This window comes from Pongo pygmaeus, chromosome 5 (genome assembly GCF_028885625.2).
Source record: "Pongo pygmaeus isolate AG05252 chromosome 5, NHGRI_mPonPyg2-v2.0_pri, whole genome shotgun sequence".
In the NCBI taxonomy this organism is placed as follows: Eukaryota; Metazoa; Chordata; class Mammalia; order Primates; family Hominidae; genus Pongo; species Pongo pygmaeus.
Genome location: NC_072378.2, coordinates 42,575,346 through 42,718,721, shown reverse-complemented (window position 1 = coordinate 42,718,721; position 143,376 = coordinate 42,575,346). Strand labels below are relative to the sequence as shown.

Genomic DNA, 143,376 nt, shown 5'->3' with positions numbered 1-143,376 from the left:
GAGTTTACAGGTGTGAGTCACTGCACCCTGCCTGGGAAAGCTAAGGCATTTTTTTCCTGTTGTCATGCCAAATTACTCATTGGAATTATGATACAATTTTAAACTCCTTTTTTCAGTGTATGTGATTACCCATTTCATGATAATCTTAGCAATGTTGGATCCTATATTCACAATATTTTAAATGTAAAAATCTGATAAAGAGATAAAGACTATCTCATTTTCATTTGCATGTATTTGATTATTAATGAGTTTGAAAATCTTTTTATATATCATTTACATTTCATATTTTATAACTAAGTGGTTATGTCTTTCCCCCCAGTTATTCTATTTATCTCTCACTTAATTGGCTCACAAGGGCTCTTTACATATTAAAGGATTCTAACCTTGGTTCATTTTTGGACAATCATTTGTCCAGAATTGTTTAAGTAGATCTTGCTAAAGGTTGTACGTCTGGATTTTTTTTCCTTTGAGCCCTTGTAATTTTCTACATTTTAATGTTTGTAACCATAGTCACTATTTTAAGATTTCACCATATAACACTGCTACCTAAAGTCTGCTTTTTTATTTCAGTAACTTTTTGGTTATCAAATAAAATATGTTTGTGGTCAAATCAAATACATTTTTAAAATATACCTATAATTTGACTAACATACAGTGCATCAGATAAAATTTGGTTGTTTTCCTTTCAGTAGTTTTTCTGTGTGTGCATATTAAGGTAACACTAGCTGAGGAAACCATTAAAGCACCAAATTATGAGGCTGGATGCAGTGGCTCACGCCTGTAATCCGAGCACATTGGGAGGTCGAAGCTAGAGGATGGCTTGAGCCCAAGAGTTCAAGACCAGCCTGGGCGACATGGCAAAACCCATCTCCATAAAAAATTAGCCAGGCGTGGGTGTGTGCCTGTGGTCCCAGCTACCCAGGAGGCTGAGGTGGGAGGATCACCTGAGCCTGGGAGGTTGAGGCTTCAGGGAGCCGTGATCATACCTCTGTACTCCAGCCTGTGTGACAGAGTTGGGACCCTGTCTCAAAAACAACAACAACAACACCCACACCAAATTATGGCTTAACACAATAGAGTTTATTTCTCACTCAGTCCAACATAGGTGTTTCAGATTGGTGGTCACTCCACCGGTGGAGCCCTCCCCTGAGTGATTCAGCGGCCCAGGCCCCTTCCATTGGTTGCTCTTCCATTCTCTAGGGTCTTGGAGTCCCCTGTGTCCGTTTGGCAGATAGAGGAAGAGAGCACAGAAAAGGCACATCACTTTCCACCACCCTCAGCCTAGAAGTGCTCAAATCACTTTCCATTCCATTGGTGGGAGTAGTTATATGGCACCACCTAGATACAAGGGATGCTGGGGCATGTAGCCCCTGGCTGAGCAGCTGCTTCTTGCCGAAAATCCCACACTCTGGAAAGAGAAGCATAAATATTTGTTGGACATTTAGCTGAATCTGCCACAAGATACTGTATTTATAATGCACATGATATATATAAATGCATATGCTATATATTTTTTCTTAACAAAATAGAACCATCCTATTAATAGCTTTGAGTTTTAGCATAATTTTGTGAACATTTCCCTGTGTCTTTAAATCTTTTTCAAAAACATGAGTTTTAAAGCCGACATATTATTCCTTGTATTGATGTATCATTTATTTAACTATTTTTCTATTACAGTACCATTGGATTTTTCTAGATTTTTATTAGTATGAATATTGCTGCTATAAATGTCTCTGCACATAAATCTTGGAGTATTCCTCTGATTATTTCATCAGGGAATATTCTTGGGAGTGAACTCAGTATTAAGGCTAGTGATCCATATCACCAGATGGCCCTTCAGAAATGTGGACTAATTTACAGTCATCAGTAGCATCTGAGGATTTCTATTTCAGGGCATCCTTGACTATCGTGAACATTATGGTTGTTTCAGTTTTTGCCAATTTGATCATTGAAAATAGTATCGTGTTGTTTCAGTTTGCAAGCTTTGCTTACTAATGCATTTGAACATTTTTCATGAGGCCATCAGTAATCTGTGTGTGTGTGTGTGTGTGTGTGTGAGAGAGAGAGAGAGAGAGAGAAAGAGAGAGAGAGAGAGACCCTCTTTGGGTCTTCTCATTTTTATTTTGCAGTGCTCCATCTTTTGAAAAATCATTTACAAGGGATTTTTATGCAGTGTGTGTATTCCCTTGTCATATGTTGCAAGTGTTCTTATCTAGCTTATTTTCATGTTTTTGCTTCATAACCTCATTTTCTTAGGTTAAACTCTGCAGTTGGAACCCCGATGTGTGGTATTATACCCATTGAGTCTGCCCAGTTAACAGTATTCCTGAGATTAAGAACATTTTAAAATGCAAACCAGACTCTTTTTCCTGACCTGTCATAGGGTTTGAATGTCCTTAATGTGAATTTTTGTTACCTGGGAGTGAAGGGGTTTAAACTCGTCATCAAGATGATGGACTTGATAGGAAGGATTTGGGGCACTGGTCTAAGTTATCCATGGAGATAGTGAGATCAGCTTCTCCATGCTCCTTTCCTTCCCTGGGAACTTCAGAGAGGCAGAGAGGCAGGCTGAGAGGTGGCATCTGATGACTCCATGCTTTAACCAAGTGAGTAATAGCGGGGCCTCAGGGGCCATCTGGCCATTTTTCATGTTAGAGCTTATAAAGAACACATGTATTGGAGCATCAGGGACACAGACTGTGGCACAGGGAAGTTAAATGTAGTTTTAGCTCTGTCACTAACTGACCATGTGACCCGAAGCAAGTCACTTGTTCACTCTGGGCCTCATTTACTCATCTGCAAAACGTGAGGGCTTGTTCTAGATGGATGTGTTGGATTAGTGAATTCCAGAGCTGTGCAGTGGGCTTCTCAGTGAGGCCTCTTTTGCATTCACTGGCTGCACTGACCTGTGTCGGGTGGGTGGTCAAGGAGCAGGGAGAAGTCTAGTCCCTTTGGTCTCCCAAATGATTTATGAAAGAAATCAATCTAGTATGTATCTGTTCCAGATAGAATGCAATCTAAATATGATAGTCCACTAATAAGATTAGGTGAATCTAATACGATTTCCCTCTAAAACACAAATACTGCACCACTTTTAATTGTAGTAGCCAAATTAAATTACTCATCCCAAATTAGATTTTCAGCAAACTTAATTTGAACATGAGCTCAGTACTGCAGGCCCTGAGTAATTTTTTAAGATATAAAATAAATCAGTGGGATACTGGTATTGTTCCTCTGGGCTCTTCGGCGGTTACCATGAAAGGGAATAGGTAAACATCTGGAGAAAACAGGCAGAAGTAGAGCTGAGATAGACACTAATTCTTTGGCTTACCATTGAAGGGTTTTACCCCCTCCATCACTGTGACCCTCCCTGGTCTTAGAAGATAGGAAGGAAATAAAGGCAGACCCAGTAATCACTTTGGTTTTATTGCTTATGATTGTCTTTCTTCTTTTTGTTCCTTGAGTGATCTTTTTAACATCTTCACCTCCTTCGGGACACCAGGTAGGAAATGGTTCACTGGGTAGCTTATGGAGCCACAGGTTTCGTGAGGAGTTAGAAAGGTTTATAGCATTACTTTAACCATATTTTCGTTCATTCCCTATCAGTTAGTTGATTACCTGTAAACCAACCCAGACTGGTTCAAGCAAAAGAAGAAAATATTGGCCTATGTGGTTGAACAATCTAGGGGTAGATTCTGGCATCAGGTGAGGCTTTACCCAGGGCTCAGCTGAGATGCCCCAAAACCAGTTTTTCCAGTGGAAAAAAAAACAAGACAGCTTCGTTGATGGGCCACCCAAAGGTCTGGAATTGAGTTTAGTTGCCCCCGACTGGGTTCCCTTGGCCCCTGTGCTCCCCTGAAACAGTTACTGTCTGAGAGGATTGGACAAATTGAGAGATTCAGAAGACTCTTGGGAAAGTAGACAGGGTAGTTAGTGAAGCTGGGGAAGTAGGTACCTCCAGATCCTCATGGTGCATTATACAGAGCCTTCTGCAGTTCCAAGCACTTAGGCTTACACTAGCTCATTTCAACTATAAATGACCCTAAGAGATAGATAGGACATGTTCATGGATGTGGAAGTAAAGGTGGGATCAACTTACTCAAGACTTTGCAGTGGTGGAGCTGGGACCAGACTCACTATCTTGTGAGTCTTCCACTTCTTTTCACTGTATCCTGCCTTCCTTCTAACTAATCTTTCCTACTGCCCCCTCCCTTCCATTCCTTTAGCACCATTGCAGTGTTCTTCATTAAATAGATAGTCAGTCAATGGTTGTTAACTTGTTATTGAGTGACCAGTGTACCATTAGACCAAAGGTGGCCTTTCTGCTCATACTTAGTGAATATCATTATAGCAAAAACCAATGTGGTCGATTCCCAGTTATTAATCTGTGGATTGTCCCCGGTAATTCAGTTTCTCTTTCTCTGAGTTATGGAGTGTTCTTCTAACAGAAGGATGAAATTTGTTTAGCTTGAGGGTAGACCTGTAAAGAGGAGCCGGGGAGGCCGGGCACGATGGCTCACACCTGTAATCCCAGCACTTTGGGAGGTCGAGGCAGGTGGATCACCTGAGGTCAGGAGTTCGGGACCAGACTGGCCAACATGGTGAAACTCCATCTCTACTAAAAATAAAAAATTAGCTGGGCATGGTGGTGCATGGCTGTAATCCCAGCTACTCGGGAGGCTGAGGCAGAAGAATCGCTTGAACCCAGGAGACGAAGGTTGCAGTGAGCTGAGATTGCGCCACTGCACTCCAGCCTGGGCGACAGAGTAAGACTCCATCTCAAAAAAGAAAAAAGAAAAAAAGCCAGGGAAGTATGGGTGTGTGTGTGTGTGTGTGTTTATACAGACGTGCACACTGACTTGCATTACAGGGTTGTGTTTCAATTCCCCACCTTCATAGTGTGGGCAGCTGAAGTTAGATTTGATGCCCATCTTTCTATTCCAGTGTAACTCACATTTGTGAAGGTCAGTATTGGCAAGGTTCCTATTTACTCAAGCCAAAGACGTGTGGATAGGTGTGCCATTTAGAAACACTTTCAGTAATAACTATACATTCACCTTTGATTTGTGAGAAAAATCACAGATACCTGTTATGTTCTTCCTGCCTGGAAAACGCTCCCCATTCGGTATTACTTCTCAGGTTTTACCTCCGCTCCCTCTGGGAAGCTCTGCAGACTTTGTCCAGCTCTGTTGCTCCTTGTGCTGAAGTTCTGTGTCCCATAGTTAGCTCTTCACCATACCTGGTGGCTCGCGAATTGGTTTATTTGTGGGGGTTTTATCTCCTTGATCATTTGGTTCACTCTTTGAGGTCAGGGCTTGGCCTTACCACTTTTCTTTTGTTTTTAGTCCTCCACAGCACATACTGCCATGCGAAGGAGAAGCGGTGATCAGTTGGTATTTGCCTTGGTGGCTGGGGCGGTTGCTGTCGTGAGGTCTCCCACATGACCAGCATTTATACGTGGTTTTGCAGTTGTTCCATTGTTTATCTACATTCTCTCAGTACAGTTCTTGGCACATATTAAGGGGAAGGTAAATATGTGTTGAATAACTCAATGATTCTCACCTCTACACCATCCTTGCCCGCACCTCCACTCCCTCTCCCCATCAACTGAACCATAAATTCTTGGAAGGCATAGATTGTGTCTTATTGTGCTTTGTGTTCTGAATCTTGCCTAACAAACTTTCTGCCACATAGTAAATGCTCAGTAAATCCTCGCTGAATGAACAGATTATGTGGGTGGAGTACTCTCTTAGAACCTGCCTTTGGGAGAGGTGGGTGGGAACTGAAGCTCTAAGAGGGAAGAGAGAGATGGAGAATGAATGGGGATGGCTTCAAGAGCTGAGTGTGCCAACCCCTCCAGCTTCTTCTGATTTCCAAGTTTCTTACAGATAAGGTGCTTATTTCTCCAAGAGGGATACATGGGGTCCTCTCCCAACTGGACGGCTGATAAGCTCATGTCTGTGAAACAGTGGAATAAAGGATAGTGGCTGTGATTCTAGGTTTTATTTTAAGAACAACAATAAAGAATTTTATTCTACTTGAGCCCCTTTGGAAACCTGCATGGTTGAGATGAGAAGACACAAGCCAGGAGGACAGCAGGAAGGACACCGTAGTCACCTCCCTGGGTTGACCATTTCTTCCTTTCCACTGGCCCCAGGGGTGCTAATGAGCAGTGACAGTTCCACAAAGGATGGGAGAAAGAGCACCCAGTTATCAGGCAACTTCTTACCATCCCTGAGGATGGTATGGCTGGGTTGACCAACTCGTCCTGGTTTGCTTGGGACTGTCCTGGTTTTAGAATGAAAGTCCTGAGTTCTAGGATGATTGGTCTCTTTAGATGCCACTTGCTCTCTTCCCTGCCCCCTGCAAAGCCATCTTTTGAAATTCCTTTTCCCTTTGCAATGTCCTTGACTTGGCCTCCTTCCTCCTCTTTCTGCCTTCTCCACTGCTTCTACCTGAGCCTTGCTTGCATTTCTAATAGAGGCCTTTCTAGAGCATTGCTCTGGATCGCTGTGGATTGACCAGAGTTCTTGGAGCTGGACATAGATGCACATGCTTCTCTTCCTCTCTGGCTCTGGTTGGCTCCTCAGATCAACTGAGATGTGAAAGCTTCTGTCACAGAGAGTTAGAATTCATCTGCCTTCAGGGGGAGTCGGCCCCCTGTGCAGGAGGCTGTTTGTGCACACGTGGTGCTCAGTAAGTGGGCAGCCGATTAACTGGTCAAAGCAGCACCCCCTGCCTGGAAGCCAGGGGCAAGGGAATGGGCAGTGGCTGGGGTAGCTCTGCCCACAGTCCTGAGGTGACAGGTGCTGAGGTCCACCTCCTGTCTCCAACCTCAACACCCTGGTCTGCTGCTGGCTCAGCCTGAGCATGAGCCCGCCCTCTTCCTCGCAGCCCTGTTGCCCACACTTACCTCATTTTTCTTAGAACTCTCATTACACATATAGTAAGCACTGTGCCGTTAAGGGAGTGCAATTGTTTTCTTTCTTGTTTCTTGTGTGTTAGTCCTTCTCTGAAGGCTGACTTTATCTTTTGTTTCCTTTTTTTCCACCTCATAGCACCTGCCCGTGCTGGGCCCAGAGTTGGCCCTCACTGGATGCATATTGTTGATGAATGGTACCTCGGTGATTTATGGGTGACAGGGGATATGTAAGTCACCGGGTTGGTTTCCTATGGGCACCTGTATACAGAATATGCTGTCAGAATGGAGAAGGAGGGCAGGAATCAAGACGGTGCCCCAAGCCAGGCCCAGGATCTTGGGTGGAATTCAGTTATCCTGACTTCCAGTTTAATACTGGCATGGGAGAATGAGGCTTTTTATGCAAAGTGGATTTTTAGTTGCAAAAGACTGCACTTTATGTATTAGTTTAGCTTTACATTTTCTGGAACATTCTAATATAATTTAAAAACAATCACAGAGGATTAAATAATTCCAAGACTGCTCTGGAGAGGCAGTGAAATAGCTTTTGGTTTTTAGAGTTTTCCTTTTTTGGAGGAGTTCTGAAGGAGGTGCTGCTGAGTCCTAGGCCTGTGTAAATCTCATTCTGTTATTTCTCTCAGCATTGCCGGTCTGTGAGTGAAGAAGCTGCACCAGCCTGCTGTCAGGAAGGTGGGTAAGCTGTCACTGGGCCTCACCTCTTGCTCGGGTCCTCTGTAGCCAATGTATGCTTCTCCCGTGTGTGTGTGTGTGTGTGTGTGTGTGTGTGCACATGCACAAATGTGTTTGCTTTCCAATGTAATTGCTTTACAAACTTATAGGAATAATACATGGTCTTTGTAAAACATTTAGAAAGAAGTTAAAATTGTCTTTGCTCCTGCCTTTTAGAAAGAACCACAATGAACGTTTTCATGTGTAGCTTTCTAGACTTTTTTTCTGTCCACTCACACATGCTCAGACACACAGTAATGCATTTACAGAGATGAGATCATTATATATAGAATTTAGAGGCAGGCCTGTCTTCTTTTGCCTAACAATATATTATGGACATTTTCTCCATGATAATATAGGTTCACTTGCTCACTCATTCAGCAAATACCACATGCTTACCTTGTGTCCAGCACTGTCCTGGGTGCTGAAGATATAGCAATGAACAAAACAGAGAAGATTCCCTGCCCTCATGGAACCTGTAATCTAGTTGGGCTAGACATGCAGTAACAAATAAGTACAATATGTAGAAGGTTAGAAGGTAATAAGTGCTGTGGGAAAAAAATGAGACAAAGAAGGTGGGTAGGGTGCACTTTGCAGTTTTCATCCAGGTGGTCAGGTGAAGTGGCAGCCTTTAAGCAAGCATCTGGTGGGGGGCTGTGACATTTAGCAAGCAGCATGTCCTGCCAAGGTGACTGCTTGGGTTGATCTGCAGTTGGGGCTGGAGGAGATATCCTAGCAGAGCTTTAGTAGCACTGGGCAGGAACCGCCCAGATGCCTTGTGGTAGAAAAGATGGCCCAGGCTTGAGCACTCAAGCATTTTCCTGTGTTAGTCATTAACAATAATGATCACCACCATTTATATACCATATTACAGTTTCCAAAGCAGCTTTTTACCTATCCTCCTGACCTCGTTGCTTACTAGCTACACGGTTTTGGGTAAATAACTCATCTTCTCTGGGCCTCAGTTTCCTCATTTACAAAATAATAGGATTTTTGTACAGCTGAAACGAGTTAATGGAAGTGCTATGCATAGAGCAGTGCTGGTCAGAGCTCAGAAAGTTCAGCTGTTATTATGACTGCCTTTCCGTTACTACTGGCACCTGACCTGTGAAGAGGACATTCTGCTCAGTTTAGAGATGAGGAAGCTGAGGCTTGGGGAGTTTAACAGCACTAGTTAACAAGTTTGGAACAATAGTGGGGTCATGGAGCAGGGTCTCCGGTCTGGCCTTGAGACTCCAAGCAGTTCGGTCCTTGGGAGCACCTGCCTTTCTCCAGGTGAACGCAGCTCCTTCTCCTTCAGGTGGGATGCCCAGGAAGAGTTGGCCTCCAATTCCATGCAGTGCCTTCCTGCCTGCTCTGTCGGCCTGGGGCCAAGGGACGGTTGGGGCAGGAATAACGAAGGATATGGCTGAAGCTTCCACAGGCAAGAACTGAGGCTCAGCAGCTCTGCTGGCATCCCCACGCGGTCAGTTATGCATCAGTCCGTCTTCCTCCCCCTACCCTCTTAGCACTGTAGATGCCAGCTTATAAAGATCCTGCTTACAGGCACAGAGAAGAACAAGACAATTCATGACTTTTCTAGTTTTACATTTCTGACTTTGAGAAATACCCCTGTCCTCATGTCTGTAGTAGATTGTTGAAAACCAGCACCACCACAAACACACAACCAAACCCCATACCCATTATCACTTGCCTCCTTCCAGAAGTTCTCTTGGCTGCAGCCTCACAGCTCACTCAGGCTCGTGCACGTAGGCTCTGTCCTTAGGATAACACACTTCAAAGGACCTGTGGCCTGAAGGAGGTTGGGAGGACCAGTGTATAGAGTCAGTTCTCCTCCGAGGTCAGCAGGCTCCCCCTACAACCTCATAGAGCAGCGCAACACCAGGTATACCTTTTGTGTAGTTCTCTGAAATGGATCTCAGAGTGCATGTCACCGTGGAAACCATCTTATAAATGGTGGCTACATAGAGTTAAAATAACACTGTTAGTTTTATGCGGCAGGTACATTATGAGTTCAGAAGGCTTTTGTGGGCTGACCTGGGAGTCTAACCCTCATTTTAAATATGGTTTCTTGTGGCTACATGCTGTCAGCATTTTAAAGAAATTACTTTTAAGCAAACCTTTAGAGCAAGTTGTTTGTAACTGGGAAATTGGCAGTCTGTAATTTATATTATGTTTTCTTACCATCTTGTGGGTTTCTCATATCCCAGGACTCTCCAGATGGAGTGTAAGCTCCTGGGAGGCCCAGTGACAGATGGATGGAGTTGTGGCTCAACAGTAACAGGCTCAGAAATGGCGTCAGGGTGTTGATATGAGTCAATGTGGGGTGGGGCAGCCAGATACTATAGCAGAGCAGAGAATCCACCAGGAACAAGGTGACTGGTGTGGGAGCCATGTGTGAGTACCTGGCCCCAGAGAGGCCTTGGATGAGTCATTAGATTAGGATGGCACGCCAACTTTAAACCAAATCATGTGAGCAACAGTTGGAGAAATTGGGCCTAGAAAAGAGAAGACTTGGGAGCAATTTAATAACTGTGCTTCGTCACTTGAGGGACCACCATGTGGTTTCCAAAAAAGAGACTGATGAGAGAGACATGTTAGTAACTTCAAGGAAAGGGTTTTACAGCCAAGACTGTTGAAGACAGGAAGAACTGCTTTATGAGACAGTGAGTCCCCCATCATTAGAGGTATACAAGGAGAGCTGGCTAGCCACTTGTGGAGAATACAGTAGAAGGGATTTAAGCACTGTATGGATGATTAAACTAGACTTTGACAGCATTTTCTTTTTTTTTTTTTTTTTTTTTTTTTGAGCCTGGAGCTTCTGTGATTCTCAGGCATAGATAGAAAATAGATTTAATTTCCCAGGCCTCCTGTTCAGGGTGATTAATAGTGGCTGCCTGGAACAGAGGTGAGAAGGATGCGGGACTCTTGGGTCTACTAGCAATGTCTGCCATGAGTAGGGGCTGGAGTTGCAGGATACCCACTATTTGCCATCTCCTTTACAGTGGAGATTGTCCAGTGGTGACCTTTGACCCCAGGTCAAGCCAAAGTATAGGGTGACCAACCACCCTAGTTTGCCTAGGGCTGAGGGAGTTCCTGGGACATGGTCTTTCAACTTTAAAACCAAGACAGTCCCAGGGAAGCTAGGATGAACTGAACGCCCTAAGCAGAAGGGACAGTCATCAGCAACTGTGTGTGTTGGGCTTTCATTTCTGCTCAGGACAGTGGGAATCTTTACCTCCTCAGAGCACTGGCATGGGCCTCTGCCCTCAGGGGGAGCCCAGTAGACACATGCAGAATAAATGAGTTGGATGCAGTTCTTGGAAAATGGTTGCAGTATCCTTGCAATTAATTAATTTGTTTAATTAATTAAAATGATTTCACTAATTATATGTACAGGAGATTGCACATTTCATTAAGCTGAGCAGATGGCTCTACTAATAATTACCAAAGCCTGGGATTGCGGGAGGGGAATGTCTATGTATGACTTGATATTGAACATTCATTATGCCATCCTCCTTCTTACAAAGAAAGTTGAGACTCCTACCCCATCACATCCAACATGAACTGATGAAGAAATGTTTAGTGTTCTTGTAGTAGTGCCAGTGGATTATGGTAACTTGCCCTTTGTGACTGCTGGTCATTTTTTTTCATGAAACAACTGGCAAGTAAAGTCTGTGGGCTTCATGGCTTTGGAAGAGGGAGTCATGCTAGGGGTAGACCTGGGGCCTTGGCATCATGCAGACCTTTGCTAACCCACTGAATTGTGATAGTAGGCCAAGTCTCCCAGAAAAAGAACAGGCACCCATCTCTAAGGGAAACGTACCTTCCTGGGTTGCATTGTCCAAAACCTTCCTTACGCCTACTCCCTCCTGTTCCCGGGGCCTTAGACTCTGAGGCAGACCCATGAACAGACCCTCGGCAGAATGAAAATCCTTAGCAGACATATACACAGACCACCCAGTGCCTGTACTTAGGTGTGATTCAGCTGTCACAGAGTTGAATGTGATTCTTGAGTGTTTTCACTATGGTGATAAGAATGATGCTTATTGATATTTGGGCAGTACGGAGGATCTTGTTTGGGCCAGAAACTTCCTACGGTTATTTGTAATCCTTGAAACACCCCTGCAGGGCAGGTATTAATCTACAGATGAGATGGCCGAGGCTTGGAAGAGTTAAGTAATATGCTTAACATCACACAGAGCGGGGTTCAAACCTAGAGCTTTCTGTCTGTCAGTCCTCTTGTTTCTTCCACTCCTTGCTCTGCTGGTAAATGATTTGAGGTCATGAAAACCCTGCACCCAAATCTGGAAGGATGTGGAGGGAATCCAGGCTGTGTTCTCCACTGTACACAGGGGACTATTTTGGAACCCAGGCAGAAATGATGGGCCCTTGGCCCCTTAGAACTGGCAGGGTCCTTGGAGTAACTAGTTTTAAACAATCTCCCAGCACCTATAGGTATGAAGATTACCCCTTAAAATCCAGTCAGCTAGGGGTGTTATGGAGGAAGGAGAAACTTCCTCCATCAGAGAAAGTTCTAGAGAGAAATTGATCATTTCAGGAGACTCCTCTGAGAATGTTAATTTACTGCGATCTGAGAAGAGTTTTCTTTTTTGCCGCTGGGTGCGGTGGCACACGTCTGTAGTCCCAGCTACTCAGGAGGCTGAGGTGGGAGGATCGCTTGAGCCTAGGAGTTCAAGGTTGCAGTGAGCTATGATTGCACCACTGCACTCCAGCCTGGGTGACAGAGCAAGACTCTGTCTCAAAATAAATAAATAAAATAAAATGAGGAGTTTTCTTTTTTGCCCATATTTATCACTCAGGAAAGGTGACCTTTCTGAAGCTTCTTATGTGGTGTGTGAAGAAGAAACAAAGCTAATACAGGAGGAAAATGCTACTTTTAAAAGAATAAATAGATTAATCTATGGGCTGATAAGTAGACGTTGAACATGGCAGCAATATTCATGTTTTGACAAATTGCACATTGCCACCAGAAAGAACCCTCAACCGTCTGTGGATGGGCCTGGTGAACCCTCATCCCTCTCTCTGCCTGCCCTCCCTCCAAGGTAGTCTTGGGGGTACTTAACGCATCCCTTAAAGCTGTCACTCCACACTCCTTATGAGCTAGAGCAGGAATGGGGTGGTGTGTCTGAGTCACAAAAAAAATGTGAATCATTCTTGAAATGAGGGAGCCCTGAAAATATGAGTAATTTCTGTAGCATGTACAGGTAAGAAATGGCTGTTTGGTTGTGACTGGCAACTGCTATGCAATTTCTGATTTTGACTTGATTGCTGTTGTTTTGAGGATAGGACAAGACTTGGCCCTGGGGTGGGTGCAGGGTGGAAGGACATGGTGCCATTTGGACACAGTTCTTGCCTTTGAGCACTTCACACCCTAAAAGAGGTCAAGACATGTTGATGGTTGCAGAAAACATGTTGGTTTGAATATATATTAAGTAGTAAACTGAAAGATAGAAATCTTAAACTTATTCAGCATTAAAATAGATTTTTCTTAATCACGTATCTGATTAAATTCTGGTGGCTCCGGGGCTCAGCCACAGGTAGTGTCCAGATTCTCTCAGTCTACCTGGGAAAGAGCACTGGGCTAATTCATACATTGTGTTTCTGTTTACACATCTATTCTCAGGAGGAGCTACTTGTTCAGGGCCTGTTGTCTTTGTTGATCTGTCAGTCTGCATGGGTTTGGCTGAGGCTTGATACCTAAACTATGAAATTCAAGGTTTGTTAAATAGAAACATAAACACACTTGTGAAATATCCTTATGTGCTTTTATTAGCTCGTAAAAGTAATCCAAGAAGTAAAGAAACAACATAATAGAATTTGCTTATTGTTTTTTGCAGCTTTGGGTACAATTCATAGCTATCGAGTTTCCTGGGCTCAGAAGAAGTTGCTGCCTGAGGACTGATTGGACATTAAGACTTGATGTTTCAAAAGTGGGTTGGTTTTCCAACCCTGCTATTATATTGTGAGTTGGGGATGGAGGAGATGAATAGGAAAAGATGAAGGAAAAAAGGAGCAGAGGGTGGTACAAAAACTGATGGAAACAGTAAATAGGCAAGGAGGTGAAGCAGATGGAAGGAGAGATGTGGAGGACAGGAAAGACCATAGGCATGCTTTTGGCTGTAAGTAGCAGAAAAACAAAGGAATGGTGATGGAGAAACACATTTTCTCATAAACCAGAAGTTCGGATAGAGGCAATGGTTATCTGGTATTGACCTGCAGTTCAGCAGTGACCTCAAGGATAGATAAGAGTTTTCAGTCTTTCCGCTTTGCCCTTCTTCGTGTTTTGGCTTTTCGGCCGAGTGCTGCTGCTTTCGTCAGTCCTGGCAGTACCATGTGTTCACCCCTAGTTGCAAGAAAGGCTGGGAAAAAGATGATTTAGCTTTTCCAGCCTCTGTAGCAGAGGTGGGCAGGAGAGGTTAGGGATTACTGGTGGGTTAGTCAGCCAACTGTCTGGCACAGACCAGTTGTGAAAAAAATATAAAGATAAACAAATATACATTGAGTCACCACCACAAAAAGCTCACGTTCCTAAGAAGTTCTTGAGTGTGGGCAGTGCAGAGTGTCCCATGTGGGAACCCTGGTATTATGGTGCAGAAGGACCTCTGGTAGGTCCCATTCTAGCCACATGGTTGATTACTACCAAGATCTGGATGCAGGATGGCAGGCTGGGTGCAGGGAGAGCCGTCATAAATCCTGAAGGACTCCTAGAAATGGTATGTGAGGAAAGGAGGTGGCAGAGGGAGCACCACGTGAGTCTACCTTTGATCTGGTTTCCAGCTCATAATTCTCAGAAGTAACACTGCTGCTTTCCAGAGGTGAACAGGAGAGTGCTTGTTAATTTCTTTAAAAATTCCATTCTAATGAGCATATGCATTTAATTTAGTACTCACTTTCTGGTAGTAGTTCTTAGAGCCTGACACTTCTTTAGCACCATTTTGAATTTCATACCTCTGTGCACATGCGTGTGTATGCGGGTGTGCATCCCCTACCCACGTCCCGTGACCCAGGTCTCCTTTTCTTCTCTCTGCCTCAGAATCCCAGTCTTGTTCAGAACACTGGTTGCCCGTTTCCCTATCCCCAAGTTTATTCCTTCCCTCTCTCCTGTGCCTGAGGCATATGGTGACCCTCCTTTCCCCACGGTACCCAGCAGAGGCCAGCTCTGACACGTGGCTAGTGCTGCTTTTGGTCGTTTGGTATTGTTTTGGGTCCTGCCACTTCCTCACAGCAGTGGGCCAGGTGCCTTTGATCAGAAAAATGTAAGCCAGCTGATTTCAATGTAACTCCTCTGGAACAGGACTTCCTAGACCTTCACGTGCCCACAATCACCTGGGGGCTCTTGTTAAAATCCAGACTCTGTTTCAGGAGGTCCAGGGTAGGGCCTGAGACTCTGCATCCCTAACATGCACCTAGGTGCTGCTGCTGCTGCTGCTGCTGCTGGTCCAGGTGGCAAGGGTTTCAACCCTCAACCCTGGGGAACTTTTAATAAATATCAATGTTTGGACCTTATCCTAGATCAGTTGCCTCAGAATCTCTGGTTGATAGGGCCTGGGCATCAGCCTGTGAAAGCTCCTCGGGAGGTTTTCATATGCCAAGGTTGAGAACCATTGATCTGCGGCTTTCCCACCTCCATGCCTTTGCTTATGCTATCCCTCCTGCTTAAGCTCCTCCCCTGCTTCCCCGTTAGAAGGCTGTGTGTCCTTCAAGGCTCTGCTCAGAGGCCATGTCTCCTTGAAGCCATCTTGATGCCCACTGTTGATATCACTCCCCCTCCACTGAGCTCTCACATTAGGCGTGCCTGTCTGTGGCTCATTTTGCCTCTGGATGGTGGTTTGAGCATGGCTGCCTTTCCCAGTAGACTTGGTGAGCCTTGAGGATGGGGATCACGCCTGCTCATCTGCAGGTGGGGACTCAATAAATAGGAGCAGAGCAGATTGTTCCTGAACCCAGAGAAAAACCACAGGGGCCTCAGACCTGCTCCAGCTAATCTCCTTGAGGATCAGGAGCGGTATTAGAACTTGAGCCCGGCTTTTCCAAGAGTAAAAGGCCAAGTGGAAAGAGATGCTTCAGCTGTTGGAGAAGATGGAGGGTGTTACAGTTCCTGCTCCCTGGCCCTCGGGCTGCACACAGCTGGTCCAGCCCCACTCTGAGAGGGGTCTTCTGGCCCCTACCCATTGCCCTTCCCTGACCAGCTGCCTCCCTGCTGGGTCTTGGGCAGCGTCCAGGGTGTGTCCAGCTCCTTCGTGCTCCCACTGCCACCAAGGAGCTCAGGGTGCCCACGGACATGCCTCAGTGACCAGAGTCTCTCTGCATCTTCCTGCCTCTTTTCTTCCCACCCCATTCCAAATGCCCACTCTTCTGCACGCATCCCCTGCCCCCCGCAGCTCCTATCATCAGCTGCTCTCTCTGGCGCTTGCTAGAGCCAAGGCTCCGTTGAGCCGGAGCCACGATCACGCCATCCTCTGCCGCAGCCCCAGTGCCCTCACACAGCCTACACATGGCAGGAGCTTAATAAATACGAGCTGAACAAACACTAAGCAGCAGCCATGAGACAGGCCTGTGAGGCTTCACCAAGCTCCCTGATGTGTTAGTGGCAGAACTAGAATTTGACCCAAGGCTGCTGACTCCCCAGTCCCGGGTGCTGTGAGTTTTCCTTGAGCCACCGTTTCCTTACGTAATTCATGCTCCTCCGCCAAGTTGGGAGGTGAGCGGTCTGATAGGACGAATCTACATTTGCTGGTTAAGTTCTGGGCAGAGCTTAGAGTGGGGAAAGAGGGATGATCCCTCTCTTGGGACAAATAATCTCTTAAGATTATTTAAGCAGGGGATGATAGCTTGTTTACTCCGGTGCATCTTCAATAGGTGAAATAAGGCAGTCTGCAGAAGACATACCTCCTGACCAAGGTGGGGAGGTAGAAATGGGCATTTATGGCTCCTGACTCTATGATGATCTCAGAGGCTGTAAAGGTGGAGCAGCGAGGAGCTCCTCCAGGGAACCTCTCAAGACCCAGGGGATGAGGCATGATGGTCGGGGATGGTGGTGCATGGCAGGTTAGTGGGGCAGTGCAGAAAGGACAGGAAAGAAGAATGGGTGCTTCTGGATCCTGCTTCTTTCTTCATCATCAACTTCTCTCTCATGTATTCTTCCATTCATTCATCCATTCATTCCGCATTCATTCATTTCATAAATGTTTATTGCATTCTGACCCTGCTAGTCCCTGGGGATACTGCAGCACAAAACAGGCCTTCGTGGGGATTAGGCCTGCACTGTCCCATGTGGTAGCCACATGTGGCTATTTAAATTTAAATTCACTACAATGAAATACAACTTGAAATTCAGTTTCTCAGTCACACCAGCCAGACTGCAAGTGCTCAACAGCGGCTAGTGGCTACCAAGTTGAACAGCACAAATGTAAAATATCCCCATTGTTGTGGAAAGTTCTGCTGGTCAGCACTGGCTTAGAGTCTTGCCAGGGAGAGAAGTGTTTATTACATAAACAGGCAAGTAAATAATGTCAAGCCATGGGAAGCAACAGGAAGATGGAGTAGAGGAAACCATGTCAGCACGTAATGGAAGCTAGATCTTGTTTTGGGGAGTCAGAGAATGTGCTCCTGAGGAAGGGATGATTGAGCTAGAGTTGGACCAGGTGCTGACCAGGTTGGCAGGACAGTTGAGGAGGAGGGTAGAAGAGAGAGAATCCCAAAGTTAATGCACGTGAATACGTGCCTAGACTTGGTGCATCAGTGGCATTCAATCAATGGTATACCCCATCCGCACTCAACGTTGACTAATCCAGAACCATGTGGAAGCACAGGCCCTGGCTAACCCTGCCAAGCACAGACGCTAGATCCAACTGGCCTGGGTTCAAAACCAGCTTCTTAAACCTTTAGTGCCTCAGTTTCCTCATCTGTAAAATGGGCATTGAAATATGTCCATGGCAGAATTGTCTTGTGGCTTTACTAAATGAGTTGATATATGTAAGGCACCTGGGAGTGCCTGGCGCACTGTGAGTACTAGTAAATGTGGTTGGCTGCTGCTGTTACTGTTGCTGTGCCCCTGCCTTGTCAGCAGAGGGGATGCCCTACCTCGAGCTATTGGTAAAATTAAGGAATACCTCATGCTAGCCCCCAGCATCTGGGAGCAAGGCTTTCAGGCTCTTGGCTTTCACTGCCAGGTGAGCCAAAAGTTCTGGCTTGCTGGTATCCCCTTCCCGCTCTGCCCAGTTCCTTTTTCTCTGCTTTACTCTCCATAGCTGATCTCATAAATACTTACTTTTGCTGTGTAGAAGGCACAGCACTTGAAGCCACTTCTGTGGCCTGTGTGCCACGTAGCCTGATAATGATCCAGCAAGGTCATTTCTAGGGCTAATATGCCGATTCATGTTGTTATGGATGTTAGGACTCTAGAGATGGAAGGGACCATCTGGGCTAACTCCCATCACCTCACCAAAGATGGAGCTGAGTGAGCCAGGAGGGACCATCAGGCTGGAACCCCAGTGCTGATTCCTGTCCCTGGTGCCTCACTCAAGCACACGTGGGGCTCCTTGGTGCTCTGCCGCTCACTCAGAGCTTTGAAACATCAGAGGGAGCATCTTCCCTTCCCTGTTTCACCTTTGTGGTTCCTGGGCCTGTGGCTGTGACCTCCCTTGCCTGGGTGGAGACTTGGAGTTTAATTCTCTTACCTGTGTGGGAGTTGGGGCCATAAGCAGAGCCATGCCATGTTCCACTCAGCCCCTCTCACAGGTCCACCCTGTTTCCTGCTCAGAACCAGCTATTTTCATCACAGAGTAACCAGTCTAAGGGACAGGCCTAGATAGAGGATTTGCTGTGTAGAATTAGTCCCAGAGACACTTTTTTTGCTAATCAGATCAAAATATCACCACGACTTGGCCCATAGAAGCAATTCTTTCTTGTAATGAGATTTGATCAATGACATTGGCCTGTGTAAAACTGTTAGGTAATACAATTGTTGAGACTATTAGAGTTGGGACTTCAGTTGCTTTACAACTTTGGAACAGGGTAGTAATGGTGGAAGTTGTTGCAGAGCCTGAGATGTCAGTTGTTCTGGAAGGAGGAGTCTCTCAGTGGCTGCTACAGGCAGATCTCCTGGGGTTCCTGTCTTAAGCTTTCCATAACCCTGACACAACTCAGCTACCTTCAGATCACTGGATGCCAGGTCCCGCTTGCCTTCCCAAAGTTTTCTTTGTTTTATTTTTAGATTTCTATATTTATCCCATGAGGGTGGCTTATGTATAAGATACACAAAAACACACACATATATATATATTCATGTGTATGTGCATGTGTATATGTACATATACATATATGTGTACATACGTGTGTGTATGTGTATGTGTGTGTGTGTATATATATGTAGTGTATGTGTGTGGTCTTTTTTTTCCTAGTGGCCTCAGCTGAAAGCTCACCTAGGACTACCAGTCTAAGAGAAAAAATATCTTTGCTGCATCCTTGAAATTTTCCATTTCTTGATGACCAGAAGGTGGTCGGATGTGGCCGTTGGGATTCGTCATTGCCCTGGGCCTCAGTGTCTTTGTATCCGTTGGTGGAGTCTGTGGGGCAATTTCCTCTTCAAGTTAAGTAAGCACTCAAGGGGCCCATGTGGCCCTCGGAGGCTCCTGTATTTTCCTCCCATGGAGGCTGAAGTTAGTCATGGGGCCCCTTTTGGATCTTACAGTTATTTTCCACCCCTGTGCCTGTTGGAATGAGGGGCAGTCCCTTTACCTACCAGTGGTGGGAACCTTGCATCCTTGTCCAGAGACCAGAGGTCAGTTCTCAGGCCAAGCCCAAGCCTTTCTCCAGCTGCGCAGGGTGCAGGGCAGCCTCTGACTGATGCGGCCACCGCAGGTTTGTGTCAGGTGCAGTAAGGAGCCACAGAGAAGAGGTCCAGTGAGTCAGGTGCCTGATAGGACAACGTTCCAGGTCCTTTGGATAACAAAGGACATCCCCTGGGATGTCTGACTCATGACTCACGAAGAGGCTTGTAACTTACTCTTTCAAGTAAGCTCTTAAGCATTGAGAACAGTTGTGAGCACCCTAAAACATCATTTGACCCAAGCTCTCCAATTTATTTGAAATCCCAGAAAAGCGAAAGTGATTCATATGAAATGAGCTTCTGAAAATTGAGGTACATTTTCATTTACTGATTATTTTCATCAGGAACCATCTCAGTTAACACCAACCAGCAAACGATTCATCTCTATTAAGGAACAAGACCTTAACCGATGAGTGTGTGCTTTTGCACTGAGCTATTGAATGCTGGCTCATTCTGCTGACTCACACACTCAACTTCCGTATTAACCTCCAACCCATCACTTAGTAGGCTCTTCTTGTGGGTAAAAATTGGTTCTTTTACCTTCCAACAGTCCCTGGAATAGTATGGGAGCTCCCTATATAATTTTTTGGGAAAATGACCCATAAAAGTAGACCAGTTTCCTCTCCTTCCCTCTCAGCTCAGAAGGGCATGGCATTTTTATTCTGTAGAAGACCCTCCTCTGCAGAAGACCCTCCTCATACCCAGCTGGAAACATTGGCCCTTAGTCACCTTGATCTTAATGGCCAGAATGCAGCCTGCTGGAATTCTTAGAAAAAGTAAGCACCATGACAGGAAAATACTGACTGTCCCAAAGAAACCAGTGGAAGAAGTCTTCTTTAAACAGGCCCTAAGTAACCGTGAGGGCCCTTTGAGCACATTTACAGAGGTGAAGGTTACAGTGGTGGGAAGAGAGGTCCTATTATAGAAAAGGAGCAAGGGCTATCTCCTTCCTTTAGAGGGAACCATCCCTTCCATCAAGTAATAGAGACTGCTGCCCAAGGAAGCTGCTCCCCAGCCCCAGCCATGGGAGGCTGCTTTCCCTTTCATTGTTGCTTGCACCCCAGGGAGGTGAGTTGGCATTGCCCCCAGCTTCATCTCTGAGAGAGCCTTGACTGTCCAAGGGACCCTTGTAATAGCTAGTCTGTTTTCTGAGTTGTTTTCTGTCTATAGGGATCTAAGGAAATGTTGGAGGGGGCACCACATCCTTGGGCTTGGCCCCGCCTGCTACACCTCACCTTGTCTCTCTCAGGGCCTCTTGTTTGCAAGTCTGTCATGGCTGGTTTAGAATGTTTCCCCGCTGGGCGCGGTGGCTCATGCCTGTAATACCAGCACTTTGGGAGGCCGAGGTGGGCGGATCACCTGAGGTCAGCAGTTCGAGACCAGCCTGGCCAACATGGCGAAACCCCGTCTCTACTAAAAATACAAAAAGTAGCCGAGTGTGGTGGCATATGCCTGTAATCTCAGCTACTCAGGAGGCTGAGGCAGGGGAATCGTTTGAACCCGGAAGGCAGAGGTTGCAGTGAGCCAAGATCACACCACCATACTCTAGCCTGGGCGACAGAGTAAGACTCCATCTCAAAAAGAAAAAAAGAATATTTCGTGATTTTTCAGGGCAAGAATGGCCAGTGACACATATTTTACAAATTCCTCATTCCTAACTCTTTGGGGCAGAGCTCAAGGGAAAGGGAGGCTGGAGGTGGAAGGGCCAGCCACATGGCCCGTGTGGGCCTAGAGTATGTGTACCCCTGGCAGCGCTGCTAGGCCAGCTTCACCTGGAACTCAGTGGTGCGGAATGTCAGAGCTAGAAGGAACAGCACCCGGCACCCAGCCCTGTGGCTCACAGGGTGCCCTCCCCTGGCTAATTAATGTCTGATTCTGCCCCAGCTGCTGAATCCCAGCCTCTTCCCTGCTTAGGGATCTGCAGCACCCAGTGGGCCTTCATTCTGCGGGATCTATACCTCCGACCCCTCTGACTTAGTGGTTATCCGGTGGGCGATCCCCAGGGAATAGGCTGATACTTGGGATGACCTAGTTGCCAGTCAGTTAATCCCGAGCAGGAACCTCCACTCGCACATCTGCAAAGTGCAGGCAGGTGGAGGGAGGCAGAGTCTCTGCAGGTCTTAGTCTCCTGCCTTCTGACTTTCAGTTAGTCCCATCTCTAGCCTCATCTCAGTCCCCACCCTGCACTCCCCTGTCTTCCTTGCTGCTTCTCTCACTCTCTGGACTTCACCAAGCAGATCACATTCTTCTTATGCACATCCTTCTCTGTGAGTGTTCTGTCCTGCTGCCTCAGTTACCACTCCCATCCATTTTTGGTCTCCCTATAATTTGTTGCTAATTGCCTCTTTCCTGTAAACCGTCATTTTAGTGGAATCTGAGAAGGGAAAGGAGATAAAGACATGCTTTCAATCTACCGTCTTTGAATCAGAAGTCCTACAGCATACTTTGGAGGAGCCTTGTCGTATTCCATTCTATGCCTGTGCCTTCTATTTACCCAGTCTCATATTTTGCACACTTAGATTGTTCCTCCCTACAGCTTCCCCGTTAAAAAAAACATTTGGTCGGGTGCAGTGGCTCACACCTGTAATCCCAGCACTTTGGGAGGCCGAGGCGGGTGGATCTCTTGAGCCCAGGAGTTAGAGACCAGCCTGGCCAACATGGTGAAACCCCATTTCTACTAAAAATACAAAAATAAATAAATAAATTAGCTGGGCACCATGGCATGCACCTGCAGTCCCAGCTACTCAAGAGGCTGAGGTGGGAGGATCACTTGAGCCCAGGATGTTGAGGCTGCAGTAAGCCAAGATTATGCCACTGCACTCCAGCCTAGGCAAAGAATGAGACTCTGTCTCAAAAAAATAAAAAATAAAACAATGTTTGCATGAGTATCCTTGCAGCTAAATCTTTAGGCATATTCCTACAGGTGAATTTCTGTAAGAATTTCTGGGTCAAAGGATATGCAAAACTTTAAGATGTTTCTGGTGCATATTGCTAAAATTCTCTTTATAAATATGATACTAATTTGCATTCCCATTAGCAATAAATGTGTCCACTTCTTTACACCTTTGTCAATACTGAATATATTTGAACCTGTGTTTTTGTGTATATAACATGAACATTCTGTAGACTTGACTCCGGGGTCAGAGGGCATGCATGTTGAAATTTTGATAGATACTGGTGAGTTTACTAGCTTTTTCCCCCTAGCCAGTGTATTGGCATACATGTTTCCTCCACACTCTTGCCAACACTGCAGTATGATTTTAAATTCTTTTCCAATTTGACAGGCTATTTTAATCTGCATTTTATTGATGTCTCCTGAGGTTGACTATTTCTTGTGTGTTCATGCCATTTGTGTTTCTTCTCTTGTGGGTTGCCTATAACCCATTTTTTTGCTCGTGTGGTTATTTTCTTATTGATTTTAATGCTGTCTTTATATATTAAGGATATTAATATGCAGAGGGAAATTTATTTTTTCGTTTTGTTGACATTTAATTTATTTACCTCTTTTTGTTTGTTCATACATAGAATCAATACTTTTTTTCCCCCGAGACAGAGTCTTGCTCTGTTGCCCAGGCTGGAGAGCAGTGGCGCAATCTCGGCTCACTGCAAGCTCTGCCTCCCGGGTTCATGCCATTCTCCTGCCTCAGCCTCCGGAGTAGCTGGGATTACAGGCGCCCCCACCACACCCGGCTAATTTTTTGCATTTTTAGTAGAGATGGGGTTTCACCATGTTGGCTAGGCTGGTCTCGAACTCCTGACCTCGTGATCCGCCCACCTCAGCCTCCCAAAATGCTGGGATTACAGCTGTGAGCCACCACCCCCAGCCAAATCAATACATTTTCAATGGTAAAATGTCTCGGTCTTTTTCCTGTGTAGTGTGCCTCCAGAATGACCTTTTCCTGAACTTCCTTTATATCTATATATTCGCTGGACCTGAGGGATGGGCTGGCTGCAAATGCATCTGTGACTGAGTTCCAGGTTGTGATCCTCAGTTCCTTCAGAAGACAGTAGACAATTCTTCTGGGGGTTGCTTAGGCATGGTGGCAGCTGGAGGGTGGGAGGTTGGTCCTGGGGAAGAGGCAGTCCCCACCTGAGCCTTCACATTATTGACCTGGGAGCTGCTGGCTGGAGCGTTCCAAGACCCACCTTGAACTGGAGCGATTCAGAGGCAGAGATTGAATGTCAGGAGGGGCATGATGGGGATGAGCATGGCTGTCATCTCAGCAAGCCCCCACCCCACCCTGGCCACTGACATCTGGCCTCAGGGAGCAGTGTTGGCCACCAGGGCCATGGGAACCAAGCTGGTGTCAAGAGGAGGGGCTATTCCTGTCCAAGTCCGTTCTGACCGATTGAGCCTAAGTGGGAGTGAGGACAAGATGAGTTGGACCACCTGACTTGATTCAATGCTTTATCCAAACCAGCATTGAGTCAAGTCAGGTAGTCCAACTCGTCTTGTCCTCACTGTGATAACAGCACAGAATAGCCTCAAATGACACAGGACAGTGTTGTTTCAAGGCAGGGCCTTACCTTCCAATGTGTGTTTCTCCCAGTGCTTGCTATATAGATTCGCCTCTTTCCTGCCCACTTATCATAGTGACTTCCCGGAGACCTGGTCAGGGAGGAGGCTGTCTGGGGTGGATGCTGGTAAATTTCTCTCAACTGAGCATGAGCTGGGGGCCTTCCAGGATCAGGGTGAATAGGAGCCTCATTTTCCCCAGCCGGTTGCCCATGGCCTAGAAAGTAAACTCAGTTTTAGAAATGTGTGAACAGTGCTGTAGGGAATTTTTTTAACTTTCAGCAGAGCAGATTCTTCAGCCTTATTTAAGATGCTCTGAACAAACCTTCAGAGTGGCCCTTAAGACTCTGCCTAGCACGGCATTGCTGTTCAGACAGACAACTCCACATTTCCTCCCAAAAATTAGGGCTAGGAACCAAATACCGCATGTTCTCACATGAAAGTGAGAGCTAAGTGATGAGAACTCATGGACACAAAGAGAGGAACAACAGACACTGGGGCCTGCTTGAGGGTGGAGACTGGGAGGAGGGAGAGGAGCAGAAAAAATAACTATTGCCTCCTAGGCTTAGTGCCTGGATGATGAAATAATCTGCACAACAAACCTCCGTGACACCAGTTTACCCACATAACAAACCTGCAGAGGTACCCCTGAGCCTAAAATAAAAGTTTTTTTGTTTGTTTGTTTGTTTGTTTTTAATTAGGGATAGTTGGCTGGGCACAGTGGCTCATACCTGTAATCTTAGCACTCTGTGAGGCGGAGGCGGGCAGATCACTTGAGGCCAGCAGTTCAAGACCAGCCTGGCCAACACAGTGAAACCCCATCTTTACCAAAAAATACAAAAATTAGCTGGGCATGGTAGCATGCACCTGTAGTCCCAGCTACTTGGGAGGCTGAGGCACATGAGAAATGAGAATTGCTTGAACCTGGGAGGCGGAGGTTGCAGCGAGCCAAGATTGTACCACTGCACTCCAGCCTGAATGACAAAGTGAGACCCTGTCTCCAAAAAAAAAAAAAAAAAAAAAAAGAAAAGAAAATTAGGGATAGTAATTGGGGCATGAAAACCAAAACCATAATAAGGTGGACTGTGATAATTACAAAACTACCACTTCCTCTGGCCCTCAAACACACCGAGTTCACACCTGTCCATCTCCAAGCCCTCACCCCCACTGTGCCTTCTGCCTGCCCTGCTGTTCCCCAGCTCCAGGAGGGCTGACTCCTTTTCTTCACTTAGATCTTGCTCCAATGGTGCATCCTCAGAAGAGTCTTCTAAAACAACCATTCTCTCTCCTCCTATCTTACTTTGTTTTCTTAGCAGTTAACAACCTCAGCAATAACAGTACCAACTATGTTCCAGACAGTGTTGTTAAAGCTTTTCGTGTGTGAATGCATTTGATCCTCACGTTAACCTTATAAAAGAAGACTGTTACTCCGCAGACAAAGAAACCAAGTCCTAAGGGAGGTTAATGGGATAGCTGGGCACTGGGAGTTATCTATTCAGTAAATGTTTATTGGGCTCTCATTATGGACTAGGCTCTGTGCTAGGATCTGGGGATACAGAAGTCATCATCTTTGCATTCCAGTCATCAGCAGACCAACGTTCCAAGACCAGATTGGGTCAATGACTCCTCTCGGAGACCCCGGACAAATTGCCTACACAGATACCTGTGCTTTGTGCTTTATTTTACCCATCTGTAAAAGGGAATTAAAGGGACGACCCCCAGCTCCTCCTCTGGGTTGGTTCTTGTGAGATATATGGGTGAAGCCACTTTGGGACATGCACAGAGGGGCACAGATGCAGGATGTCACTGGGTATACTTATTCTGGGACCAGGAAACAACAAGCACATCCCCTTCTCCTACCTGGATGAAGGAATGGTGGAGAATCAGCCACTATTGATCTCTATCCTGGTGGTACTAAGTTTATCAGATTCCCCCCACCTCCTGCCCTTACTCGTGGGCATTGTATAACATCAGAGGATTCTTAAATGTCTCAAGGATTCTGACTAGAATCTCAAAATCATTTTCTGGCCCGCTGCTAGAAAAGATACTGTGCTTCTATACCAGGCCAGTAGGATTATGGCATTTGAGGCAGCAGTCCCATATGATTGGAAGTGGTTGGTTATATTGTTTGGAAGAGGTGAACACCCAAAAGTCCCTTGTCTGTTGATGGCACCTTTTGAGGAAACTGTTCTGATTCATTATTAGGCTACCAGTCTGGCTGTTTAATTTTCAGCAGTTCCAACAGCTGTTGTTATTCTGGAACCTAATACAAGAGCACTGTTTTGCTTTCTATCATTTTTGCCAAGATCATTATTTAAAAACAAGCTTGTGGTAATAGATAATACATTGGTGCATGGTGGAGAAACAGCCCCATGGAAAGGGAGTCTTGCTCCTTGTCACCCTCCTGAGATGGGCTATAAAGAATGGAATGATCAAATCTTAGAGCAAAGCAAGCCAGGGTGTCTGGCCCCATCCTCCTGGATTGTATGTGAGGGGAGGCTTTGGTCTCCAGTTCTTGCCCTGGGCCCCACCCACCTTTCTGTCATTCATGTTTTGTTTCCTGTGTCTAATTTGTTGCACGATCTGTTAATAACCAAACATGCCCTCACAAGTTGGGAAATATTTGCAGAGTGATAAAGCAATTGTGTTATAATCTCCCACTCTCCAAGAGAGACAAGTGTCAGACCTGCGCACTCTGAGAAGCATCCAGGCTTTGGAACCTACTGATTCTGCGTTTCATTTGATTCATTTGCATTGCTACCACTCTCATACAGGCCCCTGTCACCTCTTCCATCCAGCCAGCCGACTGGCAAGCCAGTCGCCTGGCCAGTGTTGCACTGAATTTTTTTTTTTATTTCAATTTTTCCTCTAGATTTGAGAGTACATGTGCAGATTTGTTACAAGGGTATATTGTGTGATGCTGAGGTTTGGGTTTCAATTGAACTCATCACCCAGGTACTGAACATAGTACCCAATAGGAAGTTTTTCAACCCTTGCCACCCTCCCCCATTTTGGAGTCCCCTGTGTCTGTTCTCATCCATGTGTACCCCTGTGTTTAGCTCCCACTCATAAGTGAGAACATGTGGTATTTGGTTTTCTACTTCTGTGTTCATTCACTTAAGATAATGGACTCCAGCTGCATCCATGTTGCTGTGAAGGACGTGATTTCATTGCTCTGTGGCCCCAGGCTGGAGTGCAGTGGTGCTATCACAGCTCACAGCAGCTTTGAACTCCTGGATTCAATCCATCCTTCCACCTCAGCCTCCTGAGTAGCTGGGACTACAGGTGCACACCACCACACCCAGCTAATATTTGTATTTTTTTGTAGAGGCAGGGTTTCACCGTGTTCTCCAGCCTGGTCTTGAGCTCCTGGGTTCAAATGATCCTCCTGCCTCAGCCTCCCAAAGTGCTGGGATTACAGGTGTGAGTCACCATACCCAGCCAATTTCATTCTTTTTTATGGCTGCATAGCATTCCATGGCATATATGTGTCACATTTTCTTTATCTAATCCACTGTTGATGGGGATCTAGTTGATTCCATATCTTTGCTATTGTGAAGAGTGCTGCAGTGAACATATGAGTGCATATGTCTTTTGGTGGAATGATTTATTTTCCTTTGGGTATATATCCAGTAATAGGATTGCTGAGTTGAATGGTAGTTATATTTTTAGTTCTTTGAGAAGTCTCCAAACTGCTTTCCATGGTGGCTGAACTAATTTACACTCCCATCAACAGTATATAAGCATTCTCTTTTCCCCACAGCCTCGCTAACATCTGTTATTTTTTGACTTTTTAATAATAGCCATTTGGACTGGTGTCAGATGGTATCTCATTATAGCTTTGATTTGCATTTCTCTGATGATTAGCGATGTTGAGCATTTTTTTTCATATGCTTTTTGGCCACTTGTATGTCTTCCTTTGAGAAGTGTCTGTTCATGTCCTTTGCCCACTTTTTAGTGGGGCTATTTGTTTTTTTTCTTGTTGATTTATTTAAGTTCCTTATAGATTCTGGGTATTAGACTTTGTCAGATGCAGAGTTTGCAAACATTTTCTCCCATTCTGTAGGTTGTCAGTTCACTCTGTTGATAGTTTCTTTTGTTGTGCAGAAGCTCCTTAGTTTAATTAGGCCCTACTTGTCAATTTTCATTTTTGTTGCAATTGCTCTTGAGGACTTAGTCATAAATTCTTTTCCAAGGCTGATGTCCAGATGACTATTTCCTAGGTTTTCTTCTAGGATTTTTATAGTTTTAGGTCTTACATTTAAGTCTTTAATCCATCTTGAGTTAATTTTTGTATATAGTGATAAATAGGGGTCCAGTTTTAATCTTCTGCATATGGTTAGCTAGTTTTCTGAGCACTATTTATTGAATAGGGAGTTCTTTCTGCATTGTTATTTTTGTCGACTTTGTTGAAGATCAGTTGGTTGTAGGTGTGTGGCTTTATTTCTGGGTTTTCTCTTCTCTTCCATTGATCTATGTGTCTGTTTTTGTACCAGTACCACATTGTTTTGGTTACTATAGCCTTGTAGTATAGTTTGAAGTAAGGTAATGTGATACCTTCAGCTTTGTTCTTTTTGCTTAGGATTGCTTTGGCTATTTGGGCTTATTTTGGTTCCATATGAATTTTACAATAGTTTTTTCAAATTCTCTGAAAAATGATGTTGGCCATTTGATAAGAATAGCATTGAGCCTATAGATTGCTTTACGAAGTATGGACATTTTAATGATACTGATTCTTCTGATTCAAGAGCATGGAATGTTTTTTTCATTTGTTTGTGTCATCTATAATTTTGTTCAGCAGTGTTTTGTAGTTCTTGTAGAGATATTTCACCTTCTTTGTTAGATGTATTCCTGGGTATTTGGGTGGGTGGACTGTTGTAAATGGGATTGCATTCTTGATTTGGCTCTTTCTGGGCACTAATTATGGACCAGACCCTGTGCTAGGCTGTGGGAATACCAAGATTAGCAAGTCTCCCACTTTATGTCTCCACCTTCTCTTTGATGGTGGTTCAACAAATGCCAAGCACATCCCATCCATGTAATGTCCCTGTTGCCTCAAACGTGTCACTTGATCAGAAAACTTTGGCAACAATCTGTTCTGAAATAAAGTTCCAACTCCTGAGCCTGGCATTTAGATCTCCCCCATTGTACTGCCCTGGCCTGGCAAACAGCCCATCTCTCACTCCTCCTGTGGCCAGGTAGACTTGCTCGCTGTCCCTAAACATGTCTCACTGGCTGCCTTCTCCTGTCTAATTCCACTCAACCTTTGGGGCCGACCAACGCTTACCTGCTTAGGAAAACCTGGCAAGACATGTTGCCTCCTGGTTTTGGGGCTTGGAGGCACCTAAGATTGCACTTTTCACTGGGTGCTCATCATGCTACCTTGTATCCTGGTCTTTCTCCATGGTTGTCTCACCTTCCCTATTGTCAGATTGCTGGGATTCTTGCTTCATAGGTATCTTTCTTCTCTCACATGATAGAATGCAGGGCTGACCTATGGAAGTTATCCATCAGTATCCCTAATGAAAACTGGGGGAGGCCAGGTGCGGTGGCTCACACCTGTAATCCCAGCACTTTGGGAGGCCGAGGCAGTTGGATCACGAGGTCAGGAGTTTGAGACCAGTCTGGCCGATATGGTTAAACCTCATCTCTACTAAAAATACAAAAATTAGCCGGGCGTGGTGGCGCATGCCTGTAGTCCCAGCTACTTGGGAGACTGAGGCAGAAGAATCGCTTGAACCTGGGAGGCAGAGGTTGCAGTGAGCCGAGATCACACCACTGCCCTCCAGCCTGGGCGACAGAGTGAGACTCCATCTCAAAAGAAAAAAAAAAAAAAAAACTGGGGGAAAGTTGCACCTCCTTTATCACCTCTTCCTGACAGTTCCTTAGTTCTGCTGCTGAACTAGAGGAGGTCAGTATTTACCACTCTTAGACAAATACGTGTTTTGTTGAATCCATTTTTTTTCATTCAGATAGGCAATGGAGAGGGCAGGGTAATGGAGAGTGTGAGAATAGGCGCTAGTTATCCTCTGCTTGCCCCCCTCCTCCTCCCAGTGCCATTCTCTGCCCTGCTGTGGCCTGGGAGACCAACCCCAGTGGATTGTGTCAACTAGGCTCCTTTACTTTACCTTCTAGGTGTGGTTGGGTTTGGCCAGTAGAAGGCACCAGTAGGAGATCCAAGAATAGGCAGAAAGCAGGTAGCATTAATCCCCCTGCTTCCTCTCAGCCTTATCAGTTTTCTGGCAATGGCTATCTTTTACAGCTACAGCCCCCTTCCAGTCCTCCAGACGCATTGGGCTACAGTAACACTGTTCTGCCTTCTTGCCCTTCATACTTAGTCTCATACGTAGTCTCTGCATGCTGCACCATATATTGCTGGTTGCCTTAATCCTCCCCACACCTCTGTAACTTGTTCATTTATTAAATTATTTTTATTTAAACTCTTTTGATCGTTATCTATAGTATCTGAGAGTCAAACTTACAGGCTTAGTTATCTGTCCCAATATACAACCCCACGAATTGATCTGTGTTATTTTCTTGAAAAGGGCATTTTGCTTTATTTGGGGCAGGGAGTTTGCATTCAGAGGAATTTATAATAAAAATTAGTCTCCTGGCCCCTTCCCTTCCTAACCCAGACCCACTCCTTGGAGGCACTTTTAACTCAATTTTATTTTATTTTGTTTTTTTTGGCATTTACCTCCATATTTTCAGTAATGTGCTTTAATTTTACTCCTATTTTAGAAATTACTTGTTGACTTTCTGTTATGATAGATAACAACTTAACTCCCTTATACCGTCCCTCTACCTCTCCTCCCCACATCCTCACAACAAAGTTGTATTATTATTTATAGTTCCTCTGCTTAGTTACCTTTATAAGTAAGATTCTTACTATCATATTTCTTGTTTCTTAACAACGGTACTTCCTGAGTCCCGGTGCAGTAAAATGGCAGTATCTGCGTTCTTACCTAATTTGCCTTCTACTTTCCAACTTCTGTCATCTCTGCTTTTACTTTTACGTTGTTAAGATTGATAACATTTACATTTGTATTTTGTAGCTGCCATTCAGTCTTTTATGCTTTATCTACAGGTTGATCTTAAAGGCTGAAAAACTAGCAGATAGGGCTTATGTTATTGTGATTGCATAAATGACAAGTTGCACATTGACAATCCACCATTGGACATACTTGTTTGATTTGCCTAGTGATTTTTTTTTTAGGCTTACATCCAACATTTAAAAATTGGTAGAGTTTTTTATAAAAGATTTAGAGTTTGGGGTTTTGTTTTAAAAATTGGAAGTTCTGGCACATATGGTCTGACTTCCCACATATAGTAACACTCTGCTGGAGTCTGTCCCCTTTAGAATAGGCATTCCTACTCTAGTTTGCCACAGTTCCTACCACTCGGAGTATATGCAAGTGTTCCAATACCTGACTTGCTCATTTATTTACTTACTTGCATGACCCTGAAGGCATTTAAGTGTGTGACCCTGATGCTTGATGTGTTATTCTCTTTGGAGCCAAGTAATATACTATGGATGCTTTCTTTTACAGCTTTAATTTTTCCAAGAGTTTCTCATTGCCTTTTTTTAAAAACTATTTGCTGTTATTATATTATTATATCCTCATTTTTTTCTCTCAAACTCTCTGGCCAGTTGGGTATTTTATATATTCCTTTCTCCCAGGGTCCTCTATTCTTCTCAAATTTGATTTCATTCTAGGTCTGCTATAGAGCTGTCACCTGAGATTTCCTCTACTACTTTACTAGATTGGTTCTACTGCTTCCTGGATCTCAAATGTTTTTTTCAGGGTGGGGTTTGGGGAGAATCTCAGGGTTGGGGGTGGTCAGTTCAGTTTCTCCAGAGAAGAAAATGCCTTTTTTTTTTTTTTGATTTGGAAGAATAGATAACCTGGCTGCCTCATGAGCCACCTATGAAGGGTGCAAATCTTCTGACTTCAGATTTTATAAAATTCCCCCCTTTTCAGCCTCCTATCTGATTCCTGCCCTCCATTGTTCTGGCATCTCTGAGTCATGAGCCTGTGGCCATTTTGCCGGCTAATGGAATCTCATAATATTTGAGCGCTGAAGCTCAGGCTTCCTGTGCTTGCATCATCAGTTTCTAATCTTCCATATTCTGTCTGTTTTCCACAAAGTTGTCCCAATCTCTGTCCTGGGTAGCCCTCACCTGTTCCTTGTATTGTTGAAGTTATGCCTTTTAAAAAAATTCTTAGGCCGGGTGCGGTGGCTTATGCCTGTAATCCCAGCACTTTGGGAGGCTGAGGCGGGTGGATCACCTGAGGTCAGGAGTTTAAGACAGCCTGGCCAACATGGCGAAATCCCATCTCTACTAAAAAATACAAAAATTAGCCAGACGTGGCGGGCGCCTGTAATCCCAGCTACTCAGGAGGCTGAGGTAGGGAGAATTGCTTGAACCTGGGAGGAGGAGGTTGCAGTGAGCCAAGATCATGCCACTGCACTCCAGTCTGGGCAAAAGAGCGAGACTCCGTCTCAAAAAAAAAAAAAATTCTTTCACTTTTGTTTTGGTAGTGATGTGTTCAAATGGAGAGGATATAAATGAATGCAATTAGTGTATTCGTCTTTAATAGGTTGTGCTCAGAACTGATGTCAACCCTTCTTGAATCTGTTTAAGTTGTTGGCCTATGTCAATGTAAGAGCCAATAGGCTAAACGCTCCACCACCTAAAGTAGGAACTTTTAATCCTAAATTTACCCCTTTAGGATTTAGGAAACCTGTCCTAAACCCTAAAGGGGTAAATTTAGGATTAAAAGTTGGATTGAATAGACATATAATAATATAATATGATTTAGTTATGGCCGGGTGCGGTGGCTCATGCCTGTAATCCCAGTACTTTGGGAGGCCGAGGCAGGTGGATCATTTGAGGTCAGGAGTTCGAGACCAGCCTGGCCAACATGGTGAAACCCCATCTCTACTAAAATACAAAAATTAGCTGGGCATAGTTGTGGGTGTCTGTAATCCCAGCTATTGGGGAGGCCGAAGCAGAAGAATTGCTTGAACCCAGGAGGCAGAGGTTGCAGTAAGCCAAGATCACGCCACTGTACTCCAGCCTGGGAGACAGAGTGAGACTCCATCTCAAAACAAAAACAAACAAAAAATAATAATGATATAATGTATTTAATATAATATATAACATTATATTATTATATGTCTATTGAATACACCTTTTTTTTTTGAAACACGGTCTCAGTCTGTCACCCAGGCTGGAGTGCAGTGGCACAATCATGGCCTTGATCTCCCAGGCTCAAGCAATCCTTCCACCTCAGCCTCCCAGGTAGCTGGGACCACAGGCACACACCATCACACCCAGTTAATTTTTACATTTTTTTGTAGACGTGGGGTTTCTCTATGTTGTTCAGGCTGGTTTCGAACTCCTGGGCTCAAGTGATCCTCCTGCCTCAGCCCCCCAAAATGCTGGGATCACAGGCATGAGCCAGTGTGCCAGGCTCAGTTTTTTTAACAATCAAATTAAAAGCTTGTATTGGTTAGGGCAACATTAGCTGCTGTAATCATCTCCCACATTTCAGGAGTTTAACATGAAGGAAGTTTATTTCTTGCCCTTGTAACAGTCAATGCAAGTGTTTCTGGTTGTAACTGGCTTTCCTCTACAAGTTAATTTAGGGATCTATGTGCCTTGCCTCTGTCACTCTGCTATACTCTGGAGCATGCATCTTTAATGGGGGCAGTATCATGCCCAAGGGGGCAAAGATCTTGGAGGCTGAAAAATCTTACATTTTGATGCATAAATCACAAACATCTACATGGTACATAAACAGATATAGAGTATATCTGTGGTGTGAAAATGTCATGGAGGAAAGTGATTAGGGAAAAAAATGTCTAAAAAGGCCCCTTAGGAGGGCAACAATGAAGAAAAGGTGGAGAAACACTGCCACAGGCCTATGAGGACTCTTCATTCAGGTGGAAGGGAAACAGAAGATGCAGAAGGCTCACCCGCTTCTTAACCACCTTGGCCCAAAAGCGATACAGGATACTTGGCCCACATTTCATTGGAGAGAACTGGTCAGGGAGTTCCACCTTGCTGCAGGAGGAGATGGGAAATGTAGTCTCTGGCTGGCCACACTTCAGAGTACCTCTAAGTGAGGACTCTTAGCCAAAGAAGGGAGAGCATCAATTTTGAAGGATGGTTGCCTCCCAATACAGGAATCAACCAATGTTGTCTTAAAGAACCAGGTACTAAATATTTTGGGCTTGCAGCCATGGTCTCTATTGCAGCTACTGAACTCTGCTTGTTGCAGCTGAAAGCAGCCATAGATAGATAATACTGAAATGAATGGGTGTGGCTATGTTCAAATAAAGCTTTGTTTACATAAACAGGCAGCTGATTGGCCTGCAGGCTGTAGTTGTCCAGCCCCTGAGTATCCATTCTGGAGCCTTTCAGTTGTCCACATTACCTCTGCTTCTTGGGACCTAACCCACATTTCCTTTACTTCCAGTGCCTAACTAGAGCCTGGAGCTTCCTCTCAACTGAATGAAGGGTTCGTCTTGGCTGTTTCACTGAAAACAGTGGAATATGACCCTCCACCAAGTGAAGTGTAGAGATCCCAAGACTGTAGAAAAGAAAGAAATTTTGTCTATGTCAGTCCAATGTTAGCCCTCCCCACAGCCACCCTACATGGTAGGTAGGGGTAGAGTGCCTGGCACTCAGTAGTAAGTGCTCAGAAATTTCCTGTATTCGGTGTTGGGGGCTGGCTTAAAACTACTTGTATTCAGCGAAATAAGACCTTGGAGAATATGGACCTCTATTTCTTGTAGCATTAGAGTGGATTATTATTCAATGGTTAAAACTAGTATTTACAAAGAACCTTTTTTTTTGGAGACAGAGTCTCGCCCTGTCACTCAGACTAGAGTGTAGTGGGGTGATCTTGGCTTACTACAACCTCCACCTCCCAGGTTCAAGCGATTCTCCTGCCTCAGCTTCCCGAGTAGCTGGGATTACAGGCGCCTGCCACCACGCCCAGCTAATTTTTGTATTTTTAGTAGAGATGGGGGTTCACCATGTTGGCCAGGCTGGTCTTGAACTCCTAAGCTCAGGTGATCCACCTGCCTCAGCCTCCTGAAGTGCTGGGATTACAGGCGTGAGCCACCGCACCTAGCCTAGAACTTTTAACAACATGACAAAATGCTTATTTTATAAGCAGGATATCAAAATTATGTATACAATATAATCTCAACTATATCTTAAAAAGTTTAGCAAAAAAAAATAATTCTCAACAAGTGATGGAGTTTTTCTTCTCTTTATTTTGTATCTGTTTTCTAAAATTTTTACAATGAACATGTTTTATATGTGGAGGAGACTGTTATTTTAAAAGTTATTGAGGTCTGGGAGCTCACGCTTGTAATCCCAGCACTTTAGGAGGCCAAGGCAGGAGGCTTGTTTGAGCCCAGGAGTTCAAGAGCAGCCTGGGCAACAAAATGAGACCCTGTCTCTATAAAAAATTTTTAAAATTAGCCGGGGATAATGGTGAGCACCTATAGTCCCAGCTTCTTGGGAGGTTGAGGTGGGTGGATTGCTTGATCCTGGGAGGTTGAGGCTGCAGCAAGCCATGATCATACCACTGCACTGCAGCCTGGGCAACAGAGCAAGACTCTGTCTCAAAACAAACAAACAAACAAACAAACAAAAACTACTGAGGAGGAAATTAGTGCTGAGTGAGGGTATAATTACCCAACAGGTTCTTCCTTCCTCCTGCACAGACAAAACCAATTCACTGAGACCACAGTATTGTAGTAGACAAACAGTTTAAGGCAGAGCCAGCCAAGCAGAAAGACTGGAGTTATTACTCAAATTGGTCTCCCAGAGAACTCAGAGGCTAGGGTGTTCTATGGATAATTTTGTGGACAGGGGAATGGGAGCTGCTGATTGGTGAAGGTTGAAATCGTAGGGGTGTGGAAAATGGTCCTTGTGTGCTGAGTCAGCCTCTACATTAGGGGGCCACAGGACAGGTTGTCATGAGTCCCAGGTCCAGGTAGAGTCAGTTGGTTGCCAGAATGCAAAAGTCTGAAAAGCATCTCAAAAGACCCATCTTAAGTTCTACGATAGTGATGTTATCTATAGGAGCAATTGGGGAAGTCACAAATCTTGTGACCTCTGGCCACATGACTCCTGAGTAGCAAGGGATTATAAAAAGGCAAGCTGGGGGCGGTGCGGGGGAATGGCTGGTTATCCTTTAGCTATACCTACATGTTAGCAGAATTCAGGCCCCTCCCATAATCCTAATCTTGTGGCCTTTCATTACTATTACAAAGGCGATTTTGGTCCCTGAGCAAGGAGGGGGTTCCTTTCAGGGAGGGACTGTTATCATCCTTGCTTCAAAGTTAAAACAATAAACTAAATTCCTCCCATGGTTAGCTTGGTCTACACCCAGGAATGAGGGAGGACGGCCGGCTTGTGAGGCTAGAGGCAAGATGGAGTCAGCCATGCTAGACTCCTGTCACTGTCATAATCTTTGCAAAGGTGGTTTCAAGAGTATTAATGAAGGTGCCTGCCTGCTTGTGCACACATAAGCAGGCACCTGAAAATGCCATCCAAAATTTTGTTAGAATGAAGTCACTATGAGGCAGCCCCCTTCATCTATCCTCCCCAAGTTAGAAAAGCTTCTTTGGATAGTGACCAGGAAGGGTTCTGACCTGCCTCTACATTGAGGCATTTTTCTCATTTCTTAGTAATGAGACCCTCACCTAGATTTTCTTTCCACTGAGGCAGACCAGCCTCTCTGGATGAATCATGAAGATTAGCAATGTGGGGAAGAGGAGGTGCATGCTTGGGGTTAACTGCGTGCCAGAGTCATTGGTCATCACAGCCACTTCCCCAGACCCATGGACTTTCTTGACTTTGGCGGAGAAATGAAATAGCTTGTGACTCGAAATGTCATTTGTGTAGACCCATTAGCCAGGCAGCCTGACGTCCAGGTGCCCCCACCCCCAGTGGAGCAGAGAACAACTCATTCTGCAGGAAGAACCAAATCTGAGATCATCCCAAAACAGCCTCTTATTTTTTAGGCCTCTCTTGGGTCCTTATGTGCATCTTCCAGGTACCGTGAGGGTAGGTGTGGGGGTCCTCTTCCCTGAAAGGAGAGCACCCCCACCCCAAGTCCCTCCTCTTCAGCCTCTGCCTGTGTTTCTGCTGGTGATGTCCTTCTTGAGCCTTGAGCTGTCTGCACACTGGTCCCAACCCGTGCCTTCCACACTGCTCAGACCTGCAGCGTTCTCCAGCCCTCAGCCACTTTGCTATGACGTTAAGGGGTGGGGGTGGGGGTGGGGGTGGGGGTGGTGTTCGTTTCCCCAACCCTGACCCAGGGGCCCCACCTGGTCTTGAAGGACATCAGCTGCTAGAAGACAGCCCGATGGCCCCCCTTCATTTGACCTCCTTTGTCTCTACTCCAGGAGCTCCCTCTTAGCTCCAAGTTAGGTTAGGGTGACCTCATCACAGCCTCTTTGCCTCTACCCCTGCTTCTGTGCTCTGAGCACGATCCTGGCGCCCTTCTCTTTCATCCCAATGTGCCATACTCTAGACCTGGATGTGCCACGTGTAAGGATCACACTCCAGCAGGCACGAGGCATTAGAAAGTCCTTGGCGTGTGCTTCTGTGAGCACCCAGACTTCTTACTGTGACTTGTGAGGCCCTGCACCAGGGTTTGTCAACCTTAGTGCTATTGACATTTGGAGCTAGAGAATTCTGTCTTGAAAGGGACTGTCCTGCACATTGTAAGATGTTTAGCAGCATTCCTGCCCACCAGGTGCCAATAGCACTTCCCTAGTCGTGACACAGAAATGTTTCTAGACGCTGCCAAATGTCCTCTGGAAGGCAAAATCACTTCAGGTGGAGACCACTACCCTACATAATGGAGACCACCTCCTACCACGCTGCCTCATCCCACCCACTGCACACCTGCCACATGCACGCTTATCCCTGCCAGAGCCACTGCACTCGCTGTCACCACTGGTGTGAACGTTCTCTCCTCATATCTTCATGCTTTGCTCATTTAGGTCTCAGCTCACCTGACACCTCCTTACCTTGGCCTTTCCTAAGCACCCTATGCGACCAACCTATTCGCTCCATCAAGTTTATACTTCTGTTTTGTTTTAAAATCACGTTTAGAATCTCTGACCTTGTTCCTACTGCTTTCCTCCTGGTTTTCACTGTCCCAGCCACACCCTTCTAATTCCTCAGTCACATCCGGCATGTACCCACCACAGGGCTCTTGCTGTTCCTCCTCCTAGAATGCTCTTTCCCCAAATCTCATTGTTCTTATTCCTTCAGGCCTTTGCTCAGATGTCACCTTCTCAGAGAGGGCTTCCCTGATTATTTCCTACTTCGTTTTTTCCCATAGCATCTACAGCCATCTAATACACTATACACTTTAATTATAATAATTTTTATTTTCCGTTTCTCCCTATTCAAATGAAATCTCCATGAGGGCAGGGAGTTTTGTCTTCTTTGTTCACTGTTGCGTGCCAGTCACGGAGAACAATGCCTAGCATTGAGGCACTCGGCCAGTTATTTTTTTAGATGCATGAGCTTAATTTTGCAAGGCTTGCTGGAACCTCTGCCCTAGTTTAACTGTGCACATTTGAAAGCATCGGGTGAGCTTGGCTTCTTGTTGTAAAACCAGGGATTTATGTTGATGAAGAGTTCGATCAGGGTAGACTCATACTCTAAAGCATGTTTTCTTGTGAATAGAGATGTTTACAAAGCACAAAGCAGTGAATTTGCTAATAGTTCTTTTTACTGGCATCAGCTAGAGTTCTGAATTTAGCTGAAGCTTATACTTACCATGCCATGGTGGATGTTTTCATTTCCTAACATGTACATGCATTTGTCTAAAAGTAATTAGTTTGTCTTCAATTATGAGCCACAAGAGGTCAGGACCACCACTATGGCACCTCTCCAGAAAGGGCCGTGCCTGATAAGCGCAAAAAAAAACCCTTTAGGGCCACACCTGCAGCTGTTCCCTGCTTCCCAGGATCTTGTTTATTTCTCATCTCTCCCGGCTCCTGGTCTTATTCCTTTGCTTTTTCTCTTACTAGGCTCTCATCCTTGTCTCAAAATCCCTGTCCTTACCTCCATGATCCCTAAAGACCATGGCTCTCAGAAGGCAGTGTAGAAGTGAGTCTGCAGCACCTCCCTGCTTGGAGCCCAGGAAGTCCTGAATATGACCAGGAGAGTTCCTGAGGCCCACATATCCTAACATGTTGAAATTCAAGGTCTTTCAAGGAAGCCCCACCACATATGCCTTCAGGGACCTGGCCAACCCTGCCAGCCTCCCCCATAGGTTCTCCCTCATATGGTCACAGTGCCAGAAATCCCACTCCTGGGGCTCAGTGAAGGCCCTTGGGTCTTCAAGGGAATTCCTTGTTCTGGGGCCCACATCCCAGGAGAGGGCACAACTTGAGCACGTTTGCATCCCGGTAAGGGTTACTGGGAAGGCTCAGATTTACAGGTGACAGATGGAGAGGGACTCTTGGGAGAGTTAGGATGTTGCAGAGAAGACCCCCTTTCCAGCTTATGTAATCGCTCCAAAGAAAGAGAGAGAAAGAGAGAGAGAGAGATGAGGCTTAGCAAGTGAGTTCCTGGCTGCTTGTCATATGAAGAAAACTGATGTGAACGACACTTTCCTCCTCTGCTTCCTGCCCTGCTTTTTTGTTCTTTGTATCGTGAATAATATGAATACAGGAGCTTCATACTTAGAGTTATTTTTACAAGGTCTCCTCTCTGCTTCAGATGACTCAGAGCCGGAGCCTTCTCTTGAAGACGTTCCTTGGGAAGCACCAGAGAGATGCCGAACCCCAGGCGATCTCAGGGTCACAAGTGGGTGTCCTGGAAATGTGGGCTGGAAGGAAAGCCTTATTGAAGGCAAACCTTCTGCTGGTTCCCCTCCTTACCCAGCCGGCCCTGCCTTTCTCTCACCATCTTTTCCTGCTTCAGCAGAAACAATCAGGCCTGCTTGCCCGTCTGGAAATGAGCAGAGGGCACTGCCCCAGGGTCGAGGCTGCAAGCTATGGGTAGATGAGGGGAATCTGTAGGCCCCAAAAGGCTGGTGGCTCTAGTCTGAAGGCAAGAAAACTATTTGGGCAACCAGGCACTGAAGGAGAAGGAACATTGGTAGAACCTATTTCGGGTCTGTCTCCCACACTGCCCTTGTGTTCCTGGAGAGTGGGGGCTGCCTCTGACTGTTCTTCCAAACACCACACCCGGCACTAAGACCCAGTGCATGTGTGTGGAGTCGATGAATTAATGAAAGGGAAGCCCCTTTCCGTGGGTAAAGCCAGATTACCTGGATGTGAGTACAGCACAAATCCATATGCCCGTGGAGGATGGAGCATCTGTATCTGCTCCCGAAGGTGCAGATGCCCAGACCTCGGCACACCCAGCGCCAGAATTGTCTGCTTTGACCCATCATAACCACTCTGAGAGGCCAAGGAGGTTGTTTCCATTTTACAGAGGGGAATGCCGAGGATCAGAGAGATTGGCTGACATGCCTGTTGTGCGTTTTGTAAGCGGCACAGGGGGATTCTTCTGCCCCACTTCTACTGACTCCATGATCCAGTGCTGCCTTGAATCTTCGGAAACTCTAAAGTAGGGGCTCCCCGCTTCTGAGAAAGACTCCATAGCTCTCTTTTGGACACAGCTGCAGTGCCATCCTTCTGGGAGAGCCAGCCTGGAGCAGAACAGCTGGGGCTCATCTATCTGCTGCCCAACAAACCTTAGAAGGAGTATGATAGGAAGGTTCCATTGAGACTGCTCTTCTCTGGTGGCTCTGGGGAAAAGGGCGTGATGAGGGGAGATGCCCTTTTTTCCTCCTGTTAATCTGCCCTCATCCCTGACTCCCTTTCCTGCTGTCTTCTATCCAACCACACAGTCACCAGCTTAAAACCAAGGTGGATGGAAAAGTTTTCAAGTTGATCATGGAACTCAGAATGCATTTTCTTGTAGAAATAGCTGGAATGCGATGCTTGGTCTCCTCATGATAATATCTGAAAGAAAAGAGTAATAGCATTGGCCCAATAGATAATTTGTATTAATGTTGATGGTTTAATTAATTAATAATAAGCCAGCACCCTCTCTTACTTGGAAGACGACAACAGCTTTCTCCACTCTTGTCCTCTTGTAGTTTGTTCTCCACGTGAAAAGTGAATCAGACCCCATCTCTCCTCTGCTCACAACCTTCCCTGATCTCTTCTTTTTTTTTTTTTTTTTTTTTTGAGACGGAGTCTTGCTCAGTCACCCAGGCTGGAGTGCTGTGGCACGATCTTGGCTCACTGCAACCTCCGCCTCCCAGGTTCACACCATTCTCCTGCCTCAGCCTCCTGAGTAGCTAGGACTACAGACGCCCGCCATGACACCCAGCTAATTTTTTTTTTGTATTTTTAGTAGAGACGGGGTTTCATCATGTTAGTCAGGATGGTCTCGATCTCCTGACCTCGTGATCCACCCACCTCGGCCTCCCAAAGTGCTGGGATTACAGGAGTGAGCCACCGCACCTGGCCCCTCCATGATCTCATGCCTACAGCCTGGCCTCCTGCCTTGCTGACTGCACCTGCCGGCTCCCTCCACCAAGTTCATTCCACCAAAGAGTGGAAGGACACAGCTGCTGTGTCCTCTGCCTGGGACTCTCTTCCTTCCCTGAGCCACCTGGTTCAGCCAGTTCATTCAGGCCTATGCCCAGATGTCACCTTTTCAGGTGACCATGGATAGGCGCCACCCATATTCATCACTCCTCTGACCCTTACCCTGCTTTATTTCCCTTCATAACATTCATCATACCTGCCATGACATTGCACATGTGCCTGCTTACTTGTATATTGTTATTCTCCTCCACTAGAATATCAGCTCCACAAGGGCAGGGACCTTTTATTTGTTTCCTGCTGTGTTTCCAACACTAGAAGAGTACCCAACATATAGTAGGTGCTCAATAAATATTTATAAATAAATAGATGAATGCACAACTGAATGAGTGATATATCTCTACACCTAACCAACAGCAGATTGTGGTTTACATGCAGAATTTATCACACATTCCAAACATCAACGCCAAAAAGGAATTTCTTCCTTTCCTTGCTCTTGGGATTGGAAATGCAGGGACTTCATTTTAGTAAAGAGTTTATAGATTATTCTGGAAACCAGAACTTCTTGTTCTGCATTTTTGGCAAAAATAGACACCTGCTTTCTTGGAGAGTAGCTTCTCAGAGTTCTGAAGGCTTCTTGGGGCTTGACAAATGGTTGGGGGTGGGTACTGTTTGGTCTCCTTAGCCTCCTGCTACCAGTTCTGCTGAGACTGGCAGTTTTCTCTTGATTACACTAGAGCAGGGTTTCTCCTACTAACATTTTAGACCAGATCGTTCTTTGTTGGGGGCTGTCCCATGCCTTCCAGGATGTTTAGCAGCATCCCTGGCTTCTACCCATTAGATATTAGAAGAACTCCCCCAACTGTGACAACCAACAATGTCTCTGGACTTGCCAAGTATCCCTTGAGGAGTAAAATCACTCCCTGTTGAGAACTACTACTCTACCGTGTACAGAAAGCCCCACCAACAACAAAGAATTATCCAACCCACAGTGTCACAAATGCCAAGGTTGCACTACGCTGCTCTGAGAGCCCTGTCCAATAGGACTCTCTGCATTGAGGGAAATGTTCTATTTGGTGCTGTCTAATATGGTAGCTACTAGCCACATGTGGCTATTGAGCATCTTAAAATGTGTAGGCCGGGGCGTGGTGGCTCATGCCTGTACTCCTAGCACTTTGGGAGGCCGAGGCAAGAGGATTGCCTGAGCCCAGAAGTTAGAGGCTGCAGTGAGCTGTGAGCAAGCCACTGCACTCCAGCCTGGGTGACAGAGTGAGGCCCTGTTTCTTAAAAAAGAAAAGAAAAGTAGTTAGTGCAACTGAAAAGCTGAGTTAAGTTTAATTTTAGGCTGGGTGCGGGGGCTTATGCTTGTAATCCCAGCACTTTGGGAGGCAAGACAGGCAGATTGCTTCAGCCTAGGAGCTGGAGACTAGCCTGGGCAACATGGCAAAAACCTGTCTCTGCTAAAGGAGACCCCTGGTGGCGCATGCTTGTAGTCCCAGGTACTCGGAAGGTTGAGGCAGGAGGATCACTTGAGCCCAAGAGATTGAGGCTGTAGTGAGCCCTGATCATGCCACTGCACTCCAGCCTGGGTGACAGAGTGAGACCCTGTCTCAATAAATAAAACAAAATAATAAAATAAAGTAAATTTTTAAGTTTATTTTATTTTAAATTAATATTCATTTAAATATCCACTTACGGCTAGTAGCTGCCATATTGGACAGCACAGCTCTAGAAAGGCCAGTGCTGCTCACACTTCAATGTGCATACGAATTATCTGGGGATAGCAAAGTCCAATTCAGCAAACTTGAGGTGAGGACTGAGAGTCTGTAAATTCCCAGGGATGCTAAGGCTTCAGGTCTAAAGACCACACCTTGGAGTAAGATGATCTAAGCCTGGGACATAAAGAGCATTTTGCACATATAACACAGAGATGAGATTCCTGCTGCCTGAAAGAGCTTGTTGAAGAACGAGTGGCATAGAGTAGGGAGAGAGAAAAATATGGTCTGTGGAGTCAGACAGATACTGATTTGAATCCATTGTTAGCTCTGTGCCCTTTACTTAGCCTCTCTGAGCCTCCATCTCCTTATCTATAAAGTTAAAGAGATCATTTCTACCTTGCAGTGTGATTCTGAGATAGTGCATTTAAAAACACCAAACCCAGTGCCTGGCAGATACTTGACACTCAGTAGGTAAATAGTATCAGTCATTATGGATTCATCCAAAGTAAAGGCATTGTTTACACAAATCGACCCTGCCTTTTAGGCTGTGTTTGGGGACCACCCCTCTCAGAGTCACCCAGGATGTTCTTTTAAAAAATAGGTCCCTGGGCCCAGCCCAGACCTAATGAGTTAAAGTCTCTAATGGTAGGGCCCAGGAAGCTTCTTTTAAAAAAAGAAAAAATATATATTAGGTAAAATTCACCAACATAAAATTAACCATCGGTCATTTTTTTTTTCATGTAAAAAATTTTTAACTTTTATTTTATATTCGGGGATACATGTGAAGGTTTGTTACAGAGGTAAACTTATGTCATGGGAGTTTGTTATACAGATTATTTCATCACCCAGGAATTAAGCCCAGTACCCAGTTGTAATTTTTTCTGCTCCTCTCCCTCCTCCCACCCTCCCCCCTGAAGTAGACCTCAGTGTCTGTTGTTTCCTTCTTTGTGTTCATAAGTTCTTATCATTTAGCTCCCACTTATAAGTAAGAACATGGGATATTTGGTTTTCTGTTCCTGCGTTAGCTTGCTGAGGACAATGGCCTCCAGCTCCACCCATGTTCCTGCAAAAGACATGATCTCGTTCTTCTTTATGGCTGCACGGCCATTTTAAAGTATACAAGTCATTGGCGTTTCCTGCATTTACAATATTGTGCAACCTCACCTCGGTCTAGTTCCAAGGCATTTTTGTCATCCTAGAAGGAAACCCTGTACCCACTCACCATTCTCCCCTCCCCAGCCCCTTGCAACCACTAACCTGCTTTCTGTTTCCATGCATTGGCCTATTCTGGATGTTACACATAAAAGGAACCATACACTATGTGACCTTTTGTGTTTGACGTCTTTCACTTAACACCCTGTTTTCGAGGTTCATCCATGTTGTTGCATGTATTAGTGTTTAATTCCTTTTTATTGGTCAATAATATTCCATTGTATGAATATAACACATTTGTTTATCCACTCATCAGTTGATGGACATTTGGGTTCGTTCCACCTTTTCGGCTCTGTGAATAATGTTTCTAGGAACATTTGTGTGCAAGTTTCTGTTGGAGTACCCATTTTCAGTGATGTGGGGTATATACCTAGAAGCAGAATTCCTGGGTCACATGGTAATTCAATGTTTAAATGTGTTGAGAAAACGCCTGAACTGCCCTCCACAGTGGCTACACCATTTTCCATCCCTACTGGCAATGCATAGGGTGCCAGTGTCTCCATTTCCAGGTCAACACTTGTGATTTTGTGTTTTTGGTTATGGCCAACCTGGTGGGTATGAAGGGAAGCTTCATTCTTCACAAGTTCCCAGGATGGTTCGTGTAGACCTGAAAGTTGGAGAACCACCACTTTGATGAGAGCTCCTCTTTCAGTGAGTTCAGTCAGAGTCTACTGCTGCCAGGTTCTGGGACTCCCTGCAGCAGTGCCTTTGTTGGGCTGGGGAAGCCCATCAGGGAGTTGGAATTGTTACTTCGTGTGCTGTTGCAATAGCGATTGGATCTTTTTTATTTGTTTTTTTTTTTCATACATTTACCCTCTCCCCTTTAGTAAGCACAACTGAGTAGAAAGGAACAGTTTGCCGTTGACTTGTCCTGGGAAAGCCAGATCAGCACAGATGATCCACCCCCTGGTGTCCCCTGGGTGAGTTTCTGCAAAGCACCTCTACTTGTCCATCTGAGGCTGGCCTGGAGGGCCCGTTCCAACATGAAATGGCCTTGAACTCTCCTGTTTTAATAAAATTTAATGTGGAGTTTGGTATTCTACTGTGTAATATAGAGCTGGGCCTGTTTTAATTAAAAATTAAAGGATTTTACTCCAAATATTTAAGTGTATTTCAGAAACACATCAAGTTAATCCTGTGGCCCTTAGGATGAAGGTGATAAACCTGAGTAAAGGGACAGAGGAGTGTCAGGGGAGGAGGCCATGTGGGGAGCACTTAATGAAAGGAATAGTATTCCTCTTTAACAATGAGGGTTTTGTTTTCTTCTTCTGGAATTTCCTCAAAATTAATCTCTAGGGTGGAACACAACATTTAAGTGATACATTGTATACACAAGCAAAGGGAGCAAGGTCCTACTATTCATATAACTGCCTGCACCACTTCAAAATTGTTCTAGGACATAAGCCAAGGTCCTCTTCTTCAAGTCGGCGGTCTTAGCCTTGGCCACATATCACAACCACCTGGCGAGCTTTACACGCTCTTGTTTAACAGGGTGTTCAACAAGAGCCCAGGTGAAACCCAGGCATCCCTGGTTTCTAAAGCTGCAGGTGATTCTGATGTGCAATCAGGATTGACTGCTGTGCCAGGCCATTAGACACAGCGGTGAAAAAAACGGACCTAGCCCATGCCCTGATAGAGCTTACAGTCTGACTGGGGAGACCAACTCGTTAATCACATGATTGATTAATTACAACTGTGATAAATGCTCTTGCCCAGTTAAATTTCAGAGGGTTGGAGACAACTTCCCAAAGCTATAGCCTGACAGATGAGTAGATGCTAATGAGAGGAGAGCTGGGAAAAGGGCATCCCAGACAGAGGGACTGGCATGTGCAAAGACCCTGGGGTAGAAAAGAGCTTGGTGTGTCTGAGGACTTGAAAGACAAGCTGGTTGGAGCTGTGAGCAAGGAGGGTGGGCAGCCTGAGGTTGGGGAGCAGATGGTAGCCTGTCACCCATGTTGGCCTGTGGTGAGTCCACCTGACATGCTGTCAGTGTTTGAGCTGCTCTGATATTGGTATGAAAGGCCCAAGCTTCTGTGCTCTGGAATGAGCAGATACACGAGGGCCTGATTAAGTGATCTGCCTATATCCCATCATGGTCTGGGCAGGATCCCCTTCCTCCAGTGCATGAAAATTATTCTTTACTCAGCCTCCATGGAGAAAGAGGAAGGGCATCAAAAGAAGGGAGAGATTGGCCGGGCGTGTTGGCTCACACCTGTAATCCCAGCACTTTGAGAGGCTGAGGCAAGTGGATCATTTGAGGTCAGGAGTTCGAGACCAGACTGGCCAATATGGCAAAACCTCCTCTCTATTAAAAATACAAAAATTAGCTGGGCATGGTGGCGCATGCCTGTAATCCCAGCTACTCGAGAAGCTAGGGCAGGAGAATTGCTTGAACCTGGGAGACAGAGGTTGCAGTGAGCCGAGATCACGCCACTGCACTCCAGCCTGGGAGACAGAGTGAGACTTTGTCTCAAAAAAAAAAAAAAAAAAAAAAAAAATGGAGAGATGTTTGGAGAGAGAATGGGAGTTTTCCTCACGTCTGAAAAGTTTCTGGGCCTCACTTGAAAATTACATCTCCTTCTGGCATCTCCACATAGAACTCATTTGACAGAACTGTGGGTCCCTAGGTGACTGAAGCCTGGGATCTCATTGCAGTGATTCCTCTCTGCACTGTTTCTCAGATGCTCTGTAGAGCCTGTCTCACATTTAATTCCTCCTCCTCCCCATTTTCCTCCATCCCCCTTCCCCTGTTCCTTTTTCTTCTTTTTAAAATCTGCCAATTTCTAATGAATTGTGGGTGGCACGGAGGGAATTCTTCACACTTCATTTGGTCCTGCTTCATAGTTTATATCCTGTGTCCCTCCCTTCCCCTAGCTGAAACCCCCATCCCTGGTCTGGTAGACGTGAGCTGTTCTTTTCCTTTCAACGGCCTTGTGGCTGCAGAGAACCCCTCTTTGATTTGGGCTTTTAGATACTCATTTAAAGTGCTTGTTTCTGTGTATTAATTTCTTCCTTCCCTAAGACTCCTAATCTTCACTCTCCCTTAACTCTGACAGCAGTGTGGCGTGTGAGGTGGCATTTGTCACCCCCATTGTACAGAAGGGAAACTGAGGTTCTGATAGGAGTGTGGGGCTGTGGGAAGATTCCGGCCTTGCTTGGTGGCATGATGGATATGACAGGTCCTTGGAAAGTCACACAACCCTCCAGGGCTGCCTCTTTACTGGTCATATGGGAAGGAGATAAGATTTCTACTCCTGTAAGGAGGTAGGGTGATGGGGTAAAGAGGATGGGATTTGGCCCTTAAAGCTCTGGCTTCACCACTCAGTTCTGTGGCCTTGGGCAAGGCATCAGACCTCGGCTTCCTCACTTGTAGAATGGTGATCCCTACAGCACCTCAGCAGGATGGTTGTAAATACTAGAGGCACTGTCTGGGAAGTCCTAGCAACGTGCCTGGTCTGAATGGGATACAGTAGCTGTTCTTTGGCCTTTGGGATATAGTAGCTGTTCATCTCCCTTGCCATCTGGGATTCGGCTGTTTGTCCAAGAGGACCCCAATCATATGGTGGAGCTGGAATTAGAACTAGAACCCAGGTCTGCTGGCTTCAGGCCCTCAGCTCCTGGGAGGAACTATCTGTAAGCACCCTGGTTTTGTGAGCTGGATAATTCTTGCTGTGGGTAGGCCTTTCTGTACATGGTAGAATGGTAGTTCTCAACTGGGAGTGATTTTGCAAGAGACACTTGGCAATGTCTGGAGAGTTTTTTCATTGTCTCAGCTTGGGAGGTTCTACTGACTTCTAAGGGGTAGGGGCCAGGTATCTGGATTGTTCTGGGATCTCTCAGCACAGTGGTTGGGGACCTTTCAAGGCACAGACCAAGAACCAGCAAGTCATCAGGACCCCTGGTCAGCAATAGCTGACTCTGAGCCCTTGCAAAGCTGCCCTGCAGCGTCAGCACCGGCAGGGAAATCCTTGTGGATTCTTGTGGATGTTCACATAGAGGGAGGGGCATGATTATCCCCACTCACTGGATATAGTGCTAGCAACAGCTGCCACTTATCCAGGGCCTATTAGTAGCAGGGGCAGCGTGCTCAGTGAGGGACCTACGCTCTCACTGATCTCCCTATTCAGCAAGGAAGACACTGCTAACCTCATTTCACAGAAGTGGGACAAAGTCATACGGCTAGTGAGGGGCAGGGCCAGACCTAGGGCAGAGCCTAGGTCTCCTTAGCTCCAAAGCTCACATGCTATGCATGAAACTGCATGACCTTTCTTAGAAAGTAACACCTCCGTGAGGCTTCTCCAGCAATCATTTTAATAGAATGCTTATCCACATCCCTATGTCAGCATTGGCCACCTAATTTTGCCACCAGCCAAACTGAATTTACCACTGTTGCAGAAAATAAGTAGATAAGAATCTTAAAACTTATCATACATTGGGAGGGAGGGCAACGGTGCCCCTATTTTGGATGTCTCGTGCCAGTTTGGGAAGAGGGAGAATTTAGCAGTTAGGCACAATATGTTCCTGATTTGCCCTAGAAAACTTCTTGGGTGCTTTTGGAAAAACCTGTACATCTTCTTTTTTTTTTTTTTTAATAAGACAGTGTCTCCCTCTGTCACCCAGGCTGGAGTGCAGTAGTGCGATCTCTGCTCACTGCAGCCTCCACCTCCCAGATTCAAGTGATCCTCTCAACTAGCTGGGACTACAAACACAAACCACCACACCTGGCTAATTTTTGTATTTTCTTTGTAGAGATGTGGTTTCACCATGTTGCCCAGGTTTTGTCTCAAACTCCTGGGCTCAAGCAATCCACCTGCCTTGGCCTCCCAAAATGCTGGGATTACAGGTGTGACCCACTGTGCGCAGCCAATCCTGTACATCTTTAATGTCTGTCTTGAATACCACAGTGATTGGAGCACAGTGTGAGGTTAAGAAACAGTGTAATCCTGATTAAGAGCCTTCTCTCCTAATTAGAGTACGCCATGCTCCGTCCTGTCCCAGGACCTTTGCACAGGCTACTCGGTGTACCAGCAGCACCCTTGCTCTCTATCTTTCCCCTGCTGCCCTCCCTACTTTGCTTCAGTAATTTATTCTTAGGGCTCATTTTAAAGACTGATTGCTTAGGAAAGCACTTCTGCCCCATGTCCATGCTAGTCCATCTTCTGGCATATGCTATTATGCATTAGCTATGCTTCTTTAGGGGACCACTATTATAGTTATCTCTAGTTTGTTAATGTTGGTTTCCTTCTTGCACTTGATTGTAAGCTCCATGAAGGTAGGGAACGCATTGGTCTCACTCAGCTGTTGTATGCCAAGTGCCTTGCATTTGCCTAGTACATACTAGGCACCAGCCAACACTGGGTAGGTGAATGGATGGTTGGATGAATGGATTGAGCTAGTTAATTTCATTTCCTTTCCCTTAACTCCAGCCAATAATGTCTTAGGAAATTGTAATTATCTGTTTATATGTCTCTCTTGAGCCTCTTTGAAGAAGAACCTATCTTTAGAAGCCCTGAGTCTAGCTCCATGCCTGACATATAGTAGATGGCTAATAAAAGTTGACCATATGGTTATCTAAGACAAACTCTTGCCCATAAGACAAGCAGTTCCAAGAACTCATGCTCCTGCAGAGAGGACCCTAGAGTGTTGTTTTCACACATAGAGGGTAAGGATGGTGAATTTATTCACAGAAACGGAATGAAGTGCATTCCTGCTTCCCACCCGTGCCATGCTTAGCTCCTTGGTAAGGTCTGCTATTCAGGTTGCCAGTTACTGTACTGACTTATTTGTACATAAACAGTTATTCCCCATAACCTTCCCTTTGCCAACATTCAGAGATAATGATATACAATCTTTGTAACATTACAGATGTTGCTTCAAAAACACTCTGTTGCTATAGGAATGTTTGTGATGTGCTTATCGCTAGAATTTCATGAGCAACAAACTCCAAAATTGCAGATGATTTAACATTTGAAGCAGGGAGTGAGAGTGTATGTGTGTTTGCATTTAAAAAAACAAAACAAACAAGGCTTTGAAAAAGGAAGTTTTCTTCTGCAGAGTTATCTTCTTCTGAAGCTTAAAATAAGAACTACTTAAAAGCAGCGAATTTAGAAGAATGAGCACTTTCTCTTAAACATTCAAATGGGTGAAAATGACTTGTAATGCCTCCCTCAAGTATTAAGGAAATAGGCAGTTAAAGGTTTTTTTTGGAGCTAGCTGTCACAGACAAAGGATTTCTCATTATAAAAAAAAAATCATTTTATAGCATTAAATAGTAGGAATGCATACCAGCAGCCCTTTTGACATTTTGAAAATGATTTATTTTCTGAAATGTCCCAGTCCATTTTAATAGATGACTCTTTGTTCTTCTCATTCAGGAAGGGAGCTTCAGGCGGGGTTGCCATAGTTAGGGTTGGGAAGTTCAGGGTGGAGGCAGACAGGGCTCCGGGAACAGCTTTCCATGAGCCTCACACTTTGTTACCTGAACACAGCAGGTGGGTGCCACCACCTATCTCCAAACAGCATGGAGCCACACTTTCCCAAAGCTCCTGCTGTGGTTCTCCTTCCCAAAGAGAGACTCTCTGAACTAACTTTTTATAGTCCAGAGAGTGAATTTGAAATCATTTTTCTTTCTAGCCTCCCTCTCTGAACATATCAGCTAGACATCTTAGGAAAGGTGTGCAATGTGGAAGTCTCTACTATAGCAACGCTACTACTCAGCTGTGGCTCGGGAGTGGTGCTCTCTGCAAACTCTTTAGCGGTCCATGAGATAAGTTCAGAAATTGAGTCCGTGCTTAGTAACTTTCATGCCGATTTGACAGAATAATCTGTTGAATCAAAGAACTTAAAAGTGAGCTTGCACTTTGTATCAGTATCTTTTCATTTCCTTTTTCTAGCAGTTCATTTTTACTATATTTTATTAAAGTAGTCATCTCTAATGGTGTGGAAATTTTTTTAAAAACTGGTCCTTCGGCTGGGCACGGTGGCTCACGCCTGTAGTCCCAGCACTTTGGGAGGCCGAGGCGGGCAGATCATGAGGTCAGGAGTGCAAGACCAGCCTGGCCAACATGGTGAAACCCCGTCTCTACTAAAAATACAAAAATTAGCCAGGTTTGGTGGTGGGCACCTATAATCCTAGCTACTTGGGAGGCTGAGGCAGGAGAATTGCTTGAACCTGGGAGGCGGAAGTTGTAGTGAACCAAGATCACACCATTGCACTCCAGCCTGGGCAACAGAACAAGACTCTGTCTCAGAAAAAAACAAAACAAAACAAAACAAACTGGTTCTTCATGACAAATAACTTGAAAAGCTGTATGCCAAGGCACCTGTAAGCTGCTGTAGCTCCCCCATGAGGAAAGTCAGCTGTTCAATGGATTTGGGGAATCACAGCACTTAGCAAATGATATTATAATGAAACTCAGATCTCTCTCTGTCTCTCTATATCTCTCTGTGTCTCTCTCTGTCTCTCTCTCTCTCTCTCTCTCTCTGTCTCTGTTTCCTAAGTGCAGAGACTGCATCCAGTTCATCTCCATGGCCTCATTCCTCAGTGCCCTGCCTGGCACATTGCAGGCCTTTGGAAACGTTTGTTGAATGCATGCCTGTCTGCTTCCTCATTACCTAAGAGTAGGTGAGGACAGCCTCAGGAATTTCCCTGGGATTTCTGGTAGTGCCTTCTGCAGGATGGTGATGAAGAGCTAGGAGCAAATGATGAGGAAATGACCTTTCCTTCTTCTTTTCCCCACAGGACCAGGCCTCCTCTTCCCACCTGTCCAGCAGCATGAAAGCAGCATGATTGGCCGACCGCAGGAGAAGCCCCCAGAACCAGGCCCCCAACTCAGCCATCTGCGGAGGTCAAGGTGAGCTTGCTTTCCTTCTTCTGGAAGGCTGAGGAATTGTCATTTTAACGCATTCTGTATGCATTTGTAATCCCTTGCTATGTGCTAAAAGAATGAGGTTTCCTGGGATGAGGGTAGACTTAGAAAGTGCGTGTCAGCCTTACAGATTAAAGCGTGCTCATTTTGGTTAAAGGAGAGGCTGATATGGAGCAGAAAGGACTGAGTTGAGTGTCTAGAATGGAGCTCTTCTTATTCTTCCACTACCTCCTGAATCTGGGACCTTGGACAGGTCTTACAGGATGGGGTATCCAGGGAATTTTGAATGAAAAAATCTCTTGAGACAGGATAGAATGGGAAAGATTACTCAGTCCACGACCTGAGAGTCCCAGTACCTGCCAGACAGACTTCTGTCCCACACAGAGTCATAAGGGGCCTTAGATGATCAGTCAGGCCAGTTTCCAGCCAGTGTTGGACAGTTAGTTGTTAGTTCTGTCTGCTGGTCTCTGCTCTGCCATTAGGAACCACAAAGGCTTGGCTTTCAAAGACTCTTCCACATGACTGTCTCATTGGGTTTGAAGATTTGAAGATTTGGCTGTCATGACTCCGTCTTTCTTTTTTTGGTATAAATTCTCCCTAGAGACTGGTGCCAGTCACCTTGTCCTCTCTTCCCCTCCGTGTTGGAAAGGGCTTTAGTTACCTCCAGCGTCTGCCTTGCTGGTTGCTCATGCAACCTGCACCATCTTCAGTAGAGAATCATTCATTCACCATTCGTTCTTCAGTGGCTATTTACAGCCTGCTTTGTGACAGGCACTGTGCTAGACTCTGGAGATATATCAGTGAAGAAGAAAGACAGGGTCTCTGTCTTTTAAGACAAAATAGGTTTAGATCCTTAGAGAGAGTTTGAAATATGCATTGAACTACTTCCGTGTGCTCCTTTTTTACATTTTTATCTCTGCAACTTTTTTTCTTAAATGTCCCATAAATGCTTCAAAAAACATCTTTAAATATTGGATATAGTTTTCCATATACCATCATTGAAAAATAAGTTAGCTTATTGTGCAGCTCAAATCATCTATAATATATTCTTTTCTGATTTTGTCTGATTATCTATCAATTATTGAGAGAGGTGTGTTAAAGCCTCCCACTGGATTTGTCAGTTGCTCCTTGCGATGCTGAAATTTTTGCTTTATATGTTTTGAGGCAATGCTGTTTGGTGCATAGATGTTTAGAACTGGTGTATTTTATTGATGAATTGGGATTTATTTCTACCATCTTTATATGCGTTTAATTTTTTCTGCTCTTTCTTTTAGGTTAAGGTATTTTCCCCCCTCATTTCATTTTTCATCTTCTTATTTGGAACTTACACACTCTATGTCTGTTATTTCTGGGGTTACCCAACTAGCTACCTGGATAGACAATAGATAGATAGATAGATAGATAGATAGATAGATAGATAGATAGATAGATAGAAAAAACAGACTCTATGTGTGTTTTTTCAGGGGTTATCCAGCTAGCTAGATATATATATGTAGATAGATAGATAGATAGATAGATAGATAGATAGATAGATAGATAATTTTTAGAGACAGGGTCTTGCTCTCTTGCCCAGGCTAGCTTCAAACTCCTGGGCTCAAATGATACTCTCACGTCTGCCTCCAGAGTAGCTACCTTAGCTTTTGTTTGTTTGTTTGTTTGTTGTTTTGTTTTGTTTTTGAGACGGAATCTCTCTCTGTCTCCCAGTCTGAAGTACAGTGACACAATCTTGGCTCACTGAAACCTGCACCTCCTGGGCTCAAGCAATTCTCCTGCCTCAGTCTCCTGAGTAGCTGGGACTACAGGCGTCCGCTACCACGCCTGGCTAATTTTTGTATTTTTAGTAGAGATGGGATTTCACCATGTTGGCCAGGCTGGTCTCAAATTCCTGACCTCAGGTGATCCGCCTGTCTCGGCCTCCCAAAGTGCTGGGATTACACGCATAAGCCACCGTACCCCACCAATTTTTGTATTTTAAGTAGAAACAGGGTTTTACCCTGTTGGCCAGGCTGGTCTCGAACTCCTGACCTCCAGTGATCCACCCGCTTCAGCCTCCCAAAGTGCTGGCATTACAGGCATCAGCCACCGCCCTCAACCTATTTTACATTTTCATCTCTTTGTCTCTCTGTGCTGAACTCTGAATAATTGATTCAAATCTATCTTCTGGCTTGGGGAATAGCTCATGCCTGTAATCCCAGCACTTTGGGAGGCCGAGGTGGGTGGATCACCTGAAGTCAGAAGTTCAAGACCAGCCTGGCCAACATGGTGAAACCCCATCTCTACTAAAAATAAAAAAATTAGCCAGATGTGGTGGCACGCAGCTGTAATCCCAGCTACTCTGGAGGCTGAGGCACAAGAATCACTTGAACCCTGGAGGTGGAGGTTGCTGTGAGCCGAGATCACACCACTGCACTCCAGCCTGGCCAACAGAGCCAGACTTTGTCTCAAAAACAAAAACAAACAAACAAAAAAAACTGTCTTCTATTTAACTAATTTATTATGTGTCTTAAATGCTGTTTAACCCATTCATTGGATTTTTTCTTTTTGCTTTATTTGTCATTTCTAGAAGTTCTGCTTGGTGTTTTTTCTGGTCTCTCATTTCTTGCTCATATTTGAAGATGTTTATTTCTTTAAAATATTAAATTTGCCATTTAGAAATTTTATAATTTTGTGTCTTGTAATTCCCAAATCTGAAGTTCTTGCAGGTCTGGTTCTGCCACTTGTTGTTTCTGCTGGCTGGTATTCATAATGCCTTGTTTCCTGTGAATTGCTCATTTTTTCTTGGCGCTTTATCTTTGGGAATTATCTGAGGTGTGGATTGAGTTGTCTTTTCCAGAGAGGATTTGGTTAACTTCTGCTGGTTGTCTGGTGGGCATTACCAACAAAAATCACTTTAAATTAATTTTCTAGTTAAGGCTTTTCTGGCTACCCAAGTAATATAATTCAGGCTACAAACCTGTGTGAAGTCCAGCTATGGTTACACATTTTCAGGAGAGAGCTTTTCCCCCCATTCTGCTCAGCCCAAGGTCCAGTTTTCTTGCAGTCTCTGTGTTCTGCATTTACTTCTTATTCACCAAGTCGAATGAATTTTGTGGAGTGGAACCATTTGAAGTCCCAACTTTGTGGAGGGGTCTCCCTAGGCTCTTAACCCTGTGCTGCTGTCATTGGGAAACTTAGAATCTCCAGGTTTCAGCAGAAACCCTCAGGGCAAAAGCCAGCTTTGATGCCAGCTCACCTTCCAAGGTTCCTGCTTTGGGTTTGTTTTGGTCTTTTCATTTGTACTATCTCAGCAATGTGTATTCAGTCTTTATATCTAAAATTGTATCCAGCATATTAGTTCTTTCCATTAGGAGTGGCAAGTAAGGTATCTGGTCTGCCATATTGCCAAAAGTATATCTTTTTCTTCTCCACAATAGTCAGGAGGGCAGGAATTTCTATTTCTTCACAGAAGAGTGACCTGAAGCTCAGAGAGGGTATAGCCATAGGCCTAGCAGGTGAAAGGCTGGGAGAGAATATGTCCCTCTCCTCTCCTCTCCCCACCTTCCTTCTCCCCAAGATAACTGTTGACCATTGGCGAGGACAAACTTTAATCCCACAAAGAATATGAGTTGCTACCAAAATGTTTTAACTAGCTGAACAGCTTTGTACAATTTGTTTATGAATCTTTTGTTTATCTTCCTTGAGGGAGGAAATGGCTTCTCCATATTTTGTGGCTTGTTTGTCTGGCAGTCACCAGCAGCCCTCCTGCTTCATTCCCATTCTGCAAAAAGTCTCCTGAACCTGAAGCCAGATCCTATGGGCTTCTCATCCAGACCTTGGCTTCCTTTCCTCCTTATGCTACTCTCTCCTTCTCACCTTCTTCCCTTCCCTCTGCCTCTTCTTCCTTTTCCCCTCTCCCCATCCTTCCTGCGATTGGTTTTTCTTTTTCATGGTGGTGTGCCTTTCATTGGAGGGGAGTCTACAGAGCACAGTGGTTTGGCTTTTGGGTTTTGAGGGGCAGGGAGAAAGAGCTGAGTTTGAACCTACCTCTGCCACTTAATAGCTGAATCTCTCTGAGCTTCCGTTTATTCATTGGTCACATGGGGACAGTGGATAGAGCTGTTCAAGGACTTAATGAAATGATGCCTGTAGAGCTTGTAACACAGAGCTTGGACATCATCAGTGCTTGGTCAGTGGTGGTTCATATAATCATGACTGAGAACAGACCACTTCAAGGCCAGTGCTCTTGTTGGTGATGCTTTTAAATTGACAAAGCCAGTTTATAAAATGAGATGAAAATGGAGGCAGAAATCTAATGTAAATTTGGGAATCCCAGGCTCTCTATGATGTTCTTTGAACTGGGGTGTTTTTAAAAATAATCTGAGGGAAGATAGAACGTGCTGGTCTGGCCAGTGTTTGTGGAAGATGTAAACCAGGGATTCTGAAAATGGGGCCTAGACCTCCACACTCCAGATCTTGGCCCTCCCGCTGAGCTGTGCCCTGTGTCCTGGTGCCGTGGTGGGGCTGGGGCTGCGTGGACTCACTGTGGAGGTTTCCCTTGCAGGGCCCCCAGATCAAGGGATGGCATTACTGCTCCGAGGATGCATTTTTCAGCAGTGATGGGGCTGGGGGAGAATGGTTGTGAATATCCTTTAGCTCTATTCTTATAGCTGGCATGAGACTTCACTTTTCATGCCCTCTTCTAATAAATGGCTTTATATTACACCTAGACATGTGTCGTTTCCTGATTTGATATCTATCAGGCAACAAGTCTTTTTTCAAAGCCTGCTATTTATAGTGACTCTGGGCTTTGTATAGTGGACAAGTAGTATAAAAGAATGCATAAAGTTGCTGTGAATCTAAAACTACTCCAAAATTAAAGTCTGTTAATCACAAGAGGACTCTGAAACCAAAAAAAATGCATAAAGTCTAAAATATCTTCATAAGATTGTTAGGTACTCAGAGTGGATATCCAAGAGGGAAAAGCACGGTGCCCTTCAATGGTCAGGGAGGGCTTCCTGGATGAGGCTGGATGATGATTTGAGCTGGTCTTATGGGGCAGCCAAGGTGAGGCTGCTGGAGAAGGAGCCTCATGCATCCTGGGTGTAGAAGTGGTAGGAACTGGGGTTTAGAAAGCCCCACAGATGGCCTTTGTGGTCCCTCTTGGAACACCATCTCCCATTATCAAAAGCCCTCAGAAGTCCTGCGGCTAACATTTGACACCAGGTTTCCCAAGTGTGTTTGACCACTCATAGCTGCTGAACATGGAGGTCTTGAATGGGTTTCCACATGGCTTCTGTCTCTCTGACTAATGCTTCAGCTCATCTGGGCTACCACCTCACTTCTGTAAAACAGGGATTGGCAACTTTAAAAGTTCAGCCTCTTGGGAGCACCAAGAAATTATTTGAAGTTCACCTCTTATCTTTTTCCGGGCATTGCCCAAATATTTAGAAGGGTGAAGGTTTCTGGGGGGACTAAGCAGGGACATTGTTAGAGTTAGGGATGGGGCTTCTTTGTTATCCCAGTCTCCCAAGATGATAGGACATTTCCAACCCAGCCGAGAGGCCAAACCTGTTTGCCTGGAGTTAAATGCCCAGCCCCACCCCGCCCCTTGTTCCCACCAGCAAACCTCAAAGTCTATTAACAGCCTCTGTCCTGATCATGATTCATCCCTCCTGCCCCTTCTGTATTCTGGTTACTCAGAGCCGTGAGCCAAGACTGATTACTAACGCCATCCAACTGACCTTGCCCATGGAGAGTGTTACCTGGTAGATTAAACATTCTTCATCAGATGACACCTCAGGTTGAGTTCTGTTTGTCGGCTAGCTCTGTACATTGCAAGAAGGGATTGTCCTAGATGCAGATGGAGACCCTTTTCAGGACCAGGAAGTCAGGGGACACATTATCTGAGGAGTTTGGGTTGCCAGGGTTATTGCGGGTATAGAGACAGGAGGTGCCCCAGGCCAAGAGCTCCTGTGCTTAAAGAGCCACATAAAAGCGGTGGAAATATGCTCTACATCAAATCTTCACGTGCTGCCCTGGAGATTGGCCATTGGCTCCTTCTCAGTGTTGGTGGAACCCTTCTAAAAATATTTCATTATTTATTATACCAGTCATATCCATTATTCTATTTTTTTAAATTGCAACATTAAGGCCGGGCGCGGTGGCTCACGCCTGTAATCCTAGCACTTTGGGAGGCTCAGGCAGGCAGATCATGAGATCGGGAGTTTGAGACCAGCCTGGCCAATGTGGTGAAACCCTGTCTCTACTAAAATACAAAAAAAAAAAATTAGCTGGGCGTGTTGGCGCACGCCTGTAATCCCAGCTACTCAGGAAGCTGAGGCAGAATTGCTTGAACCCAGGAGGCGGAGGTTGCAGTGAGCTGAGATTGCACCACTGCATTCCAGCCTAGGAGACAGAGTGAGACTCCGTCTCAAAAAAAAAAAAATTACATTATAGATAGAGCTACCGCTACTTCTTACCCCTAATTCCTACCCCTACTCACTCTCTTCCCTTTTCCAAAAGATGGCAGAACTGAGACTGCAATCCAGACATCCTGACTTCTAGCACTGTTTCCCCAAAGGGCTCAGATCCTTAGGGATCAGGTATCATTGGTGGGAAACCCTACTGTCTCAATATCCTGATATCCTGGCCCAGGATTGTTCAGTGTTCTGGGACAGGCCAGGCAGGGTCTCAGGAGGTTCGTCCAACAGAGGCTTGGAGCTCCTCGGGTCCAACTTTATTCTGCAGAAGCTGAGTCTGAGGTGCAAGAAGGGGAAGTCATTTGCCCAACCAGGTCACAGGGCACATCTCTTTTTCTGTTTGGTCCGGGTTATCTTTATATTGGGTTTGCATTTCCTGAATACACAGCAACAGGGTGGGGGGTGGGTGGAGGACAGGGGAAGTGGGCTTAAAAGAACCCCATCTGAAAATGTTTAGATTTCCTGTGACTGTCCCGTGAAGAGGGAGATAATCTGTGTTCACCGAACTAAGAGAAGAGGGAGACTTGGTTCAGGTCCAGGAGGCCAAGAGTGGAGAGAAAAAGGAGGACAACATGAGAGCTATTCAGAGAAAGCTGTGACATTTTTATGGATGAAATAGAAACAAATAGGAGTTTGTTTCTTTGCACTTCAGTGATGCCTTCTTGTTTGTATTTTTGGACAACACTCAAGCCATGTGGAGGCTCTGGCCTCGTTCTAGTAGCAGTGGTTTGTGGTCTTCGGAGGCTCTTTGGCCTGGGACCGGGCGCCTTTGGTTCTCATCTCCCTTGAATTGGCTTCTACCAGGATGTGTGATCCTTTGGAACTCTCTCTTCCTCCCTCGGAGCTTCCGTAGCTTATCTCAAGATGGAAATAAAACCTCCTGCTGGGCCTGCCTCACAGAGAAATAATGGGTATGAGAGTGTCCCCCACAAACTGTCAGGGTTAGATTGGCCTCATTTTTTCTTTTTCCATGTCTGTGACGCCAGCATGAGCTCTGAGGGAGTCAGGAGCTTCCACCAGGGAAGGCCCATGTGCCTATCAGATCAGGTGGCCAGAGGCCACTCCAGACCCGATTTCCTGGGACAGCCCTTCCAGGCAATGTGTCCCCAGTTCCTTAAAGGGGGATGTCATTTAAGCAGGAAAGGCTGTAATTAAAAGTAAGGAAATGGTAAATATGGACAGAGTTACTGCCAATTTTCTGGAATTGGAGAGCTGGGTACCCTCTCGAAACAGAAAACGAAGTAGAATATCACTTTATCCGGTATTATAGAGGAACTGAAATGACTCCAGCTAACAGGGCCCACCCCTTCTAACTTTTTTAGATGGTGATACCAGGTAAAGTGATATTCTACTGGATATGATTAAGCTTTAGATTGCCACTAAATAATTGCATCTCATTTCCTCTTCTGGGGTCTTGAACTGCTTGAGAGCCATATCCCAGAAAGTAGAAAACCACCTTTGTTACCAGTAACACCAAGTTGGGGAACTCAGCCTGACCCGTGGCCACACCGATTCCTTCTTTTATACCCCTTGAATTGCACTGACCAGTGTAGACTTGTAGGCCTCTCTCTCTCGGACTTCCTGCAAGGATGAGCCAGTCGTGTGCATGTTTGCGTTCTGTCTCCTGCTGTCAGTGAACAATTCTACTGAACAAACTATGGCCTTTCCTTGATGTCTCTGGATCATCATTGTGGATAAAATGAATGTGCCCTGGACACAGGCGCTTTCAGGGGATGTTAGAGTAAGCAAGGTCGTTGGTCCCTATCCCAAAGGGCCCAGGCTGCCCTTCTCTCTTCCCTCCTGCGTCCACGCCTGGCAGTTTCTGCCCCTGAGCACCATTCTGCTGGTTGAAACAAAAGGAGGGCTGAAGGTTGCCCAGGAAACAAATAACCAAACCAACTCAATCATGCCTGAGTCATTGAGCCTGGTCTAAACTGTAACCCACGTCAAAACAGAACAACAGAAACCCCACCCCAGACAATGAGACTGCTCGAGTCCTCCCTGGGAGCACATGTGTCCTGTACCTTCTCTTGTTTAATCTTCTCAGAAACCCAGAACAGTAGCTATTATTATTACTGTTTTACAGATGTCAAAATTGAAGCTCAAAAGCGAAGTTAGGCCTGCTGGAAGGACTCACTTTGACAGTGGAACGTTGAGATTTGAACCCCAATCTGACTCCAGAAGCAGTGCTCTTGGTGTTTCCATGAGGAAAATATTTGTCATATAATCTGTTTGTTTCTCTCCAATGAGATATTCCTGATGAGTAAAAACTTGTCCAGATAGGGCCGGGCGCAGTGGCTTATGCCTGTAATGCCAGCACTTCGGGAGGCCGAGGCGGGTGGATCACGAGGTCAGGAGATCGAGACCATCCTGGCTAACATGGTGAAACCCCGTCTCTACTAAAAAATACAAAAAAAAATAGCCGGGCATGGTGGCAGGCGCCTGTAGTCCCAGCTACTTGGGAGGCTGAGGCAGGAGAATGGCGTGAACCCAGGAGGCAGAGCTTTCAGTGAGCTGAGATCGTGCCACTGCACTCCAGCCTGGGTGACAGAGCGAAACTCCATCTCAAAAACAAACAAACAAGCAAACAAACAACAAAAACAAAACAAAACAAAAAACTTATCCAGATAACTGGAGCTTTTAAGCCTAGAACTTTTTTTTTTTTTTTTTTTTTTTTAGTGTAAAGTGCATCAGCTTCTTTTTCACACTTCCAAGTTCATGGCTAAACACTAGAGCACTGAAGTTTGCTAGGAGCTGACAGCCAGATTCATGGGACGTTCCTGTACTATGGCATAGACTTTCTCTCCTTGGCCCTTCAAAAACCAGTGATAAAAGCTGGAAGGGTCCTGCAAGGAGGAAGTAGCTTCATGCTGAACAGATCTGCAATGGGAGGACAAGAGGCACCGCAGAATATCAGAGGAAGCCTCGTCCTTTGGCAGCAGAGGGTTGGGGGCTTAGCCCTTCATCACTAATCATGCAACCTTGGGAAGTTCATCCCCTGCATGTTAATTTCCTCCTTTCAAACAGAGAAGACAGTTCTGACCTCACAGGTTTGTTGCGACCTCACAGAACAAAATAGTATATGTCCATTCTTTTTGCAATATTTTCAAGAATGTTATTACGAAATATTTTCTAGAATGTTATTATTGGCCATGAGGACCTGCACACCCTTTCACGAATTCTTTGGTGTCCTTCTCAGAGACTTTACACCGGGCCAGAGAGTTCGTGACTGTGGCCCAGGGATACTGGTCTCCAAGCCGGGAGCTCCACTGATGTCAAGCGAACACACCATGTGGTCACTGGAGCAGGCCACCCCACATCCCAGCACTGACTTCCCCATCCCAGGGCTGTTAAAGAGATGCAATTATGAGCTTTTTACTCTTCTGTTCAAAAGAAAAAAAGAAAGAAATGGGAAAAAGGATAAATTAATTTTCTTTGACCTGTGGCTTTTTTTTTCCTTCCTCTCTCCTTGCTGTGAGATTGCCACTTAACTGTTTTTTAATTAAAAAAATGATGTTCTGGGTGATGGGACATAATATTTAGACATGTTGAGCTGACAGTTGATGAGTGTGTTGTCAATACACCATCACCACAAATCATGTTCCCAGGGTTGATCAGAAGGAGATTTGTGTGCAAATGCGTGTGTGTGCTCACACACTTGGATGATTTAGAGTGATTGGGGAAGGGTCCAGTGACCCTTCTCAAAAGCAGTTGCTGGGGAGGGCTGGCCACAGGTGAGGGGCAGCTGACCAGGGCAAGAGGAGGAAATCGGCTTCTGTTGTGAATTGAGGTGATTGGCTCTGAGTTTACTGTGGAAGCAAAAGTCGCGATGTCCTCCCTCCCTGCCTACCTTCCTCTGTCATGTCCTTAGCACCCAGTGGGTGCCAGGTATTCTGCTGACCATGAGGCACTCCTTAGAAGCAGTCCCAGTTTGATGGAGGAGACAAAAGAAACAGTTTGAAGCGGTGTGCTGACTGGTGTGAGGAAGACATGACCCCTGAGCGCTGGGCCTATGCTCACCGGCGCGCTGGCCGCCCTTCTTCATGTTCTTGCCTTCAGTGACTGCCTGTTCTCAGGGGCCTCACAAACCTCTCTGGGCCTTGGAACCTCGGTCCAGCTGCCTCAGTGACAGCTCCTGTTGAGGTCTCCATGTGAAACAGCTCTCCCAGTGCTCCACGCTTCATAAATGTGAACCTGACATCTAGGTCACATCTGACTCCTCCTCCTGTACCCCCATAGGTCCCTTCTATCATTAATCCTGTCAGGTTCACCCCAAAACACCCCTCCGTCACCCTCATCCAAGCTGTCTGGCCTGGACCATGGCAAACCTAAGTTGCCCCATGTCCTCATTCACCTTCCTCCAGTCCATTGTCTGCAATGGGGGTCAGCAAACTACAGTCCAGGGGCCAAATCTAGCCACTGCCTGTCGATTTCACACAATCCGTGAGCTGCTTTTACAGATGAGCATTTGATGATATGGGAACACTGACTTTCCTTCTCTTTGAAGGGGAAGTGTTATCTCTCCAAAAAACAATCCTATTCTTCTCATTAGAGGATCAGTATTATAAAAATTTACACTCACTCAATTATCATATTTTCAGTGTTCTTAAAAATGTGTAGAATTTTCTTTCTTATTATGTAAGTCCTACATAATAGCCTGTATTTGCCTCTCAGCAGCAAAGCCCAGAATATATATCATCTGGCCTTGAACAGAAAAACTTAGCTGACCCTTGGTCTACACTGTGGCCAGAGTAAGGTTTTTTTGTTGTTGCTGGTTGTTTTTTTTTTTTTTTTTGAGACAGGGTCTCACTCTGTCATCCAGGCTGGAGTGCAGTGGCATGATAACGGCTCACCGCAACCTCCGCCTCCTGGGTTCAAGCTATTCTTGTGCCTCAGCCTCCCGAGTAGCTGGGATTACAGGTATGCGCCACCACACCCAGCTCATTTTTTTGTATTTTTAGTAGAGATGGAGTTTCACCATGCTGGCCAGGCTGATCTTGAACTCTTGACCTCAAATGATCCACCTGCCTTGGCCTCCCAAAGTGCTGAGATTACAGGCATGATCCACCACACCTGGCCCAGAGCAAACTTTTCGAAATAGAAATATGATCAGTTACATGTGCTTGGTCACACAAACACACACACACAGAGTTCAAGATACTTTAGTGGTTCCCCCTGCTCTTCAGGGGAGCCATTAAGATGAAGATCCTTAACCTCAAGAGCCTTGGATGGTCTTGCCCTTGCCCCCTGTCCAGTTTCATCACTGTGTTTCTTTTTCCTCCATTTCAGCCACACTGGCCTTCTTCTAGTTCTTTACATCTACCTTGTTCCCACCTGCCATAGGGCCTTTGCCCATACTGTCCTTGACGCTATCTGGAATACAGCTTTCCGCACCCTATTTCCCCTCCCTATGTCCTTCTCATCTTTAGATCACAGCATCACTGTGACTTTCTCAGAGGATCCTTCCCTGACTTTTCTGCCAAGGTCACAGCCCTGTCTATTTTTTTTTTTTTTTTTTTTTTTTTTTGGTTTTGAGATGGAGTTTCGCTCTTGTTGCCTAGGCTGGAGTGCAGTGGCGCCATCTTGGCTCATGGCAACCTCCACCTCCTGGATTCAAGCGATTCTCCTGCCTCAGCCTCCCGAGTAGCTGAGATTACAGGTGAGTGCCAGCACACCCGACTAATTATGTATTTTTGAGTAGAGATGGGGTTTCACCATGTTGGCCAGGCTGGTCTCAAACTCCTGACCTCAGGTGACCTGCCCACCTCGGCCTCCCAAAGTGCTGGGATTACAGGAGTGAGCCACGGTGCCCGGCCCTCGGCCCTATCTTATAGCTCCTCATGACAGGTGTAAAATTGCACCTGTCTCTGGCTGACATGCACGCCCCCAGACTGCAAGCCCTATATAACTGGCACTATCTCTGTTCCCACCTCCATTACATCCACTGTACCTGGTATATGTGAGCATGCAATAAATGTTTTGTTATGATGAGTGGCTGAGGATCAGGGAAGACTTCGTGAAAGACATTAGGTTTGAACAGGAACTTGTAGGCTGAGAAGGTGGAGAATGGGAGAAAGAGCTGTCAAGCAGAAGGACCAGCATTATGGAAACCTTGTGTGGCTTCATAGGACAGGTGCTCAGGGTATATCTGAGTGGGTGGGGAAATCACTGGAAAGGTGAGTGAGGCCAGATCCTGAGGGCTTTCTATGCCCAGCTGAGCTGTTTGGACACTAACCTGTTGGCAGAGGGAGCGTTGGAGACCCAACCAGAGGAGCATGGATTAGGCAATGAGAGAAGATGGCCAGGGAAAGGCTGTGCAGGAGAAGTGGGCAGGAATTGATCATCTCCTGGAAGTGAGTGGGAATGGGGAGGTGGTGGGCCCCTGGGGTCCCAGTTTCTGATTCAGGATCCTGGGTAAAGGGTCTCCAGTTGTTTCAGATAAGTGAAGAGAAGAGTTAGGGCAGGGGGAGGTGTGAAAGTTTGTTTGGCGGGAGGAGGTGGAGAGAGCAAAGGCTGGCAACCCCCATTCTCTGTGAAGCAGGGTTAGGGTCATCTGCTGAGACAGAGGCCTTTCGGCTTCAGGTCATGGACTTGGGCCTCTTCCCCCTTTACGAGCAGAGGGTTCCACATCGTCTCTATAAACAGTTGAGGGATTCGCCTCAGCCTCGGGCACTGGGGGCCAACTGAGGATTTAATCCCAGACACTTTAGGAGATCTTACAGACCTGCCCTTCCCCATCCCTTTCCTAAACCGTGAAGTCTAAATGTCAGCTTTGTCAGAAATCTTACCTTGAAGACCTTTGGGAAAAAAAAGGTCTGCTCACTTCAGAAAATGTTTTCAGAGTGCCTGCCCCATGACAGCTTGGCTCTGAGCACCACAGGGACCCCAGCGCTCTGCCTGAGGAGCATGTGCCTGACCTGTACACACTTACCTGACATTTGAATGCATGAAGCACAATGTCAGACGGCATAGTTCAGAGACATCTAGCATGCTTCTCGTGTTAAAGTTAGCAAGTCACACTCACACGCAGGTGGAACTGTCTTTAACCAGCCTCTACGTAGCTGAGTGGCAGCTGGCCTTCTCCACAACTTGCTAGCGCTCCCCTAAACAGAGCACCCACTCCCACAAATGTAGTCACGGGCTGTGTTGGTCCCCAAACCTGCTTATGCCAGTTGTCCTTGTTATTGTAATTATGTAAATTAGTTAAATGTGATCTAAGCCAATGAACTATAAATGCAAAAAAGAAAGAGAAGTGCTATTTCAATGAAAAGTAAGAGTCACCTTGTTCTACCTCAGCTGAGAATGTGTGACAGGCGACACATTTTTCACTGTTGAATGCTTTGGAAAGAAGTGATAAAAGCAAGCCACCAAAAGAGAATTGCTGCCAAATTAGGTGTGAGCAAGACAACTATTAAAGACTGGCACTGTGGTGCCGTGGCTCACGCCTGTGATCCCAACACTTTGGGAGGCCAAGGCGTGAGGATTGCTTGAGGCCAGGAGTTCAAGACCAGCTTGGGAAACAGTGACACCCTGTCTCTACAAAAAGAAAATTAAAAATTATAAAGATTGACACTAGAGGGAGAGGAAAATAAAAGCATGTCAGAGGATGCTGCACTACAATTCCTTTACCAGGATTCTCTACTTCTGGCTCCTTTTTAAAGAAACCAAACTGAAAAAGTATAGATTATGCATCATCAGTGGTTTATGCACAAAAGATAAATACAGAGCTCTATTCCACAGATCTATGAGCAAAGAAAAGTTCTGGACCCTGCCTCAAAAGACCAGTAAGATATTTGTGTTTTAAGTTAAAATAAATTCATAAGGCATTAATGTACTGCCATTAAGTGCACATAAAGGTTTTTTTTGGCCGGGGCACAGTGGCTCACACTTGTAATCCCAGCACTTTGGGAGGTCGAGGCGGGCAGATCGCCTGAGGTTGGGAGTTCGAGACCAGCCTGACCAACATGGAGAGACCCCATCTCTACTAAAAATACAAAATTAGCCAGGCACGGTGGCGCATGCCTGTAATCCCAGCTACTCGGGAAGCTGAGGCAGGAGACTCACTTGAACCTGGGAGGTGGAGGTTGTGGTGAGCTGAGATCGCGCCATTACACTCCAGCCTAGGCAACAAGAGCAAAACTCCATTGCAAAAAAAAAAAAAAAAAGTTTTTTTCATATGTTATTCTATCTGGGTTTTTTTGGTAAGTAATATATTCACATGGTTCAGAAACACAGAAAAATATAAAAAGTTATAAAATGAAAAATCTCCCTCCTGCTCTTTTCCCCAGTTAGCCCAGTTTCTGCCACCTCCCTGCAGACAACTATTATTAGTTTCTTGGATCCTTCCAGATTTTCTTTATGAATATATATCAATTATAAATACATAGTTGACCCTTATTATTCACAGATTCCATATTTGCAAATTCCCTACTCTCTAAACTTATTTGTAACCACAGAACTGATGCTCGGTGCTTTCTTGGTCATTTGAGGACATGCACAGAGCAGTAAAAGTTTTGAGTCGCCCGATGCACGTTCCCAAGCTGAGGTTGAACAAGGCAAGTCCGCCTTCTTATTTCAGCTCTCCTGCTGGACACAAATGTGCTTTTTATGGTGTATTTAGTGTGGCATTTTTCATATTTTTGTGGTTTTTGTTGTTGATTTCACAGTTTAAAATGGCCCCCAAGTGTAATGCTGAAGTGTTGCCTACTGCTCTCAGCACAAGAAGGCTGTGATGTGCCTTACAGAGAAAATGGGTGAATTAGATAAGCTCCTTTCAGGCATTAGTTGTAGTACTGTTGGCTGTGAGGTAAATGTTAATGAATGAAAAAAAATAGATGTTAAATAAGATATCCTTTAAGTAGACACATATAAAACAAGGTTATATACTGATCAGTTGACAAAAATGTTGCAACCAGGGGCTTGCAGGAACCTAACCCTGTATTTCTCTTAGGAGCAGTGGCTCAGTATTCACTAATTCAGTGATCATAGAGACTTTATAGGATGTAACTACCACAACTAACAAAAATCAACTATCTATATACCTACATATGTATATATTCTATTTTAACCATTTTTTACACAAAAGAGAGCATACTGAACATACTGTTCTGCATCTTTCTTTTTCACTTAACCTTGGACATCTTTCCATATCATTTCATAGAGAGTTTCGTTGTTGTTCTTTTGGATTTTTTGTTATGGTTTGGTTTGGTTTGTTTGTTTGTTTGTTTGGGACAGGGTCTCATTCTGTCACCCAGGCTGGAATGCAATGGCACCATTATGGCTCACTGCAGCCTCAACCTTTTGGGCTCAATTGATGCTCCCACCTCAGCTTCCTAAGTAGCTGGGACTACAAGCGTGCACCACCACACCTGGCTGATTTTTGTATTTTTTGTAGAGACAGGGTTTCACCATGTTGCCCAGACTAGTCTCTAACTCCTTGGCTGAAATAATCCTCCTGCCTCATCCTCCCAAAGTTCTGGGATTACAGGCATGAGCCACCGCGCCCAGTCTCCTTGTTAGTTTTAACAACTGCATAGTATCCCATCCTGTGGTTATTCCATGATTTCCTTCAATCAATCCCTTATGGTTAGGCATTTGGGTTGTTTTCAGTCTTTGGCTTTTCTAGCAGTACTGCAGCATACACACTTGTCTACATGTCATTTTCTATGAGTCTCTGCTTTAACCAACTCCCTAGAAAGGGAATTCTGAGGGCAGTAGTTCAGCCTGGCCAAATTGACACATAAAAAGCATCACACCTTCCTCTACTCCTGGGTATGTATCCTAAAGAAATTCTCACAGATGTTCCTAAGGGGATGCATCTGAGAATGTTCATTGCAAGGTGTCATTGGGAGGTTGGTAAGGTAGTTAAAGGTGATGGATGCGCTTACCACCTTGTGGGGTTATTGGGAGGGGCTTCTGAGGGACTTGGCACTGTGCCTAGCCCGGGGTTAGCGCCCAGTGCACGTTAGCCATCGTTGCTGTTCTTCCTTCCTGTTTGCCTAGCAGCATCTTAGTCCAGCTCATTGATGCCACGCTGGGTGTCCCTCCTACAGCCACCCCTCTGTGACCCGCCTCCACACAGGGCTGGAGGATGCTGGCAGAGTCTGGGCACTCTTAAGCAGGCATCCTAGACGTAATTCTGGACCACCTCAGCTGGTGCAGAGAAGGGGATTGGCTCCTTCACTTTCTAATAGTTTACCATGCACACAGGGTTGATGTTTGACAAACTTGTTTGCTGTGTTCCATAAACATTGAGTGAATCTGCTTTGGCCAAACACTGCTCATGGCACAGTGGAGAGAGAGGGAGAGATTTTAAAAAACAGAGCTATTAAACACAATTCTGTTTCTATGGAACTGGATATCTAGTATTGTTTGAAAAATGAAGTACCTGGGGTGACTGAGCTTGGTGGGGTAATGTTTCCAACAAACAGAAGTATGCGTGTCTGGGCCTGTAAAACCTTTAGCTAGGATTTGGTCCTTACACTCTCCCTGCAGCCCAGGCTCCGGGGCCGCATTTCTGTCTTCTTGGTTCAGCTGCAGGGGTCCCCTAGCAGCAAAGGGAAGTTGTTTTGGCAAGAAATTGGGACTGTGAGATAATGGGGGCCAGTGACCAACAGGATATCTGCCTTGAGCAAGTCCAGACAGGTTTGGGGGCTTCCCAGGGGAGTGTGAAGATTGCCAGAGGAGGAGCAAACCCAGAAAGGGCAGGACCCCTCTTTATCCCCTGAGGCCTCTCAGTAACCAGAAGCCAACCTTCATCATCCCTCCCACCATCCACATACAAAGCACCAGACAGTGGGAATCTCAGGTGAGGGGGAATTTCACTTCCAACTTTATTCCATAACACTGAATTCTTAGAAGCATTTATGAAGTAAAACATACTGTTTTTCTTCATCGTGGCATGCTGTGATTTGGAATAAGTTTGGAACCAGGTCCTCCTGGCAGACTTTCTCTGCAGCTCCCATGGACTTGCCTCTCAAGGACATCTTCCCAATTGGCTTCCAGGCCTCCTCCCTCACTCCTTCCTTTCCCCGCCCTCAGCAGCCTCCCAAGGGCCCTGAGAGCCTGCATAGGGTGCCATGAGGGTGAGGCTCCCCCTGGACCCTCGAATGAGGAGGCTCGCTCATCTGCCTGGGAAGGCCAGCCTCCCATAGCACCATGAAGAACAGAGGAGATGTCGTCAGGCAGGCCAAGTGGCTGGGCTGAACCCCGAGGGCTGCAAGGCATAGAGGCTTCTTCCTGGCTGCCCTGGGTCAGTGCCTCCTGAGCACTCACTCACACTGTCAGGGGAGGCATGGGCTGAGTCCCGGAGACCAGTGAGCGAGCAAGCGAGCCAGGGCTCCCCCTGCCCTCCCTCAGAGAACGAGCCTGCTGGGAGATGGGTGCCTGAGTGAGGCTCACCATCCCCCAGGGCTTCTAGAAGGAGGCCAGAACCGGATCCTCAGAGGGCTGGAGGAGGGAGCGACTCAGGAAGTCCCGCTGGAAGGCCTCCAGCCCCAGTCGCCAGAGGTCCCCTCGGGTTTGTTTGTTGACTCCCAGAATTCCCCAAAAGACCTTAGAACTCTGAGCCAAAGGGACTGTGGCTTGTCCAAGCCCCCTTATCTTAAAAGTGAAAAGCTTGGGACCGTGGCACTGCCCAGGATGTAGCTCGGTGTCGCTGCCGGTGTTTACAGAATGCTCCCGCATGGCACCGACATCATAACCTGGGTTACCCTGGGCTTCCGCACAGGCTTTTTGTCTGAAACGCAGGCAGGAGACCCAGAGGGGACCCACGACAATCCAAACACAAGAACACTATTGCACGGTTATTTTACATACTGACTTTGTACATCACTGACTTTGTTACTGTGTGAGCTGTTTTCCAGAAAAAAAAGGGGAGTGGTTGTCCCTTAAGATGATCGCTTCTTCTCTGGGGCCCTGGGTGACCCTTTGGTTTTTTATACAGCCTGATGTCTTGGAAGGCCACACACCAAAGTCACACCAACTGATCTGCTTGGGAGTATAGCTCACATACACACAGGCCTGGAGAGTCTGTGGGTCTGGTGCCATCTCAATGTGCATGGCCAGGATGTGGTGACAGCACCAGCCACCCCCCTCCCTATCGTCCCTTGCAGAGGAAGTTGGTCTGTGCTGCCCACCTGCCAGAGGCTGTTCTGGCCACTTGGCCCCATGACGCTAGGTGTGGAGCTTAAGTGAGAGCGACAGAGCCTGCAGGTGCTTGACTTGTGTTTTCTTCTATTAATAATTCACTCTGAGGCTGTAGGTGGGGCCAAGGGGGTCAGATCTCCCTGCCAGCCCACTTCCCCTCTATCTTTATTCCCACTCTTGCTGGGGCCTCATCAGAGCAGCCGGAGGGAAATCTCCTCCCATTCTCCCAGCCCTGCCCTGCCCTGCCCTGCCCAGGACAGCTGCAGGGCCGGGGATCCTTTGTTTGGCTGAAGTCCCAGGTGCTGATTCAGAAGGCCCCACGCCCCAAGTTCTTGGGGGCAGGAGTAGAGGATCCTTCCTGTGGGCCCTGGACCCAGACCCCTCCAGCCAAGTGCCCTGCAGAGACCTTCCCGGAGTCCCCCACAACAAGGGTCTGCCCACTGTACCTCCTGGGCCCTGGCCGGAGTGACCTCATCCTTCTGTGAGGCCCAAGCCCTATATTGTGGCTCCCACCCTGCGAGTCCCGGGGTCAACAGTTGTTCTTCTCTGCCTTCCCCTTGTACATTCCTTGGGGTCCTTTGGAAGCCTCCTTCTCCTCAGATTGCAATCTTAAAGACACAGGTTTGTCCCATAGCAGCTCTGGCATAGAAGGTCCTCAGTGTGAGTTGGTATGAAAGACTAAAGGATGACAGGACACAGTTGCTGGTCTGAGTGTGAGGGCCTCAGTTCATGTGACTGTAAACCTCATGAGGCCAGGGGCCCTCGTGACCTCTCATCTCTCCTGGCACAAAGCAAGTCTTCAATCTGATTGATGATTGATTCTGAAATTCTCTTAGCAGCTCCTCCTCAGGGGACACATGTGATCATGAAAGCATTTGGGTCACTCAGGTAATCACATGTGGATTGTTTTGATGCTCCTCTGTCCCATCTTCTTTCTGCAGAGCTTTCAGCTGGATCATCTGTCAACCTCACTGCCACCAGGTGATTGGGGATGGTGTCAACTGTGGGTTGGGAGGAAGCTTCCTGGGGAGCCAGGCAAGCTGGAGTGGTCCTCGTCCCTGGCATGCCCCACTCAGAGCCTGTTGCACCTCTCCCTTTAGGCTGAAAGGTGTGGTAAGTGTGGTTGTAAGTTTGCCACAGGATCTCTGTATTTGCATCTGCTGCTTTCTCCTTGGAACCATAGGCTGTAGCTGACTTTATCAGTACTGATGTGAAGGTTGTTAATCCCAGGTAACTGTGTTGGAGCTTGTTCCATTCTAGTCTCCCAGAGCAGTTTGTCATACAGGAAGTGCTCAGCCACGTCAGTTACATCAATTTAACATCGCCTCCCCTCCCTAGCTTCTGTGTGTCATAAAAGGAGAGGTGGAGATTACATTGGTCTCTACACTGCGTGCATTTGCCCCCTAAACAGTCGTCAGATCTATGCAGTGAATACCAGCTGGATCCAGAACCCTGAATTTTGTCTCTACAAGTCAGGTTAAGATGAGGCAGAGATTGTATGGATTTTATTCAGCCTCTCTCTCTAGAAAAACTTTGCTTCAATTATCTGGATATAGAGAAAGCCATGACTGAAGTCCAGAGAGGGCAAATGACTTGCCCAGGGTCACGTGGAGTCAGTAGAACCAAAGCCCAGGGCTCCTGTCTTCTATTGCAGTGTTCTTCTTCTTCTTCTTCTTTTTCTTCTTCTTCCTTCTTTCTTCTTCTTATTTATTTATTTATTTATTTATTTTGAGATAGGGCTAGCGTGCAGTGGTATAATCACCACTCACTGCAGCCTCAACTTCCCAGGCTCAGGTGATTCTCCCATCTCAGCCTCCCAAGTAGCTGGGACTATAGGCGCATGCCACTACACCCAGCTAATTGTTTGTAGAAATGGGGTCTCACTATGTTGCCTAGACTTATCTTAAATTCCTGGGTTCAAGTGATCTGTGGGCCTTGGCCTCCCAAATTACTGGGATTATAGGCATGAGCCACCACTCCCAGCTTTTTCCAATGCTCCTCTAACTATCCCATATTCACAGAGCCAAAGCCCGTGTTCCTAACCTCCCTACAATCCTAGCCATGTCAGGACTGCTGCGGGGCAAACCTGTATCTTTAAGCTCACAGTCTGAGGGAGGATGAGGCTTCAAAAAGACCCCAAAGAATGTCACAAGGAGAAGGCAGAAAAGGGCAACTGGCAACCCCAGGCCTCACAGGGTGGGAGCCACAATACGAAGCTCAAGCCACACAGGAGGGAGAGGTCATCCCAGCCAGGGCCCTGGAGGTGGAGCAGGCAGACCCCTGCTGTTGGATACGTAGGGAAGGTAGTATGAAACAAATGTGTCCAGGAATATATCAGCAAGGCCCACTCAGACCATGGCTGCCTCCTCCAGGAAGTTACCCTAGACTCCTGCAGCTCCCACTTCTCTCCCCATGTCCTTAGTTTCCATACTGCTCCATGGCAGCTAGGAAGAGAGAGAAGTGGCATATGGTAGTCACAGCGGGAAGACGATGTTAAAGTCCCTGGTAAAGAACTACAGCCAGCCCAGAGGAAAGATGGCAGTGACAGTGACAAAAAGTGAAATCGGTCCAATCTCTATTTCCTAATGAGGAGCTAGCTACCTGCAGGAAGCAAAATCCAAACTGTCCGTTCTGCAGGTTCCTGGGCTATGCATCGGGCTTCTTACTGATCCCCAGGGCTTGGAGGGAGCAATTGATGCTACAGGGTGAGACCTGAGGGTGGAGAAATGAATGTTTCTTGCTGCCCAAAGGGAGCCTTGAAAATCCTCCCACAGCCCAGAGTCAGCAGGAAAGCCAGGGCTGTGAAGGAGTAAGAGCGAACCACTCACTGCACAGAGGAAGATTTAGCTGCTAACTGCTGTCATTGGCAGCACACGTCCACAATAATCAGGTTACTGGATTATAAAATACCCACTGGAATTTTTTAGAAGACTAATCAGAAAGCATTTAGAACAACAACGGTGCTAAAAAGAAGACCGCGAACTGCGGCCCACATCCTGGAGAGCCGCCCTTGGCTCCTGCCTGCTTAGGGGAGCTGGGAGTGAGCTGGAGTAAGAGGAGCCCCAGGGGAGTCGAGTGAAGCTTCCTTGACAGAGCGGAGAGGAAGGCTGGACTAAAACACAAGCCAAGGCATTTGGAGAATTGTGTATACAGTCTCTAACTGACGGCCCAGGGTCAGAAAAAGGAAAATCTTTTTGGTTTTTCTTCCTCAAACAAGCAATGGTGGTCTGGCCGGAGCAGGGTGTTACCCCTTCTGAATTGTAAGCAAACAAGTCCTGCGGAGACCTCGGCCAAAGTCAACTTCCTCTCTTGGTGTATCTCTCTGTCTGTGTCTCTGGTTCAAAGGGTGGCCCTTAGGACAGATATCCTCCTTGCAGACTGCGGCCTTGTCTCCTGGTGCCCCAGGCCAGGGGGTGGGGTGTGGAGAGACTTTGATGCTCTAGAACAGGGGTCAAGCAAACCATGGGTCAGGCCAGATCCAGCCCACACCTATTCTTGTACTGCCTGTGAGTGAAGAAGGATTTTTACATTTTTAATTGGTTGAAGAAAAATCAGAAGAACAGCATTTGGCATGTGAAAATTATGTAAAATTCAAGTTTCAGTGTCCATAAATAAAGTTGTATTGGAACACAGCCACGCCCATTCACTTATATATGGTCTGTGGCCGCTTTCACGCTACCATGGCAGCGTTGTGACAGAAACCATATGTATGGGCCCCAAAGCTGAAAATATTTACTAGCTGGCCCTGTATAGAAAAAGTGTGCTGGGAGGTCTCTGTAGAGCCTTGTTATTATCTACAGCACTCCATAAATTTGGTGCTTTAGGGCACTATGCCCTCAACAGAAACTAGTAAATTCTGTCCCTTAGTCCATGTCAGAGGCATGGGACCTGCAGAGGGGAACAAGCCACTCTAGGTCTCCTTTGCCTGGCGCAGTGTTGCAGTTCAGTGAGCGTTTATTGAGCATCTGCTATGTCCAATCCCTGAGGACACCACATGGGCAGGCTGCTGTCCCTACATCACAGTGACTGGGAAGCCAGTGTGGAGACAGGCACGGAAGTGGGTCGCCTGACTGTGACATGGTCAGTGCAGAGGAAAAGCGGTCACAGGTTCTGTGGGAGCGTGGAGTGGCACCTTAGGTTCTGAGTGGGCATTTATTTGTTGAGCCCACCCTGGAATCCTGGAGTCCTGCTCTAAGGAAGAAATTGACCAAAGAAATGGGAAAGTAGCAGTCCTGTTAATTAATTCATGAATGAAAAAGCTCCTGGTACAAATTACCCAGTAGAAATTGTTACACATAATGAGCAAAACAGTTACCTTGTTAGAAAAATAATAAAGACTTGAATCCTGAGTTGGTATTATAAGAATTCTGTGAGATTGACTAATCCACTAAGAAGAACAGTTTCCAGGTTTTAAATGATATGTTTAAAATAGCCTTTTGGCAAGATGCTAAACCACGGCCTAGCACGCTACCATCTGTATAAGAGGGGCTGTGCATTAGTGTTCTTGTATGAGCATAAAGTGTCTCTAGGAGGATATATAAGAACCTGATTGACTGTCCCAGAAGGGGTGCTGGGTGGCTGGGGATGGGGGTGGAAGGTGGAGGGAGACTTTTCACGCCCTTATTTTTACAATTTGCATGATTTTCACTATATTTACAGGCATTTATTTAGGATAATTTTTGCCATTTTGCATATCCATTTTAACCTTTTGAATTTTGGACCATGTGAATATAGTACCTATTCAAAAAATATTACATTTAACGTAAAATAAATAGCACATGTTTTGCCATTATCTCCCTATGGTGTTTTAGGAAAAATCATTTTCTCTTTCTCTCTGTCTTTTTTTTAATTTATTTTTATTTTTATTTTTTGAGACAGGGTCTCACTCTCTTGCCCAGGCTGGAGTGAAATGGCTTGATCTCGGCTCACTGCAACCTTGACCTCCTGGGTTCAAGGGATTCCTGTGCCTTAACCTCCCAAGTAGCTGGGACTACAGGTGTGCACCACCATGCCTGGCTAATTTTTGTATTTTTTTTTTAGTAGAGACAGGGTTTTGCCATGTTGGCCAGACTGGTCTTGAACTCCTGGCCTCAAGTAATCCACCCGCCTTGGCCTCTCAAAGTGCTAGGATTACAGGCTTGAGCCATTTTCCTCTTCTTTCATTGAACAAATGAGTCTTGATTTTCTACCATTAGCGAGGCACTGTTCTAGGCCCAGAAATTACATCTCTGGGCCTCTGTTTCTCGGTTTCCTCATCTGTAATGTGGAGAGACTGGATCATCTCTGGGGCAGAGGTCTTCAACTTGAGTGTGCATCGGACTCACCAAGAGGGCTCATTAAAACACAGACTGCTGAGCCACAGCCTGAGTTTCTGATTTAGTGGGTCTGGATGGGGCCTAAGAATTAGTATTTTTTATTTCCCAGGTGATGCTGGGGCTGCTAGCCCAAGAACCACACTTTGGGAACCCACCCAGGGTTCCATCTAGGGTTCTGTGCTTATAAATAAACTATATTCCAGTTCTGGAAATGTCAACAAATAAAAAATAGCCTCCTGCAACTCTGAATGTGAAGTAATCCCTTTCCCTAGCAGTTTGGGAAGACCTAACAAAGCAAACATGTCAACAGAAGTTCAATTATCTAGCTTCCATTCTACCCACAGGGCCATAGGAGAGAGACATGAAATCAATAGTGCTCAAAGTCGGGTGAGTTTCAACAAGTAATTCTTCCTGGGTGTGGTGACTTTGTGTAAGCCTTTTAAGGAAGGCTAAGTGGAGAGGTTTAAGCCTGGTAGGGCATTCTGAAATAGCCAGGCCTAATGCCCAAAGGATAATACTGTTGGATGTCACTTTAAGGCCCACTGCAACTTATCCCTTTCTTACAAATTTAGCCTGATCATTGGTAAGTTCTGGACAAGGACATGATGTCCCAGCATGAACTCCTGCACCTGACTTTATGCCTTTATTCATGCTGTTCCCTGTCTGGAATACCCTTCCTGATCCTCTCCACCTCTGTAAGCCCTATTTGTCTATCAGGACCGAGGTGCAATCTGACTATTCTTCATGAGAATGTAAGAACTTCTTGATCTGTACTGAGTATCTTTTTCTGCCTGTCTCAACTCACTGGGATATTTGATCATTGTTTTCTAATTCTTTCTCATGTGTTGATTTATTCATTCAATAAATACTGCCCTTCCTTCAACAAATCCTTATTGGAGTCCTACAATGTGTTGGGCATTATAGTTGGTTTGAGGAAGAGACTCCTAGGTAAAAATAGACCTGGTTCCTGCTCTAATAGAGTAAGATCCATTAATCAAATAATTGCACTGGTGGAAGCACAATTACAAGCAGAAGAAAGTAGTCTAAAGGAAAGGAATATGGTTTTATGAGAACATATAAGAAAGGAATCTGATGTAGACTTGGGGATTGGGGTCAGAGTGAACTTTCTGAGAATGTGTAGTTTGAGCTGAGATCTGAAGGATACCCAGTGGCGGGAAGGAGGGGAAGAGCTCTCCAAATGGTGAGGGGGCATCATGTACAAAGGCCCTGCAGTGGAAGGGAACATGGCAAGTTCAAGGAAAGAGCTCTTTGAAAACAGCATCCAGTTTGGGAGAGATGATGTTGAATTGCCTTTGAATATGGATGTGGTGACGTAGAGTAGGCAGCTAATCAGGATCTCAGACCATCTGAGCTGGGGGCAATCTTTGGGGGTCAGAAAGGATGGGTGGTGGATGAGGCTATCAAAGGAGAGAATATGTGTGAGGAAAGGAGTGGGTATCTCAGACTGGGTCATAAGCCCCAGTGGGCCAGAGCATTTCAAGGAAGGAGAGTTGCTTCCCACTGGCAAGACAGGGAATGTTTCTCTTATTTCTCCCTCTCTCCCTGCTCACTGTCTTCTGAGTTCTGGTCTTAATTATGCCTCACCTGGATGCAGCAAGAGTCTGCTAATTCAGTGCTTCTCAAATTTTAATGTGCACGTGACTCACTTGGGGGTGGGCATCATCTCAATAAAATACAGATTCTGATTCAATAGATCTCAACTGGAGCCTGAGATTCTGCATTTCTAACCAGCTCCCAGGTGAGAGGACCTGGACCACCCTTTGAGCAGCGAGGTTCATTAGTCTCCTTGCTTCTGAAACTCAGCACTCTCACGCCCAACATCCTTTCACTGCTGCAGCCATCCTTGGCCAGCCTCCCCTTCCACCTACGGCTTTCCTTCCTCCACCCTTCACTCCACCAAATGCAACCCCTCATCTGAAGTTTTCCATCTCTTTCTCTCATAGTTCAGAAAGGGACAGACCAACTCAGCTCACTCCCAGGTAGAGGGGGATGACTGCAGTGGTCTTCAAACTTTTCTGTTTAAAATCCTCCCTAAAAGAATCTTTTAAAACTCTTTGCCCCTTCATACAGTTTTAAGTTTACACACACATTTTTTTATGATACATTTGCTGAAGATACCATTTCCAGTACATTGTAAACATTGATATTTTTAAGCAAAACTATTACATCACTGTTTTAAATTTATCCAGTGGAATCTAAACACCATAGCAATTTAATACCTCCCGTCATCCATTTTAAAAATGCGTGAACACCCTCTTTAATAGTCAGTGTTCCTTTTTCTTCTGGAAATTGTATTTTCATTTCATTTGCCCTATGGAATTTTATCCTAATGTGATATGTGTAATATATTTTTATGCTTGGAACTTTTTCACTTGTTTCCCTACCATATTTTTCTGTAGCAATTTTATATAAAGTTGAAACTTTTTTAATTTCCTAAAATTAAAAGATCTAAGTATTAAAATGTTCTTCTGGTTTGAGTTATCACAATTATTAATAGTACACAGTTGATCAAAACATTAAATGTATTACTAATTTGGATAAATAGTAAACATAAATAGTTAAATTATATTGAAAATGCATCTCTAAATGAAATGGTGGTACTGGGTAACTTTTTTGGGGGGGTGACTTTTTAAAATAAACTTTTTTTAATTGATGTATGACATATACACCTTTATGTATATGACCAGGTCATAGTGTATAGCTTGAATTACAGCAGAGTGAGAATGACCATGCAGTTACCATCCAGGTCTAGAAACAAAATTTTGCTGGTGCTGAGCTATATTTTCAATTTCATTATCCATGGAAGAATATTACTTATTACTAGCATGAGACAAGGATCAGCATTTATTGTGTTTCCATTTTTCGTTCTCCATGGTGCAGTACATGAAAAGTTTGCCCTTCTTGTTGTAAAGGAGGGTGATTAGGAAAGAGAAGTCCTAAAAGGACAGCTTGCACCTCTGCCATCCATGAGTTCTAGAAAGAATTTCAAGTTGAGGATCTAGAAATTGAACCTCTTTTTTTTTTTTTTTTTTTTTTTTTGTAGATGGAGTTTTGCTCTTGTCACCGAGCCTGGAGTGCAGTGGCACAATCTTGGCTCACTGCAACCTCTGCCTCCCGGGTTCAAGTGAATCTCCTGCCTCAGCCTCCCAAGTAGCTGGGATTGCAAGCGCCTGCCACCATGCCCAGCTAATTTTTGTATTTTTGGTAGAGACGGGCAGATCATGAGGTCAGGAGATCGAGACCATCCTGGCTAACACGGTGAAACCCCGTCTCTACTAAAAATACAAAATTAGCTGGGCATGGTGGCGGGCACCTGTAGTCCCAGCTACTCGGGAGGCTGAGGTAGGAGAATCACTTGAACCCAGGAGGCGGAGGTTGCAGTGAGCCAAGATCGCACCATTGCCCTCCAGCCTGGGCAACAGAGCAAGAGTCCATCTCAAAAAAAAAAAAAAGAAAAGAGATGAGGTCTTGCTGTGTTGCCCAGGCTAGTCTTGAACTCCTTCGCTCAAGTAATCCTCACCTCAGTCTCCTGATAGGTGGGGGTACAGGTGCATGCCATCGCACCCTGCTTCTCTTATTTTTACCTTTTGATTACATGCATCTTTTTCCCCTTTGTAATTATTCATGCAACTCATCACCTTTTCTAACTACATGCTTGAGAGCAGGCCTGTGTCTTAGTCATTTCTCCACGTTGTGCCTTACAGTTAATAGGTGTCTAATAAATATGTGTTGAACAGATAAATTGATTAATGCACATCTTAAACTTCTTTATATTTCCCACAGGTCCTAGAATAGTGTTGGGCTTTCAATAGCAGGGTCTCAGAAGAATGGATGAATTAATCAATGAACAAAACAATGAATTAACAAATCAATGAACTACTGAGCCATTGAGCAATGGCTCAAAAGTAAGGAGTTTGCATCTTATGTGAGAGTTAAGATCTGCAGACTGAGTGAAAAGGGTGTGGAGTGCATGACACTGGCTATTTCTAATAGAGTCTCCTGTTTCATATATATATATGTGTGTGTGTGTGTATATATATATATACAGAGAGAGAGAGAGAGAGAGAGAGGTGTGGTTTTATGCTGTCACCTAGGCTACAGTGCAGTGGTGCAGTTGTAACTCAGTGCAGCCTTAGACTTCTGGTCCCAAGTGATCCTCCTTCCTCAGCCTCCTGAGCAGCTGGGACTACAGGCGCATGCCACCACACCCAGCTAATTTAAAAACATTTTTGAGACAGGATCTCCCTATGTTGCCCAGGCTGGTCTCAAATGAACCTCGTGTCTCAGCCTCCCAGGTAGCTGGGATTATATATTTATTTTTATCACTGGTAATGGTGGATATCAATTGCTCATCACAAAACATCCAAATAAATCCTTTCCTGTCTTTTGCATCTTGCCTTGCAGGTGTGAGCAACGTCTCCTCACCACAGTGCTGTGTGGTCCGTACCTCAGCCAGGGAGAGGATGTGAAACCCCCCACTCTGCACATGAGTGGTACAGGCCAACAGGAACACCTGGCTCCACCCACATTCACAGACATGTCAGCCGTGGAGTAGTGCCGACACTTTCTCTCAGCTTCTCAGGGTTTCAGTCCTTTTGGGTTTGTTTTATTTACCTTTTTTATGGTTTTGTGGCTGGACGTTCACAACCAAGGCAGACAGCATGGGTGACCAGCAACTGTACAAGACCAACCATGTGGCTCATGGTAGTGAGAACCTTTTCTACCAACAGCCACCACTTGGCGTCCACAGCGGGCTGAACCACAACTATGGGAATGCAGTAACAGGGGGCGGAATGGATGCCCCTCAGGCCTCGCCCATCTCCCCCCACTTCCCTCAAGATACACGGGATGGTCTGGGCTTGCCTGTTGGCTCCAAAAACCTTGGCCAAATGGATACCTCGAGGCAGGGAGGGTGGGGAAGTCATGCAGGGCCTGGAAACCATGTCCAGCTACGTGGAAACCTGGCCAACTCAAACATGATGTGGGGGGCACCAGCCCCGGCTGAGCCCACTGATGGCTACCAATATACCTACTCCCAGGCCAGTGAGATCCGGACCCAGAAGCTTACCAGCGGTGTCTTACACAAGCTGGACTCTTTCACCCAGGTGTTTGCCAACCAAAACCTGCGAATTCAGGTCAACAATATGGCCCAGGTGCTGCACACTCAGTCAGCAGTGATGGATGGAGCCCCTGACAGTGCCCTCCGCCAGCTGCTGTCTCAGAAGCCCGTGGAGCCCCCAGCACCGGCTATCCCTTCCCGCTACCAGCAGGTGCCCCAGCAGCCTCACCCTGGTTTCACTGGTGGGCTGTCCAAACCAGCTCTTCAGGTCGGGCAGCACCCTACCCAAGGGCACCTGTATTATGACTACCAGCAGCCTCTGGCCCAGGTGCCAGTGCAGGGAGGACAGCCACTGCAGGCCCCACAGATGCTGTCACAGCACATGCAACAGATGCAGCAGCACCAGTATTACCCACCGCAGCAACAGCAGCAAGCCGGGCAACAGCGTATCTCCATGCAAGAAATACAGACGCAGCCGCAACAAATTCGCCCATCACAGCCGCAGCCGCCACCGCCGCAGCAGCAGCCACCGCAGCAGCTACAGCTGCAGCAGCGGCAGGGTTCAATGCAGATACCTCAGTATTATCAGCCCCAACCCATGATGCAGCACTTGCAAGAGCAGCAACAGCAACAGATGCACCTGCAGCCCCCATCTTATCACAGGGACCCTCACCAGTATACCCCAGAGCAGGCACACACTGTCCAGCTGATTCCCCTGGGCTCCATGTCCCAGTACTACTACCAGGAGCCCCAGCAGCCCTACAGCCACCCCCTCTACCAGCAGAGCCACCTGTCCCAGCACCAGCAGCGTGAGGACAGTCAGCTGAAGACCTACTCTAGCGACAGACAGGCCCAGGCCATGCTGAGCTCCCATGGGGACCTGGGGCCTCCTGACACAGGAATGGGAGACCCAGCAAGCTCAGATCTGACCCGGGTCAGCAGCGCCGTCCCCCATCGCCCCCTCCTATCCCCCAGTGGGATCCACCTCAACAACATGGGGCCTCAGCATCAGCAGCTGTCTCCCAGTGCCATGTGGCCCCAGGTATTCTCCCAGTGGGAGTTTTTCTCAATACCCAGTGTGCTACAGGGTCAGCCAGAGCTGAGTCTGCAGTGCTCAATCCTCTCTCCAAGCCCCCTCAACCCTTTTGTTCTTTACTCATTCCACAAACATTAACCTACATGTGTCACGCACTGTCTGTGCCAAGCACTTGGAATACAAAATCAATCTCTATTAAGTCCTTTGGCCATGGAGCTTATAATCTATTAAGGAGATGGCCAGAGTACCATATCATGCCCTAAATGATTCACTTAATGGTCAAGACCTTGAGTCACATGTCAGGGGACCACACAGTGTTGGTGTCTCAGTTCCCTTGGATCTGTGTACTCTGGATATGCTCTATGACATTGGTCTCCCTTTGGGAGGGAGACCACATTATGACAGCATTTCTCAAAGTATATTGCTCAGAACAGCCATTCCACAGTGTTTAATGAATATTGCTGGGGAAACAGTGGGTTCTCTGGATAAATAAACTAGGGGGTTTTTTTTGTTTGTTTTTTTTTTTTGAGATGGAGTCTCGCCCTGTAGCCCAGGCTGGAGTGCAATGGCACCATCTCGGCTCACTGCAACTTCCCCCACCTCCTGGGTTCAAGTGATTCTCCTGCCTCAGCCTACCAAGTAGCTGGAATTACAGGCATACACCACCACACCCAGCTAAGTTTTTGTATTTTTAGTAGAGACAAGGTTTCACCATGTTGGTCAGGCTGGTCTCAAACTCCGACCTCATGATGCGCCTGCCTCACCCTCCCAAAGTGCTGGGATTACAGGTGTGAGCCACTGTGCCCGGCCCCTTTTTTCTTGTTTTAGACAGGGTCTTGCTCTGTCACCCAGGCTGGAATGCAGTGATGCAATCATAGCTCACTGCAGCCTTGAACTCCTGGGCTCAAACGATCCTCCCACTTCACCCTCCCACATAGCTAGAACTACAGGTGCATGCCACCATGCCTGAGCACTTTCTTTGGTTTTGTTTTGTTTTGTAGAGACAGGTCTCCCTATGTTGCCCAGGCTGCTCTTGAACTCCTGGCCGCAGGCAATCCTCCTGCTTTAGCCTCCCAAAGTGAAACAGGGTGCTGTACTACAGGACTTTTTGTGACCTTTAATATGGTAGTATGCATCGTGAGTCTCCCAGATACCATGTGTGATTGTGGAGATGAAAACCTTAGCTGCCCACATGATCCAGGCTGGGAAAGTAAATAAGCAAAACTGTCTGGTATGAGACATTAGGGAGTGGTGGTGACTGTGGACTAGAGAGCAGATGCCCCATCCCATAGCATTCTCATTAACGGTTTTTAAAAAACAGTCTAGCCAAACAAACATGTCTGCAGGCCGGTTCAGCCTGTGCACCATGATTAACCCTTGATTAGTTCCCAAAAGTATTTGACCAGAAAACAGCCTACTATGTGCTGGGCACTTTTCATGCCTTGGCTTATTCCAAGGCATACAGTCACATGACAGCAGTGTCTGAGGAGGAGGCGACCCCAAATGGGAACTGGTTGGGTAGAAAGAAGGTTCTGTTGGAGGTTGAAGGCCAGAGATGAACTTCCCCTTGAGTTTGTTTTGTCTGGGGTTCAGAACCGGTGGTAACTGAGAGCCTTTGTAAATATAAGAATGAGATGATTTGGCTAAGCCTTTTTAAGAAGAATTCCAGGGCCAGGTATGGTGGTTCACACCTATAATCCAAGCACTTTGGAAGGCCAAGACAGGAGGATCGCTTGAGCCCAGGAGTTCGAGACCAGCCTAAGCAACATAGCGAAATCTTGCCTCTACAAAAAATCAAAAATTTAGCTGGATGTTGTGGCGCACACCTGTAGTCCCAGCTACTTGGCAGGCTGAGGCAGGAGGATTGCTTAAGTCCAGGTGGTAGAAGCTGCAGTGAGCCATGATCATGCTACTGCACTACAGCCTGGGTGACAGAGCAAGACCCTGTCTCAAAAAAAAAAAAGAATTCCATCAGGGGGTCTCCTGGCATAATGCTGTGTCTTCCAACTCTTTCTTCTGTGTCTCTTATGGGAATGGAGCCTGTCTGTGCACAGAGTGGGTGCCCTGGGAGAACAGGAAAGAACACGGTGGGGGGTTGCATCCTGGTGGGCTTGTTGTGGCTGGCAGCAGCTCCAGGAGTGGGGCGGTGGTCCCAAGTCAAGGAGCAATTCAGGGACAGAAGTCAAATGCAGAAGAGTGAGGGAGTGAGTGGACATGAATGGGGTCAGCACAAGGCAGACAGCAGAAAGAGTCCTGGAAGAGTACCTGGTGTTCCCACTGCTCGAGGACTTCTCCCTTCAGAACACGTTTTTTTCTCTTCTTTTTTTCGGTGTCCTGTTTGGCTCAAAATTAGATGCACCTACCTGATGGGAGAGCCCAGCCAGGGTCCCCTGAGTCAAGGTAGGATGAGTGGAACCTTGTTGGTATTTTGGGAGACTGGGAGGATTTTCTGGGGTGTCTCTCATGATTCATTTCTAAATTCCAAGTCATTCCTCAAAGAAGTGTGTAGAAATAATAATAGCAGCTGTTGTGTTTGAGTGCATACTATGTGCTAAGCACTAGGCATTATGTATAGTAAAGTAACCTATGAGGGTGGGTGTGATTACGATGTGCCTATACTCAGTAAGCACTCAATAATTGTTAGCTATTATGATTGTTACTTTACAGATGAGAAAACTGAGGCTCAAAGAGCTTAAGGTTACATATCAAGTAACAATGCTGGGATTGACTGCAAAGCCCATGTTCTGTCCACTATGCATTCATTCGGTATTTATTGAGTGCCTACTGTGTGCCAAGCATAGAACTAGGTTTTGAGAACGCAGCAGTGAACAGTACAGACTTGCTTCCTCATCTCATGGGCATGGTCAATAAAGATTTAGCCAAACCTGATAAACTGCTGAAGTGTGCAGTATGGCGGCTGCCCCAGGAACTTGCACAAATGTCTCTAGGTGGGGAGGCTGTTGGAGGAGCTGGGCTCAGGCTGACCCTGGAAGGGTAATAAGCTATCGTTCCCAAGTCAAAATCCATTGCCTGAAGGCTTGGTGTGAAGAAGGACATTTTGTTCAATTCTTGCATGACTTTGAGAAGGCCTTTTCCCACCCTGGAGCCTCAGTTTTTCATCTATAAATTGAACTTTGTTCTCTAAAGGGCATTGGGGTGATACAAGTGGTGCCATGGACAATAGGATCATTGGATGAATGAAATGGGTTTGTGGTGAGTATGAGGTCTTGTGGCAAGTCACTGTTTCCCCTTCCTCAACATATGTGTCCTCTCCATTTGGCTCTACCCTTGAGCAGTGGCCAACCCAAAGGAGCGTTTGGGGAGCAGTTTGATGCCAAGAACAAGCTGACATGCTCCATCTGCCTGAAGGAGTTCAAGAACCTGCCTGCCCTGAACGGCCACATGCGGTCCCACGGGGGAATGAGGGCCTCCCCCAACCTCAAACAGGTTAGCAGGAGCCAGTTCCCGGTCCTTTCTAGGCCGTGTGCTGCTTGCTTTGCTTTGCTGCCGTCAGACAGAGAGTGATGTGAGCCCCATGCGGGACCTGGCGAGGCACAGTCCTCCCTTGACAGGAATGCTTAGGCTTTGGCGCTGGGAGCCAGCCAGGTCAAGCAGCCCCACTTCCCCAGCTTTATGATGAGCGAGGGTCAAAATCAGAGGCGCTAGAAAGCCTTTTAGGGCATCCCAGCCTCTCTCTCTGCCTCCTGGAGAAGACAGCAAAGGAAAATATGTAAATGCAATATTATTTTTAAACTTCTGCTGCTTGACACACCCAAGACCAGGCCCACTGGGGCCTTCCAGATTAGTGGTCAATGGCCAGAGAAAGCTAATATAATCATCAGGCTCTCAGTCAGAATTTTCTGTTTACTGATACAGTGATGTTTGGCTCAACATCTAAAGATCCTTAAATACCCTCTGGATTATCCAGGTAGGATATCCAGATAGTAAACTATCCACAAATTTTAGAGTTAGATTAAAATCAAAAAATTTTCTCAGAATTATTTTAATATTGTTACTCTTAATTTAAATCTATGGGATTAAATCTCTGTTGACCAGAATTTTTGATTACCCAAATCACTCCATCTCCTGGCCATGCCAGATTATGTTTTTTAAAAAAGCTTTTGTCTTTACTTGTTAAAAGTACATGTTTTGTATCTCCAGTGTGGTTTCCTGACCTGAATAAAATTTAGGATGGAATGCCTATTTCCATTTGACAAATGAGTAAACTAAGGCCCATAGAATTAAAAACTCCTACACAAGATCATACCTTTTTTGGGACTGATTACAAGTCCGTGTCCTTTTCTTTAAAAGCATGACAACCACACAATTTTTAAAAAATAGTTTAATATACAAGTAATGCATGGTCAAGATTTTTTAACTGTAGAAAATGGAGTCCATGGCCTCCTCCACCATCAGCTGGCATCACTCCAGCCAAGGGACTCAGGATTGCAGGAAGGAAATCGCCCTGCAGTGGTTCTCTATCACCCATACCTGATGTCCTGGAACCTTTCGGGAAAAGCAAAGTGCATCCCCCTTGTGAGAGCTGCTCTCAGCCCAGGATCAAAGCCTTTATTGTCTGTGTAGGAGGAAGGAGAGAAGGTCCTGCCGCCTCAGCCCCAGCCGCCACTGCCGCCTCCGCCTCCGCCGCCACCACAGCTCCCTCCCGAGGCAGAAAGCCTCACACCTATGGTCATGCCCGTGTCTGTCCCTGTCAAGCTTCTCCCACCCAAGCCCAGCTCTCAGGGGTTCACCAACAGCACCGTTGCCACCCCCTCCGCCAGAGACAAGCCAGCCAGCTCGATGTCGGACGACGAGATGCCTGTGCTCGTGAGGATGACCCTCTCTCCCCCACACTCACCCCAAGGGGCTGCCCCCCGCACGCCTGCTGTGAGTTGCTGCTCTGCCCCACCTGCCTGGGTGGGGACATCCCTTTGCTTTCTTGGAGATGGGGTGGCCCTTCCAGAGTCACTGACCTGAGCTCAGACATGGCTTGGTCTCTCAGGGCTGAACCCCTGTGACCATGTTGGGAACCCCATCCTTGTTCACACTGCCTGCTCCCCATTAAATGCCAAACTAATGGCCTGGGTTAGATTCTGAGAGACCCGAAAGTGTTCCCAGGTTTAAACAGAGATGATCATTCAGCTGGGAATCACTGGGACAATCATAGCAATTATTGAAATATGGAAGTACTCTATCCCAGAAAGTAAGCAGCTGTTGCCCCAGGCCCTGGCCCCTTCCCCAGGATCTCCAGACCTCCCAAACCCACAACCAAAGAGGTAAACACTGGCGCAGCAGGCTTCCAGGCAATAGCCCTGGCATCCATTCTGACAATCAGCCTTACCAGATGCTTAATATTTTGTCTGCTTAAATACCCTGGAGAACCTAATTCATTAAAGTTCCCAAAGTAGTTCCACTGAGAGCCACCCACCCCTAATTTCAGGAAAGCAAAGAGATTTGTTTTTCTCACTCACTGTTCTCCTTTCTCCAGTTCTAAGTGCTTCACTCAAACAGCTTAACTTGCCTCTGGGAAGGGTTTCCCTCTCTGTCTGTCTGTCTCTCTCTTTCTGTCTCTCGGCCCCTAGGGAATTTGTGACCTGTGTGGTTGGCAATATCAAACCTACCCCCTCCCCACAAAGTGGCATGCTGGGTCATATTTGTCCTTAGGAATAGGTAGCTGCTGAGAATCCAGGAGGCATAAGGGTAGGCTGGGCCGGGATAGAGGGAGAGAAGATAATGAATACAACTAGAAAAGTACAGAAAAAAACCTTTATGGTTATCTGTGTAATATCAAGTCCTCAAAAGAAGAGAAACTGTTGGAGAACTAGGGGGAAGATTCTCATAAGCTGTCAGGACTTGGGGGGTCAGCAACAGGCAGAGACATGAAATGACACATCCAAGCTCCCTCTTTGCCCAGGGAAGTTCATGCTTTGGCAGGAGAAACAGTGTTTCCTTGGGGAAATAGTTCCCTTGGGGAACTCTCAATTAAGGGTTCATAGTCACATGGGGGTCAGAGTCCCAGGCACCCCTTCAAGATGGTAAGAGAAAGACAGGGGCAGACAAGAAATGGATGCTTTAAGTGTGACTGGATGAGAATACACCTGGGTAGCCAAAGTCATTATGGACTGGGGAGGGGCAAGGGAGTTTGCTCAGGAGATCATCATTAGAGTTCTGAGCAGGATTTTGAACGAAGGGATGAACTTGGCTTAATGGAAGGGTGAGAGAGACCTCGTTGGTGGGGGCGGTAGGCTGAAGTGGAAGCATGTAGATGGGACTGAATACATGGGAGCAAGGCCCTGGCACTTAATGTAAAGAAATTAAAACATCCGGGAAGGAGCCCCGAATGTCCATCTCAGCTTGGGCTCCTAGCCAGCTGGGATGAAGACAGCTGAGACCTGCCCCCACTCAGAGCCTCAGTTTCCTCCCCTGACCTTGATAGGGTTGGACTCATCAGTGGTTCTCATCCTTCGCTGTGGGCAGCTTTTTAAAGTTTTCAGTGCTTGGCCTCACCCCCAAAGTGTCCAAATAGCTTGGTGGGGTGGAACACTGTAAGTGCTTCCTCTCAAGTGACAACCATACATGTCATCCTGGGTGGCTTCTCTGGCCCAGTGGCTCAGAGCCTTGCCTGGAGGATCGGAAAATCCAGGTTTAGAGCTGGAGTAACAGGACAAGAAGCTGGAGGAGAGGGAGCCCAAAAGGGATCTCTGGCCCTGTGATCAGAGGTCTGGATTGCAGTGCTGCGTTGAGATCGTGTAAGGTCTTTATGTTCTTGGATGACCTTATCTGTTACCCGGGAACAGAGTGTGTCTTCAGGGCTGCTCCCCTTGTGGGGGGCACAAGCCTCCTTCCGCCATTCTCCTCAGCCCCTCTCTCGCCTCAGCCTTAGGCGCTGAGGAGCCCTCTGGTGGAGAAAAGAGGCGGTTGAGCGCGCTGGCCTAAGGATGGTCCCCTGGGGGTGAGGCGCGGGGGTCGGGGAGTGGGGGCGGGTAGTTAGGAACCTCACTCTGGAGCCGGGAGCCTGGGACCCTCTGCTCCCTCCTCCTTTCCCCACTCTCTGCCTCCCTAGACTCCTCTCTTAGAGGCCAGGATGGCACCATGGAAGGCAGAGAAGCTGAGGGAGAAACAGAAGGGGGCAGAGCCTGAAGCTCTGGAGGGAGAGGAGTCCAGAGCAGAGGAGCCCATGAGGCAGGTCACATGGCCTGGAGGCAGATGGTCACATGACCAGAGCCAGCCCTTCCCATCACCCCCTGCTGCTTCCTACCCAGGCGCCACCCTGGGCTCAGGAGTCTCCAGGACCTGCAGCTGTGACTGGCCCCTGGCCTGCAGGGCCTGAGAGGGCACCCCAAACTGCCCAGAACCTTCCCTCAGGTATCCCCGTGGCCCCTCCCAACCACACGGCCTCTGCAGCCACACCCAGCTCTCGACTTTTCTGGGCTGATGCTACCACACAACCCTAGTCTGTTTCTGTTTGGCTTTGGCATGCCCTGCTCATCTGTTTACGTGCCTATGTTTACTTATTAGTATATATGTATCCATGTGGCAGATCCTCCTTCCAGACTATGCTTGGTTCCGCTGCCATTAAAATAAACTAACTCTCCTGACAGGAAGCCAACCTCAGAGAAGAGTTTGCTACAAATAAGCTACGAGTTCTGGGAGCAATAGTGAGGGGTGGTGACGGGGGAGGTTAACCAGATCCGTTTTTAGGTGAGCACATGGAAGGGCCCTTAGAGGTCATCGAGGGCTCTCCCCCGTGCTGAAAGTGACCCAGGAGAGCCCGGTGTGGGTCGCTGGCCTTAGGAACCTTGGCTAGGCTTGAACCCCCACTTCCTGCCTCACAGGTCTCGGTCCCAGCTTCCCTGAAGAGATTATTCTGTCCCCTTCTCAGAACATGTGGTATCTGTTCCCGATGTCCGTCCCTGGGGAGCAGTGGGGGAATTAAAGAGCCCAGTCAGCTGGATTCCACTCAAACAGATGGGAATGTAGTGATAAGCAATAAAGAATTTGAATTTATTACTTCTTGCCCGCCCACTATTCCTACCACCCCCAGCTCTTTCAGAAATTAGGGATTTCTTCCAAAACCTTAGTTTTCTCCCTAGTCTAGCAACCAGAACTCGCTTTGCCTAAAATGGATGTGGTCAGAATGTGGGGGCGTTGGGGGTGGGGGGTCAAGCAGAAGGGCTCTATGCTTAGACAGTAGAAGGCCCCCTTCCCTGAACCTGTGGACATGGCCTGCGGGGGAAGCTGAAGTATTCGAATCAGATCGTTGTTCCGGTTTTAGGAAATCCCCAGGAAGCATCAGCCGAGTGTGCCCAAAGCCGAGGAGCCCCTCAAGACCGTGCAGGAGAAGAAAAAGTTCCGGCACCGGCCGGAACCACTCTTCATCCCGCCGCCGCCCTCCTACAACCCGAACCCCGCCGCCTCCTACTCGGGCGCCACCCTGTACCAGAGCCAGCTGCGCTCCCCGCGCGTCCTCGGGGACCACCTGCTCCTGGACCCCACCCACGAGCTGCCCCCTTACACGCCCCCACCTATGCTGAGCCCGGTGCGCCAGGGCTCGGGGCTCTTCAGCAATGTTCTCATCTCCGGCCACGGCCCTGGCGCCCACCCGCAGCTGCCCCTGACGCCCCTGACGCCCACACCACGGGTGCTGCTGTGTCGCTCCAGTGAGTCACCCCTTTAGCGTCCTCCTGGGCTCTGGGTGCTGGGTAAAGTCCTGGGACACCTCGTTCTCTTTAGCTTTCTCATTTATCCCACAGACTTTTGCGGAGTATTGGCTGTATGTAGCACACGCTGCTGGGTGTTAAGAAAGACTTGGAATACTTAGCCCTTATCCTCAAGGGAATCGCAGTCTAATCGGGAGACAGATGTATAAAGTGATCACTACAGTCTCTGGGTTAAGGAAACAGTTGAAATGTTCACCCACTTTTTGAGACTGCCAGCAATGATCGTGCAAGAGAGAAAAAATGAGGCCTTGCACGGTGGCTCACACGTGTAATCCCAGCGTTTTCGGAGGTCGAGGCGGGTGGATCACTTGAGGCCGGGAGTTGGACACCAGCCTGGCCAACATGGTGAAACCCTGTCTCTACTAAAAATACAAAAATTAGACGGGCATGGTGGCACGTACCTGTAATCCCAGCTACTCGGGAAGCTGAGGCAGGAGAATCGCTTAAACCTGGGAGGCAGAGGTTGCAGTGAGCCAAGATCACGCCACTGCACTCTAGCCTGGGGGACGAGAGCGAAACTCCATCTCAAAAAAAAAAAAAAAAAAAAAAAAATAGCGGGATGTGGTAGCAGGCACCTGTAGTTCCAGCTACTCAGGAGACTGAGGCAGGAGACTCTCTTGAACCCAGGAAGCGGAGGCTGCAGTGAGCCGACATCGCACCACGGCACTCCCGCCTGGGCAGACGAGCGAGACTACGTCTCAAAAAAAAGAAAATGTACTCAGTAGATGTACAAATAAGATTAGGTATTACATGCAAGATCAAGCCTTGATATTTTACCATGCTTTATAAAAATCAAGCATAGAGAGGCTAGGATCTCTTTCTGGAGCAAGAATAATTGCATAGAAAACACACCGCTTAGCAGACCATTGTGGGACAGCTGGCTTCTCCTCACCATGTGTGAGAAATGGGTAACCCTAAGTTATTTCGCACCATACTCCACCCAGCTCCCTGGAAACTGTCAAGGGTAACTCTGGCAGGAGTTGGGTAAGAGAGGAGCTCTATTATGGCTGGTTAGGTAACTGCTCATTTGCTTTAGTCTTTTTCAACATTCCTTCCCTGTTGACTAGTGACCTCTGATTTTTGTGTTTTAGACAGCATCGATGGCAGCAACGTGACGATCACCCCAGGGCCTGGAGAGCAGACTGTAGATGTTGAACCGTAAGGAAAAGTCAATTACTCTTTAGAACAGAAGCCTCAGCTTCTTGAGAAGTATAGTTAATACTTTTGTAGTCAGAGGATTACACTGAGAGAGCAGTTGTAGAAATTGTAGGATCGCAGTTATTTCTTGAGTACTGTTGTTTCCCTACACAATGGTTGCCAGTATTTCAAGGCCTTTGCCAAAGACTAAATACATGGTCAAAGCATGAAGCCCTGTATTCAGAGAGCCTAGCGTCCCTGTGTCTGGCTCCACAGGCAGTGCTTTCTCATCCCCAGTGACACAGGCATCTCCCTCGGGGTGGCTCATTCTTTAAGAGGCTCCTTCTGAATGTCTTCACTTCCCCCCTCCCCAATTCTTGCCAGTCCTCCAAATGGGATTGTTAAGTACTTTAATTTTGCATAGGCAGTGGGTGGTATTAGGAGAGGCAAAGGTGGTTATTTTCATGGATAGGCACAGAAAAGAGGCCAGGTGGTAGAGTGGTGAGTAGATTGAGTCAGGAATCAAAAAACCTAAGTTCCAACACCATTTTGTAATTTGATCTTGATCCAGTTAACCTTTATAGGGTTTAGTTGACTCATCAAATGGGAGTAATTATTCCAGCCTTGCTTACATCACAGATCTCTGTGAGGTTCGGATGGGATAATATCTGTGAAAGTGATCTGAAAGAGATAAAAAAAGAATGCTTTGTATTTGTCCACTTTTTTGTGTGGTTAAATGGCACCATTGGCCATGCTCTGGGAAACTGTTCTGTTGGAATTAATCACCCTCCCTCTCCCAGTTACAGGGAGCTGTAAAAGCCCTAGGCCGATTGCCCCCTTGCTCCTAAAATATTTCTCCCTAATCTTAAAGCTGTTCCTTATCCCAGTGAAAAAGCCATGTGTGGAATCTTAGGGTCACACTGTGAGGAAATGCCCCTGCATTCTTGCAGAAAGAACTAGTTTCCTTCTTTTTCAAGTTCCTGACAGTTGCCCTTGGCCTGAGCCATCAAATAGAAGACCACATTGTTGTTTTTCTTCTTGTCATTTAAAGACGCATCAACATTGGCTTGAGATTCCAAGCAGAAATCCCTGAACTCCAAGATATCTCTGCCCTGGCCCAGGACACACACAAGGCCACACTGGTATGGAAGCCCTGGCCAGAACTAGAAAACCATGACCTCCAGCAAAGAGGTATTGGCATATGGGAAGAGCTGGGTGGGAGAGGTTTGATTCTCTCACTGAGATCACTGGCTCTGGGATTAGTGTGTTTTCCATTACACTGAGCTCTCTCTGATGCATTGGCTTCTCCTTATTCCCAACAGTGGAGAATCTTCTGAATTTGTGCTGTTCCAGTGCATTGCCAGGTGGAGGGACCAATTCTGAATTTGCTTTGCACTCTCTGTTTGAGGCCAAAGGTGATGTGATGGTAAGGAACCATGAAAAAGAGGCTTTACAAATTCCTGAAGAGTATTTTCCCAAGTTTCAATATTGTCTCATGTACCATACAACCAATTTGTAATGACCAATCGGCGCATGATGACCAATCAGCACGCCTCCCTATTCCTTCTCTCGGTGAGTAGGTCAGGATGTTAAAGTCTGTAGAAAAAAATCTCCAATTGGATTTCTGTTTCCACGTCTGTTCCTAAAGTTAGAACAGTGGGTACATCTGTCCTAGGACATTAGAATTTCTTTTCCATATCTTGCATTTCACATCAGAAAACTGAGTCTCCAGTGATGGAGGTAGAAGGCTTTACTGAAGCAGAAGTTGGTCTAAAATAGCCTATCATACTCTGCTGATTCTTCTTCCCTACTATGGAAATCAGCCAAAGTTTGATGTTTATAGAACTCTTTTCTCCTCTAACCAAAATAAAGTGTTTACTGTTCACCAACTGGTTCCATTCTTCCACTTTTAACACAGTTCTGCAGATGTTCCCAAACCCATGCCTTGGTGCTGTCTTCCCAAAATCAGAGCTAACAGTTGACCTGCTCAACCTGGACTTCCTTTTTCTTTTTCTTTTTTTTTTAAGATGGAGTCTCGCTCTATCACCCAGGCTGGAGTGCAATGGCATGATCTCGGCTCACCGCAATCTCTGCCCCCTGGGTTCAAGCAATTCTCCCTCCTCAGCCTTCCTAGTAGCTGGGATTACTGGTGCATGCCACCATGCCTGGCTAGTTTTTGTATTTTCAGTAGAGATGGGGTTTCATCATGTTGGCCAGGCTGGTCTCGAACTCCTGACCTCAGGTGATCCTCCCACCTTGGCCTCCCAAAGTGCTGGGATTACAGGCATGGGCCACCGCACCCAGCCTCATCCTGGACTTCTGACCAGATCACTCAATCACTAACCTCTGTTTCCCTTTTATATAAATACATGGTAGTATATCTAGGTTCCTGCATTTTGATTTTATGAAAATGTGAAAATAAATGTCCCAATACTATGATACCCTTCAAGTATTTCCTAGAATGCTGGAGAACTGTCCTTAACCCTTTGAGATCAGTGTGGCAGTGTAGCACTTCTCAAACTTTTAATGTGCGTACACATCACCTGGGGAATCTTGTTAAAAATGCAGATTCTGATTCAGAGGCTTGGGAGTAGGGCCCAGGTTCTGCCTTTCTGACCAGCTCCCAGGTGGGGGACGTACTCCTGTTCTATGGACCACACTTAGAGTAGCAAGATTCTAGGCCCTGCTCTGCCCCGAAACTATCTGCTGTTCAACTCTGCCTGCGGCATCTTTTAAAAAGCTACCAAGGCTGATTTGAAACAGTTTATTTAGCTAGGCTCTCTGGAAGGATGGTGTGTGTGTAGTACAGTTATTACTGATGCAGCTGTTTCTATTCAGCTGTAATGAAACACGATTTTTCTATAAAACAGTTACAGATCACCCACTCATTTCCTCGGAACCTTTGCCCAGAGACTCAGCCTCCAGTCAGAGGAGGCCCCACTCATCTCTGGGGCTGGTGGGATTTTACCAAGGAAGAGTCCGGTCTTTCTGTTTTCCTGTGACATGAACAACTGGCTTCAGGCATGGATGGAGAGGGTATTAGAATGAGAGTCTTACTTGCTGAACAGACATGAAACCCTAGTTAGGGTAGTCTCCCTCTGGGTTTCCTTCCAGTGCCCCCACCCCTGGCCTCCACAGTGCTAACCACTTTTCCCCTTTGGGTAGATGATCTCCGTAGGACACATAGACCAGTTACTGACTCTTGCCTTTTCTCTCCCTTGGGTCTGCAGGTTGCTCTGGAAATGCTGCTACTGCGGAAGCCTGTCAGGTTAAAATGTCATCCTTTAGCAAATTACCACTATGCCGGTAGGTTGCCAGGAGCCCTGTATCCTGTTGCCTCCTGACAGCGGGCTGCTTGCATGTTCGGTTGTGTCACTTTCTAGCAATGGATAACACCGGTTCTGTCCTAATCACCACTTGTGATCTCAAGGCCTCCTAGGGCAGAGCTATGTCTGTTGCTTTGGCTCTGTTGGCATTTGTCTGTTGGCATAAGCTCCTGCCTCTTGTGGGTGTGCCAAGACCTGGGTGATAGTGGACAGTGCCTGCACGTGTGGCAAGGAGAGCAGTGCATGAGACAAGAGAGAGCCACAGAAGGTACAATCAGCAGCCCCCTGGTTTTGGAATCAGTAGCCATGGGTTTAGATTCTACTGCACCCCTTGGCCAAGTCCCATGGTCTTCTGCAGCCTTGGTTTTCTCACCTGTAAAATGAGACTTGTATTCCATCCCTTGTAGTGTTTTTGTGAGATTAGAGATGGTATATGTAGCCCAATGCCTGACACATCCTAGTAGCATTTATTACTCATGTATCCAACAATTATTTTTTGAACACTTACTGTGTATTAGGGACTTGCTAAACACTGAGGTGCATCAGTGACTATGACAGACATGGGCAGAGTCCTACGTTGTGCAGCTCAGAGGCTCTGAGGAGGAGGCAGTTATTAAATAATGGATCACACTGACAGGAAAGTCTTCATACACGCAGGGTTTTGTATGTGAATTAATGACAATACCACAATAAGAGGGAAGTAGAAGACACCTTTGAGATTTAAATGGACTGAGAATTGTGAAGAGTGAAGGAAATAGGTCGGAGAGCCTAAGAAGTGACCAGTGACACTGAGGTCAACATTTTCATTTCCATGTACTAACTGTTCCTTCTGAGGGTCTCCACGAACCTAAGTTGGTTCTTTATTTTGAAGGGGGCTGAATTTTCAGTGCCTCTTGATTTTTAATCACTTGAGGGTTTCTTTGGTGCTCTGGGCAGACCCTGCCTAGGCAGGTGCCAAATATGTGGGCTTGGGGAGCTAGCTATACATTTTGCAATCTTTAGTCCGGGCAGCCCAGTGAGGGCTTCTTTACAAATATTGGCTTGCTTTCTCCACCAACATTTGCCTCACCTACTGTGCTCCTCCTCTTTCATGAACGAGCCTTCCTGCCTGTCATCACAAGGTAGACCTCAAAGCCCCTCTTCCAAGCACAGTAAGCCCAAGATGTCTGCCTGTAGGTCATTCCTGGAACTAGGCCAGTACAGAGTGGACGCATGGAAAAAGAAGTTCATCACTTCTCCGGTGGCCTAAAGGAGCCAGCTTCTTAATATTTTCTCCATCATTTCCTGCTTGGTGTCTGTCCCAAGTGTGGGTAAAAAGATGTAGGAGTTCTCCCTAATCTGCCATGGAAACAGCTCAGTCCTCTCTCTTAATTTCCAGCATCATCTGCTGCCCATTGAACCCTGAGAGGCTGTCCAGCCTCCTGGAGCCTATCTCAAGCTTCTTTGCATGATGGTGGGACAGTGGGTTGGCTAAAAGGAGCTTCCCAACCATGTGCTGTGAGATACTGCTGCCCTCAGCCCTCAGAGTGGCTGGGGTCGCCAGAGCCTCTGGGCTGGTTAGCTCCAGCTGTGAGCAGCTTCATCTGGGATACAGCTCTCCTCTGGTTCTTCCAAGTGTACCAAACAAGTATCATTTTATGTGTATCATGAGATTAAAAAGGTCAGAAAGCTATGTACTAGGAGCGCCACACACCCCAGTCAAAACAAAATAAAAACACTAAAATATTACCAAAAACTTTGAAACAAGAAGGCCCTAAACTCTGCAACAATTAATTGATCTCTTGAGGTTAGGGGTTTCTAGCTAATCCCTTGCCTGTCCCCTGTCCCCTTCTCCAGCAGGCAGACCAGGAAAGACTCTGCTGTTTTCTGGAATCATTTCAATCCTTGGAGGCAAAAGAGGTAGAGCTAAGCTGTGAAGGGTTGATGTCTCCAAGAGAAGCGTACTCACCTATGTTTGCCAGTCACTTGCCTTCTCCAGGAACTGATGATAGACTGGGACCCAGAGAATCTTCTAGAAGTATGAGCAAAAAGGGCAGAGGTCACTGGTCTCTAAAGTCTGACCCAAAACCATCTCCTTAACAGTTTCCTTCTAAGCCACAGGAGAAGCAGCAGAGTCTTCCCCATCACATGCCCCAGCCGCCACCTCCTTCCCCCACTGCTGAACCCCCTCATTTGCTTCCTAAGTGTCAGTGAATCCCATCTCCATGGCCCCATTCTGCTTTGGCCTTTGTGTTGAGCCCTGTTGGGTTGCTCCCCAGTACTGACTGCCTGTTGGCTTAATTGCCACCTTGCTGGGACCCTATCTTCTGGATCTCCTTTGGTTCCTGACTCTGTGGCTGTGGCCAGTGTCACCCGTCCTGAGTCCCAGCCCCGAATTTGCTCTCCAGGCTCCTAGTTATCTGGAGAGGGAGTTCAGGTCTCCCAAGCCTGCCTGAGCCTGTCCATGTCAGGGAGGGAGGCTGTAAGTTTGGGGAGAAAGACAAAGACACAGGCCTATGAAAATAACTTCCTTACTTTACTCATTATCTTCCCTTTCCCACCCACTCCAAGCCATTCATTAAGAAAAGGAAAAAGTGGCCAGTGCTGGGACCCAGGAGGGATGTGCTATGGGGGAAGGACCGATGTGGTGGGCAACTCGCCCAGATCTAAGGGCTGCTTGCCAAGGCCACATGAACCCTGTACAGGATCCTCAGAGGAAGGTGCTGTTGTGGTGGCTCCTGGCGCTCAACCCACACCACGATGCACAGTCCAGCCCTCTGTTGCTCTCAGCACCCTCACACCCATGTGTGGTTAGCAGTTGTGTGCAGTGGTTCCCAATTAGCACTTGGGTTGGGAAGGGCCAAGCATGGGGGAGTCAGGGTGGAGAGGAAGCCTGGTTGTGATTATATGGATTGCAGCATGCTTGATTTTTTTTCATTGAACTAGTCATTCCTGCAGATGGGTGAAGAGTGGAGGGGTGTTAGAACTGACCCTGGCTTCTTGGCAAGTGTTCAGCAGAGGCTACTTATTGGCCCTCAGCACAGCCCAAACACCTGTTTAGTCCTGAAACCCTGACCTGAGTTGTGGAGATGGAGGAGACCTGGAGGAAATACTCATTCCATTGGAGAGGACTTGTCTCTTCTGCCTTGGAAGCTGCCCCAGTTAGATGAGGAGACAGAATTACGTACTCAAGAGAGTAATTTGCAAGAAGCACAGCTGTGATTTCATTTTCCAGGCATCCTTAGCCTGTGTCTCTAGACAGTGGTCCCCTCAAGGGCAGGACTGAGTTAATACTCTTTTACCTTGCCTAACACAGCACTGGTTTAAATTAAAAAAAAAAAAAAATTGCCTAGTGGACAAGCTCAAATTCTGGATTCAGTTTGAGGCTTCCAACCCCCCCCCTTTTATCCACAGAGAAAACTTTGGTGTAATAGCCTGCTTCACCCTGCACCCCCCAAAAAATTACTCACCCTTCACCCACTATTGAAAACCCTGTGTGGAAATGAAAATCTGGTATAAAAACAGTTCTCCTTTTTCTACAATGAACATGTCTGTCTTGTGTAACTTCAAAACATCATCAATGGGTCCAGGAACGGTGGCTCATGCCTGTAATCCCAGCGCTTTGGGAGGCCAAGGCGGGCAGATCACTTAAGCTCAGGAGTTCGAGACCAGCCTGGCAAACATGGTGAAACCCCATCTGTACTAAAAATACAAAAATTATCCAGACATAGTGGTGCATACCTGTAATTCCAGCTACTTGGGTGGATGAGCAAAAGAGTTGCCTGAACCCAAGAGGCGTAGGCTATAGTGAGCTGAGATCACGCCACTGCACTCCAGCCTGGGCGACAGAGTGAGACCCTGTCTCAAAAAAAAAACAAAAGAAGAAAAAGAGAAGAAAAAAGTTATAATAGAAGTTTTAAGAAAGACAGAAAGGCCCTCTAAAAGATACTGTGTCCAAACTTTCTCTCACCCCACCATGTCTCTTTTTAATTGCCTGGGTTCACTGTCGATTGCCCCCAAATTAGCCACAGTCCAGAGCCTGTTTCCCAGCAACCGAAGGTCAGAACAGTTTTCCTCTGGATACTGTTCCAGCACTGGTTTCATCCAGTTAATTAGGTTCTTTGTAATTAGCCTTAATCATCTTGTTAGGGGCTCCTGCTGGTAATAGCCCAATAGTCAGGAATTCCCAGGTAGAACAAATGAGTGTGGGGGAACTCTCAACCCACGAACCCTGTGTGCATGCTGAGTGGGCAGCAGGGATCCTAGAGAGAAGGGAGGGTGTGGGGGGTAGTTGAAGGATAGGGGAGGATTTGAGGCAACCCCCTGCCTCGGTTTTGTATTTTATCCTGGACTTTGTCCAAGATGCAGGATCCAAGAAGGGCCGGCTTAGAGAACCTTGTCTAAGAATGAGGAATGTGTCCCTGTCAGACTCCAGGAAAGAGAGACATCTGAGCCTTTCCTTAACTTCGGATTACAGAGAGATTTTGGAGGCAGGAAGGAGAAGACTATGGATATAATAAGCAGCCAGCAGTGAGACTGTGGATAAGAAATACACAGAACAAGAAACAGGTGGTGTTGGATGCCACTGTCCACATATCAGCAGGGGTGGCATACGTCTCATAGCCCTGGGCTGATTTGGAATCTGCTCTCCAAGTGGCCAGTGAAGGTTCAAAACATGTATCGAACACTTATGACCAAACCTGTCAGTCACAGGGTGACTGCCACCATCCCTATGTCATGTGGGGAAACTGAGACTCAGAGAAGTTAAGTAGGCTTGCCTGGGATCACAGAAGGAGTAAGTGGCAGAACCAGGTTCACAACCTAAGGTGACTAAAATCACCCTTTTTATCACAGTTCAGTGATATTATTTGGGGAAAACACATTCATATGTTATTTATCTGTCCAAGGCTTTAGCCTGGGAATTCAATCCAAGAGCCCAGGGATGGACTCTCAGCCTCAGTGGGCAATCTTGTGATCAGGAAGCCAGCTCTAGTGTGAGAATGGATTTGTTTCCCAGCCAAGCCTCTGTCCCTCAATTTGTGGACACCCTGTTGAGCAGACACTAACACATGCACACACAGAGCACTGTCATTTGCACCAAAGCACAAAGCCTAGGACTATGCAGAAGAGCCACCTCTTACTCTCTTAAGACCGTGCTCCCTGACCCAGCCCTGTATCCCTTGGAATGGGAGAGTGACATAGAGGGGCAGGGAGAACACGCAGCCCACTCCATCTCAGGATGAGTTGTACAGAATGCACACTCCAGAATCAGGAAGCCACCAAATCCTATGACAGAGCAGCAGTCTTAAAAACCACCAGGAGTCAGCTGGGAGAAGGTCTCCTTCCCCCACGAGGTTTGGGGATCCCTCCTAACAGATGGGCCAGGAAGTTACTTCACCTGTGGAGTTGCATCTGGCAAACAATTTGGAAACATGAAGGGACATGCTTCTCAGAAATCGACAGGCCTGGGAACTGAACACTGCTTTGGGGGCCAGAAATCAGGTAATGAGCCTGGCAGGTAGAAAAAAGTATATTCACTGCAGAGACTGGCTGAGAAGGCTGGATGGCCCTGTTAGTGTCTTGTCATGTCTCAGAGCTGCACTCTAACTTAGGAAACTGATGGTCTGGTTGAGGTTGGAAAGAATTATCATTAATCTAGTTGAGGGTTTCATCAGCAAAATGTCCCGATACCCCACTGGAGATGCAGCTGAGGGCCACACAGATTCTGGACCTGCAGCAGGGCCGCAGAGCAACCTCTGTGTAAGCTTGCGTGAGTCAGCTGGTATGACAGACCGCCATTGTGGTCTTCCTTCCATCATTATCTTTCTGACTCCTCTTACCCGTTTGCTGTTTTGGTGGATACCTAAAAGGAACCATGATTGTTGTTTGGTTGTTGAGCTGAATTGTTGGTTATTCCTTTCTGTGGTCCTCTTTCTGCCTCTGTTCCTGGGTAAGGGGACCCCAAGGCTTTGAATGTTGGACAGAATTTGAAGAATGGTGATGGAAGTGCTATAGAGCCTCAAATCCCACCAACCCCTGTGCTCACATGCACTCCAGCAAGGAATCTCCAAACCCCCAGCCCCGCTGAGGCTCCCTGTTACTGTGGTCTGCACGGTCAGAGCTGTCCAGCCCTCTGGAACCCATGGAAGATGACTCCCTTCTGCTGAGGATTCATGGGAAAGCTGCTTTCCTTCTAGAAGTAAAGAGATAAGTTTGCAGCTGGGCACAGTGGCACACGTCTGTAATCCCAGCACTTTGGGAAGCTGAGGCAAGCGAATCACTTGAGGTCAGGAGCTCAAGACCAGTCTGGCCAACTTGGTGAATCCCCATCTCTGCTAAAAATACAAAAATTAGCCAGGTGTGGTGGCACGCACCTGTAATCTCAGCTACTCAGGAGGCTGAGGCAAAAGAATCACTTGAACCCAAGAGGCAGAGGTTGCAGTGAGCCGAGATCTCGCCACTGCACTCCAGCCTGGGTGACAGAGCAAGACTCCATCTCCAAAAAAAAAAAAAAAAAAGATAAGTTTGCAAACCAAATAAATTGGGTGGTGGCCTTACTTTTGTAGATGTTTGACCCCGCCCAGCTGTGGAGAGCATATTCTGAGTCTGGAGCCAAAGCTCCTGACTTGAGGACCCATCAAAGAGCTGCACAAGGAAGTTGTTTATTTCAGAAATGTGAGTTTATGTCACTGAGCCATATATTCTCCTAAGGACCCTAGGCTCCCCACCTGTGGTCTAAGGAGGCCCTGCCTGCCCACAGCATTTTTGCCCGATTCACTTATTTTGGCCAAACCCTACAAAGAAAGAGGCGGTTAGGGTTTCCTGTACTGCAGCCCCATCAGTTGACCATAGCAAAATGGAAACCTTGGACTCGCCCGGAATGGGAGGAAAGATATTATGATTTGGAGTACTAGTGTACCCCACTAATGAAGTATAGTGAGGTAGGGTACTAGTGCACCCCACTAATGAAGTCTAGAGAAGTGTAGTGAGGTCAAAGCCTTGGCCGAATACCATCCAAAGAATCAGAGATGTGGAGAATTCAGCAGGCCAGAAGAACAAGACTGAGTTTTCTCTGAACCAGCCATAGTGGTGGAAGCTTCCCTAGAGCCTCCAGAAATAGGAGTCCCCTTAGAAGTAGGCCTTATTTCTTGCCCCAAACAAGCCAGTCAATTTTATATTATTATCTGCATATCCTGCTTTCTTTCATGGAGGAAAAAGACATAAATATCAGGTTTAGCCAGTAAGGAAGATGCACCAGCCCAGCAGTGAAGCCTCTCCCTTTTCGGTCAGCAAATCTGTCAAGAACTGGCTCCACTCACCTCTCCAGCCTCATCTGCTTCTGCTGGAACCTTATACTTGAACCAGATTAGATTACTAGTCGTTCTTTGAAAACCTCCATTTCCTCATCTGTCAAATGGGCTCATCATCCTAACAGTCTTACAGGATTGTTAGTAGAACCTAATGATGAGTAACTGAAGTACTTAGAATCTGCCACATAGTAAGCACTTAGAAATGTTAAGCTATTTTTCCTAGCACAGCATCTTGCTTGTAATATACACCTAATAAATATCTGTTGAATGAACAACTGAAGTGCATGACTTCACTCTTGCCTCTGACTTTACACATCCTGCTTCCTCTCACCAGAATACCCTTCCATCTCCTTATTGTCTGACTTGCTTCTATGTGACCTTTAAAACTCAACTCACGTTTTCTCTAGCTGGAAGTCCTGGCTGCCCTGGCCCTAATCTGAGTGTGGTGTTTCTCCTTTGTGCCCCATTGGCGCCTCGCCTTTACCTGAATAATTGCAGTTACCACCCTGAACGTCATGGCCTACTTGTTTGTCTCCCCAGTAGATTGTGAGCATCTTGAGGGTGGAGGGTGAATCCAGCCACACCCTGAAGGGTACTTGCTACATGAATGCTTGCACTTGTGAATATGATAATTACATTAAAACTACCTAAAATTTGTTGAATGCTCATTGTTTCCCAGTGATGATGCTGGACACTTTTTGTGCATTATCTTCTTTAACTTTCACAAAAATCCTAATCAGTGGAGGCAATTACAGTTATTCCCATTTGTAGGTAACAAAACAGGCTTAGGATAAGTAACTTGCCAAGGTCAAGGCCATAGCTGGGACTTGAACCCAGGTGTCAGAGCTGCTAACCATTATATCACACTATCTTTTTGTTCAAATGGGAGTTTGATATGTATTATATCACTTGCTCTGTAGTTGTATTTTGTAACTTAACTAAATGAACCAGCAACTAAAAGCAGGGGGAACTGTGAGCTGTTCTTACGAGGTTTGTGTTTTGTTGTAGGTTCGGACAAGTGGACCTCCCTAGAAAGAAAACTGTTTAACAAAGCACTAGCCACTTACAGCAAAGACTTTATTTTTGTACAGAAGATGGTAAGCATGATTTTTCCCATTGCCCCCTTGAAATTAAATTTGGGAAATTGTACACAAAAATATTTAGAAATATTTGGATACTGGTTTAAGATACTTACAAAAAGGATGTCTTTCACACTCGCTGGTGAGGATGGTAGTGGATATAGGGGTGGTATGGCCCCAGTGTTAGGACTGTGGCAGGGAGAGGACAGGGGAAAGAAGGCATAGATTATCTGGAGATTGCAGTGGTACGGGGTTATTTTCTATCTTAATAAAAATGTGTAATTCGTAATTCTGTCAGAATAACTAGAACTCAGGCTCCTGGTCCACAATTTACATAATTTATTTTATTTTATTTCATTTTATTTTATTTTATTTTATTTTATTTTATTTTATTTTATTTTTCCAAGACAGTTTCACTCTCTCACCCAAGTTGGAGTGCAGTGGCGTGATCTTGACTCACTGCAGCCTCCACCTCCCGGGTTCAAGCGATTCTCTTGCCTCAGCCTCTAGAGTAACTGGGATTACAGGCACGCACCACCATGCCTGGCTAATTTTTGTATTTTTAGTAGAGACGGGGTTTTACCATGTTGGCCAGGCTGGTGTTGAACTCCTAACCTCAAGTGATCCACCTCCCTCAGCCTCCCAAAGCACTGGGATTACCGGCATGAGCTAGCATGCCTGGCCATACATAATTTACATATATTTGACAGATCTACCATATTTCTGACAGAATTTTCTGGGGAAAGGAGAATATGTGGCCTCCCTCTACCCAGTAGCACAGTTTCTGGTGTTGAACTCCTATTTTTAATGACAGTAATAATAAAAATACCTTGCATATACAGCATTCTAAAGCAAAATAAAACTTTCACATAGATGAAATAGCACTTTATACAACAGATAAACTTATTGACTTTATTGGCTGAGAGATGGGTTAGTGTAAAAAATTAAAATCATTCAAAGAGTGTTTCAACAAACTGATGGACGATGGAGCCATATTGTGTTAAAGCCATTTAAGGCTGTTCAGGTACACAGAGAACAGGGCCGCAGGTAACAGCACCCACTGGCCCCTGGCTGAGACAGATGGTCCTCGGAGGTGTCCTAGGGTGGCATGTCTCCTGTTGTCAGTCTAGGGCCTTGCCTGGGCAAGTGTGAGAAGCAGGAGGACTTTGTCTCTGACTTGCCTCCACCTCCATGTCTGCATTTACTCCTGCCTTGCCCTTGGTGGCCGCCATGCCTTTGCTGCCCTGTGTGCCCAGCAGCTCTCATGCTTCATCTTTCTTGAGTCACCCTCCCCCCCAGGACTGGCCTGGCATAGACCTCAATCCTTTAGGCCCCACACTTGCGACTGATGATGGATTCGTGTATCGAGCTTACCAGGCAACATGGGTTTTAACCCAGGGCTCTCTGGGACAGACACTATCTTCACTCCCTCAGGTGATTCTAGTGTGGAAATTCCAGGTGTCAGGGGGATGAGAAGGGGGCAACTTTGAGGAGACAGGACTTGGTGCCCCTCTCATCTCACCATGTAGGTGGCCTTGTTCCCACCCTCAAGGGTAAGGCCAGCCTTTAATCTGCCTCCAGCAAACCCACATTATTACACCTCACCTGATCATACAGCATATGAACTAAACAAAGGAATGTTTCTGCCTTAAGATGCATAGACCTTTGCCTGTTTGGGGTTAAATAGGGCAAGGCCCATTTCCTGCAAAACCTAAGCTCTGTCATCATAACTTTTGCCTTATATTCCTATTCCATTAGTAAGGAACATTTCTCATAAGCATATTTTGAAGTTTGAGTTAGAGACATTCAAGCATATTAAATGATAAAGCAGCTGCTTTATGGGTTAAAAAATTGAGTAAGTCTGTAAGGACTGATCTGAAAAAATCTCCAAGCTATATTGAGAAAAAAATCAAGTTGCAAAGCAGTATTTATAGTGTGCTACCTTTTGTGAGGAAAGATGGTGGGGGAAGGAATATATTTTTGTGTGTGTTGGTACATGCATTAGAAAATTCTGGAGGCCAGGCACAGTGGCTCACGCCTGTAATCCCAGCACTTTGGGAGGCCAAGGCAGGCAGATCACCTGAGGTCGGGAGTTCGAGACCAGCCTGACCAACATGTAGAAACCCCGTCTCTACTAAAAATACAAAATTAACTGGGCGTGGTGGCGCATGCCTGTAATCCCAGCTACTCAGGAGGCTGAGGCAGGAGAATCGCTTGAACCCAGGAGGTGGAGGTTGCAGTGAGCTGAGATCGCACCGTTGCACTCCAGCCTGGGCAACAAGAGTGAAACTCCATCTCAAAAAAAGAAAAAAATTCTGGAATGGGTGTTGTGACTCAATGCCTGTAATGCCAGCAATGTGGGAGGCCCAGGCAGGAGGATCACCTGAGGTCAGGAGTTTGAGACTAGCCTGGCCAAGATGGTGAAACCCCATCTCTGCTAAAAATAGAAAAAAATGAGCCAGGTGTGGTGGCGGGTACCTGTAATCCCAGCTACTCGGAAGCTAAGGCAGGAGAATTGCTTGAATCTCGGAGGTGGAGGTTGCAGTGAGCCAAGGTGGTGCCACTGCACTCCAGCCTGGGCGACAGAGCAAGACTCCATCTGAAAAAAAAAAAAGGCCAGGCGCAGTGGCTCACGCCTGTAATCCCAGCACTTTGGGAGGCCGAGGCAGGCAGATCACGAGGTCAGGAGATCAAGACCATCCTGGCTAACACAGTGAAACCCCGTCTCTACTAAAAATACAAACATTAGCCGGGCATGGTGGCGGACGCCTGTAGTCCCAGCTACTCGGGAGGCTGAGGCAGGAGAATGGCATGAACCTGGGAGGCAGAGGTTGCAGTAAGCCGAGATCTCGCCACTGCACTCCAGCCTGGGCGACAGAGCAAGACTCCGTCTCAAAAAAAAAAAAAATCTGGAATGGTACCCAAAGAAATTTTTTTTTTTATTATACTTTAAGTTTTAGGGTACATGTGCACAATGTGCAGGTTAGTTACATATGTATACATGTGCCATGCTGGTGTGCTGCACCCATTAACTCATCATTTAGCATTAGGTATGTCTCCTAATGCTATCCCTCCCGCCTTCCCCCACCCCACAAGTACCCAAAGAAATTAATGCAAGGGGCTACCTGTGTTGCAGGGTGAGGGGTAAGGACAGGCGTGGGAAGGAGGCCTTTCACTGTGTACATTTTTTTCTTGAACTGTAAAAACTTGTTTATTACCCTATTACAAAATTAAATATTCAAAAATGCTTGCTACCTTTGCTCTCTGCCCATTGCTGGAGCTAACCTTGAGCTCGCTTTCCCGGCAGGTGAAGTCCAAGACGGTGGCTCAGTGCGTGGAGTACTACTACACGTGGAAAAAGATCATGCGGCTGGGGCGGAAACACCGGACACGCCTGGCGGAAATCATCGATGATTGTGTGGTGAGTGAAGCTGCTAAGTTGTTGCTTGTGCTGGCACAGCTCCCACCCCAGGCCCAGGTTAGTAAGTAGCTGGTGTTTGGTTTGGCTTTGCTGCCAAGATAGCCAGAGGAAGGAGGTGACAACAGCCCAGCTCTCCTGCAGGATTCAGGACCTGCCGTCCTGAGTAGGTTTAGAGGAAAGGCATCCATAGGTTTGGGCTGTAGCTCAGTGTTCAGAAACAGAGGTGAGGGCTGGTGCCCGCTTCAAGGCAGCTAGGAGCCGGAAGAGTTAAACCAAGGATGGTCCCAGCCTTGGGTTTGTTGGTTTATGATTGGGTGGTGTCCTGACCCCCTGGAATATTCTTTTCTGATCTTTCTGTGTCAAGATGCTACTGACCTGAGCCCACAATGTGCCTCAGAAAGGGTCCCTGAGATTTTGCCACAGTCTATAAAGCATGAGCAAGAGGAGCTTTGACCTCTAGGTAGTGCCAGGAATCCTCCATCATTGAGGAACTAATTCGCTGCATGTAGATGATTCTAATCCTTACATCACCATTATCCCTGGTATTGATTTCCTTCATTAGCAGACAGTCCACAGTCAACTGCACATTAAGTATGTACCAAAGACACAAGAAGACCTAACTAGTCTCTGAACCCTGTATGTGTGGCTTTGATGATTACTATCACTTGTGATCCTTGCAATTAACTCTCCACCCTGCATCCATAGCCATGGGAAATCTCATTACCTACCGTATATGTGTATATAAAAATTATGTCTTACATTACTAAACTCTAGCTTGTGTCACCATCAGTGGAAGTATTGGGAATTCATGAATTATGTAAATATTTGAAATTATATTTTCATTCCCAATTGTGCCCCAGTTGTAAGGGTTAGCACATGCATGTGTGTTATTTTCTATAACAGACAGTGAAATAGCAGTTTTCATGTGCCAGGCATTGTGTTAGGGACTTTATAAATAATGGCTCATTTAATCCAATGTAATTCATTTAATACCAATTCTATGCGGTAGGAAACTGAAGCACAGAGCTTATGCAAATTGGCCATAGTCACGCAGCTGCTGAGTGTGTTGTTGAGCCTGATTCCCTTGTGTAGTTAAGAGCAGTCAGATGCAAATTTTCTTTTGTTTGTTTGAGACAGGGTCTCACTTTGTCGCCCAGGCTAGAGTGCAGTGGCATGATCATAGCTCACTACAGCCTCAACTTCCTGGGCTCAAGCAATCCTCTCACCTCAGCCACCTGAGTAACTGGGACTACAGGCACACACCACAACGCCCCACTCATATTTTAATTTTTTGTAGAGACAACGTCTCACTGTGTTGCCCAGGCTGATCTCAGACTCCTGAGTTTAAGCAATCCTCCTGCCTTGGCTTCCCAAAGTGCTGGGATTACAGGCTCACCCCTGTAATCTCAGGCCATTGCACCTGGCCGCACATTTTCTTAAAGAAGTATAAAAAATTTGGACTTGGCCAGGCACGGTGGCTCAAGCCTGTAATCCCAGCAGTTTGGGAGGCCAAGGCAGGCAGATCACCTGAGGTCAGGAGTTGGAGACCAGCCTGGCTAACATGGTGAAACCCATTTCTAATAAAAATACAAAAAATTAGCCAGGCGTGGTGGCACACACCTGTAACCCCAGCTACCCGGGAGGCTGAGGCAGGAGGATCGCTTGAACCCGGGAGGCAGAAGTTGCGGTGAGCCAAGATCGCACCATTGCACTCCAGCTTGGGCAACAAGAGCGAAACTCCATCTGAAAAAAAAAAAATGTTGGACTCATTAATGCTTCAAAGCCTATGCTTCTAACTAATAATTGATCCTAGCTATGAAATATACATACATAAATACATTTATATTTGAGCCCAAATATCAGAGAAAATAGAAATCTGTAGAATAGAATGGTATTGCCATTTTTTCAATCAGAGATGGCAGTATTCTACATTCAAGATTTCTTGTGACCAGGGCTTTTGTTTGACTCATTTAAGTAGTGATGTATGATATCAGAATAGTCTTTTGCTCGTTTGTGGCCTAATGTTTTAAAAAACATGTGATCGCCCAGGCACTGTGGCTCACACCTGTAATCCCAGCACTTTGGGAGGCCAAGGTAGGCGAATCACTTGGTCAGAAGATCGAGACCACACTGGCCAACATGGTGAAACCCCATCTCTACTAAAAAATTAACTGGACGTGGTAGTGCACACCTGTAGTCCCCACTACTCAGGAGGCTGAGGCAGGAAAATTGCCTGAACCCGGGAGGCGGAGGTTGCAGTGAGCAGAGATTGCGCCACCATACTGCAGCCTGGGCAACAGAGTGAGACTACATCTCAAAAAAAAAAATAACCAGTATGATCTCCTCCAGTTCAGTCAACTAAAAGCAGTTGAATCCCACAATGTAAACAGCAATGTGTATGTAGTGCTGTAGGTAACCCGGGATGTTAAATGGCCCCTCCCTCCTCTCCCCCCACCACACAGAACATATGTCCTTGTTGGGAAAATGTAACACATGTAAGTGGAAATACACCATGAACCCCAAGAGTGTTTAAAAGCAGTATGCAATGAGATCCAGAAAGTCTTAGATGCAGCCTTAAGGACTCTTTCACCCAATTTCACCATTTTACAGGCAGAAAGTTGAGACCCAGAGAGAGAAGAAGGGGCTTGCCCCAGGTCACACAGAGCATTGCTTTCCAAATGAGTAGAAGAGACAGTAAACAAGGAAGCACAAAGATTCCTAGCCTTGAAGACTTAGGCTTTGCTCCTAGGCTTGCTGGCCTGTAAAATGGCCAGATGATTTAAATGATTTAGAAAGTCCCTTCCAATTCTGGAATGTTCTGGGCTCTGTCAGTGCCGTGTTTTGGAAGAGGGGCAAAATCAGAGAATATGGTCTTCTAAGGTAAATTGGTGTATCTTAGGCTTGGGTGTTATCAAGTGCCTAGGACAGTGCCTGGCATAATCCGGTCACTCAATAAATGTTTGTTAAATGAATGAGTGAATATTTTTCGAAGATAGGAGTTGCTCTGATTCATAAACATTCCTTCTGTGAATTCACTGGAGGGAGATGGAATGAACAAGGGGATGCTGAGCAGAGGAGTGACACTAACAAAAATGTTTCCACACAAGGCAGAGGCACCGTCTTGGACTGCCTGGGCTTTGAGGATGGGTAGGAAGGCCCAGGCCAGCGTGAAGCTTCAGATTAAGGAGGAGAGAGTAAGAGGGTGCCCGAGGGGCCACACCCTCTTGGGTTTATTCACCAGGAACCAGTATTAGGCTGGGCCAGGAGTGTCCACACCCTCATTACTTGTGAGCTTAGGGAGAGCAAAAGGCTTATGTGCAGAGATGACTCAGGCCCACAAAAAAAAACAAGAAAATCTTGATTAAAGGCCAATATGGCAGCTCACAGCTCCTTTGTGGGCACTGTGTGCACAGTCAGCCTTCTAAGCATAGTTTGCCAAGTGGATATGAAAAATTGGGATCATGGGGATCCTGGGGAGGGTGCGCCTGGGGAGGGTGTGCAAGGCACAGTCCTAGGATGTGGTCCTACTCTTTGTCCTCGGGGCCTGCCTGGGACACCAGGGATAGCTCTCCTGATCATGTATCTTCAATGTTTCACTAAAGGGCGGGTGACCGTGTCCTTCCAGATGGAACATGAAGGAACATGCTCAGTTGGTTCAGGGATTATTGAGGACTTGAGAGGGGAAAAGAAGGAGGTTTGAAAGGAATGATTGCCCTTTAGCTAAGTAGCCGGGAGGTCAACAGAGCACAGCTGCTCACTCAGGAGGGGCAGTGTGACTGGAAGCAGAGGCAGGGAGCCAAGATGGGTTCTGTTAATGAGGTGAGAGGAGAAGGTGCTGGCCACACCTTCCTGTCCCCTGCCTGTGCTCATGCTCCCCGACTCAGGCCAAATATATGGGGCTGGCTGTGACCAAAATTTAGCACAATTCAGGAAACCAACTGAGGCAGTTAACTGACTGTGGAAAACAGCAATCAGGGCTCCAAGGGCAAAGGTAGAACTCACCATGATGTCAGCACAGTTACCTACAGCACAGTCCATTGATGAGGGCCTTGGGAAACATCCTCCTTCCCTTTGACATTTCAAAGCAGCTGGTTCCAATAATATTGAGAGGTTTAGGATCTCTAAGCCATTTACAGATGGACAAACATGCACCTGTGGACATTTGCAGCCAGACCAAGGAGTGAAGAAGGTTGAGGTTTTGGAATAAGATAGGCCAGGTTTTGAATCTCAGTTCAACTTTTTTACCAGCTGTGTGACCTTGAGAAACTTATTTATTGGGTCAATTTCCTCATTTGTTTAAAAATGAAAAAATGTTACAGTGTTATGAGAACTAGAATTGTGTGTGTGTGTGTGTGTGTGTGTGAAATGCATGATTCTCAGCAGGCATTCAATATTGTCATCGTCATCATTATTATTAGTGACTAACACACAAATTTGTGTCTTGAGCAGATTTGGGTTGTTGAGCATTTGTATTCTGACTTACCAATTTCTCATAATATGAATTCCATTTGCATGCTTGAGAAATAAAAATATCCTCCTCAAGAAACTCTTATTGTGGACACTTGAGGGTCTGCGCACCATGTTAAATGTATAGCTTCCTCCCCACCCCCATATTTGCCCGCCTTCTAATTTTGGAATATACTAAGTGTTTTGTTTCACAGTATATCATAAAATGACCAACTTGTTGTTAAAAAGTTCTACTGTTAAGATTTTTGTTCTTGTATTTTTGTATCTCTTAGTCACTTTGGTGAGCCATATGGCTTGATGATAAATCATTTTGTGATTTATAGATTGCCAGTTGAAATAACACCTATCTAAATTCCTGAGACATACATAATCATGGTACAGTGTAATTTATAATTTTGTGGCTATATGGAACATTTCTTCTAAGAATGTTTAAGCCAAACAATGGCATTGTGAGAAAATTGTCATTATAACAAATACCATGAAACAAATGGCATTGTCATTTGTTGTATGTAATTATTTTTAAATGCCAAACTGTAGGCCATGGGCTACTTAATGTTTGAGACCACAAAGTCCCAGTTTGACATAACATGGTTTTACCTGAAACTCTTTGAGATGAAAAGATGGTGGAGTCTTACAGGAATAAGACCACCTAAGTGAAATCAACCTGTATATTCTATACTAGTAAGAGGCTGGCTGCTTAGATCATAAACCACTTTGTCAAATGTACTAGGCCTACATCAGTGTTCACTGAGGTCTTCTAACAAATGTGATCATTGCTAATTAATCCTGTTTACCAATGGAAACTGAAGCCATTTCTTAAATACACCCTGTTCATACTACATCGCAAGTATACATGTATGTGATATTAAGGACAATACTGAAACAGTGAGGAGCTACTAAATGCCACATACATACTGGCATTGTCTCCCTCTCTCACACACACACCCCAAATCCAAACTGCAGAGAGGAAGCTTATGTTTTCTGGGTCCTAGGTTAAGAAATCTTTATCCTTCTTGGAAAGTCTTGCTTCTGGGCTTTAAGAATCATAGGCTCCCCAGACTTACATCACTGTCAGGGGTAGAGTAGACTGGAGCCCACGTGCATTAAGTGATGAGTTATGCAGAGAGCCTGGCAGAGACAAATGAACTGCCAGGTCAGGGGCAGCTGGACATGCCTTTTCCTTCCTCGTTTATAAAACGAGAGGTCTGTTTACAGCCTATTCAGTGGCATAGTAAATGTGAAAGCACTTTGTAAACTGTAAAATAAAAGCTGAAATGAGGCTGATTGGTCCTCAGCCCTTTTGGGGCCTGCAGGAGCCGTCACCCCTCACCCCTACCCTGGGAAGGATGGAGAGAGCAGAATAAAGTAGTTAAGCAAGGGGAGAATGAGAGCCTCCTGGATCCCTGCCCTTCCATCCCAGCACACCCAGGGCACCCACTCCAAGCTATGCCAGTAACTTACTATTCTGTTAACCTTGAGGAGGGCAGGGACCTTCTGCTTAATTCTCCACATGGCTGCTGTTCTGAAGTGGGGAGAGGGGCCATAGAAGCAGAGGAGATCATTTATTCATAGGAAGTTTTTCTTGTTCTTTTTCATTAAATGCCTCTGGTAGGAGAAAATGACTAAATAGAAACATTGAATACACTGCTTTTTCTAAGCCCATGGTCAGAGACAAAAGGAAAAGCACATGACAAATAAAAGGGAATCTCCCCTTCCATTTTCTCTCCTTTCACTCTATTTTCTGACAAGACCAGAGTGGAGCGCCCCTTGAGTCACGTGCTCTCTGCACACCGCAGGTCAAATCCGGCATCTTGCATGGTGTGTTATAAAGCCTCTAAAACAAATCAGCACAGGTCCTTCTTTAGTTTCTCTCCAAGGGGGATTCCACGGTATTGTTATTGCTGGAAAACCCTCTTCACCGCTGTGAGGAGACAGAGCTACTTACAGGCAGGACGCAGCCTGAGTTTTAGTCATTTTAAGATCTGATGGTCTCGAACAAGGCGGGGAATCCTTGCATGTAGAAATTGCTCCTCTCTGCCTCACCATATTTTTATATAAGTGATGAGGGGTCCCAAAGTGGGGCAGGGGACTTACTTCCTTGACCTCAAAGTCCTAAGCATCCGGAGACCAACCTTTTGAGGACCACGCCTAACAGGCTTTGTCCACCATTCCTTATGCAGAAAGAAAGGAACACAGCGCCAGCATCCAGCCCCTCTCTCCTCTGTTGATCTGTGAGTTCTGTTCATCACTAAGAATGCCATTTGGGGATTTTCCCCTCTTGCTTTTATTACCTTAACACTAGACAAGTGAAGAAGAAGAAGAGTTAGAGGAGGAGGAGGAGGACCCGGAAGAAGATAGGAAATCCACAAAAGAAGAGGAGAGTGAAGTGCCGAAGTCCCCGGAGCCACCACCCGTCCCAGTCCTGGCTCCCACGGAGGGGCCGCCCCTGCAGGCCCTGGGCCAGCCCTCAGGCTCCTTCATCTGTGAAATGCCCAACTGTGGGGCTGTAAGTGTGTCTGTGTCGTCTGGGGATCTGGGACAAGCGAGAGCCATATAGCTGTGCCTGGCTTTAAGAGATGATGTATTTTCGAGAGTGCTCTTCCAACAATCACAGTTTGGCAAAGGGTGTTCCATGTTGCCACTGTTTTCTTCTTCATTTGGCCAACAGGTATTTACAGAGTGTGTTTTCTGTGTCAAGCACAATGCTGCGTGTTGGAGAACACAGAGAAGGCCCCCATGCCCAGGAGTGTGTGATTCCAAGCTCTGCAGTGAGCATGGCCTCCTGGAGCCTCTGCACTCCCCTGGACTGTGTGTCACACAAGCTTGTGCCCTGTCAACATGCATTTAAATGTACTAGGAGAGCCTGCTGACAAAGGTCATCCTTTTATGACATAATTACTTGCCCTACCTCCTGCAATTTTAGCTATTTAGAAGGTTTTGCATTTCACATTTCATAAAGTGTTACTAATTGAAATGTCACTAATTTAAAATTGAGAACACTGTTACAAAGATTTAACTAAAGTTTATCTTTGTACTCTATGGTGGAGAAAAAAAGATTTACTAAAAGTAAATTGATCATATAAACAGGCTAAAAGGGGGTGTGTGTAAATACAGAGGCTAGTACTTTTCAAGAATATTAGAAGTATAATTTAGCTAAAATAAAACAAGTTCGCCATTTAGTCATTCTTAGCACTAAAGAAAGACCTTACAGTATCTGTGCTGGCCTTGTCTAAGGCTCCATGTTTATTTTAAAGGATATTTTTAAAGGTTATTTCTCAATCTGCCACTGGTCCCCCACTAGTCTGAATTGGTGAGCTTTTTCCAAATCAGGTTTCTTAAGGCCAGGCACACCTGTAATAGGCAAGTTCTAGGGGGATACCCCTCCAAATAATGTTGCCCCTTCCAGAGGAAGCCCATTTTCCTCAAGTCAGTGTGCTTGTCTTTGTTTGTACATGATATAGGACAGTGCTGTTCTCCAGAGTGTACTGAATGCTGCTTATTAAGCCTGTCACTTAGATGGAGAAAGCAACAGTCTTTAAAATATTTAGATCCTAAAGCAGAAATTCATTTGATTTGCATTTAAGAAAAAATGAAAATTAAAAAAAAAGATATATACATTTTGTATTCACTTTGAAGAGAACAGAAGAGATTGCTGGCTTGTTTTCCATCTTTGATGTTTAATGACCTGGCCATTTTGTATAGAGTGTTCAGTGCAGCATGATTACGATAATGACTTTAAGTGATGGTATTTCTTGGTGAATTTGTTCAGAAATTAGATGCCTCCTCAAATCATAGCTCTATGTACGGTAAGTTGTGTACCAAATGGGAAGTTATCTTTTACTTTTTCCCATCAAATGCTCAGCAAGGTAGATATTTTTCCTTTCCAATTTTTCTGTACACAAGAAAAAAGATATTTTTTAATGACTTTTAAAAATCACAGTGGAAAAAGCATGCTGGTTTTATTTTATTCCTTGCCTAACGATGGAGGCTTTGGTTGCTAAGTCAGCGATAGGTTTTTCCTATGTGAGAAAATAAACAGAGCTTGGCCAGGCGTGGTGGCTCACACCTGTAATCCCAGTACTTTGGGAGGCCGAGGCAGGCAGATCACAAGGTCAAGAGATCAAGACCATCCTGGCCAACATGGTGAAACCCCGTCTCTACTAAAAATACAAAACTTAGCTGGGCGTGGTGGTGCACGCCTGTAGTCCCAGCTACTCAGGAGGCTGAGGCAGGAGAATCGCTTAAACCCAGGAGGCAGAGGTTGCAGTGAACTGAGATCATAACACTGCACTCCAGCCTGGTGACAGAGTGAGACTCCATCTGAAAAAACAAAAACAAAAACAAAAAATCAAGCAAACAAACAAATAAAAAAAAAACAGAGATCATAAACTTAACACAGCAACTACTATAGCTAGACAGCCCCGTAGGTACTCCCCTTAGCTGATGAGTTTAACAAGCTTGAAGCCAGGACTCTTGCGATTCAGGGATATGGATTTACATCCCTTTATAGCAGTGGTTCTGAACTGGGGACGATTTATTCCCCAAGAACATTTGGCAATGTCTGGAATTTGTCATAACTTTTGTCATAAATGGGGAGGTGCTACTAGCATCTGGTAGGGCCAGAGATGCTGCTAAACATCCTATACATCAGAGCCCCCCACCCATCACAACAAAGAATTATCCAGCCCAAAATGATAGTAGTGCTGATGTTAAGAAACCCAGCTTTATGGCAGGATTTTAAAATTCTGCCCAGATCCTTCCTCTTTTTATCATTCTGTATTAAAATTTGGGGGTCTTAAACATTGCTTCAACAATGGGCTACTGATTAAGGCTATCTATAACGTAGAATATGTCAGAAAACCTAATCATTGTCTTTCAAACTGGATTCCTTAGGGTGCTAGGGCTTCCTCGGGGTAGATAGAGCTGAGCAAACAGGCCCAATACTGGGGCGCTGTCTCCATTCTAGCCAGAGCACCTCTGCTTTTAACTTGAGCCTGAGTTTTTTGAGTAAGAACTGATTTCCTAAAAAAGAAGGAGGGAGGGAAAGAGGAAGGAAGGAAGAAAAACGGGAGGGAGACAAGGAGGTAGTTACCATCTTTTAAAAAGTTTGAGGCCAGGCACGGTGGCTTACGCCTGTAATCCCAGCACTTTGGGAGGCCAAGGTGGTCGGATCACAAGGTCAGGAGATCGAGACTATCCTGGCTAACACGGTGAAACCCCATCTCTACTAAAAATACAAAAAATTAGACGGGCGCGGTGGCGGGCGCCTGTAGTCCCAGCTACTCGGGAGGCTGAGGCAGGAGAATGGGGTGAACCTGGGAGGCAGAGCTTGCAGTGAGCTGAGACCGCACCACCACACTCCAGCCTGGGTGACAAAGTGAGACTCTGTCTCAAAAAATAAATAAATAAATAAAAAAGTTTGAAAGCTGGTCCAGCCTTCTCATTCTTCAGATGGAAAAAAATAAAGTATACAGAAGGGAAATGGCCCAACAGCTTTAGTTATAGTAGAGCTGGGTCCAAACCCCTGACGTCTTGACTTCTAGACAGTAGCTTTATTCTTTATCCTGTGCCACGTCACTTCTTCTCTTCTGATTGTAGCAGTGATGAGGTTTTGATTGGCACAGGATTTGTGGTTGTGGTATTTGATGTTTACCTTTTGTAGCATATGCCCAAAGTTTGCTTATATAAAACCCTTGTGCCCTGTCATTAGACAGTTTCAAGTATTCCATGTTTACCACTGAGTAACTAATAACCCTAATTTCCTTTTCAGGACTGTAGATGTCATGTCACTCCCTTTCTTCCCCAGGTGTTCAGCTCCCGACAGGCACTGAATGGCCATGCCCGCATCCATGGGGGCACCAACCAGGTGACCAAGGCCCGAGGTGCCATCCCCTCTGGGAAGCAGAAGCCTGGTGGCACCCAGAGTGGGTACTGTTCGGTGAAGAGCTCACCCTCTCACAGCACCACCAGTGGCGAGACAGACCCCACCACCATCTTCCCCTGCAAGGAGTGTGGCAAGTAGGTGCAGGGGACCGGGGACTGAATCTGAGTTCATGATGGGTAGTTGCTCTATGGGAGCTGGGCCAGGATGGCCTGAGGTTTCTTCAATCAGAGAAAATAACTTAGACCTCAAAACTCTTCTTCATATCATCTTTGGGATGGGTATGTAGTCCTTGTCGCAGACTCAGAATATGGCCATTCTGTTATCTTAGAGCCTTGTAAGGATGGATATCTTCAGAGAGTGAACCTCTAAGTTACAAAACTTCACTCTTTCCCAGGAATGGCAGGTGGGACTCTGGTTCCCACTCCTTCCCTTCACACCCAAGCTGTGTTCACTAGCATTACTCTGTTTGGATCCCCGATGAATGATTTGAGAATGGCTCTAGAACACCTAATCAGGAACTCTCTATAACACAGATGGCTCATACAGGGTAATCCTACCACCTTCGCTTACTTCTGTGACTAAGGCAGACATCACTAATCAATCACCACACTTTGCTATCACTTTAAGACAAAGCCTCAATTACTTTTCAGTGTCATGCTTCAAGCTGCACAACCAATTAATCAGAGTTGACACATGAAATAAAACCTATTTGTTATCCTTCCCTTTTAGGTATAATTGAAAAAACAACAACAACTAAAGAAAAAAGTAACATGAGATAGTAATTATAATAGCTAACGCTTATTGAGCACTTATTTTGTTACATGCTTTATGTGTATGAGCTCACTTAATCCTTACATAGAAACTCCATGTGATACAGATACTGTTTTTTTATCTTTGTTTTACAAATAAGGGTTTAAAAATTAGGTAAAATGACTTGACCTAAGTCACAGTGCCAGTAAAGAGCAGAACTGAGATTTGAATCCAGTTTTGTCCAAATGCAGACCTGGGCTTCTGACCACTGCTCTGTCCTTTTGGTTTACTTTGTTTTTTTGCTTTAGGTAGAAAATGCCATTGATGGTAAGATGGGTGATTCCCTCCCACAGCCTCCAGTAGAGAATTCCAGTGTAGTTCTCAATGAGTCCACCTGACTAGAAGGGTACTACATTGTTACGAATTACATCCTTTAGGAGCCTTGCTGAGTTCCTCTTCCCATAATTCCTAGTGCCTCAAGCATGAAAAGGAGTATTACCTGGGAGAGATGCTGCCCAAGTGGTTTCTGAAACTCTACCAGGAAAACATCCCTAGTTACATAAGCAAGGCCAGGTGGAACCTCTACTTGTACATCCTCGTAGAGTAGAGCAGGCAACTTAATAGTAACTGCTGTTTATCAGCTACTCACTATGTGCCTGGCACTGTTTTAAAGGATTCTTTACATGTTTTAGTCTGTTTTGTGTTGCTACAACAGAATATCACTGACTGGATAATTTATAAAGAAAATAAATTTATTCCTCATAGTTCTGGGGGCTGGGAAGTTCAAGGTCAAGGGGCCTGCATCTGGCAAGGGCTTTCTTGCTAAGTCATCCCATTGTGGAAGGGCAAAGAGAGGAGAGAGAGAGCAAGAGGTTGAACTTGCAGCCTCATACCCTATTATAATCGGCATGAATCCATTCATGAGGGTGAGGCCCTCGTCACTGAAACACCTCCCATTAGGCCACACCTTCCAACACAGCTGCATTAGGGATTCAGTTTTCAACATGTGCTGTTTGGGGGACACATTGAACCCATAGCACATGTACTGATTAATCTTTAAAATAGCCCTGTGAGGCAGGCACTTCTAGGAGCTTCTTTTTTACAGGCAGAAACTGAGGCACAAAAAGGTGAAGCCCCTGTTGCAGTTCACAGCGAGCAGCCTAGTGGGGATTCACACCATGCAGGCTGGCCTGGCCTTGTGCTCCTGGCTCTATACCATGCTGCCTCTGGTTAAGCCCAGCTTGATGGCACCCACCAAAGTGAACTGGAACTAGCAGATCACTTCCCCCTGTGAAGCACAGGGATGGGAGAGGTGGGATTCGGTGTGGGTCTCCTCCACACCCTGCTGTCCTTCCAAGCTGGCCATGATGTCATTTTAACATCACCACCCACCACACTGGTGCACCATGGAAGAAATGGGCCCCTGGATTGATCTTAAGGCTTTTTTAATTGAAATAATGATGGAACCACCCTCAGCTGACTCTCAGTGATCTCCCACTTATTTGTCCTGGAGTGGCAGCATCAGGGTATCAGGGTCTTGCCAGTTTTCCCCCTCGAGGAGCCAGCACCTCCCGCTCATTAGGCTCAAACAGGCTACAACTCTACATTCCACCAGGTGGAGACAGAGGATGATTTAACTAAAAAAAATCAGTATTTCATGTTTCCCAGCCATGTCTCAGTGGCATCTATTAAATGTTTTTTTTTTTTTTTTGGAGTCTTAACGTTGCTTGGGAACTTTTTCTACCAGAAATCCAGTTATGATTTCATGGAAAATACAAATGGTTTCTGTGGCTTTTCCTAACTCAAAATAACATTAGGCAAATGTTCACAAAATACCTCTTAGAGGTGCTGAAATTATGTTTGTTACATTTAACCATTTTCAATGTGTCCAAGCAGAATTGTGATTTATCAGCCCTGTTGGACTCAGGCCTTAGAAACCAGGTGTTTTGTGTGTGTGTTTTTGTTTTGTTTTGTTTTTTCCTTCATGAGCTCAGGAGTGACTAAAGAGTATTATGCCACCCCCTCTCCATAAACAGTCTCACACCTGGGTACACTTCTTCTGAAAAAGGTCCAGATATTTAATATTTGAGGTTTTGTGGGCCGTTTACTGTCTTTATCATAACTGCTCAGCTTTGCCACTGCAGCACAGAAACGGCCATCAACATTACATAAACAGACATGGCTATGTGCCAATAAAACTTTATTCCCAAAAACAGTCAGGATTTGGCCCACTGACCATAGTTTGCAGACCTCTCATCTAAAGAATTAACCCCAGCAATATATCATTTTTTCCCAGGGTTTCTCAACCTCAGCACTATTGGCATTTCGAGTCTGCTAATTCTTTGCTTGGGGAAGAGGGAGTGTCCTCTGTGTTGTAGGATGTGTAGCCATTATGATAGTATCATGGCCACAAAGCAGGGGCCTTAAGTGAAAGGGAGTAGTAGATGCAGCTCAGAAGTCAAGTGCAATAAAGACAGGGGCGACTGAATTTGGCCACACAGAGTTAACGATGACCTCGAGAAGAGCAATTGGGTTGACAGGGAGGGGACAACAGTCCACTTGGAGAGGAAGAAGGAGAGAAAAAAGAGATCCACCAAGTGCGTGTGGGCAGATCCTTCAAGAATTTTGACCGTGGGTTGGGCACAGTGGTTCACACATGTAATCACAACATTTTGGGAGGCCAAGGTGGGAGAATCACTTGAGGCCAGGAGTTCGAGGCAACATAGCAAGACTCCATCTCTACAAAATATTTAAAAATTAGCCAGGCATGGTGGTATGTGCTTGTAGTCCTAGCTAATCGAGAGGCTGAGGTGGGAGGATCACTTGAGCCCAGGAGTTCAAGGTTATGGTGAGCTGTGATCTCACCACTGCACTCCAGCCTGGGCAATAGAGAGACACCCTGTCTCTATTTAAAAAAACAAACAAACAAACAAAAACCAACAACTTTCGACTGTGGAGGAACAGGGGCAGAGGCCAGAGGCAGATGGTGGGTTGTTTCATGATGGGGACCATCAGGGCTTGTTAGCATGATTTAGAAGATTCTCCACTGGAGAGGGTATGGTCAGTGATGAGGAGAAGGGGGAGGCTGAAAGAGGAGAAAGGGCCTGTGCTCCAGACTCCAGGTGGACAGGAGGCCTTTGAGAATTCCTCCTCCGTTGTCACAGGAAGGAAGCCTGAGGCACGGTCAGTGTGTTCTGTCCCCATCCCTTTCCTTGTAATGCTTGGAGAGGAAGGAAGAGAGGTGACAGGTCACAGGGGAAGGAAGTCCTAGAAGCCCAGCAGCCAGGGACTCTGTCAGACCACGCACCCCCATTCCCCATAGGACATCTGGATTTCCAAGAACTCAGATCTCCTTCTAAATTCTACACACCTCTCTTTCTTTATTTTTAGAGTCTTCTTCAAGATCAAAAGCCGAAATGCGCACATGAAAACTCACAGGCAGCAGGAGGAACAGCAGAGGCAAAAGGCTCAGAAGGCAGCTTTTGCAGCTGAGATGGCAGCCACGATCGAGAGGACTACGGGGCCCGTGGGGGCGCCGGGGCTGCTGCCCCTGGACCAGCTGAGTCTGATCAAACCCATCAAGGACGTGGACATCCTCGATGACGACGTCGTCCAGCAGTTGGGAGGTGTCATGGAAGAGGCTGAAGTCGTGGACACCGATCTTCTCTTGGATGATCAAGATTCAGTCTTGCTTCAGGGTGATGCAGAACTATAAAGCCCTGTGTGTCACTTAGAGACAGTGAAAACCCACGGCCTCCATCTTCATTAATCAGGAAACCTGGACTGCCTGCTTGTTTTGTAACCCTTTTAAACTACCTGTTTTAAAAGTGGTCATTTTATTCAGGTTTAGAAAAAAAAATCCCATTTCTTTTCCTTTTATTTAAAAAAATTTGTTTTTGTGGGGGGTTGGGGGAATAAATAATTGGCACAACTATCTTTAAGAGGTGTTTCATCTGGGCTCCCTTCTCATGAAATCATTCCCGGTAGGGACTGAAGCTGACCTTCATGTTCCATTGCATTCAGATGTCAACCATCCCATTTGCCTTTTATCCCAAAGCTTGCTGTGAGTGTGTGTGTGTGAGAGGCAGGCGACCCTCTTAGTACTGGGGTCTTGGGGTCAACTTTTCCCATCAAGCATTACTTTGATTCTGTTCTGACCTCATTCCATAGTTTGCAGTGAGCATGGCATCTTTGCCTGGAGATACTATGCTAGGGGCAGCTTTCCAGGGGCAAAGCAAGCCCTCGTGTTACACGGCTGTCCTCCAGCTCACACGACATGTGAGGAGATGACCAAATGTGAAAACAGGTTTCCCCTGTGTTGCCCGTCATCCTTTGGCCCATTCACAGGAATGGAGTACTGTATAATTTTAGGTTTTCATTCCCAGCAGTGTTTACTGAGGACCTGGTTTTCTAGAACAGGTGTGTCCTGTCTTCCATGTTCCCTGGGGGCTGGTTAGCTCCAAGTTGTGGGTGGCAGAGCTGTGTTTCAGCATGAACTGACTAGAGACCCATCTGGAGGCAAATATTAAGTTGCCAGGACTGCTTTCACTTTAGGGTGATTGAAGGACACATATTGAATGAAGTACCTAGAATGCCAGAAAGTGTTCTGTTGCCCAAAAAACAAATCAGAAAAGCCTATTCTTTTTTGCAACACTGTTAATGATTAGTGGAGTTCTGAAATTACTTTGTGCCACTTGGAAGTACTGTGAAACCACATTCACCGGGATTTTGCTCTAATTCACATCCGCTGGACTGAAGTTTACTTTGATGTTAGCTATAAGAAATAGTTTTCTAACACATATGATAGCAAATACAAGACAGATAGTATTGAAGGCCAACAAAAATGGCTTCAGATACACCTTAGCTATAATGTTTGCATTCAAACAATGAATGTATTCATCACAAGTCACTTACCAAAGCACTTCTAGACTTCTCCAACCTCCATGACTTTGCTCTGCTTCCTTCTGTCCCTGTCAGCAGGGTTGCTGTTTGTACTTGAAGGTAATAAACCTGTAATCCTTCAAAAATGCCATTTAGCCCCAGGCTTCTGAGCTGAGTCAGACTGACCCATCCCACCGTTAGGGCAAAAGTCAGGCTGGGACACAGCGCCAGTACAGAGAGGATCCTGCTTCATGCAACTCCCCTTTCGGAGTTAATGCAGTGTGATTTCCTGGGCCGGTGTTTTCAGGCATCGCCCACCCCAGGTATGCTGGTTCCCAGCTCCACGTAGGTGTGCCTATCACGCTGGGCCACTTTGCTGACAACATTCATAGCTTGACATGAGAGAGAGTATCAGCAGAAGCATGAGAGTAGGACCTGACGTCTTTGACTCTGCAAAAGCATTTAGCACACACTCACTGGGGGGAACCGGCTGTGAGCCACAGCAGCCCACACAGGCAGTGGTCTCTGAACTTCAGGAAAGCCATGGACAGAAGAAAAAATAAAATTCTTTTCCGTCATTCTATTTTCAAAGAAGAGGTCTTGGCGTTTTCCTACATCTTTTGTTTAGAGGGAAAAAAAAAGTCTCATTTGCTGCCATTTCAGAAAGTTTATGCTATCCTGTTTTATCCAAGCAGTTATGAGTCAGGAACTGCCTGGGTAGTGTGCATCAACTTTGTGGCCGAACCATTACAGCTGTCATATCCTTGGCTGATCGTTTCTCCCAGGGACTACTGCCCTCCACTTAGTGTCTGAGGGTGAGCCTAGAAGGGTGCTGCTATTGGGTCTATGGAAGCTTATCTATCAAAGGAGCAAACATCCAGAAAAGTGTTTCTAAAGCAAATGTATTGCCTCTGTTTAGAGATTTGCCCAGCTGTTCCAGTTTTAAACATTAAAAAATAAACTCAGTTGCCATGGCAAAAATAGAATGCACAGCTTACTTATAATTTTCCATGCAGTATAGCTTAAGGATTTTTGACTTGAAACAACCAAAGAACTCCTCCTTAACGAGACAGTTCAAATTCCTGAATTAGTATTTCTTGACTATCAACTTAAAGAATGGACTTCCTAGTACAATGTTGCACTTATTTTTTTTTTCTGAAATAATTCTGCCTGCATGTATGTGTTGTGTTTTAGCTTCTCCCCTTACCCCACCCCAAAGAACTTTTCTTCCTAATGGTTAATGTCTCAACTCGGTTACTGTTTACTATCAGATGGTTTTTCATTAGTGAATTTAGACCTCTTTGAGAAAGCTTGTATATAAAAAGTTAACAGATATATTTTATGGAAAAACCCATCTTATTTTCAAATATATTTAACTGCTGTTATATTTTATTAGAGGAAGGTTGTAAATATTTTCTAGGAGTTCTATTGTAAAGAAAAGTATTTTTGAAAAAAATTAATGTAATAAAAAGGAAAACATTTTTAAATAGTGGTTGTGATTGCTTCCTGTTCTGGCTTCGTTATGTTCTATTCTCAGCAGATGAATTGCATGCCTTCCATATCAGGATGTAATTTATTCAGGTTTGCACTATTATAAGTTGACATCATAATATCTAGTGTGCTTAACTGTATTTTCCCGGAATGCAAGTCCCTTGGTCCATATTAAAGCACTATGTATAGCATATTCATAATTTTTCTTTTGTAATGTGTGTATTTTTAATAAGGATTTTATGTAACATTTTGGCAACAAGAGGACAGTATTTTCTAGTGAATTTTATAATAACATTTTGCTAAAAATGTTTCTTCCTAGGTCAGTTTTTGTTAAGGTGAACCAAAAGTCTTATTTTACCAGGGGTTTAAAAAAAGTTTGAAGCTTGAAAGCAAAGTTATATTTAAACATCATATGTAACAAATAAATAAAGATGTTTTATAGACTTGTCCTAAAAAGGTGCATTCCTTAAAAAAAAAAAAAAAAAAAAAAAGAAGGAAACTGGGGCATTCTAGGTTGTTTCCCCTCCAAGTGATAAGCTTTTTTTTTTTTTTTTCTTAATTATCACAATGCTTCTTCAAAAAGGGAACCAGGGAAATTTTATTTAACACATTCTAATCATTAGCCTTCTCAGAAAGTTATTACAGTTCCTATAGATGGGCATTCATCAAATGGAGATGTAACCAAATAGACACTGTCATATTTATTTGTGAAAACCTGATTCAATATTGCATCAGCTGCTCTGAAAATAAAATATTAATCTTTTGCATTTCGTTTGGCTTAAATATTTCTTCTTTCTAGCCACTGCTATGACTTCTCAATGCTGGATAAATGCTAGTTTACCTGTTAATTGGTTTCTGTAGACAACAAGTTTAAGTCTACTGATCAAATTTAATGATTATTATCAAAGTGTCCCCTGACTCCGGAGACCCGGACATACATTTCTGCTATTCAAGCAGTGGATGAACCACTTGGGGACTTGGTGGTCTCTAAACCTTATGACTCACACTGTGATTCAAGGGAGCACACTGTGACACACAGGTGTCTTACACTAAATCCTCCACAAAGTCTTAAGTCCACCCCGATTTATTTGCATTTTAAATCTGAATTTCCAAATTTGAGTAAGTAAGTTTACTTTTTTTTTTTTTTTTTGACAGTCTTGCTTTGTTCCCCAGCCTGGAGTGCAGTAGCCCGATCTCGGCTCACTGAAGCCTCCACTCCTGGGTTCAAGCAATTCTCACGGGTCAGCCTTCCAAGTAGCTGGGACTATATAGGTCATGCACCACCACGCCTGGCTAATTTTTGTATTTTATTAGAGGCGAGGTTTCACCATGTTAGCCAGGCTGGTCTCGAACCCCTGGCCTCAAGAGATCTGTCCGAGGCCCACCTCAGCCTCCCAAAGTGCTGGGATTACAGGTGTGAGCCACTGCACCTGGCTGTATGTTTACTTTTTTTTTTTTTTTTGAGACAGACTCTCCCTCTGTCACCCAGGCTGGAGTGCAGTGGTGTGATCTCAGCTCACTGCAAGCTCTGCCTCCCGGGTTGATGCCATTCTCCTGCCTCAGCCTCCCGTGTAGCTGGGACTACAGGTGCCTGCCACCACCCCCGGCTAATTTTTTGTATTTTTAGTAGAGACGGGGTTTCGCCTTGTTAGCCAGGATGGTCTCGATCTCCTGACCTCGTGATCCACCCGCCTCGGCCTCCCAAAGTGCTGGGATTACAGGCGTGATGTATGTTTACTTTTTCATGGTCAACAGAAAACTATAGAAGAACTTTGAAATTCTGGATTTCATATAGAAGTTTACAGAATTTTACAAAAATAAATTTGCTTTAAGTGGGGAATGCCTATTCAAGACCTTGATCTAGATTCTTTTGGAGGGTGGGGGAGGGGGGGAAGGGGGGTTGTTGTTTTTAAACTAATAGAGACAGGGTCTCACTATGTTGGCCAGGCAGATGTTGATCTCCTGGCTTCAAGCAATCCTTCTGCCTTGGCCTCCTGAAGTGCTAGGATTACAGGCACGAGCCACCGCACCCAGCCTCTTTTGGATTTTTTTTTGTTTTTGAGATGGAGTCTGTCGCTCAGGCTGGAGTGCAGTGGCGCGATTTGGGCTCACTGCAACCTCCACCTCCCGAGTTCAAGGGATTCTCCTGCCTCAGCCTCCCAAGTAGCTGGGACTACAGGCAAGTGCCACCACGCCAGGCTAATTTTTTTTTTTTTTTTTTTTTTTGTATTTTTAGTAGAGATGGGTTTCACCGTGTTAGCCAAGATGGCCTGGATCTCCTGACCTCATGATCCACCCACCTCGGCCTCCCAAAGTGCTGGGATTACAGGCGTGAGCCACTGCGCCTGGCCTTTTTTGGTTTTTGACTTTAATTTTAGCTGTTTACTTTAGACAACCTATACCAAATAAAATAGCTATTCCTCTAGAAACTGTGTGACTTAGCCAGTGCTGTAAATTTAAGGTCTACTTCTGGAGGCCTAATTGGAAGATTTTTTTCTACTTTTATTCAGTCAGTCAATCCTCATGAGCCACTATTATTCCATACTGTATTATACATGGGGGAGGAGAGTGTATAAAGATGGCTGCACATGATTCCTTCCTGCCAAGGAATTTAATACCTAGAAAGACATATGGGGGCCTTGGAACAGATTCAATTCCAGCATTGAGAAGAGCCCTATCAATATTCGGAATCCTCTCACCATCACCCACATGTACACAGCAATTTATAGCAGGTGCTCAGCAACCATTTGTTCAATGAGTTAACTCGCCAGTCCTCCAGGTATGCTCATCCATGTGTGTGTTTGGCAGAGAGAGAATGTGTGTGTAAATCCTGAATTCCATTTACTCCCTATCTACCATCCTCAGCCACCGCTAGCGAGCTGAGATGTGCTCTAGGAATGTGGATGAGAGTTCATGTTGACACAGCAAAGCATAATTAGGAAGACGTTTTAAGAAATTGAATAATATATTCCTAAGAGAACCATAAGTGATCTTTGAATTGTAGATATCCCTGTGTAAAGGAGCCAAAGGGCCAGTCGTGGTGGCTCACTCCTGTAATTCCAGCACTTCAGGAGGCTGAGGCAGGTAGATCACCTGAGGTCAGGAGTTCGAGACCAGCCTGACCAATATGGAGAAACCCTGTCTCTACCAAAAATACAAAAAATTAGCCAGGCATAATGGCGCATTCCTGTAATCCCAGCTACTCGGGAGGCTGAGGCAGGAGAATCCCTTGGACCCAGAAGGCAGAGGTTGCAGTGAACCAAGATCACGCCATTGCACTCCAGCCTGGGCAACAAGAGTGAAACTGTGTCTCCAAAAAACAATAATAATAAAAATAAATATAAAAAAGGAGCCAAAGAGCTGATTACTTCCTTTATGTAAGAGAGGATCTTTTGGAAAGGACTGTCTTTAAAAACAGAACAACTGGCACAATCAAAAAATGATTAACTGTAAAATATTTGATGTATCTATGTTTATTTTTTCTGGACATAAAGCAAAGTTTACTTGCATCAACTATCTAGAATCACTGGACTCCTGCTCCTCTACATGAGGTTGGGTGTCTGGAAGTTTAGGCTGTAGGAAAGAGACCCTTAACAGATAGGCCATGCTTCAGAACGCTGTCCCTGCCCACACCTCATGCCAAAGAGCACTGTTCACAGCCCTACTCTTGGCAAAACCTGATGTTGCCCCTTACAATGAGTTCTACCTAGGCCCTAGCAAGTCGGCACTTGACCCCAAACCATTAGGCCCCTAGGCCATTTGGTGACACATTTGGCTCAGCCCAGGAAGATGAGAGGACCAAATCAAATTCCCACATTTGAGAGTATGAATGGAGAAATCTGATGAGCCAAAAGCAGAGAGCAGTGGCCACGCAGAGTCCTGAGGAAGCAGAAACTATTGGTAAGCAGCGAAAGGCCATCATTAAAAAGAACACATTTGGCCTCAGGAGTGAAGAGGGTATCCAGTCCCTAAGACTGTTTAAAGCATACCTTTCCAGTTCCAGGAGCTGTCCAGACCACACGGGTCTTTAAAAATAAGCCCCTATTTCTTTTGGAGTGGTGCTAGGGTGGTGGGTATTTCTAGTCCTATTATCCAAGAGATTTAAATAGAACTGAACCTCATCATAGAATCAGCACCAGCCCACTGCAGAGGTAGAAAAGGCACTGCTTTTAAGATGGTTATTGGTTTAGCTGTAACTAACTTACCATATGACCTTGAGTGAGTCATTTCACCTTGGTTTCCTCATCTATAAAATGAGGATAAAATCCATGTCTTCTGGTGTGGATCAGAGTAGGTAACTTAGGTGAAAGTTGTTTGCAAGCACTATAGTTGCAGAACACTCACCCAGCTGAGGCTACTCAAAGGGGACAGAGGCAGGCTGAAAGGCCTCACGGAAGTGCCATTTGGACAGACCGATGCAAACTTTGGAAGCAGCAACAGAGTTGGGAGTGGGGAGGCTGTTGGAAAACCCCATTAGCTGAGGGAAATCCCCTTAAGTGTCACAATTCAGAGAGACTGATTCTGAGAAGGGCACTGGGCAGCCTGCCAACATGGGGCATCACCGAGTCCAGCAGAGTGCACACAGGTGAGGCCGGGTGTGATGGCTCCAGCCTGTAATCCCAGCACTTTGGGAGGCTGAGGTGGGCGGATCAGGAGGTCAAGAGATTGAGACCAGCCTGGTCAACATGGAGAAACCCCGTCTCTACTAAAAATACAAAAATTAGCTGGGCGTGGTGGCGCATGCCTGTAATCCCAGCTACTCAGGAGGCTGAGGTAGGAGAATCACTTGAACCCAGGAGGCGGAGGTTGCAGTGAGCCGGGATCATGCCATTGCACTCCAGGCTGGGCAACAAGAGTGAAACTCCGTCTCAAAAATAAATAAATAAGAAGTGCACACAGGTGAAGTGTGCTGTTTCCATACTCTGGTGCAAGGCCACACTGGAATCTCTGCCACACCTCAACACGGACTGAATTCTAGTAAACAGAGGCCAGCCTGAGGGGCAGGGAAACTGGTTTCTGCTCCTAGACCTTTTCTATCTCCTAGATAGGTGTGATGTTGGGCGAATCATTCTATCTCTTCTTTGGTTCTCTTGCCTGCAAAATAGGGTAGTAATAACTATTTGTGGGGAGAAAAAAAAACTTTATATTTGTACAGTTCTTTATTGGATGCTATAAAATATTCTCATAAACTTGATCTTTTTATTTTTAATCTTCTCAACAACCTTGTGAGGCAGGTGAGGTAGAAACTTAATGTCACAAATAGTGGATGACATCTATAGTGTATCATTACATGGCAGTATTGTACTAAACACCATACATTGGTATTGCATTGAATTCCCAAGCAACTATTGGAAGCAGGAACTACTGTTATCTTTTGTTTTTTGTTTTTTGGTTTTTTTTGACATATGAGCAAACTGAGGCTCAGGGTAGGGAAGTAACTTGCTCAAAGCCACTCAACTAACTGGTAAGCCTGGGATTAGAAACCAGATCTGATTATAAGGCTAGAGTTTTCCATTAGGCTAAAATGCATATGTGAAAGCACTTTGGGGAAATAAAGCTTAGAAATGTGCACAAATGGGCCAAGTGCAGTGGCTCATACCTGTAAAACCAGCACTTTGGGAGGCCAAGGTGAGAGGACTGCTGGAAGCCAGGAGTTTGAGACCAGCCTGGGCAACATAGCAAGTCTCTGTCTCTACAAAACAATAAAAATAAAATAAAAAATGGTCGCAAACACCTGTAGTTCTAGATACTCCAGAGGCTGTGGTGTGAGGATCACTTAGCCCCAGGAGTTTGAGGCTGCAGTGGGCTATGATCAAGCCAGTGCTCTCCAGCCTGGGCAATAGAGTGAGACACTGTCTCACAAAAAAAAAAAAAAAAAGACAATATAGTATTATAGAAGCAGACTTTAAGATGAGGAGAAAATAAAAGGAAAAATAAAAATAAATTTTTAAAGATTTGCACAAATGGAAGAAGCTTTTTCTTGGAGACAGAGTCTCGCTCTGTTCCCCAGACTGGAGTGCAGTGGTGCAATCTCAATCTCGGCTCACTGCACTCTCTGCCTCCCGGGTTCAAGACATTCTCCTGCCTCAGCCTCCCAAATAGCTGGGATTACAGGTGCACACCACCACGCCTGACTAATTTTTGTATTTTTAGTAGAGACAGGGTTTTGCCATGTTGGCCAGGCTGATCTTGAACTCCTGACGTCAGGTGATCCACCCGCCTTGGCCTCCCAAAGTGCTGAGTGCTGGAATTACAGGTGTGAGCCGAGCCACTGCACCTGGTCTTTTCTTTTTTCTTTTTTTTTTTTTTTTAAGACAGTCTCATTGTGTCTCCCAGGCTGGAGTGCAGTGGCACGATCTTGGCTCACTGCAACCTCCACTTCCCAGGTTCAAGCAATTCTCGTGCCTCAGCTTCCTGAGTAGCTGGGACTACAGGCACACGACGATGACACCTCACTAATTTTTTGTATTTTTAGTAGAGATGGGGTTTCACCATGTTGGCCAGGCTGGTCTCAAACTCCTGACCTCAGATGATCCGCCCACCTCAGCCTCCCAAAGTGCTGGGATTACAGGTGTGAGCCACTGCGCCCAGCCTGAAGAAGTTTTTATTATAGCAAATCCCAGTTATACATCTTTTTACTTGGAAAAAATTATGGTGGACATTAATAACTACACAAAACACTTTGGCTTGTTGTTGTAAGTGAAGCTAGCCATTATAAATTCCTAAATACTAGAGTAACATAAGGAAATGAATAATTTAGAAAGATCAGTAGGACAGCGGTATACAAAATGGTTGGAGCACAGGAATTCCAATTGGTGTGGGGAAGGAAGAAAGGATTAAGAACCATAATTAGAAAGCCGTTGCAATAAAGTAACTGAGTGGCAACTGGACCCAATGGTAGTGGCTGACTTTTCTTTTTCTTGTTAAATATAGATTTTGTTAAAATTTTGAAAAATGCAAAAAAAATTGAAAAATGCAAAAATAGGAAAATAAACCACCCATTATTCCAGTACTGAAGTAAATGGTGTCAATACATTAGTTTCAGTCTGGGCTTTGTGGCTCATGCCTGTAATCTCAGTCCTTTGGGAGGCCAAGGCCAGAGGATCACTTGAGGACAGGAGTTCAAGACCAGCCCACAAAATAACGAGGGCAATATAACGAGACCCTGTCTCTACAAGAAAATTTTAAAAAACAAAAAATCAGTCGGCTGTGGTGGCACGCACTTGTAGTCCAGCTACTTGGGAGGCTGAGGCAGGAGGATCACTTGAGCCAGGAGTTTGAGGCTGCAGTGAGCTATGACTGTGCCACTGCACTCCAGCCTGGGCAGCCGAGTGAGACCCAGTCTCTAAAAGGAAAAAATAAGTAAATAAATAAATGTGTGTGTGTATACACACACAACAATTTAAAGATGAAAACGTTAATAGGGCTTGGTAACTATCCGGACACTGGCCGGAGCAAAACCAGCCTCGGCCAGCCAACTGTCCCGCCCCCAAAAAGCACAGGATTGTGTCTCTATGGTTGTTCCACCGTCGGAACATAAGGATGTACTCTCTTCTTTTGCGGAACTCTATGGTCTGAGGGCGCCGCTGTAACCCCGGAAGCAATCCTGAGAGGTCGGGACCGGCAAGATGGCGGCGCGGACAGCGTTCGGGGCTGTGTGCCGGCGTCTCTGGCAGGTACTGGGTGGGCTAGGGAGACTAGGAGGGCTGATCGGGATAGTTGCTTTTAAGTTTCCCTGTCACCAGCCGCTCTTCCCATCAGGATTTTTCCTGATATTTATCCCTCACCTCGCGCCGTTTACAGGAAAGTGACGAGAAAGGGGCTGGTTTTATCAGAATTCTCTCATGGAATTAAACATAAGTTAATGAGTCCAGGCAAAGATAGGAACAAGAATAATCGTAGAATGTCAGCTGGAAAAGATTTTGTACTTCCTATGTTCCAAAACTCCTGCTTTCACGTTTGTAAAATAAACTGAGGCTCAGAGAAGACAGGAAATTTGCTTCGCGAAAATTAGAGGCTGAGTTGATGCAAGATCTCAAACTCTTCCCATGGAACTAAATTGAGATGCTTTCCTGGCATCCAGATTTAGATGAAGGTCTCAAGCCAGAGGAGTGGGTTAGATATCCTCTGCCCAGTTATTTGGAGGAGGAGCAAAAACTTTTCAGCAGCGGTTCTCATGCTTTTTGGCCTTGGGGCCACTTTACACTTTTGGAGTTCAGGACTCCAGAGAGCTTTTGCTTTTGTGGGTTTTTGCTATCTATATTTAGCTTTTTGGAAAATAAAACTTAAGAATATATATTGATTTAAAAGTAAACTAACTCATTACATGTTACAACTAATACTTTATGAAAAATATATTTTCTGAACAGTAAGGAGCAGCAATGTATTACATTTTTGCAGCTCTCTTTAATTTCTGGCTTAATAAAAGCTAGATTCAAATCTGCTTCTGTATTTAATCTTTTCCTATATCACACCTCAGGCCGTCACGGGAAAACTTCACTGTACACTGGTAAGAGAATGAGTGGAAAAGTTGTAAATGACGTCTTGGTTTTATGAAAATAGTTTTTATTTCCCGGACCCCCTGAAAGTGTCTCAGACCCCACAGACGTCCTCAGACTACACTTTGAGACCACTGTTTTTTGTTTTTCTTTTTGGAGACGGAGTTTCGCTCTTGTCGCCCAAGCTGGAGCGCAATGGCACGATCTCGGCTCACTACAACCTCCACCTCCCGGGTTCAAGTGATTCTTCTACCTCAGCCTCCCGAGCAGCTGGAATTACAGTCATGCGCCACCATGCCCAGCTGATATTTGTATTTTTAGTAGAGACGGGGTTTCACCATGTCAGGCTGGTCTCGAACTCCTGACCTCAAGTGATCCGCCCGCCTCAGCCTCCCAAAGTGCTGGGATTACAGGCTTGAGCCACCGCACCCGGCCTGAAAACCACTGTTCTTGAGAAAAGTCAGATGGTATTAGAGATTGAAATTTTTGAACTGCTTTATTAAGACAAATTTACCCAGACAGCCCTCCCTTCCAAACCACCACTCCCCCAACACACACGCACACGCACACGCACTCTCTCTCTCTCTCTCTCCCCCTCTCTCTCTCTCGCTCAAGAAATACAAAGAAAAAATGCAATTTAAAAACTTCTTGGTCGGGCGCGGTGGCTCACGCCTGTAATCCCTACACTTTGGGAGGCCAAGGTGGGCAGATCACGAGATCAGGAGATCAAGACCATCCTGGCTAACATGGCGAAACCCCGTCTCTACTAAAAATACAAAAATTAGCTGAGTGTGGCGGTGGGCCCTTGTAATCCCAGCTACTCAGGAGGCTAAGGCAGGAGAATCGCTTGAACCCAGAAGGTGGAGGTTTCAGTGAGCCGAGAATGCTCCACTGTACTCCAGCCTGGGCGACAGAGCAAGACTCTGTTTCAAAAAAAAAAAAAAAAGAAAAGAAAAAGCAGGGGTTTATAGTGGGAGAATGTGACTGAGAAGTGTAATATTCTTGCTCCTCTTGCACAACTCAATTGTGGGGTCACTGGTATAATTGTTGGAAGGGAATTTTCTATGCAATTTTGTCTGAAGAATGGCACATACCTCTTACTGCTTTGTATTGTACCTGATTTCCTTTTTCCTTTTCCCCTTTGGTGCAAAGAAGATTATAGAGTTATGATTTGTCTCTATCTTGGGTAAGGAGAGGAAGGACAATAAGCTAAGAATAGGCTTTTAAAACGTGGCTAGGTGGTGGTTCACTCCTGAAATCCCAGCACTTTGGGACACTGAGGCTGGAGGATCGCTTGAGCCCACGAGTTCAAGACCAGCCTGGGAAATATGGTGAAACCCCATCTCTACAAAAGTACAAAATATTAGCTGGGCCTGGTGGCCCGTGCCTGTAGTCCCAACTATCTGGGAGACTGAGGTGGGAGGACCACCTGAACCTGGGAAGTCCAGGCCATGATCATGCAACTGCACTCCAGCCTGGATAACAGAGTGAGACCCTGTCTCAAAAAAGCCCTGAAAAAACAAACAAAAACATACTTAGGTGACCATCATTGTATTAATGAAACTTCACTTATGCTAAACTTATTTTATTTTATTTTTTTTTTTTTTTGAGAGGGAGTCTCGCTCTGTCACCCAGCCTGGAGTGCAGTGGCACGATCTCAGCTCACTGCAACCTCCGCCTCCTGGGTTCAAGCGATTCTCCTGCCTCAGCCTCCCAAGTAACTAGGATCACAACCGCGCTGCCACCATGCCTGGCTAATTTTTGTATTTTTAGTAGAGACAGGGTTTCGCCATGTTGGCCAGGCTGCTCTGGAACTCCTGACCGCAAGTGATCCACCCACCTTGGCCTCCCAAAGTGCTGGGATTACAGGTGTGAGCCACGGCACCTGGCCTTATTTTCATCTTCATTGTGTTTTTAAGGATCCTATTGTGTTTCCACTTTCTCAGGTTACACTTCAAAATCTCAGAAAAGTTTAAAGGAAAAAACAGCTGTTATATGTAGTAGTATCGTTTGTTTCCTAAAACTGGAAAGTCTTGTTCCACCAGGGGGAGCTGACGGTAAAGGATTTGGAAATGTGGGTTCATTGTAGCATGTGGCACAGTAGTTAATGATGGGTATAAGTCACAGCACATATTTCAGTTCATTATAAGCTAGTTATCCCAGCCAAGCTAAGAAATATGTATGCTTTAAAAGATGTATGAAAGCATCAAAAGAGGGATACTTCAGAATTTTTATTCCAACTCTTAACAAATTATAAAAACAATATATTTTATTACTTAAAAATATTCAGGCAAAATAAATATTATACTGAAGTACAATTAATTTGTAAAAAATAATGGGAAAATAAAGTCACATTTTTTTCTTGATGTCCACATAATCCATAGCTTTTTTAAAATGTGAGAATTGTTTTTTTGAAAAAGTTTTTATTCTTAATCTTTAAAATAGAGATTCTCTAGTATTTTGAGACTGCTTTTTTTATCATCAACTCTACCACTGTCCTCCTTTTTTCTTAATCTAATTTGGCCATTTTAGTTACCCCAGTATCTTCATCTGAAATAATGAAGTAACCTATTAGTTGTTAGTGGAAATTATGAATGGTTTGGTAGTTGACTTTAATTCTAACACATGTCCTACTTTTTTTTTCTTTAGGGATTGGGGAATTTTTCTGTAAACACTTCTAAGGGCAATACAGCCAAAAATGGTGGCTTTCTTCTGTAAGTATACAATTGGATGTGCTAAATTGAACAAAATAGGTTCTTGTGCTATTTTACTTAGATTTCTCTTTTTTTCCCACACATAGCAGTACCAATATGAAGTGGGTACAGTTTTCAAACCTACATGTTGATGTTCCAAAGGATTTGACCAAACCTGTGGTACGTACTCCCTGTTTCTTGGTATAAGGAGCTACCTTAGCAATAGGTTTTCCTTATTATTTCATTGGGTTTTTTTTTTTCCCCAAACACTCTATGAATAAAAAAATTTTGTCCTAGAATACTGGCAAATGCACAATGCATATATTCTCTTAACTCCCTGGATTGTATTATCTTCAGGGTATCAAAGTAAGTTCTAAAGGAATAAATTATTTACCCTCAAATAACTGTGTTAATTAGTAGTCTCTTACTTTTAGCTTGGCATAATGGAAGAGTTGTCAGAATTTGTGATGTAGAATACTTGATGTTATGTTATGGAAAAGTATTTTTCTTGTAGCCTTCAAGTCTTTGTTTTCATTCTGTGTATTGAGCGTGGGCCTGGACAGTGCTTTATTGTTCACAGTGAGAAAATGCGTTAGCACAAATAATAAACATCTAGAAGGAACTTGGTAACCCTGTAGAAGCTATGATTTCACCAATCCAGTTTTTTGTGTTACTTGTAATTTTTAAAAATCCTTCTGTTTCCACCCCTCAAAAATAACCCCCTTTAACAGTTTGGGATTACAGTTCTAGACATTTGTCTGTAGGTACTCACTTTGTCTGTGCACATGTCTAGTTTACTGCTCTTTCTTTTCTAACCTTTCTCTTAATAGATATTGGATATTTATTTATTTATTTTGAGACAGAGTCTCGCTCTGTCACCCAGGCTGGAGTGCAGTGGCATGATCTCGGCTCACCTCACCTCAGCCTCCTGGGTTCAAGTAGTTCTCATGCCTTAGCCTCCCGACTAGCTTGGATTACAGGCACACACCACCATGCCTGGCTAATTTTTGTATTTTTAGTAGAAATGGGGTTTTCCCATGTTGGCCAGGCTGGTCTCAAATTCCTGGCCTCAAGTGATCTGCCTGCCTCAGCCTCCCAAAGTGCTGGGATTACAGGCATGAGCCACCACACCTGGCCAGTACTGGATGTATTTCTATGATAGTACATTTAAGCGCCAGTCTGCAACTCACATGCCTGCAGGAGCCAGGCCTATAAGAAAAGGTGGCAGAATTGGCATGGTGTGCCACTGTCTTTATAAGCAAGACAGCAGCTACTTATTCTAGCCACTTGTTGCCCTGTAGGAAATCAGACCTAGTGATGCCAGCCTGTCTAAATCTTCCAAGCTAAACCGAAATCCGGATTTTCTTGTGAAATCTTCTGATCCTAACAAATTCAAAGTATCTTTTAACACCCTGTAGGGATCAGTCAGAACACATCTTAAGGCTATATTCCCCCTTCTCATCCCTCAACTTAGGACACAGGCTATCAGTATATTCTGTTCGTCCAACAACCCTTTTTGGAGTAACTGAGAGTGGATATCTAGCTTTCTGGCTAGTAAGTAAATCTTTCAGGAGTGAAGTGATTTAACTCTGAATCATTGGATTAGTAGTATAATTTACTGGTTTAATGGATGAATGAAATGAAGGTAATTCACCTCTTGGAAGAAAGTCAGAAATGTCAAACCCATTATTTCTAAGGTCTTTAGGTATTAGGGTGGAAGAGGTTGAAGTTATAGGTATAGCTAGTGTCATATCATTTAAATTAGAAATGAGTAATTTGTTTATTAGGGCAGGCAAAACGTATGTGAATAAAACCTAATAAAAAATATGAATAGAACTAACTTGGCTTTGTATAATAATGTTTTATAATTAATAAGCACTTTAATCTGTGATTTCTTATTTTTTTCTTAGAGAAATACTATGAGCAATAGCATCGGTTTACCCTCTTTCATATGTGAGGAAACTAATGTGCAGTGAGATGTTATGATTTGTCCGTTGTCATTCAGCTACCATTAGCAGAGTTTAATTCTCAGTCCAAGTCTTCTGACCAGGCTCTTTTTATTAGCAGACCCTGAAGTCCTTTTTCATTGTGAATTTGAAGCTGAATAATTATTTTAAGTTGGAAACTTCCTTTAGTAATTTTATGGGTTGCCTTGAAAATTCTTTTGATTTACACTGTATTTTAACAGATTCTGAGGCTCATTGTCCAGATCTGAACATGAAAGTATCTAGACACTTCAGCTAACACTGCCGTCACTCAGTGTTTTTCTCCTCATTTATTAGTAAACTCTGAAGTTGTTCAGTTGAGGCTAATGTTTTAAATTTGCTAGTTATAAATATAAGAGGAACTAAAACTGAAAATTTTCTTTTGGATTTTAGATAACAATCTCTGATGAACCAGACATATTATATAAGCGCCTGTCGGTTTTAGTGAAAGGTCACGATAAGGCTGTATTGGACAGTTATGAATATTTTGCTGTGCTTGCTGCTAAAGAACTTGGTATCTCTATTAAAGTGTGAGTATGGCCTTTCCTGACCCGACCTGTTTGCTGCTATAATATGATCAACCAGGAAAATAGTGCTCATCCCAGGAATGTCTGAACTCTTTTTTTTCTTTGAGACAGAGTCTCGCTCTGCTGCCCAGGCTGGAGTACAGTGGCACAACCTCAGCTCACTGCAACCTCTGCCTCCTGGGTTCAAGCAGTTCTCAGCCTCCCGAGTAGCTGGGACTACAGGCGCACGCCACCACGCCTGGCTAATTTTTTGTATTTTAGTAGAGACGGGGTTTCACTGTGTTGCCCAGGCTGGTCTCGAACTCCTGAGCTCAGGTGAATTGCCCGCCTCGGCTTCCCAAAGTGCTGGGATTACAGGCGTGAGCCACCGCACCTGGCCCAGTCTGAGCTCTTAAAGTGGGATAGAAACTCTTGGTGGGTAGAGTTTAAGCCTGTCATATGTTATCCTAATCAGGATCATGCCTTCCTGCCATGTTTCTGGGATCTCCATGGAGCAGGGAGGTAGAGTAGGTGAGTGAACAATCGTTTTAGACCCTTTGGATGTGATGATTTTTGGCTAATACATCCGTCATTTCAAATCTTCCCTAAGAAACACCACTTACCCAGTAATTTCTTGCTTGAAGAAGGTAAGCCTTGGAGTCACTGCAGGGTCAAGCATAACTGTCTCCTTTGTCTTGTCATCTGCTCCTTCTGCTGTTGAACGAGGCCCCATCTGGGGCTTTGGCAGTCTGGCCTCCTGACAAAAACAGAAGGCCACAGTTTCCCAAAACAGACTATAGTTTTGTTATTTTGATTTATCTGTAGATTTTCCTAAAACAACAGACATATAGCAGGTGTTACAACTATTTCCACCACACTGGTGCTACTCTTCACAATTCATATATTTGGTCAATAAAAGACTAAAGGGTGTAAAAGCAGCAGGTGTGTGTGTATGCATGCACACTTGACATGCCAGGGCTTATTTTTGAGCCTGTGGGAAAAAATTTCTATTGCTGTCTGCAGTGTTTATTTTGGCCTGAGTTTTATGATAGCAGTTGTTGTTCCAGATGACAGTTTTGGCAAATGGAAGTCTGTAAATGATAGTTAATGCCTATAATTGAGTGTGAGTCTGACCTACAAAATTATGGAATTATGCTTTGTTATCATAGTGACTCAGGTTTTGTTTTGTCCATTAATTTCAGACACGAACCTCCAAGGAAAATAGAGCGATTTACTCTTCTCCAATCAGTGCATATTTACAAGAAGCACAGAGTTCAGTATGAAATGAGAACACTTTACAGATGTTTAGAGGTGAGTGTATTTGAGAAATTCTGGCATTTTTGAAATACCAGAAATTCACACTAGCATATAACTTTACTTTAACATTGACTGGATTGACTTCTTTCAGCAAGCCCATGTCTGTTGGTTGTACAGAAGGTAAATATCTTTTAGTGTTTATGGAGGTGTCATGGTAGGAAAAGTAAATTCAAATAAAGCCATCCTTTAGAGTAGTGCGTACCTTAACTCAGGAATGCAGATTATGCAAAGATAGCATTGGAATAATTTTGCTCATATTTCAAAAATTCTAGTGAAGTTTTTCCACAGTTCTAATAACTGTTTCACATACTAGCTGGATTTTCCATGTCAGTGATGCACAGCATTAGGTTTTTCATTCATCTGTTACTCATTTATGCTTCCGTTAGTGCCAGCACAGTCTTGTGCTTAAGGAGAGCATAGGTTCTGGAGTCAGACTGCCAATGCCAGAATCCAAGTCCTGGCACTTAACAGCTGTGTGACATGTACCTCTATTCCTTCATCTATAAAATGGGCATAATAGTGGTACTCATCTCATAAGGTTAGTGTGAGGATTAGAATGGAAAATTTATGTAAGCACTCAGAATACTTTGATCACATAGTAAGTGATTGGTAAATATTAAAACAAGCACTTATGCATCTTTTATATGGGAAGTACTGTACTAGTCATTGAGGTCACAAATATGATAAAGTCATGGTCCCTACTCTTTTTTTTTTGGAGATAGAGTCTCACTCTTGTCACCACCTAGGCTGGAGTGCAGTGGCACAATCTAGGCTCACTGTAACCTCTGCCTTCCGGGTTCAAGCAATTCTGTCTCAGCCTCCCTAGTAGCTGGGACTACAGGTGTACGCCACCGCGCCTGGCTAATTTTTGTATTTTTAGTAGAGATGGGGTTTCACCATATTGGTCGGGCTGGTCTTGAACTCCTGACCTCAGGTGATCCACCCACCTCGGCCTCCCAAAGTGCTGGGATTACAGGTGTGAGCCACTGTGCCTGTGCAGTCCCTACTCTTTAAAAAGAAAAACCCAAATTTTATCCACCTGTGTCTGAGGGAAACATCTGTCATAGTACACATAGAAAATCTTATATTAACTATATCTTATAATTAGTCCTTTTGTCTTCAGTTGTTTTGTGAGCCTGGGATTTTATGTTAGATTCTTTAGGGGAGGCCAGGCACGGTAGCTCATGCCTGTAATCCTAGCACTTTGGGAGGCCAAGGCAGGCGGATCACTTGAGGTCAGGAGTTCAAGGCCAGCCTGGCCAACGTGATGAAACCCCGTCTCTACTAAAAATACAAAAAAAAATTAGCTGGACATGGTGGCACACACCTGTAGTCCCAGCCACTCGGGAGACTGAAGCAGGAGATGGCTTGAACCCAGGAGGCAGAGGTTGCAGTGAGCTGAGATCGCACACACTCCAGCCCAGGCGACAGAGTGAGACTCCATCTCAAAAAAAAAAAAGTGTGCTTTAACAAACAGCATACATGAAACATTTTCATGTTTGATGTTTTAGTTAAAACATCTAACTGGAAGCACAGCAGATGTCTACTTGGAATATATTCAGCGAAACTTACCTGAAGGGGTTGCCATGGAAGTAACAAAGGTATAGCTTGAATTTCTACCTCTTTCGGGGGGGCGGTGGGGAGTGGTATCTGTATTGTTGTTTTGATACATTGCAGCCTGGTCCTGGCCCACTGAGTAGAGTTTGCCCTAACCTGTGGCAAACTGGGAGACAGAGTTGCCACAGTGGTTGGGGGCTACCCACCCCTTGCAACAGAATCCTGCCATTTCAGCTCAAGTCCTCCGTGAACCACCTATGAAGTTCTCCCTCCTCGATATTAGTTGTCTAGACTTGGGGATCCCATTAAGTGGCAGTCCATGAAGATCACTGAGGATCAAATAGATTATGTATGTGAGAGTGTTTTATAGACCATCAAGTTTCCTTCTTTCCATTTCAAAACCCTATAGAAAGACTAGGGGATTAAAAGAAAAAGAAGTAAAGAGGATTTGACCAAATTACTAAGTCCGATTTGTAGTCAAAGAGTTCTATTAAATCCACATTATAGTTTTGTTTCTTTCTTTTTTTAGACACAATTAGAACAGTTACCAGAACACATCAAGGAGCCAATCTGGGAAACACTATCAGAAGAAAAAGAAGAAAGCAAGTCATAAAGCCTCAGGGAGGCCATTTTTGCCTGAATTTGAAATGAGGGTGGGCCAGATGAGTATGTTTAAGTGGAGAGTGCTTCCAGCTGAGATGATTTGAGTCTGCCCTAACTGCTCCATTGAGTTCTCGTGCCCTCATCAGCTGAGGGCAGGGAATGGAACTTTAATGGAAGAACCACTTTTATCTATTCTTTTTATTCATTGTTTCAGTTCTGATTTCAACAAACATGAGCAAACCACTTCTATTGAAAGCAGAAAGAGTGAAAATTCTATTTTGTTGTGCTACTGGTGTTCAATTATTAGTTTGTACCATTTTTAATTTATGTCAGTTGATGCATCTGAAAATAAGTGCTTGAAGTGCTGAAAATAAGTGCTCTTATTTTTTTTTTAAGATTCCTAGAAGGAATCTTTGGTTAATTCAGATTGAGCAGTTAAAGTTTTTGCTATTTACCTTTGTGCAGGCTGGCATATGCTAATTTGGGGGTGGTAACCAACCGATTTTATCTCATTTAAGCATTACATTTTGAAGACTGTGAGTATACTTCACAACAGATCAAACACATTTATGGCATGCACTGACGTCTTCTTGGAGCCCAGAACTTTATAGAGTTGCCTACCAGGGTTACTGTAATGGAATTTATGATCTTAAGAAATTACTAGTTGTATTATTTATCCTATGATTCATTCATTCAATAAGCTTTTACTGCATAAACTTTACATCCAGCACTGTAGTAAGTACCCAAAATTGAATAGAAATAATGGCTTTTGAAAATTGCGCAAAGCAGGCCGGGCATGGTGGCTCACGCCTGTAATCCCAGCACTTTGGGAGGCCGAGGCAGGCGGATCACGAGGTCAAGAGATCCAGACCATCCTGGCTAACACGGTGAAACCCCGTCTCTACTAAAAATACAAAAATTAGCTGGACATGGTGGCACGCGCCTGTAATCCCAGCTACTTGGGAGGCTAAGGCAGGAGGATTGCTTGAACCCAAGAGGTGGATGTTGCAGTGAGCCGAGATTGCACCACAGCACTCCATGTAAACTAAAGTCCTTAGTTTAGGACTTCCAATTATGTGTTAAAACCTCGGCTTAAGATAAATAAGCAAATGAACTACATGTGCACACATGCACGTGAGAAAAACTAGCAGTATTTCTTTTTTCTTTTTTCTTTTTTTTTTTTTTTTTTGAGATGGAATCTTGCACTGTCACTTGGCCTGGAGTGCAGTGGCGCGATCTCGGCTCATTGCAACCTCTGCCTCCCAGGTTCAAGCGATTATCCTGCCTCAGCCTCCCAAGTA

The 143,376-nt window shown here is 45.5% G+C and overlaps 2 protein-coding genes across 8 annotated transcripts; both read left to right on the top strand.

Annotated features, from left to right (window-relative positions):
- The first annotated feature begins 81,037 nt into the window (after positions 1-81,037).
- TRERF1 (transcriptional regulating factor 1) lies at positions 81,038-125,686 on the top strand. Of its 6 annotated transcripts, none has more exons than XM_054493382.2 (14): positions 81,038-82,477; positions 84,825-84,871; positions 85,768-85,918; positions 87,056-87,298; positions 90,747-91,131; positions 92,283-92,349; positions 93,380-93,519; positions 93,651-93,754; positions 95,559-95,634; positions 103,952-104,040; positions 107,330-107,443; positions 114,213-114,416; positions 117,717-117,928; positions 121,935-125,686. In XM_054493382.2, exons 1-14 carry the CDS (start codon positions 81,038-81,040, stop codon positions 122,257-122,259), a joined length of 3,597 nt encoding a protein of 1,198 aa, XP_054349357.1. In that variant the 3' UTR covers positions 122,260-125,686. The 6 variants fall into 6 exon arrangements, with proteins under 6 accessions (XP_054349357.1, XP_054349355.1, XP_054349354.1 ...); XM_054493380.2 differs by having other exon boundaries at positions 117,681-117,928; XM_054493379.2 differs by having other exon boundaries at positions 87,056-87,358.
- Positions 125,687-132,460: 6,774 nt separating this feature from the next.
- MRPS10 (mitochondrial ribosomal protein S10) lies at positions 132,461-142,751 on the top strand. 2 transcript variants are annotated; one of them, XM_054493376.2, is made up of 7 exons: positions 132,461-132,592; positions 136,064-136,128; positions 136,215-136,287; positions 138,486-138,622; positions 139,801-139,909; positions 141,427-141,516; positions 142,002-142,751. In XM_054493376.2, the coding sequence occupies exons 1-7, from the start codon at positions 132,545-132,547 to the stop codon at positions 142,083-142,085; spliced, it is 606 nt and encodes a 201-aa protein (XP_054349351.1). In that variant the 5' UTR covers positions 132,461-132,544; the 3' UTR covers positions 142,086-142,751. The 2 variants fall into 2 exon arrangements, with proteins under 2 accessions (XP_054349351.1, XP_063523054.1); XM_063666984.1 differs by having other exon boundaries at positions 132,513-132,592; positions 136,218-136,287.
- Positions 142,752-143,376: the final 625 nt, after the last annotated feature.

What these genes read in the sequence shown, in the direction of transcription:
- TRERF1 (XM_054493378.2), top strand. Translation starts at nt 81,038, where the DNA reads ATGGGTGACCAGCAACTGTACAAGACCAACCATGTGGCTCATGGTAGT. An exon ending in CCAGTGCCATGTGGCCCCAG is followed by an intron (nt 82,478 to 84,824) that starts GTATTCTCCCAG and finishes GCTCAAAATTAG; the next exon opens with ATGCACCTACCTGATGGGAG. An exon ending in AGGCCAAAGGTGATGTGATG is followed by an intron (nt 93,755 to 95,558) that starts GTAAGGAACCAT and finishes TTGGGTCTGCAG; the next exon opens with GTTGCTCTGGAAATGCTGCT.
- MRPS10 (XM_054493376.2), top strand. Translation starts at nt 132,545, where the DNA reads ATGGCGGCGCGGACAGCGTTCGGGGCTGTGTGCCGGCGTCTCTGGCAG. An exon ending in AAAAATGGTGGCTTTCTTCT is followed by an intron (nt 136,129 to 136,214) that starts GTAAGTATACAA and finishes TCCCACACATAG; the next exon opens with CAGTACCAATATGAAGTGGG. An exon ending in AGGATTTGACCAAACCTGTG is followed by an intron (nt 136,288 to 138,485) that starts GTACGTACTCCC and finishes TTTGGATTTTAG; the next exon opens with ATAACAATCTCTGATGAACC.